This window comes from Taudactylus pleione, unplaced genomic scaffold (assembly GCF_031769625.1).
Source record: "Taudactylus pleione unplaced genomic scaffold, aTauple2 ptg000114l, whole genome shotgun sequence".
Lineage (NCBI taxonomy): Eukaryota > Metazoa > Chordata > Amphibia > Anura > Myobatrachidae > Taudactylus > Taudactylus pleione.
The window spans coordinates 1,270,088-1,414,266 of NW_028284516.1; the positions used below are offsets into that span (position 1 = coordinate 1,270,088).

Sequence of the window (144,179 nt, forward strand, 5' to 3'; positions counted from 1 at the left end):
AGTGGACTCCAACCTGTAGCTCGCGGTCTTAATTTTGATAGCTCACCTAGCTGCAGTACTGCCAAGTCAACTAGGAGGAAGCGACCTCTGACGTGTGCTCCCCCGTAGCATTGACACCATGGGTAGAGCCATAGGGAAGCAGGTCAGGTGATTGCCACAGCCTCTACAGCAATCACCTGATGTGCTTCTCCGTGGATCCACCCATGATGTCTATGCTACGGCGGAGCGAATGACTCCCGCCCAGCCCTGCCGAAAAAAATCACACTGCAGCCCTGCCTATATATTTTGCTCTTCTACTGCACGTACCTCCTTTGAGCTGGTAATTAACAGTGAAATGTGCCTGTGCTTAAATTTTATTTACAAACTACAACAATATCACTGTAATAATTAAATGCATTTTTATTTTCTATGAAACATTTTTTTTTTTCATTTTCATTAAATTACCTTCAATGTTTGGTTATTAACCACATTTTTTTTTCTAACATCTTCAGGAGGTTTCATTTTTGAAAAGTAGCACACATCTCAATTAACGTCGGAGACCACTGGTGTAGAATATATGCGCTCTGGTCATTTGCACACCATAGTTAGCTTTAAGAGAAACTATTTATCAGGTACAAGTGCCTTCTACTAGTAATCATTGTCCGAAGTGCCCACATCAGCCTCTCCTATGATCTTTTATTGACAACCTTGACCACTCTATAAACTAGGAGGGATTGGTAAAAGTTTGATGCCTGTCTGGCAGGTTCTGAGAAGAGCTTCAGGAACATCTAACAATTGAGGGCCTTGATCGTCATCCAGGAAAGTAATACCTGATGCAGCTAGAAGTAGAAATAGAAGTGGGAGTTCTAGCTCCAATACATAATTCCTCAGAACTTTTATGAACATTAAGTTGGAGTATTCCATATCTGGACTCTGTGAAGGCTAGATAGCTCAGATAAGTTATTCCAATCTGGTATATGACTGTGTGTCCAGACTCTTGGCATGGACCATCTCCATACTTTCACTGCCAGACTAGATAGACCAGGAATCCTGGGTGGTCCTGTCTGCTGCTGGAGAGGAAACAATGTGCATCTGTGTAGGGGTGATCTCAAGATTTAGTGCTTAATTTGTCTTGAAAGCACGAAGACTGTTTTCAAATGTCAGTTGTCATCAAATTAGTTATTTGCCTGCGCACATTAATAAAAGACATATTAAAGTATTGGTACTTGGAACTAAATGACCTTTTTGGAAAAAGTTAATTTTTTTTATGCGCTCTTCAAATCTCTGCATGACAATCGATCACTTTATTTTACACTTTTTGTTGCCTTTGGATAATTGTTTTAATTATTTTAGAGAATTAGATTTAATCAATATGTCTGTGTCTCATTTTAACATATACTTTGGACTGACTTGCACACATGCCCCGGCCAATGGTTTTGTGATGTGATCATTCAGGAAGCAAAGAACATTTATCTGACTTTAATCCCCAACACTATGACCCACATACATATAAAAACTATGTGTAAACCCAGCTCTGTAGTTTATGATGGCAACTGTTTTCTAACCCTGCCTGTGCCAGCCTCATTTATTGGCACCATAAATGTTGGGTGGGTCTACCCTGTTATATCCCTTTGTACAAGGGAGTAATGTAAAAGGTACTGTAGGTCTTGTGCAATAGGATGTATGATGGCTGTTTGCTCACCTGCTCTCCTGCTTCCTACTTTGGCTTTAAAACTTTATTTGTAGTAATAGTTCCAAAAGTAAAAATCCCATTTATTAGTCTGTGAACACTGCTTTTGCAATAAAGCTATTTCATTTAGATGCCCAATGAGACACACAGGGTCGGATTAAGGTTTGGGGGGCCCCTGGGCGATAAACTTGTGGGGTCCCTTATCAGTATAACTATTAAAGACAGGGGCAGAACTATGGACTTGCCACCGGGCTCCAGCACTGAAGGGGCACCTTCTCCATTGCCCAAAATATGTTCACCCCACTTAGGACTGCAAATATGTACCTGGAGTGGATCGTCCGGACCACCCAATACATAGCCTCTATTCTTGGCACCTGAGAAACTAGCGTAACCATATTCTAGTGGTGGGCTTTGTGTCAGAGCATTAGATGCCACTTCCATCTATCTGTAGCCAGTCCCCGATCATTGATGTCGCTGCTCCTGAGCAACTTCTCATGCCAGTATGACTCTGGTGCCCCCCCTCACCCACAAATCCCCATCCCACTCTAGCCTGGTGGCAGCTGTAGCCACGGACCTGTGCGGTGGGCCAGAGCATAACTGCAGCTGTAGATCGTCCAGGAACTGGATGTCAACAAGGATGCACCAGACAAAGCTGCGGGTAAGAGGGCATGGGAGACGGGGGCCTGGGGCACCAGCGACTGAGTCTGGGGGCAGGTATTTGATGGCGTAACTTCCCGACATGTGAAGCAGTTGGCAGTAGACTGTGCATTTTGTGATTTGTAGTTCCACCACAGTAGCAGTCTTACAGTATCATGACTCAAACAGTCCTCAAAGCCCCACATCAGGTGATTTTCCCCTCCATCAGGGGTATCCGAAGGGCTCCCCACCCACATCAGAAGGTTTTTGCCTCCATCAGGAGGACTCTGAGCCTCAAGTTAATTGCCCTATACAGGTCACTATGTTATCTGTGACTAACACATAGCTATATATACCCGAGGGGGGGATATCCTGCAAATTTACTTTGGTAAATAGGCCTAATATAAACAAAGTCACATATTCTATATTAGTGTTTTTGTGCGTATGTAGATAGATAGATAGATAGATAGATAGATATGAGATAGATAGATAGATAGATAGATAGATATGCACTATATTTATTTAAAGTCTATCTTTCTGTCTGGGATGAATTTACGCCATTGTTTAAAGTTATATTTCATTCCCTTTATTTATCAGTGTATTGCACACACACACACACATATACGTTACAGATTTCTCAGCCCTTGTATTTCCAATATTTATCAGTGTATTACACACACACACATATATATGTTACAGACTTCTCAACCCTTGTATTTCCAATATTTATCAGTGTATTACACACACACACACATATATGTTACAGACTTCTCAGCCCTTGTATTTCCAATATTTATCAGTGTAGAGAGAGAGAGAGAATGTTTTACAGACTTCTGGCTCTTTAATTTCCTATGTTTAGTCACCTACCATATATTTATCAGCTGTCACCTGGTCCACGCTAAGGAGCATGTCAGGGTACATCTATTGAAGATGATAGTGCCGCAGCCTGAGACTGAGTCTTAGCTCAGCAGCATCTGATCTCACAGTCCCTCAACAGCTCAGCCTCAGACTGAAGTCTGAGAGACACACAGGGCAAATCTTTCTAAGCAGCGGGTTCTAAACCCTGGCAGTTTGGTGGCGGTTTTGCTATCTGCAAATTTACTAAGACCAAAACCGCTGCAAAACCGCCGCAGAACTGCCGCAAAGCTGCTGTCAAAACACATTTTAGAATAGAATAGAACAGGGCTGTCATTTTAGAAACCGCTACAAAACCGCCACCAAACCGCCGGGTTTTAGAACCTGCCGCTTAGTAAATTTTGCCCACAGTGTTGCAAGATGATGATGTGTGTCTCTCAGTCAGACTCAGGACAGTGAGCTCTGCGGCGGCAGCTGTACAAGGAACAGCTGAGCCGCCGAGGAGAATTGGTGCACAGGCAGCAAAAAAGCTCCATTAATGAGGTAATTGCGGCCCCTTACACTTTCAGTGAGGGTATCACTATAATGAAGGCAACTGTTGATACTTTTTCATATGTTACATTGATACAGTTTATACTATTGTGTCACAGATGCATGTTTGTTTTTGTTTTTTTAAATAAATTGTATATGTTCATATGTGTAATAAATTGTGTATTTTATTAGGCACATTTGCAGCTTTTTAGTATTTAGTATTTCCTATCTGCAGCGCTGTTCATTTTTTTTTTTTTTACAGTTTTCTCTTTTGGTTAGCAACCATTTGTAACAGCTGCGTGGATTGAGAAATATCTATTAAGGAATGTTCTTATGCTTTGAATTTTTATGTTAAGCGCCTGAAGCTACTAATTTTCATTTTTATGGTTAATGAAACCTATGTTTTAAATGCATCAAAAATGTGTTTATGTAGCCTAATAAAAATGTATGGTAAATTATATATATTTAGAAATAGCAGAACGGCACCACTCACAGGACTCAAACAAAATATAACACTAGGTGGATATCTTTTCCAAAGTGTCAGTCTCCTTTATTGGAGGAAAATCTCCAATAAAGGTGAATGAAACGTTGGAAAAGATAATGATCTAGTGTTGTATTTTGTTTGAGTCCTGTGAGTGGCGCCGTTCTGCTATTTCTAAATACACCGGTGATTTGGTAAATACCCTGCGAGGGCACCAAGGCAAGGTTATTGATGTGTTCTATATTAAGTATGGGGAGTGCCAGTCAATTTGGGTATATGTTAAATGCTATATAAAAAAGTCTTAATCCCGACAGAGGTTTCGTTTACTTAATGAAATTTGCGTATTAAATGGAGTCCAGTTTTGGATTTTGTGATATACACATTTATTGAATTATCTATGTAGTTGTATTTTGCCATTGGGGCTTTTAGTTCCTAGTTCCATTTCTAAAAAATAAAAACATATTTATAGTATAGATTAAAAAGACGTAAAAAAAAATGTAAAATCTTTTAAACAATAAAAAAATTATTGCAGAGGATAAAGAATAAAAAAAATAAATGTTTATCATCTGTTATTGCCACCCTAAGGTGGCTCTGAGGCTCAAATTGTTAGAACGAGCTGTTGAAGGCCAGGGGAGTATTAATAACTAGTTCTCAAACAATTCCAAAAGTCAATTTGCCAAAAATGTAACCAGCAACAGATGTGGTGAAAACATTTCTGAGTATTTACCACAGACACACTAGACAGAGCTGCACTCTGTTCAGCCAGTGCTTGTATTAAAAACGTAAGCACTATACGCCCGATCCGCTGTTCGCGATGGTCGTTCATGGCATTGTGCTATCTGCTGTTCTGCACAGAAGATGGGACAATGCAATGAGCAATGCCATATTTCTACAATTAGCATGCAATGACACAACACGCTTTACATTACTATTTAACTGCATCATATCGATGTCAGGTGAAGGAATTTTGGAGTGCTGGTGACAGTGAGTTCCCTGAGCTGCAGCGGCCCCTGACATGGTACTCTCATACTGTAGTTCTAATGCCGGGATATTAGTTACAAATTTGTTTTGAATTAAAATTAGCTTTTAAGTATATAAAAAAAAGTTACTACAAATCTATTTAAATATCAGATTAGGCAAAAAGGGTGTAGATTTACTGAACCTTCTAAAATTGACAAGTGGCGCCATGTTGCTTATAGTAACCAACCAATAGATTTTTCTATCATTTCTCTATTGCAACCTCGAAAATGATTGGCAGAACCTGATTGTTTGCTATGAGGAAAAGATCCACTTATCTGTTTTTAGAAGCTTTAGTAAATCTTGCCCTAGTATTTGGAAACATTTAAGTGTTTAATTCCTTTTCTTTGTATTTTTCTCTTTACCAGTTTCAGAGAAGTAATGCCAAGTCTGTGAGGTTTGTGCTGGATGGAGAAAAAGATGGCTTGATTGATATTCTCCCAGAGGATGGATGGCTGAAAACCTTCGGAAAGCTTGACTGGGCGAAAAAAACGCAGCACGAGTTGCAGGTAATAACATCTGGAGCATTGATTTCTGAATCTAACAATCAATTTGCTGCTGTCAGGTTTTGGATTTGTCTTGGGCTCTGGGCTAGGGCCACGGGGCAAGTCTGGCTAGAGTGAATGAATGGGGTGAGCAAGAGATGTTTCTCCACAATCAGTATCACTACTGGGTATAGAGCAGCAAGGTCTAGAATATTACTGGACAGTGTGTATGCTACCTGACTGTGGTAGCAATACTACTGATGCCTAGGACACGGTAAGCACCGGAACAGGTGATGTGAGTGTCAGTGACACAATAGGATAGTCAATGTATTACACACTAGATTTTTATGCAATCTACCATGAGTGAGGACTACTGGTAGAGACAGGTACTGCACACAGCTATAACTGTGGATAGTGGCAGGAATAGCACCGTGATGTATGAGAGCAATAATAGGCACACGTGGTAGTATGCAGACTGTAATGAATACTGCACGGTGATAAGCAGTCTGGAGCTAGCAGCACATAATGGTAATGCAAGTGGTAGCTGATAGCACTCGATGATTATGAATGCTGGAAGAAGAGAGCACACTGGTGTAAATGGAGTGGTGAAGGGTACAGGACTGATAGCAGTGAGTGAATAGAGATAGAGCACACTGCTTGTAATGGCGTAGCACTTAGGACAGGACTGATGGCAGTGAGTGACTAGAGCTGGAGTACATTGCTTGTAATGGAGTAATGCTGAGTACAGGACTGATAGCAGTGAGTGACTAGAGGTGGAGTACACTGCTTGTAATGGCGTAGCGCTGAGGACAGGACTCATAGCAGCGAGTGACTGGAGTTAGAGAACACTGCTTATAAATGGAGAAATGCTGAGGACAGGACTGATAGCAGAGAGTGACTGGAAATGGCGTACACTGCTTGTATGGAGTAGCGTTGATTGCATAACTGATAACAGTGAGTGACTGGAGATAGTGCACACTGCTTATAACTGCAGTAATACTGAGTACACGATCAATAGTGTATAATGGAAGGCATGTTAGTAGAGTGTAACAGGTACTGCAGTCTGGTAATGATGTGCATTAGGAAGACTGCAGATGAGACTGAAGACTGGTAATGAGGTGGGAATCGGTTGGTAATACCAACACACGGGACCCAGGCAGAATCCTGACACCTGGATCCCGACAGGGTTAACATTCTGACACATGGTGGTCGGTATGTTAACCCTCCCCCTCTCCCTACCCTAACCTTCCCTCCCTGGTACCTGAAGCTAACCTCCCCCCCCCAAGTGCATAAACCTAACCTCCCTCTCTCAGCACACTAAACCTAACTCTCTCCCTTAGTGCCTAACCCTAACCCCTAAACCTAACCCTCCCCCTTAAGCGTCAGCATCCCCTCCGCCGGGATGCCAAACGCATACCTTGTTGGCTGTAGAGTAGACTGCAGACTGGTGATGAGGTGCACCTTGTAGGCTGTAGAGGAGACTACAGACTGGTGATGAGGTGCACCTGGTAGGCTGTAGAGGAGACTGCTGACTGGTGATGAAGTGCACCTGGTAGGCTGTAGAGGAGACTGCTGACTGGTGATGAGGTGCACCTGGTAGGCTGTAGAGGAGACTGCAGACTGGTGATGAGATACACCTGGTAGGCTGTAGAGGAGACTGCAGATTGGTGATGAGGTCCACCTGGTAGGCTGTAGAGGAGACTGCTGACTGGTGATGAGATACACCTGGTAGGCTGTAGAGGAGACTGCAGATTGGTGATGAGGTCCACCTGGTAGGCTGTAGAGGAGACTGCTGACTGGTAATGAGGTGCATCTGGGAGGCTGTAGAGGAGACTGCAGACTGGTGATGAGGTGCTTCTGGTAGGCTGTAGAGGAGACTGCAGACTAGTGATGAGGTGTACCTGGTAGGCTGTAGAGGAGACTGCCCACTGGTAATGAGGTGCATCTGGTAGGCTGTAGAGGAGACTGCAGACTGGTGATGAAGTGCACCTGGTAGGCTGTAGAGGAGACTGCAGACTGGCAACAAGGTGTACCTGGTAGGCTGTTGAGGAGACTGCTGACTGGTAATGAGGTGCACCTGGTAGGCTGTAAAGGAGACTGCTGACTGGTGATGAGGTGCACCTGGTAGGCTGTAGAGGAGACTGGTGATGAGGTGCACCTGGCAGGCTGTAGAGGAGACTGCAGACTGGTAATGAGGTGCACCTGGTAGTCTATAGTTGAGACTGCAGAGAAATAGGAGATGCACTCTGGTGTAGCAGGGAATCTCTGAGCTTAGTGAGGAATGCAGGAAGCTAGGAGCCAGTGCAGAATGAAGTGTGCATAGGACAGACAGCAGTGAGTGGCTGGTGACTATAGCCTGAGCTGCTGAAATTAATTAGGAACAGGTTGTACTTCAAAGATTCTGACTCAGGAAACAGGAACTCCTTGAAGACTAGTTAAACTTGTACTAACTAGGTTTATATAGGGCACTCTGAATGATCATAGGTTGACCCGGACCAAGTGTGCTGTACCTGGAATCTGATTGGATGAGGCTGGATCACCTAATGACTCCAATATGGCCACACCCATGTTACTGGAAGATCTATAGGAAGAGAAATGCTAGTGAGGAATATGCTTCAGATTACCAGGATAAGTGCATGTGACCGCAATATGTGAGTGGCGGAGGGGTACGTGAGGTTAAGAACCCCAATTTGTGACAGTTGCAAAGTGACAGAACAGCACCATAGTGACTAGGCTAAAAAGATGGAATAAGGTTTCACATAACATCAAATCCTAAAAGTTAATGCATTAATAATTTCTATGTCCGACCTTTCACAGGTGTGATTGCGATTGCCTTTACAATGGGAGGACTACTGTACATCCTTCAATTATTACATATTACTACGTAATATAGAAAGAGAGCTTGCCAGCATCTATTGGTCTCTCTGTCCTGTACCCCCAAAAAGCTATCCTGGGCCCAACCTCTCTTCTGAATGCTGGTAGTAAATTTGATGTGTGGTGTTAACCTCACCTGGGAAGGGTTTACAAGATTATTCTTGGGACTCATAGGCAAAAGCAGGGGGGTTCCAGTTACCTGGAAACCCCTCTCCCCAGCCCACACCATGACCACAATAACAGTATATGATTAAATTTAATAGAGCTGCATGTTTTTAAGATCTTAGTATTACAATTTCAATAATTACCACAACCAGTGATGATTACACCTGTGCACCAACTAGGAGATCTGGAAAACATGCACTGTTAGGGGTACACTACTATAGACCAACTATAGGGATAATTATTAACAGGGCCAGTTTTAGACCTCTTGATGCTCAGGGTAAAAGTTTCCTTAGCACCCCACTGCCTCCCCCCAAAAAACCTAAAGAGGACTCTCTTCTGAAAAGGGGGTGTGGTTTCATTACACGCCACCTGTTCATCACTCTAGGGACATGGGAGAGGTACAGGGTGGCAGGAAGAGGCCATGGGTGATGGGGAAGAGGCAGACAGGGAGAGGCAGTGGGTGACTGGGTAGGCAGTGGGTGACAGGAAGATGCAGAGGGTGATAGGGAGAGGCAGTGGGTGACAGTGGAAGGCAGAGGGTAGCAGGGAGCATTTATCACGTTACACTATTTCAGCCTTAGACTACCTGTATCCCTCCAGCTGATGTGAGACTGGCAGAGTCCCAACATATTTGCTGCCCCCACCTCTCCTCTCCAGCTGCAGCTCAGTCCAGGCTGCAGCCTCTCTAGCACTTCCTCTCTCATGTTCAGCCTTCAGGAAGAGGAAGTTCAGGCTGAGGTGCATGAAACTTGTGGGAGAGTGAAGCTGATTCCTGAGTCCTGCTGTGCTGCTGCAGCACAGTTTGTAAGTATGGCGGTGGTGGCAGGCGAGAGCGGATGGGCGTCGTCAGATTAGACCGTGCCGTTGGGTTGACTACGGCTGCGCCCCCAGACCGCAGCGCCCAGGGTGACCTCCCTGCTTGCCCGCCCCTAAAACCTCCACTGATTATTAATACTGTACAACTTACACTATCCAGAACCGCCACTGATTATTAGTGTATATCTTACAGTATCCAGTGCACAAGGAAGCCCTCTTCATGGACTGGCCACACTCACTCTAAAATCAAGCATTTAGAAAGCCCCCTCTTGAAATCCTGTGTTTGCCCCTAGGACTTGTTATATAGTGGAGTATACTATTAAGTATGAGTTAGAAGCGTGGAAGGGTATTTGTTTAATATTGAACAATATGAACAACTTAATGGGCCTAATATTTACCTATGGTACTGTAGGTATTATTATATTATATTTATTTTGATATACATTGATTAGGATTATTATTGGCGTCTTAGTATTAATTTGTATTTTTTTTGCTTTAAGTTGATTCCGAGGTACCTTCATAATAGTTTGGGATGTTAAATATAAAATGGAGGTGTGCCCTGTGTAGTTTTATGTTGTGACATGGTGCCACACAGGGGTGTTTTAAGAGAGGAGCGTGCCTATGTGCAGACGCAGGGTCTGATTCAACTTGGATCGCAGTTGCTAATACGCACGCAATCTGCCAATTGTTGTGTTCTGCGCATGCGTACGCATCGCAGTGTGAGTACGCGAACCGGCCTCTGCGATCGGGACTGCGATCACAGTGACGGTGCAGACCCACCGCAGAGTTTGTTTGTGGGTGATGACCAGGGGGGGGGGGGTAGGGGGTGGTCGGCCAAACGCAGGAGTGCCAGTGTGTTTGCATGCCGTTTTCAGGGGCGTGCATAAATTATCCACTGCAAAGCCATACATAGTGTGAGCGCACATAGCGTGCAAGGCTGTTAGCAATTTCTGAGTAAGGCCAGGGCTTGTGCAAGTGTGCGTGAGGCTGCGATGGTACTCGATTGTACCGATGGTTTAGCTATTCTGCTGAACATTATGGATGTGCATAAGGTAAAGTGAGTGTCCTCATGTGGTGCTGAGTTTGCAATGCGATTCAACTGCGTGCATACACAATATTGTGATTCGTAGAAAATCAGGCCCTCAGTGCGGGCCCCCTCCACTCTGGCGGCGCAGTAGATTCTGGCTCGGTGCCAGAATCTACTGCACATGTTCGGGTTTCAGGGAAAATGGCACCTGAGTCTTATTCCTGGGGACATCAGTACTGCGCATGCACGAGTCATCGTGAAAATGGCCGCCACCATGTTCCCAGTGATATTTGCTGCTCTGCAGCGCCAGCCCGGCGCTGCAGAGCAGCACTCTGGAGACAACGGACAGGTAAGTATAACATTATATAGGTGCAGGGTGTCCGGTGTGGCCCCCCCCCCTGGACCCAGGGGCCCGTACACCCATTATAGATACGCCTCTGGTGCCACAAATGAAAGGAATGGGTGTTATGAGGTAATTAGTGGAGGGAGGTATTTTTTCTCAGCCCAGGAGGAAGGGCAGCAAAGTTTCTATTTAAGTTTTGTTTTAGACTCATACACACACATACACCAATACTGGTGCTTGGCCAAAGAGCTGAACATTATTTAGAATGGACCTGTGTGTGGCCAACTTAAATCTTAAGACTGTAGAATTTTTCCCAGAGACATTAATAAAGCTGATCTATTCCGGGAGCCGATCCTAATACTGTATTTATAACAATCACCCTCCAGGAGTCACATGACTCATGGTTGCTGCACTATGTGTTATATGAGAGTATTTTATTTATTTGTAGGTGAGAACTGTTGATTCTGGAGGATCAGTTGTTGAAGGTCCATATGCTGTTACTATTATAGTCGAAGATATCAATAACAATGTACCGGCTTTCAACCAGACCGAGTATAATGCTGAAGTCAGGGAACTATCTAGACCAGGTAAGTTAGAAAAGCTAATATGAACTTCACATGCCATGTGCGGCCCTCTTCTCATGTCCACCCCGCCAGTCACCTGACACTTCATATCGCATGACTTAGAGCTTCTCCATGGCGCCATTTTGTGGCCTGAGCTAATATCCATGATAACGCAGCCAATGAATTTTCTAGAAAGTGCTATTACACTATATGTATTTTCTCCTCCATTTTTGGGGCATTCCCTTATGAGTACTGGACTGAAGAGTCTCCTTGTAGACCGTACCCAAAGTGGAATTGGAGGACACTGGGTTAATTAAAACATGAAAAGTAACAAATCTCTACATAACTCAAAAGCACAGGTTAAGTGATTTTCCTTATTTTTATGCACATTGGAATTTAATGGAAGGAAGAGAAACAGGATGTAGTTCATATCCCGGAGGTTGGGATGCCGGAACTCAGAATGCCGGCACCGGAATCCCAACACCAGTCAGAATCCCGGAGCCAGCATCCCGACCGCCGGCTTACCGACGATAAGTATTGGGGTTAGGCTGCGGGCGGGAGGGTTAGGCTGCGTGGAGGCACGGTTAGATTTAGAGGTAGGGTTAGGATACTATACTACACCACTGCAGATGGTGGTATCCTAACCTAGTCGGGATGCGGGGGTCGGTATTCTGAGCGCCAGCATCCCGTATCCAAACCCAAGAGGAACACCTTTGCAGGAATTTGCATTACTAGCTGCTGTGTTTTGGTTTGTGCACTGGTATTATTCACTTTTTTAACCTTAATGCTGATCTATTCATAATGTTTTTTTACATGTCGACACACTGAATGCTGACATGCTGTGTGTCGGCATTATGACCATGTCGACATTATGATAGAAATTGACAGCATTCTGAATGTCGACATTCAAAACCATGCGACATTGCAGTGGCAATATTGTGAATGTCAACAATATGACTATATACTGGTCCAAAAATGGGCTGTTTTCTGTGCAATCAAGCACTCAAACCTAGGGCTAGTACAATGCATAGCTTAATACAAGAAATGCCATGGCAACATGTCATGTGACAGGGGATTTTCTCCAGGCAGAAAGGCTGGCCTGGTTCCTTGATACCTTGATATGAATCAGAGCAAGGCTGCACTGGATCTACTAGAGGGAAAAATGAGATAGACCTATTGGAATCTCTGGCTTCTAGAGGTCTCTTCTGGTTAAAAAAAATATAGTGACTAAAATAAATAAAATAATCAAAGTAATGCAGAGGAACGAGAACAAACATTTTTAATACTGAAAAAAAAAGTAGATGTTTTACTGCTAGTCCTTAATGTTGCAAATCTGTACAAATCTAGCAGAATGAAAGTGTGAGGCATACCTGCCTAATCTCCCGGAATGTCTGGGAGACTCCCGAATTTCGTGTGGCTCACCCGGACGCCTGAACAGCAGGCAAGACTAGACGGGCCAAACAGTTCTTTTCTGCTGTTAAATTCTATGTTTCCTCGGAGCCCCCTTGCGGCCGGTCACGTCTGCCCACTTCCCGAGTACAGTGGGTGATGTTGTTGGCTTGACGACATGATTCTCACTGAATAACGTCATCTTGTCCCCTTATAGAGGGGAGCAGAGCCATGATGATGTGATTGTGCTGTCACACCACTGCACCACCCACTTGGCCACGCCATGACCCCCATTCTGGATGCCCTCTCCGAAGGGAGGTGGGGTGCATAATATTTTGATTGAAACATTTAAACTTGCAAGCCACGTCTCGTGTCCTAATTTCCCACAACCTTGCAGGAATTGAGCACCTGTGACGTGCTGCAAGTTTAAAGGGCCTATTCATTAAGATTTGCGCTAGTGCTTTGACATTAACATTCTTTTCACAGCAAATTGGAATGTTTTGTTGGGGCAAATTATCAAAAGGGCAGATGCTTAAACACAGACTCCCTGTGATGAGTAACAAGTAACTAACACTATCACTTTACTACCGGGGTAAACCCGGCTATACAACTGCGCATGCATGGCCAACCTGCTGCACAACTGCAAAAGGAATCCCTTTATGGTCATTGATAAATGATAGCTAGACGCTTATTGGTTGCTATGGTAATCACTTTACTTCTTACTGATGGCCTGGATCGGCTCCTCTCGGAACCTCTGTCCCGGCAGCTCATTAATGATACATTCAGGCGATCAAAGATTCCTTATTGCTATGAATTGCAGAACAACAGGTGTTATTTTATAGAATGTACTAGATAAATGATAGCTATAATCTGCTACAGGCAACATTTCCACTTGTCCTCTTTTGAAGATTTGATACATCTCCCCCAGAGTATGGACTAATTACTTAACTAACTTATACCTTCACAATGCTAGATAAACCCAGCTTTGCAATAGTAACTTATACCTTCACAATGCTAGATAAACCCAGCTTTGCAATAGTAACTTATACCTTCACAATGCTAGATAAACCCAGCTTTGCAATAGTAATGTATCCATATAGGGGTGATTATATAGTCATCCATCTGGTACCATGTATAATATGCGATTAACTGAGCACAGACTTATTTCTGATCTGTATTGATTTAAATTCTGTCTGTAGTTGTTATAGTACAATCTGGAAGTACTGAATATTAGAATATTTACACTACTGTAGCATTCGCAGAGAGTTATGTTATTGTATGTAAATTACAGCTCCCTTGTTCTAGTAACATTGTCATGTAACACATATATAATCTTGTGTTTTTATCTCTAAAGGAATAGCATTTATCACAGTTCATGCCACTGATAAAGATGACCCCACAACACCCAATGCCAAACTAGTCTACCAAATCATGCAACAGATACCGGACGTAAGGAAAGATATGTATTTCCAGATTAAGACCACGACTGGGGAAATCTCCACCACTAGAAATGGTACGTATGGAACAATCGGGCTGTAGTTATGTGACCGGTGGTAACAATCAATTAGAACTAAAATGCTCATTGCAGATTAAAATTAAACCAGCCAACAGCTGGCTCAATTACTTAGGCTGCAAAAGGAGGTATTTCATTGATAAAACATGACGATTGTAAATCCTAATCCAGCTCATCCGCTTATTTTATCTCAATGAAAATGTCGTATGTCAGTGTCTGGCACAAATGAACTTCAAATACAATTATTTAGCATCATCGAACAATAGTATAATTTATGTCGGAATACAAGTATTATCAGAATGTTTTAATTTTATTATTTATTATTTAATTTTATCTAATATTATTTATTATCTAATAAAAATAAAGATATGGACACAATTATTATGCTGTAGATATTAACAACATTTTATATTAAATTAAAATTAAATTAGCCGATGGCTGTTTTTGGCAGATTTAAAGATGTTCTTCCCTTACTGACCAATTTGTCCCCTAATCCCGTAATTTAACTTTTACATTAAATGTTTCAACCATTAAACTTTGCCAACATACACAGTAAGCACAATAAAGTTAAAGGGCCTGCTATACTTTTAAGGAGCAATGCCAATGCTATTAATCATTCATTCATTGCCACTAATGAATTATTATGGTAAAATGCATATTGCAAAATTCATGTACATGGCAATGAAACGCAAAAGCACAATAAAATTCAACACAGGGAGCCTGATTCTGAGTTACACATAATGGGAATACAACTTCGGATGGCCGCTGCGAATGGATTGTGGATGGTATGCTAATGTGGCTGACTATACGCCTGTATTCTGAGTGGTACCCCCTCCCCTCCCCTTCCCCACTACTCCGTTCACAAGAGCACACGTCATCACTATTGTCACTCCAAATGCCCAATATTTTGTATAGATACACTTATCTCAGTTACCCAGTACCCTGCTGATTGTTGTAGTCCTAAATATATATATATATATATATATATATATATATATATATATTTATATTCCCCTAGGATACATTTAATAATTTGTACATTTACAAAAACAGAGCAGATTAAGGTCAGGGGATAATGACTGTATTTTGTTTCTCGGTGCAGTAATATTACCGTTTATGTGTGCCAGCAGGATGTCTTTTTATATCAATTCTGCCCATAACAGCTACTTTCACAGAAATTGAAAGCTCCAATTATTTTACAGGTACAGCCTGGTTGGTTTTGCCTTTTTCAAAAATTGCTGCTTTCAATCTCGGGACTAAATTGTCGAAACATCAGCATTTTCAACAGCCCACATGCTATTACATTTGATCTGATGTTTTTCTAACATCTTATGGGCTCTATTTACTAAGCAGTGTTAGGAGACAGAGTGAAAAGTGATAAGGTGCCAGCCAATCAGCTCCCAACTGTCATCTCACAGGCTGTGTTTGAAAAATGACAGTTGGGAGCTGATTGGCTGTCACCTTATCACTTTCCTATCACTTTTCACTCTGTCTCCTAACACTGCTTAGTAAATAGACCCCTATATCATTTACATTGTAGTTTATTCAATTTCAACCTATATGAGTCATTGCCTTGGAATGACATTACCCATCACATGCAGATGCAATGCACAAATGTGGAAAATAGCAGCATTTGGGGAGGGCATTTATTTGTAGGGATGGAGCCAAGTAAAGCGGCCCATACACGGTGCGATAAAGCAGCTGATCTGACGGATTGGTGCGATTTGGCTGTTATATCGCACCGTGTATGGGCCCGATGGCGGACCGAGTTGCACCCATAGGGTCGTATATCGCACCCCCTGATCTTACTGCAGGTTCAGTTGATCAGGGGACGCGATGTGCGATCCCGTGCAGCGCTATGCGGGTGGTGGAGGGGTGAGTCAGCATATCGGGCTGTCGGCCACCCGATCGCACCTTGTGTGGAGACCGCCCGATATGTCGGACGTCGGGTCCCCCGTCGCGGCGCACGGTGCCTATCGCACACCGTGTATGGCCCGCTTAAGTGTGGTAAGGAGATGTGCAAAAGGTATTACAATGTAGCTGTGCAAAACCATAGGGGTGGTTTCATTTTGGTGATTGTTTCTGTTTTTTTTTTAATTAAATATTAATTTCAAAGGTTGCATACTGTAGATGCACTGGCCGAGCAGGAGTAGTCAGGCAATTGTGTTCATAGCACAAACATCTTGCACTGATATCTCTGCCCCCCACCTCAACCCTTCCTCCACACATCCCACACATCCCTCCCAATACATGTATCACCGATACATACGCTACATGCATCTCTATGTTCCAATGCTGATTATGCCATCGGAGCCTCCATGACATCATTATACTCTCAGTTCCCTATAAGATTAAAGTACAAATAAATCCCTAAATTTTCGTTTTCTGGACGGCTCGTACAGTCTTCAAGAGACCAACAAATGCGCACAGTGTGAACGAGCCGCAATGGTTACTTCTTAAAGCCAGATGTAACAGGTAATGTAACAAACCATCTCTAACCATGTCTGCTCTCTCTGCCTGCAGGAAGTCTGAATATGAGGGCAGGAGATAAATTTGAACTTATTTTAAGTGTATCGGACTCAGCGGAGAATCCCTTTACTAGTAATGCAATGGTGACGATCTTAGTAAGAGAGAATCTCTGGAAGGAGCCGATGCCGGTCACTATAGTGGAAAACTCCACAGCGCCTCACCCCATGAAAATTACCCAGGTACACACTGCAGTATGAGACTGTTTGACTAATCTATTACAATCTAATATGAATGTAGTATTAAGGAACAGTTAAAGTGCTGGGAGCATTTGTGAAGTATGGACAGAGGACCTGATTCAGACCCGCTCACGAGTGCACAGTACTCACAAGCGGGTCAATGTCCCCCCTCTGCGCATATGCTGTCTCTGGCGTGCGCATGCGCGAGCCCCAGCGAGCAACGGCAGCTTCGTCGTTCCGGGGCTTACTACAAGACGGGGCGGCTGTTGATGTTGATTGACAGCTCGCCCCGTTTAGTAGACGGGGAGGGGGGGTGGTTGCACAAACACAGGTGTGCCCTTAGGAACGTCTGCCGTTTGTGTGCGGCCCTACCCACAGCTTTGCGAGCGGCCTGGAGGGCGAAACAAAAAAACAAAAAAAAAGCCCGGATTCAGAGCGAGCGCTCGCAAACAGCGAGCGCCTCTGAATCAGGCCCAGAATACTTAAGGTCTTGCACATACAATTAGTCTCACTAGTCTACTCTGCTGGAATGTCCAGATGACTTCTGAGTCTCAGCGACTTTCCCCACACTCCTGGGCGAGTAAATTGAATCATCACGGACGTTTTCGGTGCTTTACCGCATTTTCCGTATGTACCATCACCTGGCCGCTGGCTCTCTGATGCAGAGGGTAATGCCAGCTTTTGCTGCCATTACCCTATAGAAGCCTGTGGGCTTCTACAGTATCGTGCTGGTATGAGGGATCCTTCCAGCATGCCCCGTGACGGCCGCGTCAGTCTGCGCATACGCAGATGGACTCCCAGGTCATGAACCCGGAAGTACACGGCGAAAAGCGGATCACAAAGGACAGCTCTTATCGGAAGAGCTCTTCTTAGCGGTACTGATCGCATATGTTACTACATATGCAATCAGTAGGGATGTGGAGACTGGCGGTAAGTAGCGCCACTGTTAATACATCCCGCCCTGGGTGAGCCACGATTTATGGCTTTTCCCCCTCCCCCATACCTATTCTTTCTACCTGCCGGGGGAAAGTATTTTGAAGCAGGCAAGTAGACAATTAGGGCTTATACTGAGTCGCATGTCTGTCTGTGTCTTTTGAAGGTCCCACCTCTGCAACTTTATGCAAATACAGCTACTAGCCCTTCCCTCGTGTACAGCGTGCGTCTGCATGTCAAAGGACTGAGATGTCCAATTTAAGCACCTTTAGATGCTCAAATACCACTGGGTGCATTCTACATTTTAGAATGTAAGCTCTTTCAAGCAGGGCTCTCGACCCTCTTGTGCTTCTCCCTACTGTATTTTCATTTATCTCTTACTCCCCACTAGGGCAACTAACACTTGGCTGCTTATGTGAGTGTAAAGGTCGCTAATATAGCAATGTTTATTAACCTTGTCCGTGTCCTACTTGATATTGTATTGTAAGTCGCTGGTTATTTATTTGTATATGTACTTTGTAAGGTGCTGCGGAACACTTGTGGCGCCATATAGATAAATGATGATAATAATAATAATAATAGACACAAGCATTGGTCGCACCTTCAAACCTTGCACCAGCCCCGTGCTAGGTGCAGATCAGGGTCAGATCCAGGTGGAGTAGCGCTCTGTGTGACAATTGTTTGGTGCCCCAGCATGTCTGAAAAGGGGTGTGGTCTAATTTCCACAGACCACGCCCCTAGATGATGCAATGGCACGCCTCTTGTTTTACACCATACTGGAACACAAGGGACAGTGCCCGAAAAATAGCACTGTCCTGCTGAAATCAGGTTTGGGGGACTGCACCTCTATGGGGTGGCGCCCTTGTTCGGGTCTGGTGCAGATTCTTCATCAGAGCATAATCTCCAAAATGAGCGATTATGCGCCTGAGTTTGAAACCACTTCAGCAACATGCCCACATCACTCCTATAGCACTCCCATAAGCTGGACCATCTTCGCACGTCCGCTCAGCAACCAGGAACACCCAAAACATTTCTAAGATATTTCTGAGACTATGGCCCCCATTTACTAACAAGTTTTATCACCAAAACGAGTGATAAATTTCACTGTGTATGATAAGAGAGACGTAGTGTATTCAGAGGCGTCACTAGGGTTGGTGTCACCCGGTGCTGTAACGCACGGTGACACCCCCCCCTCCTCCTCAACCAAAAAAAAATTGGGACCAAAGTGCAGGGCAGCCATCAGAAATGGTGGGGACCAGGACTGGCAATATAGGCAGAGTCCCCCACTCACCGTGTTTCTGCAACTCCAGTTCCGCAGCGTCTCCCCGGTCAGCATCCCTTCTGTCTCCCCGGCCAGCATCCCTTCTGTCTCTAGGCAGCACTCACATACAGCCCTAACAGACCACAGACACTTACCTTCTCCTATGTTTTCTGGCTGCTCCTCTTCACGCTATGGCTGGATCCTGTCAGTGGTGCAACGTGCGTGATATCATGAAGTCTTTAGCGCCTAAGCTCAAATTAAAAAAAAACTTTATTGTATCAGGCAGCCGCAATCCCCCACAAACACTTCTTCTCTCTCTCTCTCTCTCTCTCTCTCTCTCTCTCTCTCTCTCTCTCTCTCTCTCTCAGCGATCCCCCTCACATTCCCCTCTCTCTCTGCAATCTTCCCACGTTCTACTTTGTGCCCTTTTTGTGTCACTGATTCCCCCCCACATACACAGACACATTCCCCTCTTTCTCTCTGTGATTTTCACACACATTTCTCTCTGTCAGTAAGCCCCCTTCCCCACACACACACACATTCCCCTCAGTCAGTAAGCCCCCTTCCCCACACACATTCCCCTCAGTCAGTAAGCCCCCTTCCCCACACACACACATTCCCCTCAGTCAGTAAGCCCCCTTCCCCACACACACACATTCCCCTCAGTCAGTAAGCCCCCTTCCCCACACACACACACATTTCTCTCTGTCAGTAAGCCCCCTTCCCCACACACACACATTTCTCTCTGTCAGTAAGCCCCCTTCCCCACACACACACACACACACATTCCCCTCAGTCAGTAAGCCCCCTTCCCCACACATACACATTCCAATCAGTCAGTAAGCCCCCTTTCCCACACACACACACACATTTCTCTCTGTCAGTAAGCCCCCTTCCCCACACACACATTTCTCTCTGTCAGTAAGCCCCCTTCCCCACACACATACACATTCCCCTCAGTCAGTAAGCCCCCTTCCCCACACACATTTCTCTCTGTCAGTAAGCCCCCTTCCCCACTCACACACATTCCCCTCAGTCAGTGAGCCCCCCTCTACACACTCATTCCCCTCTGTCAATGAGCCCTCCTCCCCCCACACACCCACACATTCCCCTCGGTGAGTGAGCCCCCATCCCCACATACACAAATTCCCCTCCGTGAGTGAGCCCCCGTCCCCACATACACATTCCCCTCAGTCAATAAGCCCCCCTCCCCACACTCATTCCTCTGTCAGTGAGCCCCCCTCTCCACACATGCACTTCCCTCCATGAGTAAGCCCCCCTCCCCCCACACACACATTCTCTTTCTGTCAATGAGCTCCCCTCCCCAGACATTCCCTACAGTTGAGCTCCCCCACACATTCCTGTCAGTAAGCCCCCATCCCCCCACATTCCCCTCTGTGAGTGAGACCCCCACAGACATTCCCCTCTCTGTCATTCTGTGCCCATCCCCCCTTTACCTCTAGTGTGCCTTTGCTGAAGCCTGTTTCAAGGGTAATGACTGAGGAGTCAGAGGCAGAGCAGTGGAGAAGCATGGAGCTCAGCTCAGGCATGTACTACCCTTGGCTGCTCTGAGCTCCTTTTAAGGTGGCTGGTCTGGGGGAGGGGCCAGCCACCAGGAAGTACAGCTACAGTCAGTGTGGCAGCGAGGGATCTAGCTGCTTCCGTAACAGTGAGCTGCTGCCCGACTCTGCGGATCTCCACTGCCACTGCCGGCATGCACTGGGATCCCGGGCTGGCTCATTACTCCGCGCTGCGGGCCCCCCTCTCTGTCCAGTAGCGGGGAGCAGACTGTGGGATGCGGGCAGCTGCATTAGTGTGGTGGCGGCAACGCATGCAGGGGGGTGCGGGCAGGAGTGTGCGGCTTTTGGTGTCACCCCCTTGGAGGGTGACACCCGGTGCGGCGCGCACCCCCCTTGTGACGCCACTGAGTGTATTTAATATGCACAGAGGTAAATTAAACACCTGAACCTGGATGTGACCTCTTTTTCTGATAGAAAGGGTTTATTGTGGAGCGCTGAGATTGTGGGTGGGGTCAGAGGGTAGCTTTAGTATATGGGGGTGGAGTTTAGGAGCCATTTTAGTGTGTGCTGGTGGAAGGCATTTTAGACAGCTTTCCTGGAGTTGTTCCCACCCTTCCCCCCCAATTTTTACTTGTGTTGTCAGCTTTCTAGTGGCGGGAAAGAATGGTGGCAGTCGCCATCTGCCTTAGCAGCTTGAGGTGCTCTCCCGTCAATACATGATTTAGGCTGATTATACCCTAATGGGGTCAGCGGCATCACCGATCTCGGTGGGCCTCACGTGGTGTTATTGGGTGGGAGGTGGATACCTTAGGCAGGATAATGGGCTGGCGGATCATCCCCCCATTTGGAAGAATGTCGTAGTGCAGTTGGTGATATTGCATTTTGGGGCCGTTCTTTCTGCGCCACCATACTGTGGCCCTGATTCAGAGATGGACGCTCTGAAAGAGCGCTCGCTCCGAATCTGGGCGTTTTTTTTTGTTGTGCGGCCTCCTGGCCGCTCGCATAGCTGTGGGTGACCACCCACAGCTATAGCGAGCGGCCAGGATGATTGTCGCGATGGTCAAGACCATTGCGACCATCGGGCGGCTTGCAACGAGACCCTTGTGGTAGGGTCTCATGGCTGCAAGCCCCAGAGAGCTTCTGGCTCTAATAGAGCCGGGAAGCTCTCTCACTGACATCACTGGTTATGTCAGTGGGGCCGCCCACAAATGGCAGGCGTTCGCTTGGGAACACCTCCATTTGTGAAGCCACCCCCCGGCCATGCCTACAAAAATCAACATCGACAGCCGCCCCTTTTGTAGTGAGCCACGGAGCAAGAGAGTTTCTCTCTCGCTCCGGGGCTTGCGCACGCGCAGTGCGGCCGCTGCGCGTGTGCAGAGTACACCATCGACCCACTCACGAGCGCTCAAGCGCTTGCGAGCGGGTCTGAATCAGGCCCTGTGTCTGTCTCTTTGCTTTCTCTTATTAGCTAGTTCATTTACAGTCACCCATCAGGTGATGGGGGAGGCACCCATCAGGTGATGGGGAGTTTAATGTTGCTCCAGCCAATCAGCTCCCAACTGTCATTTTTCTAACAGTTGACAGTTGGGAGCTGATTGGCTGGAGCGCCATTATCATACACAGTGACATTTATCACTCGTTTTGGTGATAAAACTCATTAGTACATGAGGCCCTATATGTCTTAATCACAACTGTGACTTGTGCGCATGGGCTCGCAACTTAGATGCATACTCAGTGACCGACATCCGCAGTGCATGCTGTTGAAAATGGAGAGCACTACTGTGCAAGATCCATGTCACTTCTCCAGGGATGCTTCATTCCCTGTACCACAATAGCCACCGAGGCTACTACTGCATATGGTGGAAGGAGGGGGCTGCATCCTCGGCTTCTCGGACTGGGTATCATAGCCTTTCAGAGTAATAATGACATGGCAGAGCAGCAGCTAGCAGTGTCACATCTGAGAAGCTGATGGATGCTTTTCCTTCATGTTAGCAGCCGGTGTGCCATGTAGGGGCTAGCTGATTTCTAAGGTCATTGGATGACCAATGTTTTTAGAATAATGTTATGTTGCACCTAATGGCAAAATTACTGCATTGCATAGGCGTGCAAATGAGCTGTGCAGAGTCTACGCCCTCATACCCCTTAGACAGCCCACAGCGTCTCCTCTCTGCATCTTGCACTTCTCCTAGTGAAGGGGCAGACTCTTTTTGAATCCAAGATGACCGATGTGAAATTACTGTATAGAGCAGTTTCACATTGGCCATCTTGAATTCAAAACAATGCTGCCTCTTCCCTGGGAGTAAGACGAGATTGGGATGGCCATCCATGGGTTAGCCATCAATAGTTACCATCGATGGTACCATTAGTGGTTAACCTCAATGGTATGAAACCAGTGATGATGGAATCATTGATGGTTTCACCCATCGATGGTCATCTCTGCTCTATCACTCACTTGGCAAGGGGGTCAATCAGAGGTGAAAGCAGGGCTTTGCGGCTGGTGTCGGGGGTTGAGCTAGACTCCACGTCCCAGTGCCAAGTGGCAAGAAGAATAAAAACATTGGGGGGCTCTGTACCATTGATAAAAAAAGAACCATTGAATCTCCAGTGTTCTCCACAATCAATAAAAACTAATCTGTCATCGGTGGTTAACCATTAATGGTTGTTAACCATCGATGGTTGATGGCCATCTCGAAATGTGTGAAAGAAACAATATAGCTGCGTGAGTGAGTAATCTATGTCCTGAAGGGTGGCAGGAGGGGGGGGGAGTTGTGTATGTCCCTGGGAAGTGTCCAATAGTGTATGTCCTGGGGAGAGGGGGGGCAGGCTATGTCCCGGGAGAGGGGGGGCTGATGCACATATATTGCCCTTAACCTGGGCACGCCAATGCTTTTTTGCAAAGGCCACTAGTAACACATCTATAACGCACCGGAAGTGCTGCACGAAGCGTGCGTACAGTGTGTTTAAGCAAGAGAGAGCCATGACACGTGTCATCTGATATACTGGGTTAGTGCAAGGAAGCACTGAGAGCAATGTTTTGGTATTTGAAAGCTGAGTTTGTAAAATGATCCACACAATGGAAAATGTAACCAGACGTGTGTTACAAGTGCCAAGGCTGCCTGAACGCTGATTCCATTAGTGTTTTGTGTAAAGCACAGTGTTTTAACCTGTTCATTCTTGAAGATCTGCTAATGCATTTCTAGTAATTGGAATTGTGGTTCAAGGTATACAAATCATATTAATGAACCAATAGACTCAGGAGGGCAATTGTCCCCATCCACACCCAGGGCAAGGGCCTGATTAAGGGTCACAGGGTTTCAAACCGTAAATGTTTTTTAATTGATGGTAGTATTTTTACCATTCGATGGTGGCTTTCCGAGGTTTACCGCCATCAAACGGTAATGATTCGATGGTGCTCCGATGGTAACGGGGCAGTGGTTAACCTCAATGGAGAGGAACTGGCTGCCAGGAATTATCTTTCTGAAGGAGTCTGAACAGGACCTTTGGGTAGCAGCCATGCCTGAATTTAGACACCCAGGAGGTGAATGTGAGGACAACACCGGGACTATGGAGCAGCAGGTACTGTACACCATAACTGCTCCTGGCCCCGCCCCATATCCCACCCCCAGTCTTGTCCCTGATCCTGTCCCCAATCCTGCCCTTGGCCAGCCGCACTTAAGGGATATTGTGCATGCGCAAATCATATGAATAGTTTTCTCCATCAAATTTTTTGATGTGATGGAAAGTTTCGATGGCGGAAGCCCAATCATCATTTGATGGTGGGCTTCCAATGTCCATCCCGAGGGAGGAGCTGTGGCCAGTGCTGTGTGGGTGTGGCCAGTGCTGTGTGGGTGTGGCCAGTGCCATGTGACTGAAACAACCAAGACAAGGATCATAAAACACAGCAGAGTAACGCAGATTGTTCTGTATGCTTTAGGTCAGGTGGAATGATGACAGTGTGATATATGAACTGCACCAACGAGACAAATTACAGAGGTTTCCTTTTTCCATTGATCAAAACGGAGATATTAATGTAACTGAACCACTGGACCGAGAAGAGCAAGAAGAGGTAACAAATGTTATTTAACATGTTGTATAATGAAAATAAGCCATCTGATTCTGTCATTTTCCCTTTCAGAGATAATGAAAGTAAATGTATAATTGCAGACCATTAGTGCACATAACAGCATGTTACTAATGAGCCCCAGAGGTATATTTACAAACCTCGGACTAAGGGGTCTATTTATTAACTGTCGGGTTTTAGACCTGCTAATTACTATTTCCTATTGAGATTTATCACACAACTCGGACATCAGCCAATAAAAGGCGTGTGCCTGCATGATAGGAAGTGAATCTAAAGGTTGTGTCCGAGTCTAAATCGAATGCACCTCCCAGGGGTTTGATATACTGATGTGCGCCTTCTTCAGTGGCATATTTATAATGGGTACAGAGGGGTCCACACTGCACACCCTGCACCCAAATATTATGCTCACTGCTCTCCTGCACATATATCACCTGGAAAATTTGCGTTATCCGTTTTCCCAGAGACTTGAACATGCACTATAGACTGGTACAGTACCAGAGTCTATTCAGCTGCGCCACTTGCAAGAGAGGAGGGGGCACGCACAGAGACTGTACATAGGCCCCTTCCTCTCTTATGCCACTCCTGGCTCCCTTACAGTTATTTTAGACTTGTGTAGTGAGTGAACTCACATTTTGATGCTGCGTAAATGAACTAATGGCTATCTCTAAATCAGGCCCTATGTTTGTTATTGTAAGTGTAACATCAGTTAAGCAGATTTATATTTAGCGGGATGTAGTCGTCATCCTGGCATTCAGAATCCCGGCGCTCAGATTGCAGGCGACGAGATCCCGATGGGTCAGAATGCTGACAACTTGTAACGGTAAGTATGAGGGTTAGGGTTAGGCTGCAGGAGGGAGGGGGGGGATTAAGATTAGGTTTAAATTATGGAAGTGGAGGGTTAGGGTTAGGCTGCGGGGTGATGGTTAGGGTTAGGCTGCGGGGTGAGGGTTAGGCTGCGAGGTGAGGGTTAAGGTTAGGCTGCGGGGTAAAGGTTAAGGTTAGGCTGCAGGGGTGAGGGTTAGGCTTATGCTGCGAGAGGTATGGGTTAGGGTTAGGATTAGGGTAAGGGTTAGCCTGAAAATACTAAACGAAATTCGCCAGCAATTTCACTGTCGGGATCCCGCTGCCAGCATTCTGACCACCGGGATTCTGAATGCCGGGATGCCGTACCCAACCCAAATTTAGCAGCTTATAAAGAGGTGTATTGACACAATTTACTATCTTTCAGACTGAAAAATATTATGGGCCCGATTCAGAGCCGCTCGCAAGTGGCTCGATGGTTGCCCATTGCGCACGCGCTGCGTCCGGCGTATGCAAGCCCCGCTGAGCAACTGAAGTTCACTCGCTACGGAGCTCACAACAAGACGGGGCCACTGTCGCTGTTGATTGACAGCTCGCCCTGTTTTGTGGGCGGGTAGGGGGGGTGGCCGGACAAACGCAGGCGTTCCCTTAGGAACGCCTGGCGTTTGTAGGAGGGGTTACTGACATCACTAGTGATGTCAGTAGTGGACTATTAGAGCAGGAAGTCCACTCGGGCTTGCGGCAGCTAGACCCAACCCCAGGGTCTCGTCGTAAGCCCGATGGTCGCTATTATCGCGACGGTATCCGGCTGCTCACACAAGCTTTGCGAGCGGCCGGAAAAAAACAAACAAAAAAAAAGCCCTCATTCAGAGTGAGCGCCCGCCAGCAGCGAGCGGCTCTGAATGAGGTCCTATGTCTTTTTAAAAAAAAAAGAAAAATAGCATTGGACTAAAAAGTTATATGCGCCATCCTCAAAGGAGAAGAGCTTTTATTATACAGGGGACGTTCGCATCCAATGCTTCAGAACTTTACATTTCTCTGGAAAACACAAAGCTCATGGCCACACATGACATAGGTCTTAAGATGAATTTTTATTTTTACTGGAGATGAGCAGGCTCGGATTGTTTGGGATTTTCCTGCCAATTTCGGATCTTTGCCGCCAAATTTCTGGTCTCAGAAAGAGGCTAAACGGTATATTTACTAAAGTGATAGTTTTTAGAAGTGGAGATGTTGCCCGTAGCAACCAATCAGATTCTAGCTATTATCTTCTAGAAGGTGCTAGTTAGATGTTAAGTAGAATCTGATTGGTTGCTACGGGCAACATCTCCATTTCTAAAAACTCTCACTTTAGTAAATATACCCCTAAGAGTAAAAAAAAAAAAAAGACAAAAGTCCATGAAAGATGACGTTTGTTCATGAAAGATGACGTTTTGGCTCTTTCGGAGACCCGAAATTTGGCGGGAAATATCAGAATTTTGTGGGAAAATCAAAACCTGCACATCTCTAATCCTTAATCATACACATGACCAGTGAGAATCTGCATGGAAACATGTACAAGGTTTAATGTTGTTGCACATAACTTACATCAACACAATGTGCTTTCCATGTAAAGTTTTCCCATCATTTTTTCTTTCCTGACACTAACTGATAACGTTCTTCCCAGCTAAAGTAATTCTAAGGATTTGACCGGTGTTCATTTTCATGAAACACTCTCCTACAGTATAAGCCCCATAAAAAAACCCATACACTGTTTTTCAGTATATCTTCTATGCACTGGCAAAAAATCAGAATGGCGTGGCTGTGGCGAAACCCCTAGAAATTGAGGTCATCGTTGAAGACATCAATGACAACCCGCCCGTCTGTCCAGCAGCTGTAACTCGTTTTGAAATCCAGGAAACTGAAAGTATTGGTAAGAAATAGAACTATTGTCATTAGTGCGTTCACCAATTTATTGTCACACAACTTCCACTGGGGGGGGGGGGGGGGGAAGAATATATAATCTAATATTTTGCCAAACTGTGGGCCTGAGTTGTACACTCTTCCAATGTACACGCAGTTGTGCGATTATCGGTGGACTGCAAATGCGTCCCAGCCACATTGCTCACGCTTGTTAATTGAATTGCGATTACAGTTGCCGTCAGGATTCAATTGCAAGTGTTTGACAGGAGGTGAACTGTTTGTGAGAGGTAACGTGGAGTGACGACTAAAACTTAGGCGTGTCCTGGCCGTTTTCGATGCTTTAACAGCAGTGTCTGTGATCCTCTATGCAGAGAACATGGCTCCAGCGGCTCAGATATGGCGGTAATGCTGAATGACCACAGACTCACTGAAGAAGTCAATGTTTGCCTGACCTGCCTCCGATGCTGCCTATGTATAGGCTGTTTCGGACATTTGCGATGACTCAAGTGAACGTCTCAGTACAAGACCCAGCGTCTGCTTAATTAGCATATTTCCGCACATCCAGAGCTGCAAAAACCGCGTCTGCGGCAGCAATAGCCTACAACTCTGGATCAAGCCTTATTTTGATAATGCGAACCCAAATTACCAAGTTCATTTGAAATTGACTTTTAAAAATAAAGAAATAAATGTTATTGGTTTTCACAATAACAGAAATAATCTAGAAAACATCAATCAACAAAGGTTACACTCATTATTGGGTGACAATGAGGGGATCCAGAGGAGGGGGATAGGGCACAATCAGTAGGTATGGTAATAACCAATGAGAAATAGTCTGCACAGGCAGACGATCAGGAATGCATAGAACTAGCGATACTAATTGGGAACTACAAACAACTTTACTTGGTAACGGCGTAACCATTTTACCTGCCAAGATCAATGAAGAAACAACAGTTGGAGAGGGAAATGGGGTTGGAGGACGACTTGCTACATTTATAGAATAGGGGGAAATAATTGGAGATCAAAGTAAAATGTATTCAAGGGGGCTTTGGCCTCGAAGTGGGTAGTTCATGTTCTTCTAAAACTGTCTGGCGTGTTGTATTAAATGGGATGTAGTCAGCATCCCAGCGTGCCAGCGCTGGAATCCTGACAGTGTCGGGATCCCGGCTCCAGAATCCTGACCGCCGGCGTCACGAAGGTAATTATCGAGGGTTAGGGGTTAGGCACTAGGGGAAGGGTTAGGTACTAAGGGGGAAGGGGTAAGTTGGGTTTAGGCACTAGAGGGGAGGTTAGGTTCAGGCACCAGGGAGGGAGGGTTAGGGAAAGGGTAGAGTATACCATTAGTAGTACTTACTTACAGGTGTCGGAATTCTGACTGTCGGTATTCTGACTGGCGTCATCCCGACCGCCGGGATCCCATACCCGACCCGTATAAAATTACTCTGATGTTTTCCATACGACATGTTGAACAAAGGCTAGAAATAGCGGCAGTGTATGAGGAAGGGTTTTGTTTTTCTCATACTGGGCGATACATTTAGTTGCATTAAATGATAGAGGAGTTTGTCTAGCAGTGTCTGGATTGGACCTTTGGAGAAGTGAGCTGAATGTCGGTTATTGACTTCATAAGACCGTGTATTTTGGTGCAGTATGGAAACAACCCAGACATGTCCACCAAATGTGCAGAAGAGTTGCCTCTTTGTCCACACAACGTCCAGCATATCTAGCATGTCAGAAGAGTTGGGAAAGATGACATGAAATCACATTGGTAGGGTACCCAGTAGACTGTAGAAAAGCTTGAAAAAAATTATCTTTGACACTCACGGAGATGGAAACTACAGCTAGATTAGCTCTGGTGTTGTCTATCTGATTCTAGCGTCTCTCAAGTGTCCCTTTCCCAAGCCAGCTCACGCAAGTCTTTCCGATGTTAGTTATGGGATAATTGTAATTGGTAAATGGAGGACATTGAAACTTTGCATAACACTTAAGAATGGCAAATCCATCCTAGCTGGGATATTGGTGGCACTGGTGAGTGTTTATGAAGTAAAATCTGGAGCTCAGGTCTGCAAAATTGGGGGACCAAGTAGGCCATCAGGTCAGGAGCCAACTGGTTGAAGAGACCCACTAGGTATTTTCGGGTGTCGTTGGTGATATTTTTGATGCGGATTAAATTTCTTCTGTTCTGGTTCCTGATGTCTTCTAGGTATTCTTTAAAGGCCTCATATTTCAAGGTTAGTCAGATCCTGTTTTTTCCCAAAGCAGCTTGGTAACTTCACACCTCATCTACATACTATTCACTTATGTCTGAACAAGAGACCTACTCTGCCAGCTCTGTTTTGTGCTCTTTGGTGATCGCTCTCATTTCAGTCTGCGTTGTTCTCGTCACTATGGAATTATGTCGCTGGCAGTTATTCATTAGTCTGCCGTAGAGAGGTCGTCAGAATCACAAGCAGCATCTGGATTGTTACTATTTGCACTTGCCTTCTCCAGTGCTTTGAAGATGCTATGATTTCATCTAGAGATGTGCGGTTTGGTTTTACTCGGATATGTTTGGGTCTCAAAAACTGCATCATATTGGCTATCCAGCTGTCACGTGTTTTGGATAAATCTGAACTTGTGATAATTTGGTGGTAAGAACGGAATAAAACCAAACCCGCACATCTCTAATTTGGTCTAGGAGCGGATTCTCATCACAATGTCCGAAACGTTCAGAGAATGCTCAAAGTGTAGTATAGTATACAATGTTCCAGAGGCTAGAAATATGTAGGTCCCAGCTTGGCCTTTTTTGTTTAATTTATAGGGGTATATTTACTAAGGTGCGGGTTTTTAGAAGTGGTTTTGTTGCCCATAACAACCAATCAGATTCTACTTAACATTTATCGAGCACCTTCTAGAAGGTAATAGCTAGGATCTGATTGGTTGCTATGGGCAACAAAACCACTTCTAAAAACCTGCACCTTAGTAAATATACCCCATAGGCTTTAAGGCTACCCTCCAGAATTTTCTTCTGGAAAAGTATTTTTTCTTATATTTGAATACTTTTTATTAGTATAGTTGTAGTGCTTTGAAATGCACTTTATATCTATGTGTGAGAAACATTTATATGTGGTGATTTGTATGTGGAAGCATTCAAAAAAAAAAAAAGTATCTTTTTATAACAAGCCTTAACTAAAAATGTCACCCAAATTGGTATGGATATTACTATTAAATTGAGCTGGGTTAGGAAAAAATGGGGGGTGCATGGACAGATATAACAGAATGTCCCTCTTTGGCCAATGTTGGGTGAATACCCTATTTTCTCCACAATGTCTTTACCCTAGGCATAGTCTCATGGATTGCAATTTTCCCACCATTGGCACACAGACAGACACACACACCAGGACCAATTTTATCAGTAGCTAGTGAATACCTCCCTGCATGCCTTTGTGGAAAGAAATTATAGCACCCTAAGGAAATATCTGTGACAACAAGGAGAAAATCCACAGACTATGGCATCCTAGTTGGAAGTGGGCCCATGGTGCCAGTGCTGCGAGGCAGTAATACTAACCACTGTGCACTTTGCATAAGTACTTCTTCTTATGTATACTTTTTTCATCTACAGGAAGCATCATTGGTGAGCTTAAGGCCACCGACAAAGACCACGGCAGCAACTCTTTGCTTTCTTATAAACTTTTGACACAAATGCCTACAATACCGCTGGAAAGGATGTTTATAGTCTCTCAGTTCACTGGTTCTATCCAGTTGATAAATGAGGGATTAAGTATTAAAGACAACAATTTATATAGATTGAAAGTGAATGTTGCAGATCGAGGGGAGCCTAGTAAGTATCCTTAGTCCTTATTTTAGTATTAAAATTATGTTTTTTTATTATGATTATTATTATTAATATTATTATTATTTAACTAATTCTAATTAAAAAGTAACTCTGTGCAGTTTAAGGAGAAAAAAAATCATACCTCCCTTCTCCCAATTGACAATATGATTATTTTCAAATTATGATGAACCTTTCTCCTAATGCTTATGCTTTTATGACAGCTATTTTTCAGCGGGGATGTTTGAAAAATACAATAGTCTGAGCTCTAATTGCCTCTCCATCCCTTATTCACTACAGTGGAGCTTGGCAAGAAACTCAAAACAATTTAAATTTTATTTGCATAAATTTGGGTTAGGTTTAGAGTAGGGGTGTGCACCGGCCACTTTTCGTGTTTTGTGTTTTGGTTTTGGATCTGGATCTTTCTTCGTGTTTTGGATCTGGATTGGTTTTGCCAAAACCACCCTTCCGTGTTTTGGGTTCTGGGTTTTGTGTTTTGGATCTGTATTTTTTTTTAAAAAAGCATAAAAACAGCTAAAATCACAGAATTTGTAGGTTTTTCTGCTCCTATGCTATTATTAACCTCAATAACCTTAATTTCCACTCATTTCCAGTCTATTCTGAACACCTCACACCTCACAATAGTGTTTTTATGTCCAAAAGGTTGCACCGAGGTAGCTGGATGACTATGCTAAGCGACACGAGTGGGCGGCACAAACACGTGACCCATCTAGGCGTGAAACTGCAGTGGCAGACAGGATGGCAGTTTGAAAAACTAGGCCCCAAACTGTACATAATGCAAAGAAAAAAAAGAGGTGCAAGATGGAATTGTCCTTGGGCCCTCCCACCCACCCTTATGTTGTATAAACAGGACATGCACACTTTAACAAACCAATCATTTCAGCGCCAGGGTCTGCCACACAACTGTGGCTGAAATGATTGGTTCGTTTGGGCCCCCACAAAACAAGCTGGCAATTAATGTGTCCCTGCACAAACTGGCTCTATGGAGGCAAGATGTCATCCTCATCCTCCTCATCCACCGATTCCTCACCCTCTTCAGTGTGTACATCCTCATCCTCACAAAGTATTAACTCGTCCCCACTTGAATCCACCACCACAGGTCCCTCTGTACCTTCTGGAGGCTGGTCTCCCTGGAAGAGCTGATAATTCATTTTGATGAACATCATCTTCTCCACATTCTGTGGAAGCAACCTCCTACGCCTTTCGCTGACAAGGTTCCCGGCTGCACTAAACACTCTTTCGGAGTACACACTGGAGGGGGGGCAACTCAGGTAAAATAGAGCCAGTTTGTACAGGGGCCTCCAAATTGCCTCTTTTTCCTGCCAGTACAGGTATGGACTGTCTGCCATGCCTACTTGGATGCTGTCACCGATGTAATCCTCCACCATTCTGTCAATGGTGACAGTATCATATGCAGTGACAGTAGACATGTCAGAAATTGTTGCCAGGTCCTTCAGTCCGGACCAGATGTCCAAACTTGGTCCTGCCTGCCCTGCATCACCGCCAGCGGGTTGCTTAGGATACCTAAGTTTTTTCCTGGCAGCCCCAGTTGCAGGAGAAAATGAAGAAGGAGCCGTTGACGTGTCACGTTCCGCTTCAGCTGACAGTGTGTTCACCAGCAGGTCTTTGCACCTCTGCAGGCTTGTGTCGGCCGGAAAGAGAGACACCACATAGGCTTTAAACCTAGGATCGAGCACGGTGGCCAAAACGTAGTGGTCTGATTTCAACAGATTGACCACCCTGGAATCCTGGCAAAGCGAATGAAGGGCTTCATCCACAAGTCCCACATGCCGAGCGGAATCGCTCCGTCTTAGCTCCTCCTTCACTTTCTCCAGCTGCTTCTGCAAAAGCCTGATGAGGGGAATGACCTGACTCAAGCTGGCAGTGTCTGAACTGACTTCACGTGTGGCAAGTTCGAAGGGCTGGAGAACCTTGCACAACACGGAAATCATTCTCCACTGCACTTGAGTCAGGTGCATACCCCCTCCTTTGCCTATGTCGTAGGTGGATGTATAGGCTTGTATGGCCTTTTGCTGCTCCTCCATCCTCTGAAGCATATAGAGGGTTGAGTTCCACCGCGTCACAACCTCTTGCTTCAGGTGATGGCGGGGCAGGTTCAAGAGTGTTTGCTGGCGCTCCAGTCTTCGGCACGCAGTCGCTGAATGGCGAAAGTGGCCAGAAATTTTTCGGGCCACCCAAAGCGTCTCCTGCACGCCCCTGTCACTTTTCAGAAAATTCTGCACCACCAAGTTTATTGTGTGAGCAAAACATGGGACGTGCTGGAATTTGCCCAGATGTAATGCCCGCACAATATTGGTGGCGTTGTCAGATATCACAAATCCCCAGGAGAGTCTAAGTGGGGTAAGCCACTGGGCGATGATTTCCCTCAGTTTCTCTAAGAGGTTGTCGGCGGTGTGCCTCTTACTGAAACCGGTGATACACAGCGTAGCCTGCCTTGTAACGAGCTGGCATTTCTGAGATGCTGCTACTGGTGACGCTGCTGCTGTTGCTGCGTAAGGTGATACATCTACCCAGTGGGCTGTCACAGTCATATAGTCCTTAGTCTGCCCTGTTCCACTTGTCCACATGTCCGTGGTTAAGTGGACATTGTGTACAACGGCATTTTTCAGGACACTGAGGACACTTTTTCTGACGTTTCTGTACAGTCTCGGTATCGCCTGCCTAGTGAAGTGGAATCTAGACGGGATTTGGAACCGGGGACACACTACCTCCATCAATTGTCTAAATCCCACTGCACTAATGGCGGATACCGGACGCACGTCTAACACCAACATAGCAGTCAAGGCCTCAGTTATACATTTTGCTTCAGGATGACTGCTGTCGTACTTCATCCTCCTCGCTAAGGACTGTTGGAGGGTCAATTGTTTAGTAAAAGTAGTGGTGTTCCTACTTCCTCTCTGGGATGATGAACGACTCCCAGCAGCAGCAACAGCAGCAGCGGCAGCAGTAGGCGTAGCAATGCAGGATCCTCCAGAGGAATCCCGGATAGGAGAGTCAGTCATGCCAGTGACATGGCCTGCAGGACTACTTCCGATCCTGACTAAGGAGGAAATTGACGAGGAGGGAGTTGACGGTGTGGTTTGCAGGCGCTTGGATACAACAGGACAACGGGATTTAGGTGTCCCTGGACTGCTTACGGTCTTAGCCAAAGTTTCTGAACTTGACAGTAACTTTTTATGAACGCGCTGCAGGTGCCGTATAAGGGAGGATGTTCCTAGGTGGTTGACGTCCCTACCCCTACTTATTTCACCTTTACATATGGTACATATGGCAAGACAGTTGTTGTCCGGATTTGGATAGAAATATTGCCAGACCAAAGAGGTGGAATGTTTGGTCTTCTGCCCAGGCATGACCGTGATGGGCTTTTTCATCCCACGGACAACAACTGTCTCCCCCGGAGCCTGATTTAAACAAACCACATCACCATCAGAATCCTCCTCGCCAACTTCCTCCTCAGCGCCAGCTACACCAGTATCCTCATCCTGTTGTACTTCAACAGTGACATCTTCAATTTGCATATCAGCAAGTGGACTGTGGGTGCTCCTTTCAGCACTTGCAGGGGGCGTGCAAATGGTGGAAAGAGCCACCTCTTCCCGTCCAGTGCTGGGAAGGTCAGGCATCGCAACCACCACCACACTTGGACTCTCCTTGGGGATTTGTGATATCTTCTTAGAAAGCACAGTTCTTCGCTGTGCTTTTGCCAGCTTAACTCTTTTGATTTTTTTAGTGGGAGGAGGGCTTCCATCGTCATGTGAAGCTGAACCACTAGTCATGAACATACTAGGGATCGACCTTAACCGTTCCTTGCCACTCCGTGTCGTAAATGGCATATTGGCAAGTTTACGTTTCTCTTCAGCTGATTTAAATGTCTTTTTCAAGGTCATTTTCCTGAACTTTGCCATTTGGGATTGTATGTGCCCTCTACTATGACATTGGGCATCGGCCTTGGCAGACGACGTTGATGGCATGTTATCGTCTATGTCATGACTAGTGGCAGCAGCTTCAGCACTAGGAGGAAGTGGTTCTTGATCTTTCTCTATTTTATTTTTATCGGAGAAAGTTTGGTCCTCCATTTATGTTATATCGATTTGATATATACGTGCGGCTAAACACAGAAAATAATTTTTTTTTTGGTTTGGACTGGAGTGTACTTTCAGGGGTTACAGCACCCTTTAACGGTCAAGCCAGCCGGCCCTTTACTTATGACACAGGCGCACGCTTGGCACTACTTTGTTGATGCACGTGCGGCTACTGCGCACACAATTCACAAACACAGAAAATAATTTTTTTTTTGGTTTGGACTGGAGTGTACTTTCAGGGGTTACAGCACCCTTTAACGGTCAAGCCAGCCGGCCCTTTACTTATGACACAGGCGCACGCTTGGCACTACTTTGTTGATGCACGTGCGGCTACTGCGCACACAATTCACAAACACAGAAAATAATTTTTTTTTTGGTTTGGACTGGAGTGTACTTTCGGGGGTTACAGCACCCTTAACGGTCAAGCCAGCCGGCCCTTTACTTATGACACAGGCGCACGCTTGGCACTACTTTGTTGATGCACGTGCGGCTACTGCGCACACAATTCACAAACACAGAAAATAATTTTTTTTTTGGTTTGGACTGGAGTGTACTTTGGGGGTTACAGCACCCTTTAATGGTCAAGCCAGCCGGCCCTTTACTTATGACACAGGCGCACGCTTGGCACTACTTTGTTGATGCACGTGCGGCTACTGCGCACACAATTCACAAACACAGAAAATAATTTTTTTTTTGGTTTGGACTGGAGTGTACTTTCGGGGGTTACAGCACCCTTAACGGTCAAGCCAGCCGGCCCTTTACTTATGACACAGGCGCACGCTTGGCACTACTTTGTTGATGCACGTGCGGCTACTGCGCACACAATTCACAAACACAGAAAATAATTTTTTTTTTGGTTTGGACTGGAGTGTACTTTCGGGGGTTACAGCACCCTTAACGGTCAAGCCAGCCGGCCCTTTACTTATGACACAGGCGCACGCTTGGCACTACTTTGTTGATGCACGTGCGGCTACTGCGCACACAATTCACAAACACAGAAAATAATTTTTTTTTTGGTTTGGACTGGAGTGTACTTTCGGGGGTTACAGCACCCTTAACGGTCAAGCCAGCCGGCCCTTTACTTATGACACAGGCGCACGCTTGGCACTACTTTGTTGATGCACGTGCGGCTACTGCGCACACAATTCACAAACACAGAAAATAATTTTTTTTTTGGTTTGGACTGGAGTGTACTTTGGGGGTTACAGCACCCTTTAATGGTCAAGCCAGCCGGCCCTTTACTTATGACACAGGCGCACGCTTGGCACTACTTTGTTGATGCACGTGCGGCTACTGCGCACACAATTCACAAACACAGAAAATAATTTTTTTTTTGGTTTGGACTGGAGTGTACTTTCGGGGGTTACAGCACCCTTAACGGTCAAGCCAGCCGGCCCTTTACTTATGACACAGGCGCACGCTTGGCACTACTTTGTTGATGCACGTGCGGCTACTGCGCACACAATTCACAAACACAGAAAATAATTTTTTTTTTGGTTTGGACTGGAGTGTACTTTGGGGGTTACAGCACCCTTTAATGGTCAAGCCAGCCGGCCCTTTACTTATGACACAGGCGCACGCTTGGCACTACTTTGTTGATGCACGTGCGGCTACTGCGCACACAATTCACAAACACAGAAAATAATTTTTTTTTTGGTTTGGACTGGAGTGTACTTTCGGGGGTTACAGCACCCTTAACGGTCAAGCCAGCCGGCCCTTTACTTATGACACAGGCGCACGCTTGGCACTACTTTGTTGATGCACGTGCGGCTACTGCGCACACAATTCACAAACACAGAAAATAATTTTTTTTTTGGTTTGGACTGGAGTGTACTTTCGGGGGTTACAGCACCCTTTAATGGTCAAGCCAGCCGGCCCTTTACTTATGACACAGGCGCACGCTTGGCACTACTTTGTTGATGCACGTGCGGCTACTGCGCACACAATTCACAAACACAGAAAATAATTTTTTTTTTGGTTTGGACTGGAGTGTACTTTCGGGGGTTACAGCACCCTTAACGGTCAAGCCAGCCGGCCCTTTACTTATGACACAGGCGCACGCTTGGCACTACTTTGTTGATGCACGTGCGGCTACTGCGCACACAATTCACAAACACAGAAAATAATTTTTTTTTGGTTTGGACTGGAGTGTACTTTGGGGGTTACAGCACCCTTTAACGGTCAAGCCAGCCGGCCCTTTACTTATGACACAGGCGCACGCTTGGCACTACTTTGTTGATGCACGTGCGGCTACTGCGCACACAATTCACAAACACAGAAAATAATTTTTTTTTTGGTTTGGACTGGAGTGTACTTTCGGGGGTTACAGCACCCTTAACGGTCAAGCCAGCCGGCCCTTTACTTATGACACAGGCGCACGCTTGGCACTACTTTGTTGATGCACGTGCGGCTACTGCGCACACAATTCACAAACACAGAAAATAATTTTTTTTTTTGTTTGGACTGGAGTGTACTTTCGGGGGTTACAGCACCCTTAACGGTCAAGCCAGCCGGCCCTTTACTTATGACACAGGCGCACGCTTGGCACTACTTTGTTGATGCACGTGCGGCTACTGCGCACACAATTCACAAACACAGAAAATAATTTTTTTTTTGGTTTGGACTGGAGTGTACTTTGGGGGTTACAGCACCCTTTAACGGTCAAGCCAGCCGGCCCTTTACTTATGACACAGGCGCACGCTTGGCACTACTTTGTTGATGCACGTGCGGCTACTGCGCACACAATTCACAAACACAGAAAATAATTTTTTTTTTGGTTTGGACTGGAGTGTACTTTCGGGGGTTACAGCACCCTTAACGGTCAAGCCAGCCGGCCCTTTACTTATGACACAGGCGCACGCTTGGCACTACTTTGTTGATGCACGTGCGGCTACTGCGCACACAATTCACAAACACAGAAAATAATTTTTTTTTTTGTTTGGACTGGAGTGTACTTTCGGGGGTTACAGCACCCTTAACGGTCAAGCCAGCCGGCCCTTTACTTATGACACAGGCGCACGCTTGGCACTACTTTGTTGATGCACGTGCGGCTACTGCGCACACAATTCACAAACACAGAAAATAATTTTTTTTTTGGTTTGGACTGGAGTGTACTTTCGGGGGTTACAGCACCCTTAACGGTCAAGCCAGCCGGCCATTTACTTATGACACAGGCGCACGCTTGGCACTACTTTGTTGATGCACGTGCGGCTACTGCGCACACAATTCACAAACACAGAAAATAATTTTTTTTTGGTTTGGACTGGAGTGTACTTTCGGGGGTTACAGCACCCTTTAACGGTCAAGCCAGCCGGCCCTTTACTTATGACACAGGCGCACGCTTGGCACTACTTTGTTGATGCACGTGCGGCTACTGCGCACACAATTCACAAACACAGAAAATATATTATTTTTTTAGCACTTGGGGGGAGCACCCCTGATGGACAGAGCACCCCCTGGACAACACTACAGCACTCCTTTAGGACTGGGACACTGCACAGGACTTTGGAGTGGACACAGCCCCTATGGAGAACTGACTGCACAACACAGTCCAGCCAGCCCCTATGGACTTTGAAGTAGTGGACACAGCCCCTATTAACAACAGCAGCACAGCACAACACAGCCAGCCCCTATGGACTTTGAAGTAGTGGACAACAGCAGCACTACACTACACTACACTACACAGCCCTAACTCCCACCCTCCCTCTTCACTGTCCACAGCCGAGTGAGAAAATGGCGCCGACGCGGGTACCTTATATAGGATCCAAAACCCGCGAGACTTGGAAGGCGGGATGATGACGTTTTGCCTCGATTTCAGATCCGAGTCAGGCGGGAAAAGTCGAGCCTGACTCGGATCGGACTCGGATCGGGGGGGTTCGGGGGGGTTCGGATTTCAGAAATCCGAACCCGCTCACCCCTAGTTTAGAGTGCGTGCAGGAGCGCCAAGATGGGGGGGTGAGCAGGTACTAATTACCTGAGCCTGGGCTTGTTGGAGGGGCCCTGCAGTCTCCTCTCCTCTGCCTGTGGGGGGGGAGAATGGTCACACTGATCGAGCCCCCTCAATTTTCACCGGGCTGAGGGGCTCACAGCACCCCCATCCCCTTTGCGGCGCTGCAAATAGTGGTTTTATTTTTTCTAAGGGGGCGTAGCCACGCCTCCTGCAATGAGGCAACACCCCTGATAGTAATGGGGCCCGGGCTGGGTGCGTGCGGTTCTGGGTGCGTGCGGTTAAGTTTAGGTTTAGGGTTAGGCTGCAGTTAGGGAGTAAATATGCTAAAAATACTGCTTCGACCTGCCGACTGTCATTATACACAATGTGGAAATTCTGTCCATATTGAACTTGTGAATATGTCAACAATCAGATCATGTCGACATCATGGTTCGACATTCTAGTGTTGACAGTCAAAATGTCGAAATTCTGTATCGCACCCAACAGGCAATATACTTTATAGTAAATGCCTGTGGTAAATAGGAGTAGCAATTACAAAATAAAACATGGCATATTGGTTTACACTACAGAATATAGTTTTTTTGTTTTGATGAATAGATAGCTTAGATAGATATGCAACTATAACAGCTACTACATGTGGTGTATTATAGAATAATAATGATAGTCCTAATGATGAGGATGGAAATCATCATTAATTGTGGAAGATCAGTTTGCATCCTAATGTATAACCTTGCAGAATTAGACACTTTTGCATTCAAAACTGTATTTTAAACTCTGTTTCTTTACAGCTCTAAGTACTAACTGTACGGTGGTAATACATGTGATTGACGTCAATGACAATATTCCTATATTTGAAAGAAGTGATGTGAGTATTTTTTAAATGTTGAGCTCCTGAGGTTTTGTTCTTTTATTTGTATACCTTCTACATAGAGATATGCACTGACCCCCGTGTTTTGGTTTTGTATCTGGATCTCCCCTGGTTTTGGATCTGGATGGGTATTGCCAAAACCTCACCTCCATGTTTTGTTTTTCGGTTTTGGTTTTGGATCTGGATTTTTTTCTTTAAAAAATCATAAAAACAGCTAAAATCACATAAAATTGGCCTTTTTTTGTTCCTACAGTATTATTAACCTCAATGACATTTATTTCCACTGGTTTCCAGTCAATTTTGACCACCTCACAACTCACTATATTGTTTTCATCCAGTTTAGGCCCAAAATTTGCACCAAGCTAGCTGGCTGACTAAGCTAGCTGCAGCAGTGGGCGGCACAAACACATGGCAGTTCAACTTCAAACATGGCACATCAGGAAACACTTTTATTATTCAAGAGAGGCCTGAGGGATTTGGGGTATGTATGTAGATGAAGGCAGGGCAGGGACAGGTAGGGTTGATTTGATTGGTAGTAAATTTAATTTCATTTTTTGATTCCGAAGAAAATCTATGAGGGAGAAGGGGAGGGGAGGAGGCATTTACAAAAAAAATGTGATACATTCACATCAGTCCTTGTCACAGAAGAATCCTTGAGCATGGCTGCTGCTGCTTGGAATTGATTTTCTCATCCCAGAAGGGGACAAGGAAGACTTCTAGTAGTGCTTTTCACATGAAAAAGCATTTCCCAACCTGTACAGGGACATAAAAAAAACATAGTTAGTGGCCTCAAGCGTAAGATCTATGATTAATGCCAGGGGTAGTCATCCCTGGTCCTCGAGAGCTACCAACAGTGCATGTTTTCCAGGTCTCCTCACAGAATCACAACTATAATAATTAACTCACCCTGTGGATCTTTCTAAATGTGTTGGTGAGTAATGAATACACCTGGGCACCAGCTAGGTCGCCTGGAAAACGTGAGCTCTCGAGGACCACGGTTGGCTACCCCTGATTGCCTTACGTTATGTCTTTCTTGAGAATCCTGCGCCTGCTTCTGCGGCTAGGAGTGGATTTTCATCCCAGAAGGGGACCAGGAAGAGTGCTTCCAAAAACAATTGACTGAAATAATCCTTTGGATTATCTTCGGTAAAGGCATTTCCCAACCTGTACAGGGACATTAAAAAAAACAGAGTTAGTTTTAGTGGCCTTAGTTCAAACTGCCATTGTTCCCACTGTCCACTTAACCATATCAGATATGTGAACAAGTGGAACAGAGCATTAAATGCAACATTTCAGATTTAAGGTTTAAGTCTTACGTTGTGCCTTTTTTGGGAATTCTTCAGCGCCATGCCTGCTTGCTGGGAGTGGATTTTTTTCATCCCAGAAGGGGACCAGGAAGCGTGCTTTCCAAAAATAAATAAACAATTGACTTAAATAATCCTTTGCAAACCTTCTGTAAAGGAATTTCCCAACCTGTACAGGGACATTAAAAAAAACAGAGTTAGTTAGTGGCCTTCAAATTGCTTAGATATGTGAACAAGCGGAACAAAGCATTAAATGCAACATTTCAGTTTAAGGTTTAAGTTTTACGTTGTGTCTGGAGATCATTGAGAAAGCAGAAAAAGAACTCCACCACAAGTGGCCGATGACTAAACTCACACAAAGGTTTAATAGAAATAGATATAACACTAGATCAGATGGAGAATCTGTCTGATTCATCATGGTGCCCCCAAGATTGTGCAAATTCTGCCAAAAAAAGAGACTGACACCATGGCTAAACATAAGAGTCACATTGAGGATGTGAATTGCCCCATTTGCATGGGGAAAATCCAACCCTCAGATGAGATGGATCTCAGTCAGTGGACAACATTGAAATCACCATTAAAAGTCACAATGGAAGACTACAGTGTAGAGGATCTTTCTTCACAGTCAGGAGAGGCCTCAGAGAACATGAAAAAAAGATGCTCTAGGTGCTGAACTTTAAGGGATTTCTCCATCATGTTCTGCAGTGTGGAAAGGTTTCATTCACATGTTTTCTATAAAGCAGTTCAAAGTTACAGCCTTCAAAGTGTCTGGCTATAACACCCACCTTTGCCAGGAATTACCAAAGATTATTATGGGAATTCATGGATCGTTTCTGGCCTGAATGCACTAAGATATCCAGTGATTCTGTGTTCTGTAGCCGACTTTATTCCTACCTGAATCGCAAACTGAAATACGGAATAGTGTGCACAGACAACATGGAGGCCTTTGTTATTCCGCTGCTTGCATGCCAACCAATACCTCCCAGACTACACCCAATGGGGGGGACCAGGTCTTGATAATGACCATCCCCATCTGTTGCTAGGCCTTCTTCTTCCAAACCATCCATCCTGGACTTCCTGTCCAAAAAGGGTGAGCAGGGTACAGAAAGAGGAGCCAGATGTCCCCGATTAAATTTTTTTTCATCTATAATAGATGATGTGGAGAGAGAAGAGCTTCAGATGTTGGAACAGGGGGCCCCACCTATTTGGCTTCCCTCCTGAGAGCAGATCTCTGCTCCTCAGGTGTCTATGCCTGAGCTGATAGGTAGTCTCTGTCTAATGGTAAACACCCTTCAGGAGATGGCAACCCAAAATAACAACAACTATAATAATGTGTCCACTGATAACCAGTCTGATCCCTTAACAGCAACATAACCCATATGGCCAACTCATAACATGACACCCAGTTTGCAGCCTCCTCTTCCTTATGACACTAATCCAGTCGCCATGGTTGATCAATCAGCCATGTGTGGTGCACCTAATTTTTGACCTTCTGCATTCTAACATCATAATAACACACTATAAACTCTAGATTTATAATCTTTGCTTTTGTTTACGTTTTTGAATAGAACAGTTTTAGAAATTAGGATTGCCACTCTATATAGGTTTGTAAATAAATATAGGCTTTAGTTTTTTAGAGCATATAACTTTGTAAGCTGTTAGGATAACATTTCTGAAGACAGGTGTGGCTAACACGCCACACAAAAAAAAATATATATTTTTTAACACTGGGGTGAACCCCTGAAAGAGGCAGCAGCCCCTTAGCAGACAGCAGCACAGCACCCCTGCACTGATGACATGTGTGGCTAACACTAATTGTTTTTAATTTTTTTCACACTGTGGGTGGGTAAAGAGCACCCCTGAAGGACAGAGCACCCCCTGGACAACACCTCACTACAACCAGCCCCTATGGACATGACAACAGCCAGCCCCTATGGACAGGACAACGACAGTCAGCCAGCCAGCCCCTATGGGCACGACAACAGCCAGCCCCTCTATAGACAACAGCCAGCCCCTCTATAGACAACAGCCAGCCAGCCCTTACGGACAACAGTAGCCAGCCCCTATGCACAATGTCAGTGTGCAATTAATAACAACAGCACAGGTCCCAGCTCCCTCCCTCTTCACTCTCCACAGCCGGAATGAAAAATGGCAGCGATCGTGGGACCTTTATAGAAACCAAAACCCGCGAGAATCTGATAGCGGGATGATGATGTTTTGCCTCGTTTTCAGATCAGAGTCAAGCGGGAAAACCAGAGTCGACTCGGATCTGCCTCGGATCCCCGAAGTTCTGGTGGGTTCGGTTCTCAGGGAACTGAACCCGCTCATCTTTACTTCTACATCACACATAGCTTATTTCTAAAGGATGGATTCAGGATGGATTCACTATGCTGGCACTTGGCTCCACCTGTTGTGTCCAATTATCCCTCCCTTCAGTCACTCCTCAAAATTTTCAAAACTGTTCCACAATATACGTATTTCCTCATTCAGAATATGAATGCAGAGCAGTTTGCATCTTTCTCCGGCATTATTTGGTCTTCCATGTACACTAACGTGTGGTTCTCCTCCCACCATTTCTATTCCACTCAGATTCAATCACTTCTCTTCCGCTTAGACTTCTGCTATAGATGCCTAAATTTGTTTTAAAGCGAATCTTGAACCCTTGTCGAACCTCTAAAGGTTGAAAATGAACGATAAACTATGTAACCTCACACTAAATAATAAGCTATATTGAAGCAAGGCAAATATATTCTGTCTTACATGGCTACATATATAGCATTTTTAACAGTTTTTCATGCAAACTCAAAAACAGTATTATATTTGTGAATTACATAAAAAAAAATATGTATTTACATTTGTAATGACCAAGAAATCACAACCGTATAGCTCTTAAACTACCAAATTCGGCTTATACTCGTACACACACATATGCAGATAATCCAAGGAGTTGGAATATTATTGTATACAATGTAAGGCTGTCAATAGAAAAGATTGGGTGACTGCACCTTCATCTACAACATTACAAACGTTCATTATACAGTACAAATTATTTAATTTATGCAAATCTGCTGCAGCACCTTTTGTCAAGGTCACCTCAGCTGCAGTATGCTTACATACAATATGTAATCCCTATCCACTTATTTCTTCAGTGATTGTCAGCACACACACTGTTAGTGTTACCTTGTCATTAGGTTTGTATCCTACAGAGTCAAGGGATAATAAAACAGTACCTGCATCCACCTTTTTCTCTTCTCAGATTGTATGGTATGATGCCCAACAGTGACTTCTAGTAGGCACAGGTTTGGTGGTAAAGATGGCATAACCCACAACAAATACAGTAGTCTCTTGAGTTTTTTTTATAACTACCAACCAATGTCCATGATATGGTCAGTGCTATATCAGTAAATGACTTGGAAGTCTGGTGCATGAAAAAGCCATGAGATTCTGGTACCATTTGGCACAAGAGTAGGGGGCACATAGTTATTTTCTTGCTTGTGAATCTTGGTCAACTCCTTTGTATTTACAGTATGGGTACATAACCTTGCCAGAAGATTGCCCTTTGGACACGTCTGTGGCAGAAATACAGGCCAACGACGCCGACCAACCAAATACTGGAAGCTCTAAGATTATTTACCAGATAACCAATGGAGATCCGGATCGCATATTTACCATTAAAACAGATCCATTAACAAATCGAGGATATGTCAAAGTGGCCTCTGTAAGTGACAGTATTGCCACATATCACTTTTTTGCCTGTGTCTTTTAAAACTGTGCTGACAATGATTTATCTACTTTACAGCCGCTAGATTATGAACATTCTAAGAAGCATTACCTAGTAATAGAAGCGAGAAATCCAGAACCCCTGGTTACAGGCGTCAACTATAATGGCAGTTCCATTACGCGCTTATTGGTTATTGTCACGAATGTGGATGAGAGGCCGATTTTTTCAAGTTCCACATATCAAGCGCAGTTCCGTGAAGACATTGCAATAGGAACTAAGATAATATCTATCCTTGCCTCAGATCCTGAAGGTGATGACATAAGGTAAGAACAGCAAGTTTCCCCACTCTTCCATTCATTGTCCAATCCCCTTTTAGCTCCATTTTCTCTGCTTTATTTCTAATGATGAACAATTGTGGTGATGATATTATTGTAACAAACCAAATACCCCCAAAGAAAGTTCCCTATTTTGTTAATTACAGAGTGGACTTATAAAAAAACAATTGTAATCAGCTCCAACAGCATGGGGGCATAAGGTGAGTACACTTGAAAGGGGCCCGGGCTGTTAAGGAGGACCAGCATTGATGATTCTGTCTGACTTAACTGAGCGTTTCTTCCTTCAATAACTACTTGGTGATCAGTTGTAGCATCAGTTTTTCTCCAATCCTGAAACAATACCAGTGATGTGCGATGAGGTCAATGGCTGGGGTAGCACACATGGAGATGGGTCTGAGTGTTGGGAGCCTGTCTTACCTCCTACTCACTGTAACTCTTGCCTCACTACTCTAAGCTTCAGTGTCCATTGATTCTCCTATCTGCATCACTGTGTCTTTCTGCTGCTGGCTGAGCTCCGATTTCTAAGCACTGCAGTGCACTTCCTGGTCACTTGACACATCCAAGGTGTCCGCAGTGCTTGCTCAATGCATGCTCCTTCTCTTTCTGTGCAGCTTACTGCCCACGGTGTGGCCCCGACCCCAGCTCTGCAAACAGTGTCTGACTATACAGAAGCGAGGCTGAGCTGTTGCTGCCTCATCTCTCGTCTCCCTGCAGTCCCAAGGAGCTCCACAAAGCTGCTGAGTGTTAACTATAAAATGATTAAAATAAACAAAGAAGATGTTTATAAGTTATAAACATCTTCTTTGTATTATTCTAATAAGTTTTATATAAAATCTCAGGAGTATGACAGGGGAGACTCTTCCTTCCCTGCAACCCTGACTGCACTGTCCCTGAACTATACAATAGTGGAGTTATTTACATAGGTTTCAGTGTTTTTTTGGTCTCCACAAAAATAGCTGCTCAGAAAAAGAGGCAGTGCCTACCTTGGGCCTGATTCAGAGCCGGTCGCTATTTGCGCTCGCTCATCCAGAAAATAGGGGTGGCTATTCAAATGAACCGTTCGCTGTTTGCGGTCTGTTCACACCTCTAGGTCTGAACGAGCGAACAAAACTTGCGGTCGTTTTTTGGGAAACTACGCCCCCTGGCCACTCGCATCCTACGTCATGTCCGCTATTTATTAGATTAATCGAGTACATCGAACAGGGTATGAGCTGCTCGCTATTCTTGTGGTTGGTTTTTGCTACCACAATTTTGCGAGCAGTTCTGGCTAAAAAATAACCCAGTGACGTGGTCAATGACGCTGCTGTTTTAAATATGCACACCCATAAAACACCCGTTTTGACCTTTAAGCACGCCTGCGATCGGATCTCCACTCCCCGTTTTCAAGCACCTTCCCCTGTTACCACCCACATACGCCTCATCCTGTCACTCAAATTAGCAGGCATTCGCTATTTTGCGAGCACATGAATTTCGGCCGCACTGACTGGTTCGCGCATGCGTATAACGATCCGTATGCATGCGCAGTTGGGCAAACATCGCTCGGAGCGAACGAGCTGCCGCTTACGAGTGGCTCTGAATCAGGCCCCTTGTCAGGTAGAAGTTTACTCGTCTGATACCGATGTTCTGAAGACTTTATTTATCAATTGCCCCGTAGCAGATTGAATAAGCCTGGAGTTCCACTTATACATCACAGGTAGGTACTTTACTGAGAGAGTAACATTTCTGCATAGTAGTTGGTATTCTCAGGCTCCTTCTAGGCGTGTCTGTCTGTGCTAGTAAGTATGTCTGTGTCGCATATTTTCTTGTGGCACGGGAGAGTTTGGAGGAAAACAGGGTTAGCGGGGCCATACATAGCTCAGTGCTACAACCTATCCAGTCCACTTCATATTGGCAGATGCCTACAAGTTGATAACTGCATAGCGGATGTGAGCAAGAAAGTTAGTACACCCTCTGATTCCAAACCAGAGTAGGTTTTATTGTATATTACAGGATACACATGTTAGACGACAAACAGCAGTCAATATAAGGTATCAATCCCTCTTTGGCTAAGTACTGTACAACTGTGACAGACTTTGTGCACATGCAGATACTTTTATAGAGCCATGTAAGCTAGTCTTGCAGCTGGGGTATATTTACTAAAGAGAGAGTTTTTAGAAATGTTGCCCATAGCAACCAATGAGATTCTACTTGACATTTATCTAGAAACTTCTATAAGATAATAGCTAGAATCTGATTGGTTGCTATAGACAACATCTCCACTTCTAAAAACCTCTCACTTTAGTAAATATACGAGTCTAGACAGCCTGACACTTAAGTTTGGTGACTAATATTTACTCAGACATGTGATGTTATTTAGACAGGTGAGTCATGCACGATAACACACAGTTAAGAGACAGATGAGCGATTAACCATTTAACTACATATTAACACTTCAATGGAGAGAAACGAAAATAATTTAGTACCTATAGAGGCAGTGGTGTAACTAGAGAGTGACGTGCCCAGGTGCAAGAATATGCTTTGGGCCCCCCTATTCCTGGCACCCCGCACCCCAATTTCCCCTCCTCACATCATGTCACTGCCCAGTGTCAGAATGGGGCACTAAGGGCCCAGAGGCAGAATGCAGTGGTAGGGGCCCATGCTTGGAAGCTTGGCTAACCATTACCAAGTGCATGGTCTGGGCACTGCAATCATGAAAAGCCATTGCAGTCTGATTGACAGGCAGTGAGCGTTTGGGGGTAGTGACAGGGGGGTGGTTGGAGAAAAGCAGGTGTGCCTGACCATTTGAACGCCGTTACATGGGCGTACATAAATTAGCCACTGTGACGCCATAGGCAGCTTGAGTACTTACTGCATGCTATAAAGTAAGCAATTTCTGCGTAAGGTCTGACCTACTGTAATTGTGCGTGAGGCACCGATGTTACTTGACTGTACCGATGTTTTCGCTGGATTGCAAGGTATTACGAATGTGAGATTGGTGAAGTGGGCATCTTTATGTTAGTCTGCGATGGCTTTGCGTTTGCATTCATTGCCTTGAGACTACTATGGACTTCTCTTGGATTGTGTGTGGATTGTAATAAATCTTCTGGCTTCGCCTACTGTATATTGGTGTTAATTAAATAAGGAGTTTGCAAAAGTGAGTTTGTTTCATAAAACTCGATAAACTGCACAAATGCGTGCACCCGAGAAATGCAAGATTCAATTAGGACTAGTACATCGTGGTACTTGCTGTGAGGGTGTGTTACTTTTTTACAAAATGCGACCTGGTAGAATTGCATGATAAAGTGGGGAAACCACCCTCGACCCAAATAATTGCCAAATGATATAGCAGAACCATATAGAAGGCTATTAATGGCCATAAGGAGAGTACTGTGTGATTTCTGCACTTTTTATTAATGGTTGAATAACGATAGCCAGCAAGTGGTTTTCATGAGACTAAAGTCTTTCCAGCAAATTGGGTTACAGGAAAATGTATGTATAGTAAGTTTGTAAAAAGTTGGAATTAACACTTTTACCTTTCATCTGCAAGTTCAAAACCCCTCTCCCATCAATACAACACCTCACCATACCTGTCCCCTATCAGTTACACCTCCACATACCTGTTCCACATCATTTATACCTCCACATACCTGTTCCACCGAATTTACACCTCCACATACCTGTCTTACATCATTTACACATCCACATACCTGTCCCCCATCATTTACATCTTCACGTACCTGTCCCCCATCATTTACATCTCCACATACCTGTCCCCCATCATTTACATCTTCACGTACCTGTCCCCCATCATTTACATCTCCACATACCTGTCCCCCATCATTTACATCTGCATGTACCTGTCCCCCATCATTTACAGCTCCACATACCTGTTCCCCATCATTTACACCTCCACATACCTGTCCCCCATCATTTACACCTCCACATACCTGTCTTATATCATTTACACCTCCACATACCTGTTCCACATCATTTATACCTCCACATACCTGTCCCACCTCATTTACACTTCCACATACCTGTCTTACATCATTTACACATCCACATACCTGTCCCCCATCATATACACATCCACATACCTGTCCCCCATCAGTTACATCTCCACATACCTGTCCCCCATCATTTACACATGCACGTACCTGTCCCCCATCATTTACACCTCCACATACCTGTCCCCCATCATTTACATCTTCACGTACCTGTCCCCCATCATTTACATCTCCACATACCTGTCCCCCATCATTTACATCTGCATGTACCTGTCCCCCATCATTTACACCTCCACATACCTGTTCCCCATCATTTACACCTCCACATACCTGTCCCCCATCATTTACACCTCCACATACCTGTCTTATATCATTTACACCTCCACATACCTGTTCCACATCATTTATACCTCCACATACCTGTCCCACCTCATTTACACTTCCACATACCTGTCTTACATCATTTACACCTCCACATACCTGTCCCCCATCATATACACATCCACATACCTGTCCCCCATCAGTTACATCTCCACATACCTGTCCCCCATCATTTACACATGCACGTACCTGTCCCCCATCATTTACACCTCCACATACCTGTCCCCCATCATTTACATCTTCACGTACCTGTCCCCCATCATTTACATCTCCACATACCTGTCCCCCATCATTTACATCTGCATGTACCTGTCCCCCATCATTTACACCTCCACATACCTGTCCCCCATCATTTACATCTCCACATACCTGTTCCACATCATTTATACCTCCACATACTTGTTCCACCTCATTTACACCTCCACATACCTGTCTTACATCATTTACACATCCACATACCTGTCCCCCATCATTTACATCTTCACGTACCTGTCCCCCATCATTTACATCTCCACATACCTGTCCCCCATCATTTACATCTGCATGTACCTGTCCCCGATCATTTACACCTCCACATACCTGTCCCCCATCATTTACACCTCCACATACCTGTCCCTCATCATATACACATCCATATACCTGTCCCCCATCAGTTACATCTCCACATACCTGTCCCCCATCATTTACACATGCACGTACCTGTCCCCCATCATTTACACCTCCACATACCTGTCCCCCATCACTTACACCTCCACATACCTGTCTTATATCATTTACACCTCCACATACCTGTCCCCCATCATTTACACCTCCACATACCTGTCTTATATCATTTACACCTCCACATACCTGTCCCCCATCAGTTACATCTCCACATACCTGTCACCATCATTTACACCTCCACATACCTGTCCCCCATCATTTACACATGCATGTACCTGTCCCCCAGCAGTTACATCTCCACATACCTGTCCCCCATCATTTACACCTCCACGTACCTGTTCCCCATCATTTACACCTACACATGTGGAATTACAGTAATATATATAGAAGGCAGGGTGCTTAAAATACAGAAAATACCAATGCAGTACAGTAATATGTCAAAATGTATTAAGATAATACTAAACAATTTGTGGCTTTACTATTTGCAACGGCTGTTTCGTTCCTTTATCTACATGTTATTCAGTGTATGTTTGCAATTTTTCCACTTTCTCCAGGTTTTCATTGAAAGGAAACACAAGGAATTGGCTCAGAATAGATGAAATAACTGGGGACATCTACAGCAATCAACAACTGGACCGAGAACAGCAAACCCACTACCAGGTGGAAGTAATTGCCAGAGAATTAAGTAAGATATATATGGGTATATTTACTATATATATGTATTAGGGGTGTGCACCGGCCACTTTTTGTGTTTTGGTTTTGGATCTGGCTCTTTCTTCGTGTTTTGGATCAGGATTGGTTTTGCCAAAACCACCCTTCTGTGTTTTGGGTTCTGGGTTTTGTGTTTTGGATCTGTATTTTTTTTTTAAAAAGCATAAAAACAGCTAAAATCACAGAATTTGTTGGTTTTTCTGCTCCTATGCTATTATTAACCTCAATAACCTTAATTTCCACTCATTTCCAGTTTATTCTGAACACCTCACAATAGTGTTTTTATGTCCAAAAGGTTGCACCGAGGTAGCTGGATGACTATGCTAAGCGACACGAGTGGGCAGCACAAACACATGGCCCATCTAGGAGTGACACTGCGGTGGCAGACAGGATGGCAGTTTGAAAAACTAGGCCCCAAACAGTACATAATGCAAAGAAAAAAAAAAGGTGCAAGATGGAATTGTCCTTAGGCCCTCCCACCCACCCTTATGTTGTATAAACAGGACATGCACACTTTAACAAACCAATCATTTCAGCGCCAGGGTCTGCCACACGACTGTTGCTGAAATGATTGGTTCGTTTGGGCCCCCACAAAACAAGCTGGCAATTAATCTGTCCCTGCACAAACGGGCTCTACGGAGGCAAGATGTCGTCCTCATACTCCTCATCCACTTATTCCTCACCCTCTTCAGTGTTGTGTACATCCTCATCCTCACAGAGTATTAATGCGTCCATGCTGGAATCCACCACCACAGGTCCCTCTGTACGTTCTGGAGGCTGGTCTCCCTGGAAGAGTTGATAATTCACTTTTATGAACATCATCTTCTCCACATTTTGTGGAAGCAACCTCCTACGCCTTTCGCTGACAAGGTTCCCGGCTGCACTAAACACTCTTTCGGAGTACACACTGGAGGGGGTGCAACTCAGGTAAAATAGAGCCAGTTTGTACAGGGGCCTCCAAATTGCCTATTTTTCCTGCCAGTACAGGTACGGACTGTCTGACATGCCTACTTGGATGCTGTCACCAATGTAATCCTCCACCATTCTGTCAATGGTGACTGTATCATATGCAGTGACAGTAGACATGTCAGCAATTGTTGCCAGGTCCTTCAGTCCACGTTTCACATTCCTTTTCAGCTGACAGTGTTTTCACCAGCAGGTCTTTGCACCTCTGCAGGCTTGTGTCGGCCGGAAAGAGAGACACCACATAGGCTTTAAACCTAGGATCGAGCACGGTGGCCAAAATGTAGTGGTCTGATTTCAACAGATTGACCACCCTGGAATCCTGGCAAAGCAAATGAAGGGCTTCATCCACAAGTCCCACATGCTGAGCAGAATCGCTCCATCTTAGCTCCTCCTTCACTTTCTCCAGCTGCTTCTGCAAAAGCCTGATGAGGGGAATGACCTGACTCAAGCTGGCAGTGTCTGAACTGACTTCACGTGTGGCAAGTTCGAAGAGCTGGAGAACTTTGCACAACACGGAAATCATTCTCCACTGTGCTTGAGTCAGGTGCATACCCCCTCCTTTGCCTATGTCATAGGTGGATGTATAGGCTTGAATGGCCTTTTGCTGCTCCTCCATCCTCTGAAGCATATAGAGGGTTGAGTTCCACCGCGTCACAACCTCTTGCTTCAGGTGATGGCGGGGCAGGTTCAAGAGTGTTCAAGAGGTTCAAGAGAGTCTTCTGCACGCAGTCGCTGAATGGCGAAAGTGGCCTGAAATTTTTTGGGCCACCCAAAGCATCTCCTGCACGCCCCTGTCGCTTTTCAGAAAATTCTGCACCACCAAATTTATTGTGTGAGCAAAACATGGGACGTACTGGAATTTGCCCAGATGTAATGCCCGCACAATATTGGTGGCGTTGTCAGATATCACAAATCCCCAGGAGAGTCTAAGTGGGGTAAGCCACTGGGCGATGATTTCCCTCAGTTTCTCTAAGAGGTTGTCGGCGGTGTGCCTTTTACTGAAACCAGTGATACACAGCGTAGCCTGCCTTGGAATGAGCTGGCGTTTCTGAGATGCTGCTACTGGTGACGCTGCTGTTGTTGCTGCGTAAGGTGATACATCTACCCAGTGGGCTGTCACAGTCATATAGTCCTTAGTCTGCCCTGTTCCACTTGTCCACCTGTCCGTGGTTAACTGGACATTGGGTACAACCGCATTTTTCAGGACACTGAGGTCACTTTTTCTGACGTTTCTCTACAGTCTCGGTATCGCCTGCCTAGTGAAGTGGAATCTAGACGGGATTTGAAATGGGGACACACAACCTCCATCAATTGTCTAAATCCCACTGCACTAATGGCGGATACCGGATGCATGTCTAACACCAACATGGCAGTCAAGGCCTCAGTTATACGTTTTGCTTCAGGATGACTGCTGTCGTACTTCATCCTCCTCGCTAAGGACTGTTGGAGGGTCAATTGTTTAGTAAAAGTAGTGGTGTTCCTACTTCCTCTCTGGGATGATGAATGACTCCCAGCAGCAACAGCAGCAGTGGCAGCAGTAGGCGTAGCAATGCAGGATCCTCCGGAGGAATCCCGGATAGGAGAGTCAGTCATGCCAGTGACATGGCCTGCAGGACTACTTCCGATCCTGACTAAGGAGGAAATTGACGAGGAGGGAGTTGACGGTGTGGTTTGCAGGCACTTGGATACAACAGGACAAAGGGATTTAGGTGTCCCTGGACTGCTTACGGTCTTAGCCAAAGTTTCTGAACTTGACAGTAACTTTTTATGAACGCGCTGCAGGTGACGTATAAGGGAGGATGTTTCTAGGTGGTTAACGTCCCTACCCCTACTTATTTCACCTTTACATATGGTACATATGGCAAGACAGTTGTTGTCCGGATTTGTATACAAATATTGCCAAACCAAAGAGGTGGAATGTTTGGTCTTCTGCCCAGGCATGACCATGATGGGCTTTTTCATCCCATGGACAACAACTGTCTCCCCTGGAGCCTGATTTAAACAAACAACATCACCATCAGAATCCTCCTCACCAACTTCCTCCTCAGCGCCAGCTACACCAGTATCCTCATCCTGTTGTACTTCAACAGTGACATCTTCAATTTGCATATCAGCAAGTGGACTGTGGGTGCTCCTTTCAGCACTTGCAGAGGGCGTGCAAATTGTGGAAAGAGCCACCTCTTCCCATCCAGTGCTGGGAAGGTCAGGCATCGCAACCGCCACCACACTTGGACTCTCCTTGGGGATTTGTGATATCTTCTTAGAACGCACAGTTCTTTGCTGTGCTTTTGCCAGCTTAACTCGTTTGATTTTTGTAGCGGGAGGAGGGCTTCCATCGTCATGTGAAGCTGAACCACTAGTCATGAACATAGGGAAAGACCTTAGCCGTTCCTTGCCACTCCGTGTCGTAAATGGCATATTGGCAAGTTTACATTTCTCCTCAGATGATTTAAATGTTTTTTAAAGGTAATTTTCCTGAACTTTGTCATTTGGGATTGTATGTGCCCTCTACTATGACATTGGGCATCGGCATTGGCAGACGACGTTGATGGCATGTTATCGTCTATGTCATGACTAGTGGCAGCAGCTTCAGCACTAGAAGGAAGTGGTTCTTGATCTTTCCCTATTTTATTTTTATCGGAGAGAGTTTGGTCCTCCATTTATATTATATTGATATATACGTGCGGCTAAGGCGCACACAAACACAGAAAATATTTTTTTCTTTTTGTTGGAGACTAGTGCACTTTGTGGGTTACACCACCCTTTAAGAAATGAGCCAGCCGGCTCTTTACTTATGGGACACAGGCGCACGCTTGGCGCTGCTCCTTTGTTGATGCACATACAGCTACAGTGCACACAATTCACAAAGACAGAAAAAAAAGAAGAATTTTTTATTTTTTGTGGAGCGCACTTTGAGGGTTACACCACCCTTTAACAGACAGACGCACGCTTGGCGCTGCTGCTTTGAGGATGTACGTACAGTGCACACAATTCACAACACAGAAAAGAAGAATTTTTTATTTTTGTTGGAGTGCACTTTGGGGGTTACACCACCCTTTAACGGACAAACGCACACTTGGCGCTGCTGCTTTGAGGATGCACGTACAGTGCACACAATTCACAAACACAGAAAATCATTTTTTATTTTGTTTGGAGTGCACTTTGGGGGTTACAGCACCCTTTAATGGACAAGCCAGCCGGCCCTTTACTTATGACGCAGGCGCACGCTTGGTGATGCTCCTTTGTTGATGCACGTGCGGCTACTGCGCACACAATTCACAAACAGAAAAAAAAAACAACATTTTTTTGGGGTGCACTTTGGGGGAGCACCCCTGATGCACAGATCACCCCCTGGACAACACAACAGCACCCCTCTGGGACACTGCACAACACAGTCCAGCCAGCCCCTATAGACTTTGGAGTGGACACAGCCCCTGTGGACAACTGACTGCACAACACAGCCCAGCCAGCCCCTATGACAGCAGCACAACACAGCCCAGTCAGCCCCTATGGAGTGAGTGGACACAGCCCCTATGGACAACAGCAGCACAATACAGCCCAGCCAGCCCTAGCTCCCACCCTCCCTCTTCACTGTCCACAGCCGGAGTGAGAAATGGCGCCGACGCGGGGACCTTTTATAGAATCCAAAACCTGCGAGATCCGGAAGGCGGGATGATGACGTTTTGCCTCGATTTCAGATCCGAGTCAGGCTGGAAAATTCGAGCCTGACTCGGATACGACTCGGATCGGGGGGGCTCAGATTTCAGAAATCTGAACCCGATCATCCCTAATATGTGTATATATATATATATATATACACATATACACACACCCATTGTGTATACATATACACACACACATACACAGCATATATATATATATATATATATATATATATATATAGTCAAATGGCTGGCACTCCACATAAATGCAAAATAAATTACTTGCCTTGGTGCCTTCCTGGAAGTTCAATAGAACACCCACTTACATATGTAGAAAGGGAAAGGCATGTCAGTGCCTCACTATCTATTCACACATATCCACGATGTACAGTGGTCATTTTTCCTCCTATCCACTGGGGACGTCAGACTGCTTTATCCTGTGGGATGCCTGAGTGTCTGATGCACAGTGATGATGTCAGACTCTGGCCCCCGGCAGCATGGAGCATTACACTGCACCAATCACTGTGGACATTCCACTATAAAGGTATGTGTATTTGTTTTTTTCATTGTGTTCTTGATAAAAGTCATGTGAGACTGAAACGTTGAACAAGGCAGACACAGTTGTCAAGTTTGATTCTTTAATTTCATCAGACCTGTGAGTGCCGCCTTTCCCTTTCTACATTATATATATATATATATATATATATATAAAGTCCAGTATTAGTCCACACTCACGTCTGAAAATCCAATTGCTGGGGTAGCCACCCAAAAGTGATCACCTGTATCCCTGCATACAAAAAATGAACAAAGGGGGTGCACTCACCAGTCTTCTAAAATGAGTTTTTATTTCATCTTTTTAAAAAAAAATTGACAGCATCATAGTAAAGCTCCGACGTTTCGGTCCTAGCCATGGACCTTTGTCAAGGTACCTTGACAAAGGTCCATGGCTAGGACCGAAACGTCGGAGCTTTACTATGATGCTGTAAATTTTTTTTAAAAAAGATGAAATAAAAACTCATTTTAGAAGACTGGTGAGTGCACCCCCTTTGTTCATTTTTTATATATATATATATATATATATATATATATATATATAATCTCCTGATTAAATTTTTTACAATAGAATTGAAACGTTGACACTGACTTGCGGTGATCTCTAGGAGTAAATTTACTAAGATTCAAGATTGGGTGAGTTTAGGACTGATTTTCATCTCGCAAATTTACTAAAGGCAAAGTCAGGTGAGTTAGTGAGAGATTTCTCTCTTCTCACTCGTAAAACTCGGATGAGATAGCAAACTCGAAGCAACTCACCATCGGGACAACTCGGGGTCCCAGCCAATGAGCGGCCGCCACATGTAAAGCGGCCGCTGATTGGCTAGCAGCCCATGAGAAATTACAGATGACTTTGCTCATCTGTCATTTTGCGAGGTGTAAGTATATGTAACAGCATATACTTACACATGTTCGGCATGGTTCGCGTAAGTCGGTTTGTTGTTTTAACAAGACCCTGGATGCTAGGGAGAGCAGCGCCAGGATGGAGGTGAGTAAATGGATTTTTTTTGCTGGTCATTCCACATGGATTTCTACAGTACATTGGTGAAGAGGACAGAGCGGCTGGTACAGGTAAGTATGTGTGATTGAGGTATGTGTGTAATAAACCTGTACTATATACGGTGTGTTTTGTCTCTTTATTTATCTATTTATTTTACAGTGGAGGTACGGGTGCTGGCTGCCTGCTGGTACTTGTAGTTCCACAAGTGCCAAAGGGCAGGCATGCTGGCTGCCTGCTGGTACCACTGTAAAATACAATAGTTTACTTTGATTTTACACTTTATTACTCCCGTACCCACAGCCCAGGGGTGCACGGAAGAGCCCCTGCGCCTCAGACCAAGCCTGGGGCTTCAGGAGAGAGGGGGGTCTCTTTTTTGGGGGTTCCCCACCTCCTCTGAGATCCCCGGCTTAGGGTGACAATGCTTTGGCCCTGGAGACCCATTAATAGGGTCTCCTGGCTGTGGCATTACACTCCGATCGGTTTGGGTCCGGTGCTTGTTTTAAATATAGGGGGACCCATACGCAATTTTTTTTCCCCTATATTTAAACCAGGACTGACCCTGCAGCCTGGTGCTGGTTCCTAAATTACGGTGGAACCCTACTCGTTTTGTTCCCCGTAATTTTCGGAACCAGGACTGGCTCAGGAGAGTTAGGCAGACAGAAAACTCTGTGTGGTACCAGAAAGCGCTATACATTAAGTGTAATAAATAAAAAAATATGCCTAAAATGATAGCAAAAAATAATAATAAATAAATAATAAATAAAATAAAAATAAAAAAAAATAAATGTATAATAAAAATGGATGTGCAGGGTGTAATCAGCTAATAGGACACACATAAAATGCACTCTTAAAAGATGTTTATAGCCCCTTTTGTATGAATGTGGTGATTAACCTCTCGGGTTCCGGCAAAATAAGTACTGAAAAACTTTCCCTGTGTTACCCTACCAAGTGATCTTCTGTTCACAGTCAGTGCAGCTAGCTGACATGCTGTTAGCGGTGTTCACTCTGTCTGGTTTTTAGCAAGCGGCTGCACGATTACTCTGTTCCGTTCTGAGCGTTGTGAGCTGACAATCCAGGGGAATCTCCACAAGAGAGTAAAATCACTGTTGCTGGGTGCCTTCCTTCACCAACATTTTGTTACAATGAGTAACTTTTTCAAAGACTTTTATTATTTATATATTTATTTTTTATTTATTTTTTTTTTGCTATCATTTTAGGCATATTTATTACATTTAATTTATAGTGCTTTTTGGGACCACACATAATTTAAGACAATTTATTTTGTTTAAGAAAGCTGCTTTTGTTACAAATTAGAATCGATTGACCACATTCTATAGAGAAAACTCTCGGGTGAGTAATCTCCTGTAAAACATGCTACTCGGGGGAGATATTTTAATGTATAAATACAATACCATTACTGGTTCACAGCAGTGTGCTAAGGGATATTTATTTTAGTTAGCCTCTACCTGTATAATTTCTGCATGGCAAGGATGAGTCTCGAGACAATTTGGCATAACTTTGTATTTCAATGAGTTTCTGCCTCTGCAACTTATGCTGTCAACTGTCTTTTGAAGGCATTGTTGTACATTCAAGGTTTCTGAGACAAGGGCCAACCCCCAGCAATTCCATTTTAGAAAACCTTATTTTCCTCAAGACCAACTTTTTGATAACGGGAATAGGTGGAACTCCGTGGTTTTGAGTAATTTATCCCTTCTTGCAATTCTGAGTCCACTGTGGACTCTCCAGTTACATGGCTGTGTAAAAGGACCATGATTTCTCTTCCAGAGAACCCCTCAGACAGAAGATTAAGAGGTCTTTTCTTCACATCAGTTTTAGGCCTCGGTCAGGCTTTTTATGTCACTTGTTTGGCAAAGGTTTTATTAAAAAAAACATATTTTACTCCTTAGGTTCAGCACATAGGCCAGTGATTGCAGTTGCTTGGATTGTGAAAAAGACCTTCACTTGGTAGAAAAAAGGGCTTGCAAAAAACATGCCTTTGGTGGAGATGGTGCAGCTTTCATCTAGTATCTTTGATCCCTTGATTATGCCAGTTTAGCTACCAGATCCTCAGCTTATACAGTCCTGTGGCACAAGTCCTGGTCACCAGACAATATTTTCAAAAGTTCCCTATTTAAACTGATTTTTTTAAGGGAGTCTTGAGCCAGAACTAAAAAAGATATTTAAGGATGCTAGAGAGTTTCTTCCTTCCACTACCAAAAGAGTTGACACAATGACTTCTAAAAGGAAAAGTCCTCCTGACCCCTGCTTGTAACCAAAGTCAAGGAAGTGCTAGGGACTCATTTTCACTTCTCTGGCAACTGCTGGACTTGCTCCATGTTTGATCCCTGCTACTCAGCTTTATGTGCCCTGTCCAGAATTGCCATAGGTATCTGGAGTTTTATGCTAACCTCTTCATTGGGATGAAGTCACTACCATCACAGGTTGAATTTAAATACCCTCATTAAAATTCTTCCATGGGACAAATTGATGGTGGAGTAACTTTGGTCCATGATCCAGGCATAATGGAAGCAGAGTTTCTAGCATCACTCTATATCAATAATGTATACCTTCAGATCCCTATTTTTGAGGAACATCAACACCTTTTTCCATGCCTTCCAGGGAGCAGACTTTTAGCTTTGAGCACTCTAACATTGACTTTAGTGCTCATCAGCAAGGTTATGGCTTGATGATGACACTCTTGAATTGTCAGTGAATCTTGATTGTGTCATACGATATCCTGGTGAAGACCCCATTCAGGAGCAGGAAATTCCTTTTATTGAGATTACCATGATCCAGCTACAGGATTTCCTCAGCTTGACTACAAACAGTCCTAATGATATCTCATGGTGTTACTGAGACTGTACATGCAATTTCGCTTCTGCATTCATGAAACAAGTCTCTCAGGTACCTCTAATAGGCTGGATGCTTCCCTCGTTTGTCCATATCTGTCTCCTGGGATGAGGTTAGTTTTCTTTCATCAAAGCACACTGGGTATGTAAGGTGAATTCTTGTGTAAATAATACTTAGTGTCATTTTATTAGCCATGAGCACTAGGACATCAGTTTTCAAGAGTTGGACAGAGCTAGATGAAAAAGCTACAGCAGTAAACCACCAGGGGGACACTTGCAGGTCCCAGATCCTGGAAGAAGCATCTTGCAATCAACATTGGGTGGAATAATTTGCTCTGGCCACCTCAGAGATCTACAGTACATTCAGAGCGTGAACAACTGCCAGGAAGACTTCCTTATTGTCAATACCTGGACCTGCTTGAGTGGTTCCTTCATCCCAAAGCTTTTTGGAACCTTGTTGACATCTGTGGCCCCTAAATTTGATCTATTGGCATACAGCACTAGGTAGAGCAACTCAGGGACTCATAGAGAATAATTTAAGTGTAAGTACAAAAAAAATTGTTAATGATGTCCCAGCTTGACATATCCTTAAACAACTGTGCACCTATTCAATTGCTCACATGAATTTGCACTTGAATTAGCAACAGGAAAATGGCTAGCCTGCAACAATGTTTTATGGAAAATTGAAACATAAACGAATGTTAAAAGCATCATTTAATAACTAGGTTTATTTGTCCTTGAAATCTAACACTTCAAACTGGATCATTGTAATGTCTGCTCTGTCCATTTGTTATTAACACAATAAATGTTTTTATTTTTTGTTTTTTTCTTGATGGTTTTACAGATAATCCAGAAATGAGTTCCTCAGTATTTTTTACTTTGTTTCTGGATGACGTCAATGACAATAAACCCCGGTTAGCAAAGGACTATTTTGATGATTTTTCTTACTGCTATCCATTAACCAAGCCGGAGTCATTTGAATTTCGAGCTACAGATGATGATTATCACCCTAGCGGCCTGGCACTGAAATTTCGACTTGGCGGTGAAACAAATACATCAAACGATTGGGAAATCCAGTACATTAATGGTTGGTATCTATAAGTTGTCATATGATTCCATAAGTATTGGGGTAAATTTACTGAAAGTTGATTTTGGTTCCATTTAAAATCGACCCAAATAAAACCAGCATTCCCACAAAATCGACCGCAGTATTTCTATTCAAAATTGATCATTTACTAACAGTCAATTTTGAGTTCCATTCTGATTTCGATGGTGCATTGGTTTATATTTAAAGTTCTATTTGAAGCTCTAAATGTGTTCTATTCTCCCTCAATAGAACCCAAAATCGACCTAAAATCATACAAAAGCATTCCTATTGGCCAAAACATGTCACATGCATTGTATTACCCAAAAACACCTTCATCCCAGTGCTAATTTGCATATCCATGAGTTTTCAGAAAATTCTACATGATTTAAAATCAAATAGAACTGGTTCTCACGGTTCTAATGAAAATGGCGATTTTGGGTCGATTTTCAAATGGACTGTTAGTAAATAAGCTTTTTCTACTGATGGCTGTGGGGGAAGTACCGATGGTCTATTTGAAGTTCTCTTGGTGTATGTAAATCTAATTTCTGGGGATTTGGAGGGGATTTTGAATTGGTTTTGCCTTTAGTAAATACCTGATTGTCAAAATCACCACCAATTCACCTCAAAATCACCACTAGTTCACCTGAAAACCACCACAAATAGAATGGACTTGAAAATTGACCCTTAGTAAATTTGCCCCTTGGGCTTAATAGAAGACTGCACTGTGTGCACAAGCTTAAACTGAAAAACACATGAGAAGCCAAACTGGTTGAGTTCCAGCTATTTTGTCTAGTGCAGCCAGAAGATTATCTAACACTCAAGCTGATAGTCATCGTCTTCTCACTGCATTTCACAGCATGCTAGATAATGATCCTGTTGAACCTATTGGAGGCCATATACTAGCTATATTGGGCAATTTGCTCAATATTGCTTCTTGTGTAACGAGCATTGGTCTTAATATAAATTAACAACCCTTTCCAGGCAGACAATACATAAAAGCTATAAGCCAGATAGAGGCCACAGAATAATTAAGTTTACATACAATATGTGAGATAAAACACAGAAAACAGACGCACCAATGTAGGAGCAAATCCTGAAAGCACTATAGTTGAATGTGAGCCTAAGGGCCTGGAACGTAAAGGTTATTTACTAACGTTGCTCAAAACTGCACTACATAGCATCCAATCATAAGGGAACCTTCAACTGCCTCATGCAAGTTCAACAATGAAAGATAATTTCTGATTGGTTGTCACGGGTTTCATATAGACCTGTACCTTTGAGATCTTTATCAAACTTATTACCATTGAATGATGTTAGTAAAAAAAATTCAAACCGTCTTGTCACTAATGGCTTTGGAATAAGAATGTGTGAGCCCCGAATGCGTGTATAATTTAAATGGCGACTATTTAATTATGTAAAAATAACAGTTGCCCACTATCACAGAATTTCTGGGAGAGTCCAGAATTTGGGGGAGCTCTTTCCAGCTCCCAAGAGAAGGAAACTATCCTAAATCCCACTTCTCCGATGAAGAGGTCACTGCGTGGGATTCGATGACACAATTCACTATGAATCACATCAATGAGGCCCCTCCCCTTGGAGACATAATGGAGGAAAATATGCATTGTGTTGTATGGTGCAGGGCTGCAATAACATGGTTTATAGCACCATGCACCTGTCCCTAACAGGATGCAGAGGTTTCATTTTTAGGTGCCTGCTTTACTGTGTGGAGAGGCACACTGCTTAATAAAAGAACTTGATTGTTCCACCAGCACTGAGCTAAGTATAAGGCAAGTTGAGCTTGCCATATACTTTAAATAGGAAGCATTTTGCACTTCGGTGAAGAAGTGCATTGCTAGGCACATTATCCATCGTAAAATAAAATAAACTGCTAACACTCCAAGGTTACACATGTAATAAAGGCAGCCCCAAGTGAGGCTAACCCGAGTATTATTTAGGAAAAAACTGATATGTTCACTTTAATGAAATAGGTGGTTGTGAAGTACTGAGAGCCGTGGTTGGTCTTTTTTTGCACATGTAGTTTGTGGAGGTATCTCTGAGAGCAGAGAGTAATTGTGGTCATTGATGCAGGGTGAGCCAACCTTGTAACACCAAGGCGTTTAGTGCTGACCAGCGCCTGTCATACATGAGATCCAGTGTATCCCATGGAGAAGTTTTTAACAAAGAGGTGTTGCATTTCAAATATTAATTGTACTCTGTAGCAAGAGAGATCCCCTACAGATTCCCTAACGGAAAGCATTACAGCCACCACGTTGGATCTCACCCACTACGGAGAAAGCCAGGCAGCGCTGCAAGTGAACAGCAAAGGTTCCCACATCATGTTAATGCAGGGGCACTGTTGCTATCACAATCTATTAACTAGTACCACTAAATAATGGCCACGAACTACAAATTAAAATTAAATAAGTGGTCTATTTACTAAGCCTTGGATTGAGATAAAGTGAACAGAGATAAAGTCCCAACCTCTTAACTGTCATTTTTCAAACACAGCCTGTGACATGGCAGTTAGGAGCTGATTGGTTGGGACTTTATCTCTGTTCACTTTATCTCAATCCAAGGCTTAGTAAATAGACCACTATCCCCGTTCACTTTATCTCCATCCAAGGCTTAGTAAATAGAAGATTGATAAATTAACTGTGTTATATAAATCACTGACAGGTACCTCCGCTCGCCTGCGCATGAAGCATTCACAGTTCCCCAAGCAAAACATCAACGTTCCTGTAATCATTAGAGATAACGGACGACCCCCGTTGGAAGCAACTGTCCATATTCCAGGTATGATGTATAGGGATTGCTAGCTTTGGAATAAGGAGTCCTTGTCTTTGCAGTGCTACAGAAGCTGACAGCAGAGCTCTCTGGGGTGTTATTGCAGAGGACACGATGCTGCAATGTGATTAGCATCTCAGGCTAATAGTAAGACTGGTCTGTGGGAATCCTCCTATTTACTAAATAGGGAGAAGGATATATAAAGGATGGGGGGCGGTAATCCTTGTAAACACTTCTTTAGTTATAATTACATTGCTACAAACTGAAACAAACTACTACGTGCCACTATATGTATATAGACACAAGGGGGTCTGTTTACTAAGCAGTGTTAGGAGACAGAGTGAAAAGTGATAAGAAAGTGATAAGGTGCCAGCCAATCAGCTCCCAACTGTCATTTTTCAAACACAGCCTGTGAGATGACAGTTGGGAGCTGATTGCCTGGCACCTTATCACTTTTTATTACTTTTCACTCTGTCTCCTAACACTGCTTAGTAAATAGACCCCTAGAAGGCTGAGTGTGAGTCACATGCCACAGCAAACAAGTTATTGTCTTTTACCATATTCACACATGCCACATTATGCTAATGCTAGTATCAGCCCTCCCTCCGCTGTACATCCGTGTGTCTGCTTTTTGTAAGCTCTGGGACACACACCCTGGATGGCTGCAGTTGCAACCCTCCGAAGCACCACTGGGACTTGCACCAGCCCTATGCTAGCTGTATAATCTCTGCAGAGATGGACTATCTTTGTGCACCTGCATAGCCACCTCCCAATCACTGCTCAGGAACACCCAATAAATTCCATAGTCAGTGCGGCTCAACTGGTCCTGCAACTCTCATGCTCTGTGCAACTTTAGATGCATGCACTGCGGCAAAAAATCGCCAACTTAAGTGATCATCAGTATTGCATGCGACTCAGGTCCTAGTTGTATTGCAGTCTTTGTAAAACAGAAAATAACCTGTTACTGTTGTGTGAAATCTAAATATTTTAAGCTGCCCCTCTGCTCCCCCACCCTGGCCCCCGGCACCCATCCAGCTATAGACATAGGTAAATTTGTAGCAAAACTTCAGCAAAGTAATCTTACCTTTTGCTTTGCTGCACTGTAATTTGGAAATTGTGGTCTACGAATGTAGCTGGAACATGTTCCGCCAATTAATTCTGCCATGTGTTGCGGATAGGGTGGGACTGGGATCATTTAAGATCCCAGTCTGTGGCAAAATTTAGCTACTAATGCAGATTAGTTGACTATTTCCCAGTACAGTTAGAAAACTTTGCTTGTCTCATGTCTAGTGACTCAGCAGGTATTCAGCCAGGTAGGGGAGTGACAATGCTTGATTGCTCCATTGCCTTGATGAATGAAGGGAGTAGAGCAGTTAATGCAGAGAATGCTGTGTGCATGCACAAGAATGCAGGCACTAGGGGGTATCTGATGATGAGGCTGTGATGCCCATACAGAACTTCCATCACCAAAGAAGATGACTGCTAATTCTGTAAGGAGCAGAGAATGATTTGAAGGCCTTGTACATCTTTGTGGTGCGATCTACGGTCTATGTCTAGTTGATTTTGCATTTTTAAATTTGCAGTTAATGTTTACAGTGCGCATAGAAGGTCTGCCGCTCATTATTTACAGTTTGCAATTGACATTTTTAGTTTGCAGTTTTCAGATTAGAAAATGAAATGTTTAAACAAATATCAAAGGTCACCTGTTCCAGCTTAGATGGTTATATATTAAAGTATGTGAAAAATGATTTTTTTTTTTTTAAATCCGATAAATTTTTAGAATACAAAATTAAAACAATACCGAAACAAAAACATATTTAATTTGTTAGTAAACACAATGGTGTACAATTAAAGAAATGTAGAAAAATTTCTTAGCTACACAAAACAATAGTTTGTGAAAATTACTGTCTTCCTATTCCCCATATACCTATCGCATTCTAGTTTAGCATCATGAAATTGTAGATATGTAGCCATTTAGGTTTAAACATGTTTTAGCCATTCAGCCACGTGTAAACTGGTTTGGTCATGTACCAACCAGCTCTACCATAGTCACGATAAGTTGAACATAAAGGACTCTGCTCTCGTTGCTTGAATTCAGTAAAAATAAATAAATACATCATATTTTAGCCTATATAAAGCTTTAGAACTTTTGGCAAATTTTCTAACTTTAGCTCTAACTAGATAAACATATTTAGCATCTTTAAAGTGTAATATAATATGAAGCATTAAATGGTTACTAATATCCTGCATGAAGGGTTCTTCTTGAAAATGAAAACATTTATTGATAAGGTGTTTTTCTCTCCCAGTTCGTATATGCAGTTGTACAGTTAAAAATGAGTGTGAGACGGAACCTGCAGACACTTCAGGAAAACCATCCATTGGAATGGCTCTCGGGATCTTATTTGGAACTTTGGCAGTTATAGGTTTGTTTATGGCGGAAATGATCCCATTACAATGTGACACATGCCCTCCTTCTCACAAGCCTGTTTACCACATGCCACCCCAGCTCGTGTGACACTTGCCCTCCTTCTCACAAGCCTGTTTACCACATGCCCCCCCAGCCCGTGTGACACATGCTCTCCTTCTCACAAGCCTGTTTACCACATGCCCCCCCAGCTCGTGTGACACATGCCCTCCTTCTCACAAGCCTGTTTACCACATGCCCCCCAGCCCTTGTGACACATGCCTTCCTTCTCACAAGCCTGTTTACCACATGCCACCCCAGCTCGTGTGACACATGCCCTCCTTCTCACAAGCCTGTTTACCACATGTTCTTCTTCTCAGCATTTCACATCTTCTCCTTCTTACAATACTGTTTACCACATGCCCCCCCAGCCCGTGTGACACATGCCTTTCTTCTCACAAGCCTGTTTACCACATGCCCCCCCAGCCCGTGTGACACATGCCTTCCTTCTCACAAGCCTGTTTACCTCATGCCCTTCTCCCCTCCAGCCCATGTGACACATGCCTTCCTTATCACAAGCCTGTTTACCACATGCCCCCGCAGCCCCTGTTACACATGCCTTCCTTCTCACAAGCCTGTTTACCACATGCCCCCCCAGCCCGTGTGACACATGCTCTCCTTCTCACAAGCCTGTTTACCACATGCCCCCCCAGCTCGTGTGACACATGCCCTCCTTCTCACAAGCCTGTTTACCACATGCCCCCCAGCCCTTGTGACACATGCCCTCCTTCTCACAAGCCTGTTTACCACATGCCACCCCAGCTCGTGTGACACATGCCCTCCTTCTCACAAGCCTGTTTACCACATGCCCCCCAGCCCTTGTGACACATGCCCTCCTTCTCACAAGCCTGTTTACCACATGTTCTTCTTCCCAGCATTTCACATCTTCTCCTTCTTACAATACTGTTTACCACATGCCCCCCCAGCCCGTGTGACACATGCCTTCCTTCTCACAAGCCTGTTTACCACATGCCCCCCCAGCCCGTGTGACACATGCCTTCCTTCTCACAAGCCTGTTTACCACATGCGCCACCAGCCCGTGTGACACATGCCTTCCTTCTCCCAAGCCTGTTTACCACATGCGCCCCCAGCCCGTGTGACACTTGCCTTCCTTCTCACAAGCCTGTTTACCACATGCGCCCCCAGCCCGTGTGACACATGCCCTCCTTCTCACAAGCCTGTTTACCTCATGCCCTTCTCCCCTCCAGCCCCTGTGACACATGCCTTCCTTCTCACAAGCCTGTTTACCACATGCCCCCCCAGCCCCTGTGACACATGCCCTCCTTCTCACAAGCCTGTTTACCACATGTCCTCCTCCTCACCAAGCTATGCCCCTTTTCAATCTTATGACTACTTCAAATGCCCTCTTCCTCACTCTGCATACGTACTCCGCTCTTCACCATTCTGTACTGCATACGTTTCCCTTTCACGAGTCTAAGCTTTCCAACAACACCAGCTTGATGAACCGATCTCATAGCATGAGGAATATTTTTACTGCAGGTTTGAGGTCCAATAATAAGCCTAGGCCCATCTAGCAACTGTAATTGTGCTATTCAGTCTACTTTAAAAGTTGTTTTCATTTAAATTTTTTCTCACAAGTAAGAGCAATTTATCAGCAGATATTTCATCTTGGCATGATTAATCGTAGGAATATTTGAAGCTATTTATTTTCTTCCTTTAGGTATACTTATTGCGGCTGTTTTCATCTCAATCAACCGTAAAAAGAAGAAGGAAAGAAAAGGACACACGGGCGATGCCCTCAATGCTGCCGAAACTGTAAACTTGGGGTCATAGAATCGGGAAAACCTGTAGGAATCGTTCTGAGATTGTAGAATTTTTTAACATCTGGAAATGTCATTCCAATCTAATCTTTTATACAGCGTTAGTGTTTTTTTTTTTTAGGTATAACAAAATAATGTGCCTACATTAACACAACATTGTTTTGGTGTAGGGTAAGAAAATAACCTGTGCGCGCCGCAGGTTGTGGTCTTGTAGGGAAAGGTCGTGGCTACACTTTAGCACCCACAATTCACATTACGAGACACAGTAGTGCTCCTTATTCACATTACACTACATAGTAGTGTCCCTTATACACATTACACTCACCTTCACCTTGAAACCTTATTCTGTAATAGGTGCAGGATTATGCAAATTGGTGCACACTGCACACGTGCAAAATAGTGCAAGAAAGATGTTAACATATAGGAGCCAATTAGCTTGTAATTAGCATATGTCTAGAACAGTTTAGAGATTGAAATCACACTTCTGATTGGTGGTTGCTATGGATAACAGCTTCGACCACTGAAATACGATTGGTGAGCCAGGGTTACTGCCACTGCCCTTGTAAAAAGGACAACTACAAATAAAATTCCTTTTATAAAGTGTTATGTCTGCTTTTGTTAAAAGTCATCATTTTGTTGTCAATGTCTGTGTAACCTCAGTATTGTGTTGTACAACCTGGTCATCAGATTGTGGTTATGGTTTAAAATGCATTTCTATATGAAAATTTTTTTTTTTTTTTATTTGGAAGGTGCTTGTGATGGACAGTGTCACACCATCGTCCTGTTAGACTCCTTCCTCGCCATCAGCTCCTTCACTTTGCCACACGGGTAGTGTTCCTGCTGCACCTTTTCCCGCGCCACCTCAGCATGGGCGCTGCCATCTTGGTCATGTCACATGATATAATTTCCATCAATTAGGTCCGCAGTTCTGATCACCTGACCTGTACACTATATAGGGGAATAGAGCGCTCTATTTAAGTCAGCTCCAGTGTCCGTTTCCTGGTTCCAGACTACAATTATGACCAATTCACGTGTGTGGCCATCATCAGCCTTACAGTCCTGTTCTGCTCAACTCACCTGAGTGGTCTCAGCCACAGCTCTGTTCTGTAAATCACTGCAGCAGTAATCATCAGCACTATTCCTTACTACCAGCTCAGACCCCAGTACTCCCTGCTATACAGTTATCAGCGCAGTCTCACACCACCAGTACTCTATGCTGTTGCAACTGAACAACGCTGTCTCCAGCTACCAGCACAGACATCCGTATGCTCTGTTGTGCAGTTATCAGCGTTCTCTTCAACACCTAGTGCAGTCTCCAGTTCTCAACACTGCTACAGCCTTCATCACTGCCTGCTATATCCAGCCTTGCCTGCAGTTATCTTCGCTGTGTCAGTTCTGCCTGCTGCCTTCCGTGAAGGACAACTTCCATTTGTGGACCCTCACCCGCCTCCTCAGGACATCCATACCAGTAGCAGCTCTATTTTCTCTTTCATAAGGAGGAACTTTATAAACCCCCCAAGCTTCCTTCTCTTCATTCACACTCCGAGTCCGGCCAACCCTGCGGTCCCTGAACTGAGTTCACCCAGTTCTAGCGCCTTGACAGACAGTGACGAAAACAGGGTATACATTAAATAGCATACCTCTTAACTGTCCCAATTTCGGCAAAGTATTCCACTGCTGTGTGCTTTAGAAGCAACAAGACTCATCACTACCAGTGAGACAGTACACCCAACTGTAGTTAATCAAATAATTTAATATCGTACATCTCTACTCTCCCGAACTGTCCAGAAGAATTCCACATGTCGGGAGATCTCCCAGACTTCCTGGAGAGTAGTGCACCCTACTGGATCCCATTTGGACATCGCCTCCATGATCTCCCGTAGGTATGAATATTTAATATTGTTTGAACCGACAGAATACCTGCTTTTAATTGGGCAAGCGACAGGTACCTTAGTACAGAAGTCCTACCCTTCTTCCCAAAAAATTAAGGCATTATTCCCAAATTTAATATGATTGACAGTAGAACCATTGCAATAAAGATATATTAATTTTGCTGTGAGGTTTTTGGGATAGGACATTGGAGAAATATGCAAATGTAGAACGTGGCTTATATTTTGTGAAACATATTTTCCAGTTTTACTTATCCCTCCCTATGGACGGGATGTAGCAAGCAACGAATTTTGAATGTGATACATCCCGCAACTCCCCATGAGGCCATTCCCCTTTTTTGGGTGCATTATGTCCCTTTGAAAAATGATGGGGGCGCCAATGCTCTTTCTGGCACAGGGCACCAAAAAGTATAGCTACGGCTCTGAGCCCAAGAATAGGATATAACTGCAGAAACATCTCCTGACACTACAATACTGAGTAGCCCGTGGTATGTCTGTTGTGGAAAATGTTCCTTCCCACCAGTCATTACAGATCATTTGTTAGAAACGAAACTGAATATTTTCAAACACTTCTGATAGTTTTCTTTTGTTGAACAAATGATTGTTTTGAGGACGCTTGCCAAGATACACGCTGCAAACTGCTAAAATGATGAGGCCTATGGAAAATATGTTGAAAGCAGCTGTGACCTTTCTCATTAGACTTTGTTTTTCAGCTCTATTTCCTGTATATATTATTTTATTTAAGAAGAAACAAGTTTAGCAGATTGTAGGATGATAATTTCCAGAAGGGAGACAGTTTTTCGAGGTGTTTGTCATGTATTAGTTACTTTAACTTTTAGATGTCTCCAAAAGTGTACATTTTGCCCATCATCAAATCTGTCTATCTTTCATATGGACTCAATTGTGACCACGGCACTAATCACATCACGCATATTTAAATCCTTCCTGCAGTCAACTGAAGTAATTTTCCGAAACTGGCTGCCAAGCCGGTGCTACCATTAGGCAGTTTTAGGCAGCTGCCCAAGGCGTCGCCAACTGAAGGGTGCCGCTGGGACTATCTGGTACAAAAATTCAGGCCGTTTCTGAAAGAGGCATCATTATAATACTCAAAGCTGGCAGTGGCATACAGCTATCGGACAGTATTGCCCCTGTGATCTTTGTTATTAAACGCCAGGGACAAAGCTAGTGTAGAGCGGCCGGTGCCATCGCACAGGGCACCACAGGTCAGGGGGCGCTGTTTGGGCCTGCCAAATTTCTGTTTATTATCATTCTCACTTATAACTTTCTCTTATTTCATCCCCAGCATCTCCTGGCCTCCCCTATCTCTTCCCTGGCCCTTCCCCATGAGGCAATTCCCCTTTTTTGGGTGCATCATGTCCCTTTGAAAAATTAGGGGGGCGCCAATGCTCTTTCTGGCACAGGGCACCAAAAAGTTTAGCTACAGCTCTGTTAAACGCTGAATGAATATATATATATATATATATATATATATATATAGATTTTATCCAGCAATAGAATGGCACTCCCACTAGTAAAAAGCTAAAGTCCTGGGTGCCCTCTGCAGCATGCTACCATGTAGCAGCAGATATACTGTACATACAGTATCAGCGGCACCTGGTATTAAGAAATACACAAGCACAGGATCAGCTTTCAACATTTCGATGCATTTATTGCATCGTCATCAGGATGACGATGCAATAAATGCATCGAAACATTGAAAGTTGATCCTGTGCTTGTGTATTTCTTAATACCGGAGTGCCGCTTATACTATATTTATATATATATATATATATATATATATAAAGTTAAGTGTGCATGTAAGAATTGGAAAGAGGGTATGTAAGAGAGAGGCAGGGGCGGTAGGAATAAATTTTGCCTAGGGCACCTAGAAACCTTGCAACAGCACTGGCTGGCTGGAACAGTAAGAATTTCTGGAACCAGATGACAGTGTTTCTTTATACTCTTTTTATTTTAACAAGTAAGCAGATTCTGAAGAATATTCCAAAAATATATCTACAAAACAGATAATCACCCGTGGAGGGTCTAACAAATGTGGGGACAGGCAGCAATCTGAGTTGACCAGCTATGCTTGTGCAGCTGGCTCCCCACAGACACTAAGCCAACAGCAAACTAAGGGGAATCTTCACGTCTTTTGGATCATGAGGAAAAACAGACTGTAAACAATAAATTTGTCACAACAGAGTCCAAATGTATTTACTTTAGAACCACCCCCCTTCCTTCACTTCTTAAGTTGCGTATCCACTAGTAGATATGTAAACGACAGCACGATTACGACATTGTAATCATGCTGTCGTTTCCATGTCTAGTGATGTGCCGACACTGAACATTCACTCATTCCATCTAGGCACATCCATCATCCCTGCACATGCTGAACCTGACGGGATCGTCAGGTTGACCAGCATGTACGGGCGATGATAGATGTCGGAAACGACCAGCGGGCACGCGCATCGCTGGTGGTTTCCGACCAAAACATGCCCAATGCATGCACGATGCATGCGCAATTTGCAAGCGATTGCACGATAATGACGTCGTTATCGTGCAATCGCTTGGTAAAATTGCTAATTGGATACCCCCCTTTGCTTTTAGGTTTTTATCCTAAAATACTTCTCGCCTTAACCTTATTTATGTCTTAAATTAATCATTAGAGATAAGGGAAATCAGTAATGTCTTTATAATTCAGGATGTGACTTTAGTATATATGTCTTTTTCATTGCATTGCTGTAGGTGCTCCTAGAAATGCTCGTTTAAGTGTAAATGAAAGGTGGTAAAAATGTGCTATTAAAAGTAGTATACAAGTCCAGGGTTCATAGCACCTCTGAGGAGGCAAGTCTTTTTGTTTGAAGAAAACGCTGTGTATCCAGCCACAGAACTGCCAATCTCTTCCTAAATGTACCTTCTCCGACCGCAATATCTCCCTGAAATATTCACATCCAGCAAAACAAATCATTTTTTTCCATTGGGGAGCTAAGAATTTATTTTATAATTATTTTTCTAAAAATTTTGTAATTTTATAATATTTTGTTCAGATATGGTTCTCTACAAAACTTTTGTTATTCCTGACTTTTACCTCTTAGCTAAGACTTTGGGGCCGGTTCTAAGTTGAACGCAGCACCTGTGTCTTTATGCTAATACTGCTACAAGCCCTTCCCTGGTGTATGGCTGTGCATATCAATGTGTAAGGACTGAGATGCCCGCCTTGAGCATCTTTAGATGCTCAAATACTGCTTGGTGCAGTGGTTCCCAAACTGAGTGTCATGGGACACTTGCGGGGTTGGTGGTCCAGGACCAAATAAAATGTATGGTCAATGTCATTGGCAGCCATCAGTACTAGTTTTGCTTATCATAAAATGTGTGTGCAAACAGAAGTGTAACACTCTCCACCCACGCAGACCTGGATGACAGTTTAGCGCAATTTATTTAATTTAATAATCTTTGCCGAAATTTCTCAATAAGAACATTTTGGCCTAGGGATACAGTGAAAAAAAATGCTGGTACATAGACTTGGGTGCCATGAGACATTGCGGTTGCAATCAAGAATGGTTTACACCTCGAAGCACATGTGATCCTATAACAGTCAGAAGGATTCATCAAAGCCAAGAGTGAAGAGGTAAACAAACTAGCAGACTACAAAAGTCTGGTGGAAACTCAAACAGGTGAAAAAATTCTTTGAGATCTGACAATGGCGGAGAATACGAAAATAAAAATGTAACCGTCTTCCTGAAGAATTATGGCACTGAGCATCAGTTAACCATTGCATACATGCCAGAGCTAAATAGTGTCAGTGATCATGCAGACTGCACAATTTTGGAGAGAGTACGGACTATGATAAGTGACGCAGGCCTAGAAAAATGTTTTTGAGCAGAAGCAGTGTCTCCAACTGTATATTTAAAGAATTGTGCACCCACAGTTGCTGTAAAAGGCAATATGCCAAATGTAAATCATATCAGTATTTGGATAAAGAGCTTATGCACACATAAAAAAAAAAAGACGCAAGCTGTATCCCAAGTCATTGGAATGTATCATGCTTGGATACTGCCAAGAAAGCAAGGGATACAGACTATGGGACATTACAAGTAAAAAGTTCATAAAGTCCGGGGATGTAGTGTTCTGTTAAACAGTACCACTCAATGTGAAACTGGAACATGAATCACTGCACACATTTGTTTAGTTGGATATGGTGACAACTGGAAGTGTGTCTGAATTAGAGACTACCAGTGTAGATACCCACGTGCAGAACAGGAGTTCTGTAAGAAACAATAAAAGATAGCCCCTCCCCCAAGAAATACAAATATCGCTTTCTGTGAACCTCAAAATATCCTGGAAGCAAAGTCAAGTAGCGACTGAGAAGAATGGAAGTCAGCAGTAGACAAAGAAATAGCATCATTACAAGACAACATTGTGTGGACTCTTGTTGACAGGCCCAGTCACCACAAGTCAAGTCAAGAACAAGTTGGTCTTCTGTAAAAATTGAACATACATGGAACTGTTGCCGGTTACAAAGCCTGTCTTGTTGCTAAGGATATATGCAGAAATCGAGGATTGACTATGGTGAAATCTTCCCTGTTTCGATATCAGGCAAGGTTGTCCACCTGGGAAAGTATAATAATTGCAACAATTCAGATTTGGCCATATGGAATGTGGTGCTGGGGAGAATCAATTATTGAGGATGCCCTTTTCTCTGTTAGCATTGTTGGATGGAGTGCTCTCCTGCACTGTCTCCAATCCAAAGTCTCCACAAAATAGGTTGATCTGATGGTCACTAGGACCCACTGGAGCTCAGGCCCGACCTCTGACATGTGCCACCGCACATGTGTAGCTTTTCCGCTTATCTTTCTTGCGTTGGACAGATGGACCTGGAGACTCTCCCCACCATACAGCCGCACAGAGCACCATATGAGACTGCAAGTACAAAATATCACGACCAATATAGTGAGGGGCAAAAGTGCTACCATCCACCAGTGCACTTACCACTATCACAACCAGGGGCGGACTGGGCCGGGGGGCAGGGTGCCATCTGTCCCCTGGGCTGGTGCTATTTCAGTCCTGAGAAGCCACCAGCTGCCTGCAGCCAAATGCTGTATGAATGCCTGGTGGCTGGACAGTGGTGGATTCAAGGGAGGGGGCACCAAGGCACGTGCCCCCTGCCGTATATTTTAAAAAAAAATATTTTTACTGCACTGCAGCATGGTGGCACTGTCAGGTACGGCCATTATTCAGGAGCTGCGCCACCGAGCAAGACCATCGTGCTCGGTGGTGTGACAGTTTCTCCTACCTGCTGCCTGCAGCACTGAATTTGTGACATCACGTCATGCTCCCTGCCACCGCAAAGGAGCCGTCGGCCTGTGGGAGAGGAGTACCAGGCAACCAAACGGTAAGTGGCACAGTGGCCCTGATTCAGAGCCGGTCACTCTGACAGAGCGCTCGCTCTGAATCAGGGCCAGTCTTTTTTTTTTTTAGAACGGCCTCCTGGCCGCTCGCATAGGTGTGGGTGGCCACCCACAGCTATAGCGAACGGCCAGGATGATGGTCGCAATGGTCAAGACCATCGCGACCATTGGGCTTGCGATGAGACCCTTGTGGTAGGGTCTCGTGGCCATAAGCCCCAGAGAGCTTTCGGCTCTCACAGAGCCGAAAGCTCTCCCACTGACATCACTTGTGATGTCAGTGGGGCCGGCCCCAGATGGTAGGCGTTCTCATGGGAACGCCTCCGTCTGGGCACCCACCCCCCTGGCCCGCCCACCAAAGGCGGCGTGCTGTCACTCAACATCGACAGCACACCCCCTTTGGTGCGAGACCCGGAGTGACGGAGTGCCTGTCGCTATCCGGGTCTCGCGCATGCGCACGACGGAGCCGACTCCATCGTGCGCATGCGCCCTGGGCCACCAACGACCTGGTTGCGAGCGCTCAGCGCTTGTGACCGGGTCTGAATCAGCCCCAGAGTCTGTAAACATATGGGGGCAGGAGGCCGGAAAGACAAGGGGGCGCAGAGTCTGTAAAAATAGGAGCGCAGAAGGAGGCTGGAAAGAAAGACAAGAGGGCACAGAGGCCCTGATTCAGAGCCGGACGCTCTGACAGAGCGCTCGCTCTGAATCAGGGCTGTCCTTCTTAATTTTTAAAACGGCCTCGTATAGCTGTGGGTGACCACCCACAGCTATAGCGAGCGGCCTGGAAGATGGTCGCAATGGTCAAGACCATCGCGACCATCGGGCTTGCGATGAGACCCTTGTGGTAGGGTCTCGTTGCTGCAAGCCCTGGAGTGCTTTTGGCTCTATTGGAGCCGAGAGCACTCCCACTGACATCACTTGTGATTTCAGTGGGGCCGGCCCCAGACAATAGGCATTCCCATGGGAACGCCTCCATCTGGCTAGCCACGCCCCCGGCATGCTCACCAAAGGGGGCGTGCTGTCACTCACCATCGACAGCACACCCCCTTTGGTGCGAGACCCGGAGCGACGGCTTGCCCGTCGCTATCCGGGTCTCGCGCATGCGCATGATGGAGCCGGCTCCGACGTGCGCATGTGCACTGGGCCAACATCGACCCGCTTGCGAGCGCTCACGAGCGGGTCTGAATCAGGCCCAGAGTCTGTAAAGATAGGGGGACAGGAGGCTGGAAAGATCGGGGGGCAGGTAGCTGGAAGCACAAGTCACATGGGGAAGGAGGTGACACGGATCAGGAGACTAGAATGACATGTATTAGTAGGCTTAAGTCACACAGCGAGCTGGAGGTGAAAAAGAGCTGGAGGCAACACAGGTCAGGGGGCAGGAGAGACACAGGAGGCTAGAGGGGACATGGGGCTGGAGGCAGAAGATGACACAGGGAGGTGGAGGTTATACGAGGAAGAAGGCTGGAGAGACACAGGTGGCTGGAGGGGGACATGGGGCAGGAGGTGACACAGGGATAAGGAGGCTGGAGGAGACACAGGGCAGGAAGCTGGAATGGCTCAGGCATCTGGAGGTGACACAGCGAGCAGGAGGCTGGAGGAGACATAGGGCAGGAAGCTGGAATGGCACAGGGATCTGGAGGTGACACAGCGATCAGGAGGCTGGAATGACGCAGAGATCTGGGGGAAACACATAGCAGGAGGTGGAGGAGAAATGGGGCAGGGAGCTGGAATGGAGCAGGGATCTGAGGGAGACACAGGGCAGGAAGCTGGAGGAGACAAAGGGCAGGAAGCTGGAATGCTGCAGAGATCGGGAGGTGACACAGGGAGCAGGAGGCTACAAATGACAGAGCAGGAGGCTGGGGCTGACACAGAGCATGTAGCTGGAAAGATACGGGGATAGATGGGACACAGAGTAGGAGGCTAGAGTGACACATGAACAGGAGACCGGAGGGGACGCAGGTGGCGAGTCTGGTTGAACCTCTGTCCTACACAAACAGGCATCTTCCGGGCAATGGGATTTCCTACTTGAATAGTGAATACTGACTGAAGACCCCGTCTACTCAGGGAGGATCATTTTCTTCAGAAGCCCCCTTCACAGAGAAACCACCATATAAGTAAGTTAAGATGTATTTTTATTTTGAATTCACACGCTGTGTCTGTGCAAAATATATTAGAATTGCACATAGTTATATGTGCAGGGGTTTTGGTATTGCAGAGAGAGAGAGTACAATGAGCTGCAAGACAAAACATGTGCAAAAGCAATTCCACAGATGACATCTTTGTGTTGCAGATCATTGCTCTGCTCTCTACAATTCCAAAACCCCAGCACATGTACTATGTGCAATTCTATTTGGCACAGGTACTATGCAAACAGTCCAGTCACAGTGATCCCCCCTCCCATTCCTTTCTCACTGCCCCCTTCTCATCCTGCCCAGTGCTTCCCCCTTCGCAATGGCTCTCCATCCCAGTGTCTACCCCCTTCTCTCCCCAACCAGCCCATTGCTTCCATCTAACTGTCCCCCAGCAAGAACCCCCCAGTCACTCCAGTCACAGTGTCCCTCCATCATTCAGCCTAGTGTTCCCTTGTCCCACCACCATCTCACTGCCCTCTTTCCATCCAGCCCAGTGCCTCCCTATATATCGCCAACTGCCTCTCCCCATTATCCTCTACCTGTCACCCAGTGTCTTTCACCCTCTATCTGGTGTCACACTTACTTTTTATGCAGCGGCTGCTTAAATCCTTAGGCTTCGCCCCCTCGCGCTGTAATGGCGCGATTTGTGGGTCAATTGGGGGCGGGGCTTGTCATATTGGCTCCGCCCCCTCCAGCCACCGTAGCTGGGGGAATTGGTCCATCAGGGGGGGTTTGTAGCTATTCAGAACCCCCCCCTGCATGCTCCAGAGGTGGGGGACCCTCTGCATGTGGGGACCCCGGGATGACCGCCCCTGTCGCCCCCCCCTTAATCCGGCCCTGGCAGCAGGCTTTTCCGCCAACACCAGATTTACCAATCTCCGGATTGCGAAGCATTCTGGAACTTGATCCCTGCAGCTTACGCCTATGGGTTACATATCACAAAACTGTAAACCACGAATGCACATATACTTATACAAAGTTTCTGCTTTACTAACAAGCTTCTTAGGATAAGTCATCGCAACTAATATTGACTATTGAAGTGCGAATCAACCACATTGTTCTGCTAAAAGGAGCCAATTCAGGCATTTCCAATGCTTTGCTATCATCCATATTAACATCTACTAACTTTGCTAGTATTAATATCGGTATCCAGATGAATGGTCGACACACAAAAGGTGGACAATGTATAGGTTGACACCAAATGGTTGACAGGCAATAGGTCAACAGGGACAAAAGGTCAACAGGCACAAAAGGTCAGCAGATTCAAATGGTCGAGACACATATGGTGAACACAAAAAAAGTTGACACATTATTTTGGGGGATTTTCCAGCATTTTTAAGGTTAAGGTCAGGGGATAGGGTTAGGTACTTGGGGGAGGGTTAGGGTGAGGTTGTCGGCAGGGCCGGATTAACAATGGGGCGGATGGAGCTGCAGCTCCAAGTCACCCCATCAAAATAGGCCCACAGCTTCTGATCTGCTGTGCTGCTGTAGATAGGTAAAAAAATCCTTCTACAGCAGCCTGTCAGCATCTCCTGGCCCACCGAAACCCCGGCGGACCCCCTACACTCCTGGCCACCCACCTGCCCACAGTTCAAATGCCGTACATAGTGTCACACACTGTCGTGTGACTGACACATGGCCCGTGCCGCAGCGTGAAGGCTTCACTAGCCCTCCCTGTAATTCAAGCCACACAGGGGTGCATTGTGGAACTGATCGTCGGCTACAAGCCACTGGGAATCATTTATTATGGACTGGTCTGGCTTGCCTCTGCACAGGCTCCGGATGGCCAGCGCTGCCTGTTTTTTAAACTGAAGTTCACACTTCATTCAAATGCTCATGCAGAGGAGCCACACAAACCCAGCAAGCTTAGCCAGTACCCAGATGTCCGGGTGTTTGGATCTCCGCAAATAGGAGGGGACACTAGCAGAGGTTGACTAAAGTGAGTGTTCTTCCCGTTGAATCTCAGCCCTGCCGTCTTTACATGCTCCTGGTGGCTGAGCCTCTACACCTGCTCATGGAGCCACCGATGGATGATCTCATACTGCAAGTGGGTGACAGAATGCAAGAGTCTCTTTATCTGAAGTGTTCAACAGCCACACACACTTCCACGCATCAGTGAGGCATATGGGGCAGCACTGTGGTGTTGGCATATGGGGCAGTACTGTGGTGTTGGCAAATGGGGCAGTACTGTAGTGTGGCATATGGGGCCGTACTGTGGTGTTGGCCTATGGGGCAGCACTGTGGTATTGGCATATGGGGCAGCACTGTGGTGTTGGCATATGGGGCAGTACTGTGTTGTTGGCTTATGGGGCAGTACTGTAGTGGTGACATATGGGGCACTACTTTGGAGGGGGCATATGCAACACTCCTGTATATGGTACTACTGCGGATAATGGGGTATGACTGGGGGGGTATATATGAGACCGGTAATCCCAAGGGGCCTGAGCATTTTTTTTTAATTTGTGTTTTTAATTTAAATTAAATACTAGAAAATATATTTTTTGTTTAAAATTATTATTAATAATAATTAATAATAAAGTATTATTTAAAAGTAGTTTGGGAGGAGGGCGGTACTACAAAAATTCTCGCACAGGGTGGGTGCTTTCAGATCTGGGGCCAGTCCTCTTACAGTGTCTCTGGCTGGCGCTGTATGACGTCTTGCAGCTGCCGCCAAACCACTGCTCCTAAAAGTATCTGAGCACAGCCCTGTGAAGGCGACCCATATATATTTTATATATATATGTATATATATATATATATATATATATATATATATATGTAATTATTGCTGTTAATTTTTATGAATTTTATGCCATCTGTTATATTTCCCTAAAACTAATTTTATATATATATATATATATATATATATATTTTTTTTTTTTTTTTTTTTTAATAAAATATATTAGAATTACATGGTGCAGTATTAAATTACTGTAGGAAATATCCATTGTTTCACTTTTGGGATATCGATTAGTATTATTATCCCATGGAGAATCTTTTCATAGAGTATATTTAGATTGCATCATATTTACCGTCTATCTATCTCTGCCATGAGGGGAATGTTCAGTATTACAGCATATCCACTTTGTACATATTCATGGATGGAGAGATGTTGCTTCTGCAAGCCCGATATGGGCCATAGCTGCATCTTAAACAGTAGCACTGCCTATATGGTTTGGGCACACATTTAGTATCTATATTAATACATCAGCGTAGGCATGTGAGCTCCGCTATATCACATTTAGGGCCCGATTCAGACCCGGACGCTAAGAAGCGTTCACTCGTAGCTGGCGATGGTTCGCACACGCAAACTAGTCCAAGCGATCCAGAAACGTTCACTCGGCGAGCATAGACAGCCCAACTGAATGAGTGACAGGTCAAGCCGTTTGTGGGTGATAACAGGGGCGCAGACCATTAGAAACGGGGGATTGGAGGTGTGAACGCAGGCGTGCCTGAGCGTCTTAACACCGTTTCAGAGGTGTGCATAATTAACAGGCAGCGTCATAGTACACGTCAATTTTACACTGAAGTGCTCGCAGTGTTTGAGGTAGGGTATAGTCAACCTCAAGCGCTGCGTTTGCTTCCGATGGTACCTGATGTACCGCTGGTTGCATACACTTCCTGGAGATGACGTGCGCAAGTGGGCTTCTTAAGATAGGCTGGTGGGTATCTGCATACACAAAGAGATCGCACGCCAAGACATAGTGGCCGTGCTTATGCCTTGCAGTGTGATCGCCTGCCATGCCGTCACATAGCCAAAATTGCATACGCTGAGAGCGAGTGGATCTGAATCGAGCCCTTAGTCTTTAAAAATCCAGTTTGTTACTGTTTTTCAAGGAACAGCTTGAGAAAGGGTCATTTGCGTCTGAACAGTTGCGGACTTGCACATTGGAACATTTGTAATAAACAAGAAATGTTTAGAGTGCCATCTATTTTTTGCTCTCTTTATATTAAAATCAGAATTGTCACCAGTCACCTTAATTTTTTTTCTTAATTTCTTTTGGGTGAGTGCCAGCCTGTTCTGCATTTTTTTTAGATTTGTGAGTCTTTTTTTTTTGTTTTCATTATTGTGATCGAATATATATTCTCAGTATAGCTATTAATTAGGTAAGGTCACTCTTTTTTTATATAGAGAGCTGTCACATTCATGACATCATTATGTGACCCTTATGCTCTTTATTAAAGGGTTTCACATTGACATCATCACTAAGTGCTAATTATTTTATGTTGTCATATTATGGTCACGTTAACAAGGGGTATTTCCCTTCGTTCCAAAACTCTCACATTACACTATTAATATGACCCCTGTGCAGACAACACCCCCACAACACTGGTCACACCTCCCACATCTCTAGTCAGAAATCCGTGGTGCCGTTTACACCCCCTATGGCATCACACAATAGGCCCTTCGTAAATGTAAGCTCCAGGCCCATGTGGACCTTTATCTGGCACTGGTTGTCGGATTTGATGGTAAGGGTTAGGCACTAGGGGGAGTGTAAGGGTTAGGCACTTGGAGGAGGGTTAGGGTTAGGTTGTCGGAGGTAATGGTAAGGGTTAGGCACTAGGGGGAGTGTAAGGGTTAGGCAATGGTTAGGTTTAGGCATTTGAGGGAGGTTTAGGGTTAGGCACCAGGGGTAGGGTTAGGGTCTAGAGGGAGGGTTAGGATTAAGCTTAAAATACCAAAAAAAATGTGTCAACCATGTTTTTGTGTCGACCATATGTGTATTGACCATTTGTTCCTGTCGTCCTTTTGTACCCGTCAACCTTTTGCACTGTAGACATATTGTCAGTCAATCTTTTGTACCTGTCGACCTTTCGTCCATGTCGACCTATTGCATGTTGTCGACCTTTTGTCTCTCTATATCTTATACCACACCCGTGAATATTGTTTTTTGGGATTAAGCATATCCCAGATTCAATTGAATGTATGAGAAACTATTACTAAGCCGCTAATTTTCTCAATTGGCTTTTTGGTAATTTTTTGGCAATCATTATTATTAACAACATTGCTATATTATGCTAACTATACTTTATTACTGTTGTTTTTAGTGTATGTGTTATATATGTATGTAAACAACAGCCATGTGATCTTTTTAAATTGAGTGTTATTGTCAATTTAGTTAATAAATGTGCTCTTTTTGACAGCGCTTCAGGTTTGGTTTTGTTTTCCTTGTATGTACATTTTGTGGGGTATTAGCATCACTTTAGTATTTGAAGCTGCATTCAATTTGCGCGGTTCTTTAACGTAGGCTATTGTGTGCTGCAGTATACATAGGAGGCTAATGCCAGGCTGTTTTTTCTTCTCTTGAATATAATGATCAGGAAATTCATGAGTTTGTTCCAAAAAAAGGGTGATCTTAGGGCAAAGCCAAAAGTTACGGATTAAAGTCCCCGAAAGGCAACCACATTTGTGGCAAAGTGTCAGATGCCCGGGTCCCATATATTTTCTTTATGGTGGTGAAAAATATGCTCTGTCTAAAAACGTAATGTTTATTTTATTGGTAGATCCTATTATGGTCAGCGGTGTGCGATGGAGGTTAGTCCACACAATAGATAATTTAACCACTGATTGGCTTATTAACTGGTAGAAAGCAGGTGCAGAATAACACATGGGTAAACAGTGTGCAGCAGTTACATGATGCAGTGTCTCCAGGTGCAGCCAGGAGCGTATGGGGTTAATGGTGGTGCACCTATATGCACATGCACAGTACACTTTGGTGGCAGTAGGGTGTATAATATATACTGTAGGTAGCAGTGGTGACACATTGACAGGGGCGTATTTATAATGTGTGCAGGGTGTACCCACGACACACACCTTGCACCCATATTATACTTACCTCTCCAGAGTCCCACATGGGCCACATTGGCACCGTGTCAGCGCTGTAAAAATGGCTGAAAAATGGCCACCGTGGCCATGCGCAGTACAGGGAAAATAGCTGCCGTGGCCATTTTCCCAGTGACCTGCGCATGTGCCCAGAATCTACCAGTGCGGAGCTGGCAGTGCTGTGCTCAGTGCGCTGCCAGCCGCTGGACTGAGAGAAGGGGGCCCGTGACGGACACTGCACATGGGCCCTCTCCTCTCCTGAAATGCCCCTGCACATTGGTATAGTGAGGCCTTGGCAGTGACACACAGTCTCCGGTGTAGGAGACACTCAGGGGCATGTCCTTCACCATAGGACGGAGGAGAGAAGACACAGGAATAACCACGCATGCGCAGTCGCACATGACTAGGTTGTGTGTCCGTCGGTTCAGGACCCCAGTGACCACACATTAGAGGAGACGGCGCGCAGGGCGCTCTCCTCCACAATATTTCATATTTACATGCAGTTTAGCAGAGCTGAGAGCCTTGAGCATGGCAAGCAGTGACATAAGGATAATCGAAAGCTCACCGAGGTTTGGGATGTCATTACACCAGGAAGACCACAATCGAGTCCAGACCACATTACTGTCCGATCGTGTGAGGTCTTGGTACATAAAACAAATCTTATATTTGACAGTTCAGGATAGTGCCAGAATGCGATCTAAGACGGTGGGTCCCACCGCAGGAGACTCGGGAGAGTGAGATAATAGGTGCTGAGTGAAATGGCGTGTTGGAAAGTACATCAAAAATTATTTATTGGGCAAATCGTAAGTATCTTTAAGGTTTTGTTGTAAGCAGCAATAAGAGACCTCTGGATGGCTGGGGGCATTTTTAAAACAGCAATTATTTAAAAAGAAAAAACAACCTGGCTTTACCTTTTCAACGACTGCCGCTTTCAAAATACGGGCAGACTCGCCCTAATCGCACCCGTGCCTTCATCTCACAAGCTATTACATCAGCCCCTCTGTATTAGTAAAATGTGTGATGTTCTCACTGCTCTAGGCAATGTCTAGAAAACATCATGTTCCAACCACAACAGATGACTATGGTATTGGGCATCTTAATCTGCACGAACCCATAAATCTCTGCATGAGGACAAATATAGGCACACTGCTCTATATAAAGGGTAATGCCGTCCAGTCTGTACAAAAGAGTACTATTACGAGTTACATATACTGTATATATCTATAAAATAACACCCTACAATAATAGCTGAGCAGGATGTACAATGACCATATTGTTATCCCAGAAGAACCATTCTGTAGAACAGACTCGCTTCTCTCTCACAGATGGGAACAGGCCACATTGCTTTGGAAACAATCCAGCCCTTTGGATAACCTTGGGATGTTTAAACTGGACTTTACTAAAATATTTTCCATTTCCTTTAAGAAATAGTTCAATCTTATGATGTTCCCGTTTTTCTTTCTGTTACTAAGAGTAATGATGTATTGTTAAAGCTTATTGTACACAATTCATGTATATTGAGCTTTGCAATGCTGTATATACAGCAGGAGGCTTATCCAGCTTCCGTTCAGTTTTTTTTCCATTACTTATAGCATAAAATATGAACAGAAGCTTATTCACTCATATCTTCATAAAAGGACAACTAAACACAAAACATAAAAGGGGCTGATTCTGGGTCATACACAAATTGGCTGTAGTTGGGGCTAAGATCTGTGTGACTTAGAAACAGACCCAAATGGTACTAGTGACAGGTCACCTGATTTTTGGATCTTTTCAGATGAGTGCTAGCTCCCAGTGCAACTCTATCCTCATTACAAAATAAAGGGACAAGGAGAGAACTTATTAGGGCGCGTCAACAAGTTGCCACTGGTTTTATCAATATTCCACAAATTTCACCACAATTCAAAACAGTACATAGAAAAAAGATGTGGAATAGACAAAAATTAAGGCGCTAGATAAATAATGTATGACAGTGATACATCCCTTTGCTGTAGATAATGTTGTCTTATAGTAGGTGAGGTCAATTGGAATCTCTTTTCTTCTCTATAGAGTCCTGGATTTGACAGTTGCTTGGTTTTAACATAAAGGGAAACATTAAAAAGATAGAAAAACCAATGTGTAGTAGTTTTTGAAGCCACCAAAGAAAAATGTATCGTTCGAAGTGGGATGTTCTATCATAAGGTAATGTATCATAGCGTACCCCACTCACATCATATGTGGCGGGTATATATAATAAAAGGTATCTTTGGTACAGAATTTCCTCTGTATAAGGTTAGCGTACCCAACTCACTTCTCGCTCTTATAGATGAAAATGCATAAAGGTATCTTTTATCCTTCTGACTACCACACCGTAGTTAAATGTGCATAAATCTTTCTGATGGGTTTTAATAATTAAATAATGAGATACTGGATGGCGTACCCCAACTCACACTGTGTTGTAGATATTAAATCATATATGGGTATCTTTATGTGAAAAGTGTAGATTCATACCCCAACTCACGTGGAGTAAGATGATGGAACTCCTATCAAGGTATCTTTTTTCAACAGATTTCAGACCTTTGGTAGTTGTCAACGCGTTTCTGTCACTAGGACCTTTTTCAAGACATCCTGTTGGTGTGAGGAGCTCGATATTTATGTGAGAGTGCACCTATCAGCTGATCACAGGAAGTGGTCACCATTAGCACAATCATTCATCTATAACAGGTGTGTAGAATTTTCCAATAAAATCTTTCTACACATCAAACTCTGTCAGGCTTTTACAATAATTGCTCTCTAACTATATATTCATCCTATGAGCATAACATAATCCATGTTTAAAATAAATCGTGGTTTTGTTTTGTTGAAAAAAAAAACGGACTTCCGGTGATTGCATTATGGGAAATGTAGTCCAAATATTCAACAGGGTTAATACAGTTAAAATACAAAATCCGCAATGGTGATGTTCAGTTAAAAGTCCAAGCAGTAACAGCCAAGCTTCATATGACAATCATCGGCCCCGCACTCAATCGGGGAACATTGGATCTCTAACTTTGAGGTATTCGCCCGCACCGGAAGTGACGTATCGTTACTTGAAACTGGAAGTTAGGTTGCGGAGAATGTTGAGATATGGAGTCCAAAGTCTGAAGCAGGACTTCCGCCATTCAATTCCAGTAGACGAGGTTACAAGCTGTATTCACCGTGTTGCCATCATAGTGACCAATGCCGCTTATAACAAGCGGAATTGGGCTTGTTTTTTTCCCCAGTTGCTTGTTTTTTTGGATGGTTGCTTGTTTTTGGGCTTATTTTTTTTTAGGTATCTTGTTTTTGGCCTTGATAGCCTGGTCCCACTACTAAGGTGAGCAAATGTTATATAGCTCCTTCACCAATCCATTTATGTTTAGCTGTCCGTCTGTCTGTATGTATATCTCTCTGTATATGTAGTTATATAGATTTGGTTAACTAGAATGACTCGTTTAAATGATCAATAGAAGTAACATTTTCCCATATGTCAGTTATTTTGTTTTGACGTATTTGTTTAAATGACTCTTTTGTCCTGTATTTTACCACGCACAGAGGTCCTGATTCAGCAGTGCACACTAGTTACTTGGGAATCTGCGCAGGACCCATTCTGTGCATGTGCAGAACGGGTCCTGATATATCACACAGGCACCTGTATGCATTTGCCTGATTGACAGGCAGAGGAGTTTGCGGGGCACAGACGGCCTACGTTCCTGGAAACGGGGGCATGTTGCCTCTGTTTTCTGCATTCCCGGAAGTGAGGGCATGTAGCCCCCGTTTTCCGGGAGTGGCAAGGCTAGGATCTGTATCCATGGATGCAGACTTCCTGGCCTTGCAGGATGACAGAACACGGCCAGCTTCAGCTACCGCAGCCTGACCAAAGGTGCAACCATCGCAATCGATGGATGCAATGGTGATCCCAGACTGCAACCTCGGTCGCAGCCTGGGATCGCAGATGCAGCAATGAGATTTCAGACACCTTCTGCTGCATTTGCATTTTAGCAAGGACAGAATTACAAAGCTGCTTGTATGCGGCTTTGGAATTCCGTCCTATGCCGAATCAGGCCCCGGGTCCCCTGCGCTTTACTTCGCACAGTGGAGTTTATTCGTAGAGCAGGGAAAAGCCGTGCTTTGCAAATAATTATATGTATTTTAATAAAATGAACAATAGACAATAACGTTTGTGGTTTTCATTAAATTACCCCCACACCAGTACCACCATGTTATGTTGGGCTTATGTTTTGGGCTTTATCGGATTGGGTTGGGCTTGTTTTGGGCTTGTTTTTCACTCAAGAGTTGCTTGTTTCTCATTTCAGAGTTGGCAACAGTGGTTGCCATGGTGACCATGTAAAGATTGGTGTGGGACTTTCAGATCGAGCCAATTTGCGGACATATGTAGAGAAAAATATCACAATTAATATAAAAAGATAAAAACGTTCTAGAAATTAAATATAAAACACCCTTGATGAAAATGATTATTAAGTATCTATAAGACTATCTATATAATTGTAATATTGGAGCACAACTTTCAGGTGAGACTCATTAACAAACATAAATATAAAAAGATAATATTGTATAATTAGTGTTGATATAAAAAGTGTTCTAAATCTTAAGAATCATTAATACTGTGGCATAAATATAAATTGGGAGATTACCTCTGTAATAGAACTCTGTATATGCTACTTTGTTGCTATAGATGGAATTTAAATCACATCAATAATACCATTAACATATAGGACTATGATAACAAACTGATAAAACCATAGTAAATATCAATAAAATATCAAGTAGACATAATGTAATTATTAAAAACATGGTGTTTGTGTCCTTAAGGGCATAAGAACCATTTTAACTCGAAAGGCCAAATGTAATAGGGTGTCTGTTTTGGTAAATTGCGAGTTTGGTGCTAAACTCGCAATTTTTCACAACTCTCCAATGTAATAGGGTGTCTGTTCACTAAAACTCGCATTTTTCAGAGTTACTAAAACTCCCCATTCTCAAACTCGCATCCAGATGTTTTCACATTGAAAACAATCAACTCGCCCAATGTAATAGAGTGTCTGTTTAAGACTCGCAAAAAAAAGATTACCAAAAGTCCCCAAATAATAGACCTGCTTTAGGCTAGCGAGTACATCCTGAGCAGGTCAGATTAACACAGAAACATGCACATATCCATGAGATATGTACATGTTTCTGTGTGTACTTATGTAAAATGTTTTTAAATAAAAAAAAATTACGTGCACCCCCTCCCCAAAAGCATAACCAGCCCCGGGCTTTATAAAGCCTGTTCTGGTTCTAAAAATACAGGGGCCAAAATGCGTATGGGGCCCCTGTATATTAAGAACCAGCACAGGGCTTTGTTGAGCTGGTCCTGGTTCTGGAAAATCAGGGGACAAAGCGAGTAGGGTTCCCCTGAAAAGTCCAGAACCAGCACCGAACTCTGTCTAGCGGGGGGATAATGCCACAGCCAGGGAAAACCTTTCACCGGTTTCCCCGGCCAAAGCATTACCCCTGACCGCTAGTCAGTCCAGGCCGGGGATCCCTGGGGAGTTGAGGACCCCCCCAATAAAGGGGTCCCCCTCTCCAGGGCACACCAGGCCTAGACTGATAGCCCGGGGCTATCCCCGGCACCCTATGCCCGTGGGTGCCGGGTTGATAGTGTTAGTGTAAAGTGTCAAAATAAAGTTTCCATATTGTCTTTAGTTGTAGAACCACAAGTACCAGCAAGCCTCCCCTGCATGCTGGTATTTGTAGATCCACAAATACCAGCATGCGGGGCATTACGTGCCCGCTGGCACTTGTAGTTCCACAACTAAAGAAATACATAAATAAACAAACATACACCGTGAAAGTAAAATTTTAATCAAACATACATGCACACTCACTCACACTCACACATACTCACCTAGTATCCGAAGTAATCCATAGGGGTGTACCTGAAAAAAAAAAACATACTCACCTCTCCTATGCGTAGATCGCGTACACTTCTCCAAGTAGGCAATCCAGTGGTTAAAATTAAAAAAACGCAAAAAACCCGATCCATGCCGGACTGAGCAAAGGTATGTGTGTACACATACCTTTGCTCCGCGTAAATGACCGGGGCCGTCAGTGAAGGGGCCGCCAGCCAATCAGGGAGCATCTCCGTCGGAGCAGCTCCCTGATTAGCTGAATGCGGCCAGCCTGTGTCTCCCATAGACGTCTATGGTGAGAAATCCCCATTGAAGTCTATGGTGGGAACCGCTACATCTTAGCCGCAAGATTAATTGAGATTTTGAGGCGACATTGTATCATTGATGTAACCACAAGATTAACCTCAATTAATGTAATTAATTAATATTTTTGGTATTACAGGTTAGAAAATCTCTTATTTCTATCTGTTTATTATTAATCATGATCTTTTCAATCTTGCTATTCCCCTCACTTTTTATGTTTCTACATCCAATACAATTTCCGCATCTATAAAAACCTTTGGACGTAACCATCGTTTTTGTTAGTTTGGATGGAAGAGAGTAAGACACAAGTTTACTCCTTAGATTTGGGGCTTTTCTTTAAATGTGGACAAGCCTCTCTGGAACGAGAGTACCTATCACCGGGTCTTTCCTTAGAAGTCCTCAATGTTTCTTTAGCACTTTTTCAATTGATCTATACTGATTGTTATATTCAGTAATGAATGTGTCCTTTTTATCTTTATGGGTGGTCTGTAAAAGATCTTTACGTTGAAGATTGTCTACCTTTTCAATAGATTTATTTATTTTATCTTTTTTATAACCACTACATAGAAATGTATTAGTCATTTCTTTAGCTTGTATTTGATACATTCCTTCTTCTGTGCAATTAATCTTTAATCTTGTTAATTGGCCTATAGTGATGGAATTGAGCCAAGTCTCATGATGACAGCTGGCGACCGATATATAAGTGCCTGAATCGGTCGGCTTAGTGTAGTACTTAGTTTGAATTTTACCATCCTGAATATATATTATCATTACCTCTATTATTTGAGTGTCTGTGGAAATGCTAGTAGATCCACCAATACTGATCTGGTGAACAAGCCTACTGGTGAAACGCGCATCCACAAGCTCCTGTAGGGGCTAACGGTAACTAAATGGCAGCTAAAGAAAGGCACAGCAGATCTTACGTACCCTAGAGCCACACAGGTATTTCTCTCCTCTCCTGTCACTCTCTCATCCGGTCCAGCACTGGAACCCTGCAATGCATAGCAACAGGGCCCACGCCAGTTAACATCTTATACACACTTACCAATCGTCTAGCCGATGTGCCAGGCTTGACAGTTCAACAGGGCGGCATTTAAATTTTTCCGCCCAGTTGAGCTGCCAATAACCGCCGGGAGGGCCGCGGCTACCACTAGGCAAAGAGCGCCGGCCACTGCAGGGCGGTAGTGTGGATGGCACATAAGTGCCGTCCGCACCACACTACTAGGAACAAACACAGCCGCCGACGCCGGCAGCTGTGTGTTTGTTTTAGCAGCCGATGAGAGTCAGACAGGCTCTCATCGGCTGCGCCCACTGCCGGAGCCGGGCTTCCAGCTCCCGCAGTGGCTGATGGGAGAGACGTCATGATGTCTCTCCCATCATGCAGAGTGGGCCGGCCCGGGAGGGGACTGGATGGAGGAGCATGCCGGAGCGGGGATTAAGGTAAGTGGAGGTTTTTTTTTTCATGTGTGCGTGTGTGTCTGGTGGGGGGGGCGGTCTGCTGCTGGAGTATACTAGGGGCACTGTGGGGGTACTACTGGGGGCACTACTGGGGTACTACTAGGGGCACTGATGGGGGCACTAACATAGGCAAACGCAGGGAGGGTTTCCGTCTGCCTGGAAACCCCCCTCCCCAGCCCACACCATGACAACAATAGAAATAGTAATATAATAGAATTTTACTAGCGCTGCATGTTCTTCACAGTATCATAAATTAAGTAATTAGCACCACCTGTGCAACCTTTAACATGTATCAGTCAGTAATAAATAACCTGTCCACCAACTAGGAGATCTGGAAAACATGCACTGTTAGGGATGTGCTGCTATCAGTGTCGGACTAGGGCATGAAGGGCCCACCAGGGGAATGCAATGGCAAGGGCCCGCAGGGGGATGACCAGCCATTGGGTACATGCGGTCATGAATTAGAGGGGCGTGGCGATCCCACAAAGGACACAACATAGTCTTAAAATAATCTGTGCCCTTTTAGTCCACTAAATAATATATACCCCCTCTATTAGAAAAGAAATTATATGTGCCCCCTTTAGTTTTTGAAGATAATGTGCGTCTGTATCAGTGTAATACACATGTTCTCAAACTCGGTCCTCTGTCTGTCTATCTCATATCTCTCATATTTATCTCTCTATCCATCTCATATCTATCTACTTTATATCATGTCTCTCTCTGGGCAGGATGTACTAACACTGTGCGGTACATCCCGCCAGTAACAGCATCCTTACTGATCGCATATGTACTAACATATGCGATCAGTACCACAAAGGACAGCTCTTCCGATAAGAGCTGTCCTTTGCAATCAGCGCTGCACCCTGGACTTCCTGGTTTGTGACCTGGGAGTCCATCTGCGTATGCGCAGAGTGACGCGTGGCTGCAGGGCTTGCTGGGAGGGGGGTCTGATCGGATCCCTCATACCAGCGCGATGCCGAAGAAGCCCATAGGCGTCGGATCCCCAGCTGCCAGCCAATAGTACATATGGAAAATGCAGTAAAACCATGAAAACAAGGGTTTTTATCGCATTTTCCATTTAGTACATCCCGGCCTATATCTCATCTCTCTCCCTCTCTCTCTCTCTTATATATATAATATATATAATGCACATTTTCACCTGCAATTGTAAAAATTAAGTTATCGGGCCATTCATCAACAGGGTAAAGCAGGAGATATCACAGATATCTCCTAATTACCTTCCTCTTGCGGACTGGCCCGCTGTCCCTATACACTAGTATGGGGACAGAATTCATCAAGCTCCGAATATATAATATTTTCAGAGCTTGACTGTGGGAGCACTGCTGCTCCGGGCTCGCAACCCGCTCCTTCCCTATGGTAAGAAGGTCTGGGTTGCGAAGAGGGATCCTTTCAGATCCCTCCGCCACTCTCCGGCTCCTTCCACCGAACGTCGGGCTCTTTTGCGCATGCGTGACCTGTAGGTCGTGCATGCGCAGTCCCGTCACTGCTCCTATATGAGCATTGAAAAGATTCACAAGCTGCTTGCGGGGACAGCTGATTTTGGATCAGGTGTCACCGCGCCAAAGCAATGATGAATTGCTCCGGTACCCGCGCGAGTTAGAATGTTAATTATCGAGGTCCGTTCGGTCCACGATAATTAACATCATGAATAGGCCTCTCTCTATCTAGCTCTCTGTCTACCTATCTTTGTAGTAGCTTTAAAAATAAAAAACTCACTCTGCCGAACCACCACTAGGACATACTACTCTGCTCACACCCATGTATTATCCCTTGCAGCACATGGAGTTACTGAGACAATCCACACATCATGACACATGTATTTATTACTGTATAGCAGGGTGCACACTGAGCACTTTAGATGCAAAAGTGCATCCGCCTGATGTCAGTGTGAGTGTGACCGCCACGGCAACTGATTAAGGCAGTCCCATGGAGGAGGAGGTACTGAGATGGACAGCAAGTAAAAATAAGAGGTAAAGGGGAAGAAGACATAGGAGCCCATTTATTAATGATCGCATTTTGAAACGCGATCAGGGCATGCAGTACCGCTCATGATCACATTGCAAAATGCGATCATAGCGGCCGGATGTATTATCCGGCACATGCAGGGTGAGGGCTCCGAGGAGCCCGTCCCTGCGATGTGGCCGGACTGCATTCGGGGCCGCTGCACATGCGCAGTCCCGCGGCCTGCACATGAGCGGCGCCCTTTGCCAGCGGAGGGATCTGGGAGATCCCTCCGCCTGCTGATATGCGGTAAGTTGCCATAGACAAAGGCGGCTGACGCTATCTTCAGATGGCGTTAGCTGCTGGGACCAATATCGGGAATGAGCATTCCCGATATTGATACATTTGGCAGCATCGCATCCCCCATAGAAACCTATGGGGGAGGCGCCTGCCGGCGGCAATGGAGGGATTGCAGCAGGTATCGGAGATAGCTGCTGTGGTCCCTCCTTCATACATCTGGGGGATACTTAGTATTTGAGGTAAACCCATGAAAACGTGTGTTTTCGGGGATTTTACCTCAAATATTGAATGATAAATGGGCCCGAGGGGCAGATGCAACAGAGAGGGACAGGAGCAGCACTACAGAAAGATAAAAGAGAAAGGGGGTATATAGAGACAGTGTAGCTGGAGAAACAAAAGTGAGGAAAAGAAATAGACAAAATGGAGAAGAAGAGAGGGATGGGGAAGAGCTAGCATGGAAAGACCAAGTACAACTGCTAGTATAGTTAAAAAAAAACTTAATATCTGCTCCATTTTTTTGTTGTAAAACAGTACTTTTAAAATATAGTACTTCAACATATAAAAAATAGCATTCATAAAGGCACATTGTGTTATGTAACTACCCTAACACATAAATCTATTCATAAGTACCAAAACAAAAAACAATTAGCCAGCTGCATTAAACTTGCCAGAGTTGCATGAAACAATGACATAACTTCAGCCCCTGCAGTGCACCAATAGCAGCACTATTACAGTATACAGTATATTCTTTATATAGTCCCCTTTAATAATTGTTTACCTATATTTCTGTAGTGTAAGGAACTGAACCTTACCCCCCTCCATCCATCCTCTTAAACCCCCTGCACTTTTTTATATACCTTAAGTGTGTGTGTATATGTGTCAGTGTGTGTATATGTGTCAGTATGTACTGTATGTGTATATGTCAGTGTGTATATGTCAGTGTGTGTATATGTGTCAGTGTGAATATATGTCAGTGTGTGTATGTGTATATGTCAGTGTGTGCAGCGCCGTAGCAGGACTGCACTTCTGCCCCTCTCGCTCACCCCCGCCCCCCTCCTCCCCCTGAGCGCTTACCTTTTCCTCTCGGAGCTGGGTGGAGGGCGGGGATCTTCGCTGGTGTGCGCCGCGCAGCACTGCAGGTCACTTTCTGCAGACCTCTCCGGAGTCGGGCAGTTCGTGGCCGGTGCCTCTAGAGGATTCCGCCCTGTGCGGAGGCACCGGCCGCACCACCCTCCCTACGGTCCTGAGTGTGTGTTTATGTGTCAGTATGTACAGTGTGTATGTATGTGTGTGTATGTCAGTGTGTGTGTGTGTATATGTGTCAGTGTGTATATGTCAGTGTGTGTGTGTGTGTGTATATATATATATAAGTGTGTGTATATATGTGTTAGTGTGTGTGCGTGTGTGTGTATATATATATGTGTCAGTGTATGTGTATCTGTGTCAGTGTGTCTGTGCTGAGAGACAACGCGGGGGGAAGATGATCACCTGACTGAGAGACGACGCAGGGAGGGAGCTGATCGCCTGACTGAGAGACGACGCAGGGGGGAGCTGATCGCCTGACTGAGAGACGACGCAGGGAGGGAGCTGATCGCCTGACTGAGAGACGACGCAGGGGGGAGCTGATCGCCTGACTGAGAGATGACGCAGGAGGGGGAGGTGACGGTATGTTGAGAGATGAGGCAGGGGGGAGATGATGGTGTGCTGAGAGTTGACACAGGGTGGCGGTGATGGTGTGCTGTGAGACGACACAGGGGGGAGGCTATGGTGTGGCTGACAGATAATGCAGTGGGATGATGGCGTGGCTGAGAGACGCAGGGGAAAGGAAGTTACACAGGAGGCACGAGGCTGGTTGAACCGCTGTTGTATGATGATGACACTGTTATTATTCCCACATGAACAGGCATCTTCCGGACGATGTGACCTACATGAATAGTGAATACCGACTGAAGACGCCATCGTCCCAGGGAGGATATATTTCTTCAGAGGTTCCACGTTGTGAGAAACCACCGCAGAGGTAAGGTGCATATGGAATGTAAAGGAATGTGCCAAAATATGGGTGTCGTGTCATGTTGGCACGCCCCATATTCAGTAGCCACGCCCCTTCTGGTAGGTGACCACACCCATATTTTTTTGAGAAAATTCTGGATTCCAAATGGTTTAGTAGAAGTCTCCTGTATATGATGCATTAAAAAAATGTGTCTCCAAAGAGTAATCTTGTATTCCAGAACAACTGAAAGAAATAATTTCAGAACTAAAGATGTGGAAAACATTATATAAGGTGTTCTGGGGCCTGTCATCAAGGGGGTATTCTTAGGGTCTTACTCCTCTGAAAGCATACTCATGCATATTCTGTAGTCATTTATGCTCTTTACAAGACTTAATGCAGAGGTTCGCAAACTCCGCTATTACGGTCCACATTTTAATGATATCCATGATGATTGAGCACAAGTGACTTAATTAGTCAATCAGTCAATTTGATTTAACCATCTGGACTCAAGCATGGATATCCTTAAAACCTGGAGTGTATTGGCGGAGTTTGGGAACCTCTGACTTACTGATTGTGTGGTTGCACAAAGTTCCCGAATGTGTACATCCATTGTGATGTTTATTAACATGTCCAAGTTACACCCTGCTATGCGCACACTGCGCCTGATTCAGAAATGGGGCATTGCTCATGTTTTCGCAAATGGTAATTGTCACAATGGCCCTGCCACGACAGTTGCAGTGAGGATTTATCTACAAAGTAATTGATAGGCAAGGAGCATTTGTGGGCAGCAATGGGGTGGTGGTGACTCCAATGCAAACATTTTTTGCGACCATTTTTGGGGTGTATTTCAGAATGCGACTGCAATCTCGTACGCAGTTTCGAAGGTTCCAGCGACTCAGCTCCGATGGCTCCAGAGGCGGGGCTGCAGCGGAGTCCAGTATTCAAATAGGAGAGCCACACCAACTTCCCTCGTAGATCTCAATGGTGGGAATGGGTTATTAGCTGTCATTCTCACCATTGAAACCAAAGGGGGAAGCATTTATTGGCTGAGGAAGCCGGGGGCTCACTTTTCTGAGTCAATGAAGGCGCTCCCCGGGAGTACTGCCCTTAGATGCCGCATTCGGGAGTACTGTCCTTAGATGCCGCATTCGGGGGTACTGTCCTTAGATGCCGCATTAGGGAGTACTGTCCTTAGAGGTCGCATTCAGGAGTACTGTCCTTAGATGCCGCATTCGGGAGTACTGTCCTTAGAGGCCGCATTCAAGAGTACTGTCCTTAGAGGTCGCATTCGGGAGTACTGTCCTTAGATGCCACATTCGGGAGTACTGTCCTTAGATGCCGCATTCGGGAGTACTGTCCTTAGAGGCCGCATTCAAGAGTACTGTCCTTAGAGGTCGCATTGGGGAGTACTGTCCTTAGAGGCTGCATTGGGGAGTACTGTCCTTAGAGGCCGCATTCGGGAGTACTGTCCTTAGAGGCCGCATTCAGGAGTACTGTCCTTAGAGGCCGCATTTGGGAGTACTGTCCTTAGAGGCCGCATTCAGGAGTACTGTCCTTAGAGGCTGCATTCAGGAGTACTGTCCTTAGAGGCCGCATTCGGGAGTACTGTCCTTAGAGGCTGCATTGGGGAGTACTGGCCTTAGAGGCCGTATTCAAGAGTACTGTCCTTAGAGGTCGCATTCGGGAGTACTGTCCTTAGAGGCCGCATTCAGGAGTACTGTCCTTAGAGGCTGCATTCAGGAGTACTGTCCTTAGAGGCCGCATTCGGGAGTACTGTCCTTAGAGGCTGCATTGGGGAGTACTGTCCTTAGAGGCCGTATTCAAGAGTACTGTCCTTAGAGGTCGCATTCGGGAGTACTGTCCTTAGAGGCTGCATTGGGGAGTACTGTCCTTAGATGCCGCATTCAGGAGTACTGTCCTTAGAGGCTGCATTGGGGAGTACTGTCCTTAGAGGCCGCATTCGGGAGTACTGTCCTTAGAGGCCGCATTCAGGAGTACTGTCCTTAGAGGCCGCATTTGGGAGTACTGTCCTTAGAGGCCGCATTCAGGAGTACTGTCCTTAGAGGCTGCATTCAGGAGTACTGTCCTTAGAGGCCGCATTCGGGAGTACTGTCCTTAGAGGCTGCATTGGGGAGTACTGTCCTTAGAGGCCATATTCAAGAGTACTGTCCTTAGAGGTCGCATTCGGGAGTACTGTCCTTAGAGGCTGCATTGGGGAGTACTGTCCTTAGAGGCCGCATTCAGGAGTACTGTCCTTAGAGGCCGCATTCAGGAGTACTGTCCTTAGAGGCCGCATTTGGGAGTACTGTCCTTAGAGGCCGCATTCAGGAGTACTGTCCTTAGAGGCTGCATTCAGGAGTACTGTCCTTAGAGGCCGCATTCAGGAGTACTATCCTTAGAGGACAGTACTGTGTCAGTGGGGTCCGGTATTTTGCATTATTTTTGTTTTGCCAAGAAGTGGGATGCCTACATGGAAAGGAATGGACATGACCCAAGGGGTAGGTGAGTATGTAATTTTTTTTACAGTGATCGGGGATGCTACTTGGACAAGTGGACAGAATGGCTACAGGGAGTGTAGGAAAGTATTTATTGTTTATGTGTGTTAGTGAGTGTATGTCTAATAAGTAAATACATCTTTCCGTGTGTGTGCCTTGTCTTTTTTATTTTACTATTTATTTTACAAAAGGAATACAGGCACCAGCGGGACCTTAATGCCCGTGCTTGCTGGTACTTATGGTTCTCGAAGGCCCAGCATGTGGGGGAGGCGTGCTGGGAACCTATAGTCCTCCTGTAAAATACAATATTATAACATTTTTGACACAAATGGACTATCAAGTCAGCACCCACTGCCCAGGGATGCTTGGGATAGCCCTGAGCTTCAGGGCAGGCCCTGGGACCCCTTTATTGGGTGGGGCCCACTTCCCCAGGAATCCCTGGCCAGGCAGGACTAGCAAGGTATTCTGAATGCTTTGGTCGGGAGTACCATTATAAACGTGTGCCCTGGCTGTGGGATTTTATCCTTGCTAGAAAGAACCCGGTGCTGGTTGTATTAAATACTGGGGACCCCTACATAATTTTCTTCCATATTTTCCAATCATGGACCTGCTCCAAAAAGCCTGGTGCTGGTTGTGCTTTGGGGAGGGGAGCCCACACCATTTTTTATGTTTATTTATATTCATTTTTTTTACGCTTACACAAGCCTGCACAGGTCTGAGAGACAGCTATTCTCAGCCAACCAGCAGCCTGTTACCATTGCAGTGGCCACTGATTGAGTCCGATACCCAGCAATCCGGACCCAAAACACAAGAGGTCCAACAGTGGGAGGATGATATTTTGCCAGATCTGGAGCTGGTGGGAAGAACTGAGCTGAGACCCGTAAGTTTAGGTAGCTACGGTTTCCAAGAGACCGAACCTGCTCATCTCCAGTTTGTCGTGTGTTCAATGCCTTCAAGCACAGTTAAAAACGCCCCCTTTTCATGTACATAGGTAAGATGCATGCTGACATGAAATTTTACTCGTTATCTCCATCTTGGGGACCTCTGTTTCCCATGTTCCCATGGGCGTGCCATGGACTTGTAGCCAGATTTGTCTCCTATTCTAAGTTGTGTGACATATTTTGTTCGCAACTTCAGCACCAAGCATAGGGTAGCTGTAGGCGCCCTCACTTCTGATGAAGGCTGCTCACATGGCCGGGGGTGGTGCAATCACATAGATGTGTACGACTGAGAATACGAGCAGACAGTCGCACTTACAATTGCTGTATGTCTCCAGAATTGCAACTGCATCATGTGCAGCTCTAAATCAGGCCCTATGTCCACAATCATCTTCCAGTACACTAGAAGGTCCCCAGGTGTCTGATCAGGGCAGTGGAAGACTATAGTTATATGTTTGTCTTCTGATATGAGGTTTTACAGAGCTCACGTATCTTGTACTCACGTTTGAGGTTGCCTAGGAGGAATAATGGATTATATGGAGTTCTTTATCATTTTCACATATGTTGTGGAGAGGAATTCAGATTCAGCTTTTTAAAACCTTATTTAACATGAATTCTCAGGACAGTAATTACACTGAGCACACGATGAATTAATGTTTAAAATCTATTAGCATTCGTAACAAGCACATCATTTCTTAACTACTGTCATTCCCAGCTGGATATACTGCATCCTAACATCCACTTAAGGCAATATAAAGGAATCCTGTGTTGTGTTTACTGAGTAGGTAATGGTGTCGCTGGGTACGTTCCATGCAGCGGTTATTATTCTCGTATTGAGTAGTGTAGATGCCAAAACATTGCAAAGCTGTATTGCAAATAATATTGGACATATGCTTTTTATTTTGTTCTCTGAAATTGTGATACATGGAAATGAAACATTGTGCTTTGATACAGTGTAAAAATACCTTTTAATGGAAAATTCCAAAAATATATTTTTCTAAAGAACTACTCAGAAGATGCTTCAATTCTTTATATTGAGTTGGAAGGAGCTTATTGCAAATGTGATTATATACGGTTTAAGCCAACTGCAACATGCAAATTGGCAATATCACATTGTGGGCCAGTATGGGAGCCATAGTCTAACATGCAATGATCTATATAATAAAATTGACTACTGATAAAAATGATGGAATCACGTTGGAATGTAGTGACAGTTGGTCTGACCTCTGACCCTTCCCCCATGTGTCAGAGATGCACAGGAGCGAGTGAGGGAGCACTTATAGAGAGAGACAGGGGCGGAGGGAGGAGGAGAGGTGGGGAGAAAATGTTGGGGTGGAGGACAGTAAGAAAAGGAAGAGTGAAGAGAAAGAGAAAGAGAGGAGGGGTTGGGTGGATACAGAGAGATTGAATGAGCGAATGAATGAATAAAATCCATGTAGCACTAGGCATTACAGCAAGTCAGAAATATATATTGAAAGTTCAGTGAAATTTTGAAATTGCTGGTCTCTCATAGGTCAATAAGATGTTGCCAGTCACATGGTTACAGTCCAGATATTATTTTTTTTAATGAGGGAATTTATTTCTATCATAACTAAAATACAATTTTAATTTAATATGCTCCATCATAATAGCCTCGTTTAACTCACATGCAACAGCCTGGCCTATTGTAAAATGATGTAGCCTGGCCCTTTTTATCACCCATACAGAACCCTGGCCCATTTTATCACCAATAAGGAAGCCTGGCCCCTTTTTTCACCCATACAGAAGCCTGGCCCATTTTATCACCCATACAGAAGACTGGTCCCTTTTATCACTCATACAGAAGCCTGGCCCCTTTTATCACTCATACAGAAGCCTGGCCCCTTTTATCACTCATACAGAAGCCTGGCCCCATTTACTGCCCATACAGAAGCCTGGCCCCTTTTATCACCTATTACAGAAGCCTGGCCCCTTTTATCACTCATACAGAACCCTGGCCTCTTTTACTGCCCATACAGTAGCCTGGCCCCTTTTATCACTCATACAGAACCCTGGCCTCTTTTACTGCCCATACAGTAGCCTGGCCCCTTTTATCATCTATTACAGAAGCCTGGCCCCTTTTATCACTCATACAGAACCCTGGCCTCTTTTACTGCCCATACAGAAGAAAGGTCCCTTGTATCCAACAAAGAGATGCCTGGCTCCAATTGAAGAAACATTATAAAAGTTACCAAACCAGATGCCAGGAACAGTAACTTGGAAATCCAATTAATTATTGTAGTGAAAATCCACTGGATTCTGTGTCATTAAAGGAGCTCGAATTATAATGAAAAAAATAAATAAATAAATATATAACATGTCTATTAATATTACAATTCAAACTAGAGTAAACCTTAATAAAAGTCAGAGGCAAAGCCACAAGTTATAAATTCACTCACTGCAGTTTGGAATGAAAAAGTCTCTAGAAAAGACCTTCTGATAATAATCCGGAACCAATATCAGTGCCGAATAATGGTCCATCCCAGAGGAAAATACGGTGTAGCAAAGGGGCAAGATGTAGCTAATGATTTGGAATACTAATATCATCCCTGTATTACCAGCAGTACTCAGGTCTCCAGCCCTGGAACGTCTCAAACATTAGCATCCATATGTTAGATCAGGGGTGGGGAACATCCGGCCCGCGAATGATGTTATATACATCAAAATGGCCCTCGGCAGAAAAAAGTTCCCCACCCTTGTGTTAGATGGACAGTGGTAAGGTAAAGGATAAATTCACTAAGCACTCTTTTGGGATTTACTAGCAGTTTGCCAATCCGCTGATTCACTAACGGCAAAACCGATTGGAATCCAATGAAAAGCACACTTTAGAAAACTATAGGTTATTGATACGCCACTGTTGGCAACAGTACAGATTCAAAGGTCTGGTGCCAGATCTCTGAGGTTATTGCTTAGGAATTGGTAAACTTGGCTTCAAGCCCTAGAGCAAGTACCTTAGTTTGGGAGTGAGCTACCTTATTTCTTGCCTGTTTGTTTTCAAAATAATAGTCTTTTAATAAAATATTCCTTTATGTTTATAGAGCTGGATCCTTTCACCTTTACTGCATGATGAAAATATATATTTGAAGTGAACAAACATAATATTTCACTGATCATCTTAAAGTGGGGCCTATAAATGCCTACTATGGTGGGCTCAGCCTCAGACAACACACTAAGTAAAATTAAACTAATTCTCTGTTTTGGGATTAAAACATGTTATGGCCTCTTCACCGAAAGCCGAAGAGCATTAACATGATCTTCAAAACAACATAGAAAGATGTGCAAACATTTTAATGAGGTTGGAATTAGTCCTGAGCGTAATTTATAGCTGTTGTGACTGTGAAACCGTTTCATGTCATTGTTTTAGAATCATAGCATGCGTGAAGATACTGTACAATAATTATAGCTCTTGAAGCTTTACAGCTAAATAGCTCATGGCGCACATTAAACGCATTCAAACAAAACACTTCCCAGAATACAGGAACATTTTCTTGATGGTACATTTGTCATTTTCTCAGGCTGGATTTTTAATTTCGGCCTGAGCTCGAGCACAAGTATTTCCATTCCATACAAGCTTTATTATACAAGCTCAGATAGTCTTAGCCTATTGGTCCGTCCTGTCTCCAACAGCTCCCACTGCTAGCGAGACTGTCACGGGACAGACCTTAGCCTAGCAGGGTAGAGGGAGGACCTGCCAGGGTGCCAGGCCAGGAACGCAGTAAGTATGTGGGTGGGACAGAGCTGGGGGCAGTATTAAGTGGCTGGGAGGTGCGGGACTGAGTGGGTGGAGAGTGTTACAGAGACGTGGGGGGCATGGAACTGAGCAGACATTAAAGAGTGGGGTGGTGGACTGGGGGTGGAGTTCGACAGAGTGGAGGTGGGAGTGGAGTGGGACCGAGCACACAGCAGAAACTGAGGTCTCCTTACTAAATATATGAATTTTTTTTAAATAGAACTTCACCCAGTACTTATTATTTAGTACTCTATTACGATACAAAAAGGAGTTATAGCAGCATTAGTCCAATTGTGTAATATTTATAGTACTGCAGTATTTGTTAATAATTTACTTTAACTTGAATTAAGTTCATTTTTCAGGTCAAACCTTTTGAGATTTCCTTCTCTTCATCAGATCACTATTAAATCAAGTTCTTCATAATGGCAAGCATTGTATGGATAAATGCTAAATGCTAAATGTCCTTAAAGTGCAAGTGGTTAAAAGATATGTAAAACAAATCTCCCTCTGTCTTGGAAGAAGCATGATGGTGTCTGGTATATGTCCAAGATTGTCAGTTAGGTTGTGATTATAACCAACTGTTGGGAAAACTAGGAGATGGAAGACAAAGAAACAAACTGTACGGTTAGTGATAAAATGAAATGTATTTATTCAGATCACAGCTTTTAGAATATTGTATCTTTATTATTATTTTTCTGTATTTTATTATTATTATTAATAATAATAATAATAATAGTTTCCATTCTTGGGTGTGTTTTAAATGTCCTTTCAGAATAATTTAAAAGTTGTAAATCTCGAAACATGACTCGGTAAGTGATGTCCCACATGAACATCATCATTTTCCTTTTAGTGATGTATATGATGTATATATACACAGCAGCTCTTGTTACATTGTATCCAGTGCACTACATATCTAGATATGCAGCTATACTGTAGGTGCAGAGTCCTGCTGGATATAATATAGAGGATCCTCTGTTGTTCACATTTCCATATCTTTGCATCACTGTTGGCAGACTATTAATAACTAAATAAAGTTTGATGTCTGTGCCCCTGGATGGTTTTGCCCCTTTGTGACTGTCCTCATAATCTGTGTGAAGTTTTCTTTGTATTTTTTTGTCTGAGGCTTCGCTGTTGTCTAAACACCAGGTTTGGACTTTCAGAAAATGTGTTGTTTTTTTTCAGTTTTATCATCTGCATGTTTGCAGCTGTCTTATCATTATGTATATTCCTTCCAGTCTAGTGTTGTATGTGGTCGCTTGTTTTCTCTCTTTGTATTTCAATGCTCTGTTGATGTTTTCAGATCTCATTGTCTGTTTGTAGACTTTACATTGGAAAGATCCAGCCACAACAAATCCGTTGGTATCTGGTGGACTGACCGTTTATCATGCTCAAGATGGAAGCTTGTGTTTTTGTACATAGAGGTGAGTGTTCATTCTGCCATTACTCAGGTTTATGGTGGCATCCAAATTACATCTGTAAAAAATCCGATGACAGACATTACATTTTTAGTACATTTTCTCATCTTCTTTTCCCCTATATGTCCATTTCACAGACACATCCTCTATGAAACTGAGTGCGCTACAGTGCAGACTCCAGTCTTCCTGTCCTCCAGGGAGGCTTCCTGCCCTTTTCCAAAATGGACACCATGATTACTACTGAGCATGTGTAGGGGCCATCTTGTCTTTACTGTGTAGAGTGACACGGTGGGAGACAGAAGTCTCCTACTTAGCTCCTATAGCGAACCTGGTTATTACCTGCTATAAAGCTGTTCCAGGAATCCCTGCATCACTAAACGTTTGCAGCGTATACTCACCATCTGGTGAGCTGTACAGGATCCCACTTTGCTCAAGCTACGCTGTGTACAGTGCGAATATAACAAAGAGCACTGCTGTACCTGCTATATATCAATAAACCAACACAACTGGTTAAGTAACTGGGCTGTTTATAGTTTGAGTCATCCGCTGGTGTGTACCTATATAATATCAATACCTGCACACACATCATTTCCAACAGAAACTACAGTATTTTTGCAGCTGTAATGTGACCCGAACTCTCTCCTCCAGATCTGCCCTGAAGTATGCATAGTGTGGCATTGTTTTATTTCCCATTAAGTTTCCCCTAACCTTTAGGTAAATGAGACTGCTAATTGCTTATAAACATTAAAAAAGTTTTGTTACTATGGGGCCTATTCATCATAACTAAAAATTCTCTGGAGATAATTAGGTTTAGAACTCACATGGAGTTCTACCTAGTTACCGGAGGAATTCATCATTCCTCATCTCCATAACTATTTAGTCAGAAAAGCTGTCATTTTTGTGATGACAGCTCTTTGGAAAATAGATACTTTTCCCTATCTGCTCTAACTTACAGCAGCTGTAATCAGTGCTGCGCATGCACAGCACTGCCTACAGCTGCGGTAATTCTGTCCCCCCCAACCCCCCCATCCCCCCTTCGCTCACCTCCCCCCTGTCCCCCACTTACCTGGCCGCTGCAGCTGCCTCCGGTACCATCTGCTGCGCTGACACTGTGTTCTCCCGGCAGAACACAGTAAAGTTTAGAAAGAAAAAAAATACTTTTTTTTTTTTCTAAACTTTACTGTGTTATACCAGGAGAACACAGACGGGGTCATTCAGACCCGCTCGCGAGCGCAGGACGCTCGCAAATGGGTCGATGTTACCCCAATGCGCATGCGCACGACGGAGGGAGCTCCGTCGTGCGCATGCGCGAGACCCGGACAGCGACAGCCAAGCTGTCGCTCTGGGTCTCGCGCCAAAGGGGGCGTGCTGTCGATGGTGACTGACAGCACGCCCCCTTTGGTGGGCGTGCCGGGGGCATGGCTGCCAGACGGAGGCGTTCCCATGGGAACGGCAACCATCTGAGTCCGGCCCCACTGACATCACTAGTGATGTCAGTGGGAGTGATTTTGGCTCTGATAGAGCCAAAATCACTCCAGGGCTTGCGGCAGTGAGACCCTACCGCAGGGTCTCGTCGCAAGCCCGATGGTCGCGATGGTCTTGACCATCGCGACCATCTTTTTGGCCCCCCGCATATGCTGGAGGCCGCTCCATTTTTAGGTAGGAGGGCACTGTTTCAGAGCGAGCGCTCTGGTCAGAGCGTCCGGCTCTGAATCAGGCCCAGTGTCAGCACAGCAGACGGAGCCTGAGAAGTGACCAGAGTGATGGAGGGAGCCGGCGGAAGACCTGCCTAGCTGATAACAGGTAAGTGTAACCCGCTATATGCCACCTGAGAGTGGTGTATAGTAACACCATCAAATTCTGAAAATACATAATTTTCGGAATTTGATGAATAGCCTAATTTCCATATCTCCGTACTAATGTATGGGGAGTGTGGAAATAAACGCAGGTGGACTTAACCAGGAGATATCAGTGATATCCCCTGTGTTAAATATCTTCATGAATACTAAAATAACGGTAATTAAGGAAAATGTCCTTAAAAACTTTATTTTAATGTTGATGAATAGGCCCCGCAGTGCATTATTATTGGCTAGGGAAAGATGATAACACTTTTTTGTAGGCTCCTATATGTCTATTATAACTAATAGAGCACTTATTTGTAGCTTTACCCTGTTGTGAGGTTTATTTTGGAAACTTGTATTAACCTGTATTTAACTATCCACCTGTCCTTATATAAGTGGCCAATTTGAGGGGACTCTTCTGCCAGTGTGATACCCTATACTATGGGTTTATTCACAATGTAATCATACAATATAGTATAGCAATAAAGATGGCAATAGTGAATCCTTTCTTATGTTTATTATACTTTGCAAGAACAAAGAAACACTTGGCATATATCAACAATGCATTTCAGGAGACAGTAACACACACATTAACACTCCTGTTTATTTTATTTTTCAGGAACCTGCAGATCACTAGCGAACTCTGAACTTCGAACCTGCAAACTATAAATGGGTAAGTATGCTCTAGTGGCAATTAACAAATGACTAATTTTGCAATTCCCCTAACATCTCTAAAATATATACAAAAACCTCACGTGAGTATGATAAACGGACAAGTTTACATCAAGGATACAATTGCAAACTTGTGTTACTTTTCTATACACCTTTTTAGGAAAATGTTTTCCTCACACTACTGCACTTTACATGTCTCATATACTGCTAGTTCAGCGCTGAAATAGTTAATAGGGTGCACCCTTCGTTGCCCGGGATATGAAGAATAGTTCTTAAACCAGCTACAGTACTTGTCTGTATTTAATGCAATACTGTAATCCTCTGTATATTATCCTGCTGCGATGGTGTTGGTATTACAGTCAGTTCCTTCTCTGCTTAGCAACCTTAGATCATACTCATAGTATTACAGGTGCTGGCACTGAAGTGTCCCCCTAACACTGCTGGTAACTGTTGTACCTAATCTCCAATATGCGGATTCAGGGGGTTACTCTTACTATTATGATGCAGTCTATAAACCCCACGCTGATCTCTGAAGGGACTGCTGTGCATATGTAACGGTGGACAGCTGTAGGCCTCCAGTTAATAAGCGCCAATGTCACTGAGTGTCTATTTGGGAGGTTGCAGCAGCTTTCTTACCTCCGGCTCCTTTACAAGCTCAGTCTCTATATTTCTGCAGCTCCGCTGAGGCACTCCCTTGGGGGTCATCCGACACACCTCTCTTATGCTGATTGTTCTCAGAACCTCCCCGGATGACACTGCTTAGTCCCATTGGATGTTCCCCGCCTCAGAGACCTCCACTGCTTGTCCCGAAGTATGACTGCAGCACTCAGGTAAGCATCCAGGCAGCGCAGCCCCTTCTCCTGTCCAGCTACCTCACCAACTGCACACACCAACTGCCATTTTTTCTCTAGGTCAAATCCTTGAGCCTGCTACAGTACTCACTGGTCCCCTAACGTCCACCACCACTGAGGAGGCAGTGCAAATAGTCCCTGAACTTTAATGAAACCAGTTAAATCATGCCCTATATTAGACAATGGCAGGAGTCACATTAATATTTTACATTTTCATAAAGGCACATCAGCATGGGTAGGAACACAGGGTGTTGGTGGGGTGCCACACCAGCCCATGGATCAGGACTTTTTTCCCAATTCCAGGATGGTAAGAGGCATGCCTTCTGAATGCTGTGCGTACTGCTGTTGGGCAAGCGCAGCACTAAAGAGGTTGGGGGTGGCCCATCACTTTGGAAGCGATGAGACCTTCCCTAGGGTGAGCGCATGCCCCAATGTGACATGGCCGTGCTCCAATGTAGGTTGACAATTCCCTGTTCTTGTTCATGCATCATGATTAGGAAAATCTAAACTTTGGAAGCAATGTATCTACACTCAGATATCTCTCAAGCGCCCTTACCCAGTTTGCCCTCTTTTAGAGCCAGTAGACCCTATAACTTATTTTACATGCCCGTTGCCTATGGTATTATGGGACCCCTTCATTGATAACACCCAATGGCCCCTGACACAAATCCACTGGAGCAATACAGCATTGCTCTGGTTGGTGGACTGTTGCTCCAAAAAGCAGCTGTGCCATGATTACCAACAGCTACATTTTCCCTTGCTGAGTATCAGCAAAAGTTTACACTGCCGGGCAGTGTTACGGTGCTACAGTAATTAGCTAACACAAGTAACCAGCAAGGGCTGGAGGAGGTGAGGAATCTGAATGGATTCCTCTTCAAATTAGGGGTGAGCGGGTTCGGATTTCTGAAATCCGAACCCCCCCCGAGCCCCCCGGATCCGAGGCCGATCCAAGTCAGGCTCGACTTTTCCCGCCTGACTCGGATCTGAAATGAAGGCAAAACGTCATCATCCCGTCTTCCGGGTCTCGCGGGTTTTGGACCCTATATAAGGTACCCACGTCGGCACCATTTTCTCACTCGGCTGTGGACAGTGAAGAGGGAGGGTGGGAGTTAGGGCTGGCTGGGCTGTGTAGTGTAGTGTAGTGCAGTGCAGTGCAGTGCAGTGTAGTGCTGTGCTGTGCTGTGCTGTGCTGCTGTTGTCCATAGGGGCTATGTCCACTCCTTCAAAGTCCATAGGGGCTGGCTGGACTGTGTTGTGCAGTCAGTTGTCCATAGGGGCTGTGTCCACTCCAAAGTCCTGTGCAGTGTCCCAGTCCTAAAGGGGTGCTGTAGTGTTGTCCAGTGGGTGCTCTGTCCATCAGGGGTGCTCCCCCCAAGTGCAAAAAATATATATTTTTTTTCTGTGTTTGTGAATTGTGTGCACTGTGGCTGCACGTGCATCAACAAAGGAGCAGCGCCAAGCGTGCGCCTGTGTCCCATAAGTAAAGGGCCGGCTGGCTTGTCCGTTAAAGGGTGCTGTAACCCCCAAAGTACACTCCAAACAAAATAAAAAAATATTTTCTGTGTTTGTGAATTGTGTGCGCAGTAGCCGCATGTGCATCAACAAAGTAGTGCCAAGCGTGCGCCTGTGTCATAAGTAAAGGGCCGGCTGGCTTGACCGTTAAAGGGTGCTGTAACCCCCAAAGTACACTCCAAACAAAATAAAAAAATATTTTCTGTGTTTGTGAATTGTGTGCGCAGTAGCCGCACATGCATCAACAAAGTAGTGCCAAGCGTGCACCTGTGTCCCATAAATAAAGGGCCGGCTGGCTTGTCCGTTAAAGGGTGCTGTAACCCCCAAAGGGCACTCCAAACAAAATAAAAAAATATTTTCTGTGTTTGTGAATTGTGTGCACTGTGGCTGCACGTGCATCAACGAAGGAGCAGCGCCAAGCGTGCGCCTGTGTCCCATACGTAAAGGGCAGGCTGGCTTGTCCGTTAAAGAGTGCTGTAACCCCCAAAGTACATTCCAAACAAAATAAAAAATTCTTCTTTTTTTTCCTGTCTTTGTGAAATGTGTGCGCAGTAGCCGCACGTGCATCAACAAAGTAGTGCCAAGCGTGCGCCTGTGTCATAAGTAAAGGGCCAGCTGCCTTGTCCGTTAAAGGGTGCTGTAACCTCCAAAGTACACTCCAAATAAAATAATAAAAATATTTTCTGTGTTTGTGAATTGTGTGCACTGTGGCTGCACGTGCATCAACAAAGGAGCAGCGCCAAGCGTGCGCCTGTGTCCCATAAGTAAAGAGCCGGCTGGCTTTTCCGTTAAAGGGTGCTGTAACCCCCAAAGTGCACTCCAAACAAAATAAAAAAATATTTTCTGTGTTTGTGAATTGTGTGCACTGTGGCTGCACGTGCATCAACGAAGGAGCAGCGCCAAGCGTGCGCCTGTGTCCCATACGTAAAGGGCAGGCTGGCTTGTCCGTTAAAGAGTGCTGTAACCCCCAAAGTACATTCCAAACAAAATAAAAAATTCTTTTTTTTTCTGTCTTTGTGAAATGTGTGCGCAGTAGCCGCACATGCATCAACAAAGTAGTGCCAAGCGTGCGCCTGTGTCATAAGTAAAGGGCCAGCTGGCTTGTCCGTTAAAGGGTGCTGTAACCTCCAAAGTACACTCCAAATAAAATAATAAAAATATTTTCTGTGTTTGTGAATTGTGTGCACTGTGGCTGCACGTGCATCAACAAAGGAGCAGCGCCAAGCGTGCGCCTGTGTCCCATAAGTAAAGAGCCGGCTGGCTTTTCCGTTAAAGGGTGCTGTAACCCCCAAAGTGCACTCCAAACAAAATTAAAAAATAATAATTTCTGTGTTTGTGAATTGTGTGCGCAGTAGCCGCACGTGCATCAACAAAGTAGTGCCAAGCATGCGCCTGTGTCATAAGTAAAGGGCCGGCTGGCTTGACCGTTAAAGGGTGCTGCAATCCCCAAAGTACACTCCAAACAAAATAAAAAAATATTTTCTGTGTTTGTGAGTTGTGTGCACTGTGGCTGCATGTGCATCAACAAAGGAGCAGCGCCAAGCGTGTGCCTGTGTCCCATAAGTAAAGGGCCGGCTGGCTTGACCCTTAAAGGGTGCTGTAACCCCCAAAGGGCACTCCAAACAAAATAAAAAAATATTTTCTATGTTTGTGAATTGTGTGCGCAGTAGCCGCACGTGCATCAACAAAGTAGTGCCAAGCGTGCGCCTGTGTCATAAGTAAAGGGCCGGCTGGCTTGACCATTAAAGGGTGCTGCAACCCCCAAAGTACACTCCAAACAAAATAAAAAAATATTTTCTGTGTTTGTGAATTGTGTGCACTGTGGCTGCACGTGCATCAACAAAGGAGCAGCGCCAAGCGTGTGCCTGTGTCCCATAAGTAAAGGGCTGGCTGGCTCATTTCTCAAAGGGTGGTGTAACCCACAAAGTGCACTAGTGTCCAACAAAAATAAAAAATTATTTTCTGTGTTTGTGTGCGCCTTAGCCACACGTATATATCAATATAACATAAATGGAGGACCAAACTTTCTCCGATAAAAATAAAATAGGGAAAGATCAAGAACCACTTCCTCCTAGTGCTATTGCTGCTGCTGGGAGTTGTTCATCATCCCAGAGAGGAAGTAGGAACACCACTACTTTAACTAAACAATTGACCCTCCAACAGTCCCTAGCGAGGAGGATGAAGTACGACAGCAGTCATCCTGAAGCAAAACGTATAACTGAGGCCTTGACTGCTATGTTGGTGTTAGACGTGCATCCGGTATCCGCCATTAGTGCAGTGGGATTTAGACAATTGATGGAGGTAGTGTGTCCCCGGTTCCAAATCCCATCTAGATTCCACCTGCATCCTCAAAGCAGCAGCGACAAGCGTGCATCTGTCTGTCAAAGGGTGGAGTAACCCCCAAAGTGCGCTCCACAAAAAATAAAAAATTCTTATTTTTTCTGTCTTTGTGAAATGTGTGGGCTGTAGTCGCACTTGCATCCTCAAAGCAGCAGCGACAAGCGTGCATCTGTCTGTTAAAGGGTGGAGTAACCCTCAAAGTGCTCCAAAAAATAAAAAACTATTTTTTTATGTGTTTGTGACTTGTGTGCGATGTAGCCGCACGTGCATCAACACAGTAGCAGCGCCAAGCGTGCGCCTGTGTCATAAGTCAAGGGCCGGTTTGGACATCTGGTCCGGACTGAAGGACGTGCCAACAATTTCTGACAAGTCTACTGTCACTGCATATGATACTGTCCTCAAAGCAGCAGTGACAAGCGTGCGTCTGTCTGTTATAGGGTGGTGTAACCCCCAAAGTGCGCTCCAACCAAAATAAAATAATCTTCTTTTTTTCTGTGTTTGTGTGTGAAATGTATGCGCAGTAGCCACACCTGCATCCTCAAAGCAGCAGCGGCAAGCATGCGTCTGTCTGTCAAAGGGTGGAGTAACCCCCAAAGTGCGCTCCACAAAAAATAAAAAATTCTTTTTTTTTCTGTCTTTGTGAAATGTGTGGGCTGTAGCCGCACCTGCATCCTCAAAGCAGCAGCGACAAGCGTGCGTCTGTCTTTTAAAGGATTACATCGGTGACAGCATCCAAGTAGGCATGTCAGACAGTCCGTACATGTACTGGCAGGAAAAAGAGGCAATTTGGAGGCCCCTGTACAAACTGGCTCTATTTTACCTGAGTTGCCCCCCCTCCTGTCTTTGTGAATTGTGTGGGCTGTAGCCGCACCTGCATCCTCAAAGCAGCAGCGACATGCGTGCGTCTGTCTGTTAAAGGGTTACATCGGTGACAGCATCCAAGTAGGCATGTCAGACAGTCCGTACATGTACTGGCAGGAAAAAGAGGCAATTTGGAGGCCCCTGTACAAACTGGCTCTATTTTACCTGAGTTGCCCCCCCTCCAGTGTTTACTCCGAAAGAGTGTTTAGTGCAGCCGGGAACCTTGTCAGCAAAAGGCGTAGGAGGTTGCTTCCACAAAATGTGGAGAAGATGAAGTTCGTAAAAATGAATTATCAACTCTTCCAGGGAGACCAGCCTCCAGAACGTACAGAGGGACCTGTGGTGGTGGATTCCAGCGGGGACGAATTAATACTCTGTGAGGATGAGGATGTATACAACACTGAAGAGGGTGAGGAATCGGTGAATGAGGGGGATGAGGACGACATCTTGCCTCCTTAGAGCCAGTTTGTGCAGGGCCAGATTAATTGCCAGCTTGTTTTGTGGGGGCCCAAACGAACCAATCATTTCAGCCACAGTCGTGTGGCAGTCCCTGGCGCTGAAATGATTGGTTTGTTAAAGTGTGCATGTCCTGTTTATACAACATAAGGGTGGGTGGGAGGGCCCAAGGACAATTCCATCTTGCACCTCTTTTCTTTCTTTGCATTATGTACTGTTTGGGGCCTAGTTTTTCAAACTGCCATCCTGTCTGCCACTGCAGTGTCACTCCTAGATGGGCCACGTGTTTGTGCCGCCCACTCGTGTCGCTTAGCATAGTCATCCATCTACCTCGGTGCAACCTTTTGGACATAAAAACACTATTGTGAGGTGTGAGGTGTTCAGAATAGACTGGAAATGAGTGGAAATTAAGGTTATTGAGGTTAATAATAGCATAGGAGCAGAAAAATCAACACATTCTGTGATTTTAGCTGTTTTTATGCTTTTTTAAAAAAAAATACAGATCCAAAACACAAAACCCAGAACCCAAAACACGGAAGGGTGGTTTTGGCAAAACCAATCCAGATCTAAAACAGGAAGAAAGATCCAGATCCAAAACCAAAACACAAAACACGAAAAGTGGCCGGTGCACACCCCTACTTCATATTACCCAATAGGATGAAGCGGGTTTCAGTGAGCTGTCACCATCTGACAATGGAACCAGTCACGATATCAAACTCCTAAAACTTTGTTCACTGTACAATTACCTTGATAAACGGAGGCTGTGCCAAACGGAAACGTTGATTTATATTAGGGGTGAGCGGGTTCGGATTTCTGAAATCCGAACCCCCCCGAGCCCCCCCGATCCGAGTCCGATCCGAGTCAGGCTCGACTTTTCCCGCCTGACTCGGATCTGAAATCGAGGCAAAACGTCATCATCCCGCCTTCCGAGTCTCGCGGGTTTTGGATCCTATATAAGGTACCCGCGTCGGCGCCATTTTCTCACTCGGCTGTGGACAGTGAAGAGGGAGGGTGGGAGTTAGGGCTGTGTAGTGTAGTGTAGTGTAGTGTAGTGTAGTGTAGTGCTGCTGTTGTCCACTACTTCAAAGTCCATAGGGGCTGGCTGTGTTGTGCTGTGCTGCTGCTGTTAATAGGGGCTGTGTCCACTACTTCAAAGTCCATAGGGGCTGGCTGGACTGTGTTGTGCAGTCAGTTCTCCATAGGGGCTGTGTCCACTCCAAAGTCCTGTGCAGTGTCCCAGTCCTAAAGGAGTGCTGTAGTGTTGTCCAGGGGGTGCTCTGTCCATCAGGGGTGCTCCCCCCAAGTGCTAAAAAAATAATATATTTTCTGTGTTTGTGAATTGTGTGCGCAGTAGCCGCACGTGCATCAACAAAGTAGTGCCAAGCGTGCGCCTGTGTCATAAGTAAAGGGCCGGCTGGCTTGACCGTTAAAGGGTGCTGTAACCCCCGAAAGTACACTCCAGTCCAAACCCAAAAAAAATTATTTTCTGTGTTTGTGAATTGTGTGCGCAGTAGCCGCACGTGCATCAACAAAGTAGTGCCAAGCGTGCGCCTGTGTCATAAGTAAAGGGCCGGCTGGCTTGACCGTTAAGGGTGCTGTAACCCCCGAAAGTACACTCCAGTCCAAACCAAAAAAAAAATTATTTTCTGTGTTTGTGAATTGTGTGCGCAGTAGCCGCACGTGCATCAACAAAGTAGTGCCAAGCGTGCGCCTGTGTCATAAGTAAAGGGTCGGCTGGCTTGACCGTTAAGGGTGCTGTAACCCCCGAAAGTACACTCCAGTCCAAACCAAAAAAAAAATTATTTTCTGTGTTTGTGAATTGTGTGCGCAGTAGCCGCACGTGCATCAACAAAGTAGTGCCAAGCGTGCACCTGTGTCATAAGTAAAGGGCCGGCTGGCTTGACCGTTAAGGGTGCTGTAACCCCCAAAAGTACACTCCAGTCCAAACCAAAAAAAAAATTATTTTCTGTGTTTGTGAATTGTGTGCGCAGTAGCCGCACGTGCATCAACAAAGTAGTGCCAAGCGTGCGCCTGTGTCATAAGTAAAGGGCCGGCTGGCTTGACCGTTAAAGGGTGCTGTAACCCCCAAAGTACACTCCAGTCCAAACCAAAAAAAAAATTATTTTCTGTGTTTGTGAATTGTGTGCGCAGTAGCCGCACGTGCATCAACAAAGTAGTGCCAAGCGTGCGCCTGTGTCATAAGTAAAGGGCCGGCTGGCTTGACCGTTAAGGGTGCTGTAACCCCCGAAAGTACACTCCAGTCCAAACCAAAAAAAAATTATTTTCTGTGTTTGTGAATTGTGTGCGCAGTAGCCGCACGTGCATCAACAAAGTAGTGCCAAGCGTGCGCCTGTGTCATAAGTAAAGGGCCGGCTGGCTTGACCGTTAAGGGTGCTGTAACCCCCGAAAGTACACTCCAGTCCAAACCAAAAAAAAAATTATTTTCTGTGTTTGTGAATTGTGTGCACAGTAGCCGCACGTGCATCAACAAAGTAGTGCCAAGCGTGCACCTGTGTCATAAGTAAAGGGCCGGCTGGCTTGACCGTTAAGGGTGCTGTAACCCCCGAAAGTACACTCCAGTCCAAACCAAAAAAAAAATTATTTTCTGTGTTTGTGAATTGTGTGCGCAGTAGCCGCACGTGCATCAACAAAGTAGTGCCAAGCGTGCGCCTGTGTCATAAGTAAAGGGCCGGCTGGCTTGACCGTTAAAGGGTGCTGTAACCCCCAAAGTACACTCCAGTCCAAACCAAAAAAAAAATTATTTTCTGTGTTTGTGAATTGTGTGCGCAGTAGCCGCACGTGCATCAACAAAGTAGTGCCAAGCGTGCGCCTGTGTCATAAGTAAAGGGCCGGCTGGCTTGACCGTTAAGGGTGCTGTAACCCCCGAAAGTACACTCCAGTCCAAACCAAAAAAAAATTATTTTCTGTGTTTGTGAATTGTGTGCGCAGTAGCCGCACGTGCATCAACAAAGTAGTGCCAAGCGTGCGCCTGTGTCATAAGTAAAGGGCCGGCTGGCTTGACCGTTAAGGGTGCTGTAACCCCCGAAAGTACACTCCAGTCCAAACCAAAAAAAAAATTATTTTCTGTGTTTGTGAATTGTGTGCGCAGTAGCCGCACGTGCATCAACAAAGTAGTGCCAAGCGTGCACCTGTGTCATAAGTAAAGGGCCGGCTGGCTTGACCGTTAAGGGTGCTGTAACCCCCGAAAGTACACTCCAGTCCAAACCAAAAAAAAAATTATTTTCTGTGTTTGTGAATTGTGTGCGCAGTAGCCGCACGTGCATCAACAAAGTAGTGCCAAGCGTGCGCCTGTGTCATAAGTAAAGGGCCGGCTGGCTTGACCGTTAAAGGGTGCTGTAACCCCCAAAGTACACTCCAGTCCAAACCAAAAAAAAAATTATTTTCTGTGTTTGTGAATTGTGTGCGCAGTAGCCGCACGTGCATCAACAAAGTAGTGCCAAGCGTGCGCCTGTGTCATAAGTAAAGGGCCGGCTGGCTTGACCGTTAAAGGGTGCTGTAACCCCCGAAAGTACACTCCAGTCCAAACCAAAAAAAAATTATTTTCTGTGTTTGTGAATTGTGTGCGCAGTAGCCGCACGTGCATCAACAAAGTAGTGCCAAGCGTGCGCCTGTGTCATAAGTAAAGGGCCGGCTGGCTTGACCGTTAAGGGTGCTGTAACCCCCGAAAGTACACTCCAGTCCAAACCAAAAAAAAAATTATTTTCTGTGTTTGTGAATTGTGTGCGCAGTAGCCGCACGTGCATCAACAAAGTAGTGCCAAGCGTGCGCCTGTGTCATAAGTAAAGGGCCAGCTGGCTTGACCGTTAAAGGGTGCTGTAACCCCCGAAAGTACACTCCAGTCCAAACCAAAAAAAAATTATTTTCTGTGTTTGTGAATTGTGTGCGCAGTAGCCGCACGTGCATCAACAAAGTAGTGCCAAGCGTGCGCCTGTGTCATAAGTAAAGGGCCGGCTGGCTTGACCGTTAAGGGTGCTGTAACCCCCGAAAGTACACTCCAGTCCAAACCCAAAAAAAAATTATTTTCTGTGTTTGTGAATTGTGTGCGCAGTAGCCGCACGTGCATCAACAAAGTAGTGCCAAGCGTGCACCTGTGTCATAAGTAAAGGGCCGGCTGGCTTGACCGTTAAAGGGTGCTGTAACCCCCGAAAGTACACTCCAGTCCAAACCAAAAAAAAATTATTTTCTGTGTTTGTGAATTGTGTGCGCAGTAGCCGCACGTGCATCAACAAAGTAGTGCCAAGCGTGCGCCTGTGTCATAAGTAAAGGGCCGGCTGGCTTGACCGTTAAAGGGTGCTGTAACCCACAAAGTACACTCCAGTCCAAACCAAAAAAAAAATTATTTTCTGTGTTTAGCCGCACGTATATATCAAATCGATATAACATAAATGGAGGACCAAACTTTCTCCGATAAAAATAAAATAGAGAAAGATCAAGAACCACTTCCTCCTAGTGCTGAAGCTGCTGCCACTAGTCATGACATAGACGATAACATGCCATCAACGTCGTCTGCCAAGGCCGATGCCCAATGTCATAGTAGAGGGCACATACAATCCCAAATGGCAAAGTTCAGGAAAATGACCTTGAAAAAGACATTTAAATCAGCTGAAGAGAAACGTAAACTTGCCAATATGCCATTTACGACACGGAGTGGCAAGGAACGGCTAAGGTCGATCCCTAGTATGTTCATGACTAGTGGTTCAGCTTCACATGACGATGGAAGCCCTCCTCCCACTAAAAAAATCAAAAGAGTTAAGCTGGCAAAAGCACAGCGAAGAACTGTGCTTTCTAAGAAGATATCACAAATCCCCAAGGAGAGTCCAAGTGTGGTGGTGGTTGCGATGCCTGACCTTCCCAGCACTGGACGGGAAGAGGTGGCTCTTTCCACCATTTGCACGCCCCCTGCAAGTGCTGAAAGGAGCACCCACAGTCCACTTGCTGATATGCAAATTGAAGATGTCACTGTTGAAGTACAACAGGATGAGGATACTGGTGTAGCTGGCGCTGAGGAGGAAGTTGGCGAGGAGGATTCTGATGGTGATGTGGTTTGTTTAAATCAGGCTCCGGGGGAGACAGTTGTTGTCCGTGGGATGAAAAAGCCCATCACGGTCATGCCTGGGCAGAAGACCTAACATTCCACCTCTTTGGTCTGGCAATATTTCTATCCAAATCCGGACAACAACTGTCTTGCCATATGTACCATATGTAAAGGTGAAATAAGTAGGGGTAGGGACGTCAACCACCTAGGAACATCCTCCCTTATACGGCACCTGCAGCGCGTTCATAAAAAGTTACTGTCAAGTTCAGAAACTTTGGCTAAGACCGTAAGCAGTCCAGGGACACCTAAATCCCGTTGTCCTGTTGTATCCAAGCGCCTGCAAACCACACCGTCAACTCCCTCCTCGTCAATTTCCTCCTTAGTTAGGATCGGAAGTAGTCCTGCAGGCCATGTCACTGGCATGACTGACTCTCCTATCCGGGATTCCTCCGGAGGATCCTGCATTGCTACGCCTACTGCTGCCGCTGCTGCTGTTGCTGCTGCTGGGAGTCGTTCATCATCCCAGAGAGGAAGTAGGAACACCACTACTTTTACTAAACAATTGACCCTCCAACAGTCCTTAGCGAGGAGGATGAAGTACGACAGCAGTCATCCTGAAGCAAAACGTATAACTGAGGCCTTGACTGCTATGTTGGTGTTAGACGTGCGTCCGGTATCCGCCATTAGTGCAGTGGGATTTAGACAATTGATGGAGGTAGTGTGTCCCCGGTTCCAAATCCCGTCTAGATTCCACTTCACTAGGCAGGCGATACCGAGACTGTACAGAAACGTCAGAAAAAGTGTCCTCAGTGTCCTGAAAAATGCCGTTGTACACAATGTCCACTTAACCACGGACATGTGGACAAGTGGAACAGGGCAGACTAAGGACTATATGACTGTGACAGCCCACTGGGTAGATGTATCACCTTACGCAGCAACAGCAGCAGCGTCACCAGTAGCAGCATCTCAGAAATGCCAGCTCGTTACAAGGCAGGCTACGCTGTGTATCACCGGTTTCAGTAAGAGGCACACCGCCGACAACCTCTTAGAGAAACTGAGGGAAATCATCGCCCAGTGGCTTACCCCACTTAGACTCTCCTGGGGATTTGTGATATCTGACAACGCCACCAATATTGTGCGGGCATTACATCTGGGCAAATTCCAGCACGTCCCATGTTTTGCTCACACAATAAACTTGGTGGTGCAGAATTTTCTGAAAAGCGACAGGGGCGTGCAGGAGACGCTTTGGGTGGCCCGAAAAATTTCTGGCCACTTTCGCCATTCAGCGACTGCGTGCCGAAGACTGGAGCGCCAGCAAACACTCTTGAACCTGCCCCGCCATCACCTGAAGCAAGAGGTTGTGACGCGGTGGAACTCAACCCTCTATATGCTTCAGAGGATGGAGGAGCAGCAAAAGGCCATACAAGCCTATACATCCACCTATGACATAGGCAAAGGAGGGGGTATGCACCTGACTCAAGCGCAGTGGAGAATGATTTCCGTGTTGTGCAAGGTTCTCCAGCCCTTCGAACTTGCCACACGTGAAGTCAGTTCAGACACTGCCAGCTTGAGTCAGGTCATTCCCCTAATCAGGCTTTTGCAGAAGCAGCTGGAGAAAGTGAAGGAGGAGCTAAGACGGAGCGATTCCGCTCGGCATGTGGGACTTGTGGATGAAGCCCTTCATTCGCTTTGCCAGGATTCCAGGGTGGTCAATCTGTTGAAATCAGACCACTACGTTTTGGCCACCGTGCTCGATCCTAGGTTTAAAGCCTATGTGGTGTCTCTCTTTCCGGCCGACACAAGCCTGCAGAGGTGCAAAGACCTGCTGGTGAACACACTGTCAGCTGAAGCGGAACGTGACACGTCAACGGCTCCTTCTTCATTTTCTCCTGCAACTGGGGCTGCCAGGAAAAAACTTAGGTATCCTAAGCAACCCGCTGGCGGTGATGCAGGGCAGGCAGGACCAAGTTTGGACATCTGGTCCGGACTGAAGGACCTGGCAACAATTTCTGACATGTCTACTGTCACTGCATATGATACTGTCACCATTGACAGAATGGTGGAGGATTACATCGGTGACAGCATCCAAGTAGGCATGGCAGACAGTCCATACCTGTACTGGCAGGAAAAAGAGGCAATTTGGAGGCCCCTGTACAAACTGGCTCTATTTTACCTGAGTTGCCCCCCCTCCAGTGTGTACTCCGAAAGAGTGTTTAGTGCAGCCGGGAACCTTGTCAGCGAAAGGCATAGGAGGTTGCTTCCACAGAATGTGGAGAAGATGATGTTCATCAAAATGAATTATCAGCTCTTCCAGGGAGACCAGCCTCCAGAAGGTACAGAGGGACCTGTGGTGGTGGATTCAAGTGGGGACGAGTTAATACTTTGTGAGGATGAGGATGTACACACTGAAGAGGGTGAGGAATCGGTGGATGAGGAGGATGAGGATGACATCTTGCCTCCATAGAGCCAGTTTGTGCAGGGACACATTAATTGCCAGCTTGTTTTGTGGGGGCCCAAACGAACCAATCATTTCAGCCACAGTTGTGTGGCAGACCCTGGCGCTGAAATGATTGGTTTGTTAAAGTGTGCATGTCCTGTTTATACAACATAAGGGTGGGTGGGAGGGCCCAAGGACAATTCCATCTTGCACCTCTTTTTTTTCTTTGCATTATGTACAGTTTGGGGCCTAGTTTTTCAAACTGCCATCCTGTCTGCCACTGCAGTTTCACGCCTAGATGGGTCACGTGTTTGTGCCGCCCACTCGTGTCGCTTAGCATAGTCATCCAGCTACCTCGGTGCAACATTTTGGACATAAAAACACTATTGTGAGGTGTGAGGTGTTCAGAATAGACTGGAAATGAGTGGAAATTAAGGTTATTGAGGTTAATAATAGCATAGGAGCAGAAAAACCTACAAATTCTGTGATTTTAGCTGTTTTTATGCTTTTTTAAAAAAAAATACAGATCCAAAACACAAAACCCAGAACCCAAAACACGGAAGGGTGGTTTTGGCAAAACCAATCCAGATCCAAAACACGAAGAAAGATCCAGATCCAAAACCAAAACACAAAACACGAAAAGTGGCCGGTGCACACCCCTAATTTATATGAGTAAAAGTACTACTGTTTTGTATTGTTGCTGAGTATCAGTCCTGTGAGTGCTTCCATCCATCTCGTCAGTTTGTCTAGTATTTTTTCTGTACACTGTAAACCTTTTCATACATTTTATATAAATGTTTGCATTTTTAACAAGTGGATGAGGGTTTTTCCTACAAGCCCAGATATTTGTTTGCTCAGTGAATCCATACTTGTTATGATGAATTTGCTTGAACTTCTTGTTTTGGGATTTTGGGGTTGAAGTTTGTCTAAGTATGAGCTCAGCCAGCTATGACTGCAATTTTCCTGGGAATGTTTTAACAAATGTATTATGTTGCTGTTTATATGGATCTTGGGTTAGTTGTATGCAATATTTGTTATCTGAAAGTTGTATGGTACCTTCTTCAATGTATTTTCTATACCTGTAATCATGGCAGCTCTACCTGTATCTACTGGTTCAATGGTAATGATGCGTATTTCTGTAGAACTTTTATTACTAATTTCTCAATAGGTGACACATTCATATTTTATTTCTCTAAATCTGAATAAGTTAGATTTCATCCAGCTAGGTAAGAATGTTAGGCCTTTTATGAGCATGGAGTTTAGACATAGGGGAAATTAATCAATTAGTGTTTTTTTTGGGCGGTTTCAAACCAGTTGCACATCGCCGCCGGATGCAATCAACCATTTGGAGCTACCAAATGCAATTTGCCAGTGATGGTCAGCAATGTGTGGTGGTTTCGGAGCGGACAAAATCACCCAACCTGCTGTGCAATTTTGCTAATTACATACCTCCCAACCTTCCTGATTTCAGCTTTTCGTACACTGTCCCGCTGTTCCACGTTCGGGCCTCAGTGTCCTGCTGGCGCTTGTGAGGTTGGGGGACTCTCTGTCACTACCGCAGTGGTGCCACTACCAAAAAAGGAGAATAGGTGCCTTGGGAATGCAGGCTGGGGGCAGCCCAGTAGCTGTCGGAGTGCTGGACTCATCCCCAGCATGACTTGCTATCACAAAAAAAACAGTACACCACGGGGCTAACGATACTGCCATTGAACCTTATGAATACCCCTGCCTATACCTTCTAATATCCTTCCTATAAACCTCTAAGGATGACGCTATTTTGTGTACGCAATCATACAGTAAATAAAGACTCCAGACCTAGAACCTGTGGTTCCAAAGCACAAAGTATTATTCAAGTAAAAGTACAGCAGTTACACGTTATGATCCTCATATAATCTTAGCGCAAAGAAATTATACAGACCCAAGTACAGTTATACATACTCAGCGCTCTCTGGTCCAGATGTAGGCATCAGCAAGAAACCCCTCGTAAATCAGCATTCAGCATGAAGACTAGGAACCCAAGGTCAGAGCACACATATTTATACCCCCCAGAAATAAACAACACAATAGAGAAGTTTGTTGCTAATACCATTGGTCCTAAAGGAGAGGGCATATGTTACAAGGCATTTAACAGGTTGGTTCAAGTAGACACAGTCCAGCCTCTAACAACTGGTGGTCTCTGGTTTCCCGCCTCATGCAAATCCTATCCAATTATAATAAATGTGCATACTTGAATCTTATACCTTAAAGCTTATGGAACCTTGTATGTGAATATGTAATGTGTGAGTATGTGGGGTTTGATGTAAAGACGCTAGTTAACTTGGGGCAGATGCGTGTGCATGAAGCTAGTACTTGGCATTTTCATACAGAATGTTATGCATTCGCTAATATGCGACTATTGTGCATATTAATGTGTGTATGAGATGTAAGATGCAATCGCATGATGCTAATAGTAATATCGCCACATGTACTAAAATGTGAGTTTATCTAAAATGGCGCTTAGGCGGCCATTCGTAAAATGGCGTCTTGCGATCTCATTTCCAAGATGGCGTCTTGCGGCCAGTCGCAAGATGGCGTCGCTGCGATACAATTTTAAACTGATCTTGTCTCAGCCAATTATCCAGCTTTGACAGGGCCCCCTTTTCGGGGGTGCACGTTTACGGCCTCATCTGCACAGTATGAGACTGACTAATCTATACTAATATAACAAGAATGTGGTGTCTGTCTGTTCCAAGTTGGAGCAAAAACTACTGAACTGATTTCCATGAAATAGCATCATTTGTAGTGAAAACTCCTAGAAATAACCTGCACTGTGTTTTATCTCGATCCGTCAAGTTAAAGCTGAGCAATAACAAAAACAAAATGAATTGACATTGTCAATGCAAGAAATAGGTGTGGCACCTTGCGCGCGGCCGGTAAGGGGGGGGGGGGAGTGCTTCTTACCCTCCTGAACTCAGCGGTCTGAGCTCTGACTGCAGGACCAGACCCTTGTATTTTCAACAACACGGCTGCCCGTCAGTACTGGAGCGGTAATCCAAACACTGCCCTCCGACTGACGTTCCAATAAGCCTGAGAGGTGTTCTCACCTTCTATTAAGGTCAGCGCTGAGATCATAGTACATTGAAGGCACTCAAAGTGAGGAATTCTAACGTGTTTAATTCTCTGGCCATTTCTTCTTCTAGTTAAAACCGGGTTTTTACATTGTATCGTTGACCGGAGCGTATTAAGAGAGGAGAGGGCACATGTTCACTCACCAACCGGGGCTCCCTCCTCTCTCCCCGGCTGCCGTCAGCGAACTGACAGCAGCAGTAGACTCCAGGCACTCAAAATTTCACCGGTCGTTTTTCGCCAAAGCACGCCAGTTCTGAAATAATTTTGTGGTAATTTATCATTAGGGGGGGTGTTCATAGGGTTCTGAAAGAAATCCCCATATTTATAGGCAAAGATTGGGATTTTGCATTTTTTTTCTCCTGGTCTGAGATGGAGAAAACTTTTCGCCTGTTCTATTTCCCCATTTTCGCCTGTTTTTTCGGTGAAAATCGTCCGATCTCGCCGGCGAAACCGCCCAATTTTGTCATTAGCAATAAAATTGGCCGATTTCACCTCTAATTGAATATGCCCCAAAGTACCAACCAATCAACTCCTAACTGTCATTTTTCAAGCACAGCCAGTCCACTTTCTCCATGACTTGATACATCTCCCCCTATATATGTCACAAAGCATATAATCAATTTAGCAGTGTATTTGTGAGGTTACACCCATTATATAGGAATAACAGCTTGTTCTGGTGCATTCTGGCCTATTTTTGCTAAAAATTGCTCAGTACTTATCAAAGTAAAAACAGATAGTTGTCCCAATATACTAAGAAAAGTATAATTTGTACCAAAGAGACCAATCAAAAACACACTCGGGTACACTACAGCACACAATATAAAAAAGTTATTCCCAGATAAAGGTATTTACAGAGAAAAGAAAGAAAAAAAAACTGGCCTTAATGATTTGGTTGAATCATGGTGTCCTGAAGGGGTTCCTATAGTCAGATCTATGGGCCTGATTCAGAGCCGCTCGTAGGCGGCCGCTCGTTCGCTCTGAGCGATGTTCGCACAACTGCGCATGCGTATGGGTCGTAATGCGCATGCCCCAACCAGTCAGTGCGATCGGAAATCGAGCGCTCGCCAAATAGCGAGTGCCTGCTAATTTGCGTGACAGGATGAGGCGTTTGTGGGTGGTAACAGGGGAAGGTGCTTGAAAACGGTCAAAACGGGCGTTTTAAGGGTGTGCATAATTAACAAAGCAGTGTCATCGACCATGTCACTTGGTTGTCTCTTAGCCTGAACTGTTCGTATGATTGCGGTAGGATAAACCTACTTGTGCACTGCGAGCAGTTCAGATGCCTTTCGATGTACTCGATTAATCTAATAAATAGCGGAGATGACGTAGGATGCGAGCGGCCAGGGGGCGTCTTTACAAAATAGCGAGCGCATGTTTCGTTCGCTCGCTCAGACATAGAGGCGTCAACAGACCGCAAAGAGCGAGCGCTCAATTTAAATAGTCGGCCCCTTTTCCTGACCGAGCGAGCGCAAATAGCGTCCGGCTCTGAATCAGGCCCTATATTCAATCCCTTGTTTATATTCAGCTGACTTTCCAAATGAGATCAAAGAACACCTTGTCAGGGAATGGGATTGTTATGCTGGCGGCTGTTCAAATCCCGACATGGCTAGATCGGCAGGATGGAATTCCAACAGCGGAGGTAAGTAACCCTAACGCTCCCCCCTCTCCCCCCTAAACCTTCCTTAGGGGTACCTAACCCTAACCTCCCCCCTAGTGCCTAACCCTTACTTCCCCCCGTTAGTGCCTAAACTTAATACCCCCTCTCCGCTCCCTAAACCTAACCCTCCCGGGTGGGTGCCTAACCCTAACCTCCCCCCTAGTGCCTAAACCTAACCCCCCCCTTCGGGATGGCGGGGGTCGGGGTCCCGGTGTCTGTTATGAATCCCTAGCCGGCATTCTGCCATTGGAATTATGACCGGCACATAACTACATCCCCTTGTCAGTGTACTAGAGATATGTAATCAGATCCTGTTGCTCATCTCCAAAGTGAATAAACCCAGCACTATCTACTAGTAGGGAATATCACCCACAGAAAGCCACAAGAAGATCACTAGATTCAAAGAGCAAAAAAAAAAAATAACCTATGTGGATATTTGTTAATAACCAGGATGACGGGGCCTGCTTTCAGCGAAACGCGCGTGGGTTTGTCAAATGGGGGGACCCCAGTGTGCACTGCAGACCCCCACACCACCAACCTGGTTGGGAGAATCAGGGACAGGTACTATTTTTCTTTAAATTCTCTGCTCTCTCATTAGTTGCCAGTTACACTGATTCCCTGCGCTGCCAAGTGCAACAAGGATTTCAGGATATCTTTGGCACTAACAGCAGAAGCAGACAACACTGTTTCCTTTGAGCCAAGAGACAGTGAAACTCATTCATCGTCCGCTACATAGTAAGACGTTGAAAAGCAGAATCTGACCTGTAAATGCACATACTCTGATTTTCCAGTCTATCTAGATTTCAATTGTATCTTAATTCTCCCTTGTAAAATAGAGGAATGCCTCTAATTACCATTATATCCATTATGATTATAAAATTGGATTGGTTGATGGCAGGGGAGTAACGAGGGTGGTTCCAGTAGAGCATGAGCTCTGGGCGCCTAAATGGACAGAGGGTGCCATCCAGCGTTCCGTAATTCATGGGGTGTTACATAGTATTATGGCCACCTATTCGTTTTTTCTTGGTTTGTTTGCTTTATATCCTAAATAAGCTACGGATTTGAAAAAAATATTAGGAGACCCGGAATAATAATAATGGTGGCAGACAGAACATGATTAGTGGTAATCACATTAAGGTGCAATTTATATTTGCGAAGTAGGAGCATAGCTGAGAAGGGAACTTCCCATAGGTGTCCCCAGAGCCGTAACTAGACTTTTTGGTGCCCTGTGCCGGAAAGAGCATTGGCGCACCCTCATTTTTCAAAGGGACATAATGTACCCAAAAAAGGGGAATGGCCTCATGGGGAAGGGCCAGGGAAGAGATAGGGGAGGCCAGGAGATGCTGGGGATGAAATAAGAGGAAGCTATAAGTGAGAATGATAATAAACAGAATTTTGACAGGCCCAAACAGCGCCCCCTGACCTGTGGTGACCTGTGCGATGGCACCGGCCGCACTACCCTAGCTACGGCCCCGGGTGTCCCCACTCCAGTTAAAACTGCTCGGGGCAGTAATTGCAGTAATAAGCTGTACACCCTGTGGAATTTCACTGTAGCACATGTATTTTATCAATTTAAATGCTCAGAATATATAATACATTCTCCTCTATTGACTGATAACATTGATTCAAAGGAGATCACAGTTAGATCCTAGGTGCTATACATAAATAAGGCAGTGTCAAAGCAGCTACCCCTTAATGTTAGACAGTGTATCACCAAAGCATTCTATTCCCCCAATAGGACCTCATTGCCCAGCGTGATACTGCCACTGTTTGCTATTTTTCTCTTCACTTCAGTATTCCCCTTCAGGCTGGCCATACCCCACTGGCACATTTCCTTTTCACATATGAAGGATAACCCATCATGATCACACTTATTTATTTAATACTTTTTACGTGTTGTTAATCTTGTGATATTGCCCTTACTGTACAAAGTTATCTGTGTTGATTTATTTCAGATATATTGTTATTATTCAAATGTTCATGTATTTAATATATATATTATATGAATACCGTAATATCGTTACCCCTAATAATCACAAGACACTATTTAGCGTTACCTGTCGCACAATAAATAATTGCTTTCCAGCCCGTGTTTCCAAAGCACAAAAATTCTTATTGCATTCAAAAAGAAAGGTACACGCTTTGATCTAGCACAATTAGCGCAAAGACAATTAAATACAGAAAATAAGATACAGCCCAATACATACGCATGCGCACTGGTCCCAGCATACAGTCATCAGTACAGAAGCCTGTGGTCATCCAAGGAGAATGGCTGTATGGTGGGATCAGCAATTGCGTCGGCTGTGCAGCACAGGCGATGGCCAATATATCTGCAGATATATTGGCACATCGTGCTGTGTGTACGGGCAGTCAGCTGACCGCCCATGCAGTTGCTGCAGAGGCCGCCCGTGACTGACATCACAACTGGGTGGGCACATGTAAATGCCTGCCCAGTTGTGACGTAAGGCACGACACATCAGGCCAGTGATTGGTAAGTGTGTATGCACTGAGCAGTCATCAGATAGGATGGCGGATTGGCCGGACGGCCAATCTGTCGTCCTAATATGTACCCACCTTCACACAGGTGAGATGTGGTTCTCATGTATCGATTATTGATTCAAAGAAATTACAGATTTCTTCACTTTTCTGCACAATTTGCATTTAAATGGTAACCCTATACTGTACTCTGATTCTAAGTTGGGAATAAAGGAAGAAAAAGCAATTAACTGTGCACCTTGGTAATGCCATGTTGCACTACAGGTGGAGTAGATAGATTTAAAATGTGCAGAGGGATTTAGATTTGGGAGGGGCGTGTCCAAACTGAAATCTAAGGGTCTGATTCAGAGCCGGACGCTCTGACCAGAGCGCTCGCTCTGAATCAGGGCCCTCCTACCTAAAACTGGAGCGGCCTCCTGGCCGCTCGCATAGCTGTGGGTGGCCACCCACAGCTTATGCGAGCGGCCAAAAAGATGGTCGCGATGGTCAAGACCATCACGACCATCGGGCTTGCGACGAGACCCTGCGGTAGGGTCTCGCTGCCGCAAGCCCTGGAGTGCTTTTGGCTCTATCAGACATCACTAGTGATGTTAGTGGGGCCGGCTCCAGACGGAAGGCGTTCCCATGGGAACACCTCCGTCTGGGCAGCAACGCCCCAGGCACACCCACCAAAGGGAGCGTGCTGTCAGTCACCATTGACAGCATGCCCCCTTTGGTGCGAGACACATAGCGACTTAACTGAATTAGGCCCTAAATTGCAGTGTTAAAATAAAGCTGCCCAGCATTTGTGGGCTACATGCAACAGCAGCCGTTATTTACCCTGCATGCAAAAATAAATAAATTAATAAATATGTATTTTCATCCTTTGCATTGATACATGGTTTGTTCAGGTACAGTTATTTGCTTTAGTCCCAACTCAGAATCATGGCCTCTAGGCCTGAATAAGAGATGGAAGCTAATGCAATTTTCACACAGATCGAGCGATTGTTTGCCATCACGTATGCATATAAGACGCACTGCACGTTGCCAGCGATTGCAGATGCACAGTGGATCCCATCACAAAGTGACTGACAGGTTGTCAGTATTTAGGGGTGGTGACGGGGGGTGGTCAGAAAAACGCAGGCGTGCCTGTCCATTTAAACGCCGTTACATGGGCGTGCATAAATTAACCACTGTGATTGCATACACAGCTCTGCGTGTCAGAGGAGCACCCAAGGCTGCGGCAGGCCAGACCTGCTGCGAGGGTAAAGATGGCCGCCGATGTGCATCGATGTTACCGATATTTACACAGGAATGCGTCGTCGCACGCAGGTAAAAAAGCAGCAGTGGGTGTCTTTATACTCGGGTGATCTTTGCTAACTTTAGCAGCTGCGATCGCATTAGTGGTCATCTCTGAATCAGGCCCTCTGACCCTTTTCATGGCTGGGTATGAGGATTGCCGAAGGTAAGACACTGCTATTTTCTAAAGGAAGCCCATTCAAAGGAACATTCGGTCTAAGGGCCTGATTCAGCAAGGATCGCAAGTGCTAAGACGCACGCAGCTGGACAATTTTCGTGATCTGCACTTGGGTATGCATTGCAGTACGCAAACTAGCCACTGCGATCAGGAATGAGATCACGGTGTGTACACAGACCCATGGCAGAGTGATTGACAGGAAGTATCGTTTGTGGACGGTGACGGGGGAGTGGTCAGGCGATCGCAGGCATGCCAGTGCGTTGGGACGGCGTTGCATGGTGTGCATAAATTATTCACTGCAATACGCAGCCTGAGGCCTCATAGCGTGCGCTGAAGTAAGCAATTCCTTAGTGAGGTCTGACCTGCCTTAACTGTGTGTATGGGTCTGATGTTACTTGATGTTACCGATTGTTTTGCTATGTTCCCCTAGTATATGAATGTGAGTAAGGGTAGGTGGGTGTCCTCTTGTTAGGCTGAGATCGCAATGCGAATGCAAACACTTACATATCACCGCTGATATTAGCAACTGCATTGCGTGCGTATAAGCAGAATAGCGATCCTTGCTGAATCAGGCCCTCAGTGTCTATACATAAACTGATTTTTGTCATTTTCCTCTGCTTAACGTTTCCTAAAATAAATTAAAAAGAACTTATATTTAAATGGAAGCACAGCCTCAAGCGATGTAATATCATTTACTATTCCTTGTTTGGATAATTTATTTTTATGTTATTTTCCAAGTTATATGCCCTCCTTGATAAATAGGCTTTTACTTTTACTTTTTGTTGAGTGGTGGCCCAATTATCTGACCTCTGCAACTCAGAAGTATTTTTATTCTTGGAATTCAGCCTTTAAATATTTATTGTAGTTTTCTATGTATCACTATAACAGGCTTATTCTGTGCTGTGTATAGGGTTTCTGGGCCTGATTCAGACCCGGTCGCAAGCGCTGAGCGCTCGCAACCAGTTCGATGGTGGCCCAGAGCGCATGCGCACGACGGAGCCATCTCCGTCGTGCACTTGCGCGAGACCCGGATAGCGACGGGCAATCCGTCGCTCCGGGTCTCGCACCAAAAGGGGCGTGCTGTCGATGTTGGGTGACAGCATGCCCCCTTTGGTGGGCGGGTCGGGGGGGTGGCTGCCCAGACGGAGGCGTTCCCATGGGAACACCTACCATTTGGGGGCGGCCCCACTGACATCACAAGTGATGTCAGTGGGAGAGCTTTCGGCTCTGTTTGAGCCGAAAGCTCTCTGTGGCTTGCGGCCACGAGACCCTACCACAAGGGTCTCGTCGCAAGCCTGATGGTCGCGATGGTCAAGACCATCATCCTGGCCGCTCGCATTAGCTGTGGGTGGCAACCCACAGCAACGTGAGCGGCCAGGAGGCTGCTCCATAAAAAAAAAAGACGCCCTGATTCAGAGCGAGCGCTCTGTCAGAGCATCCGGCTCTGAATTAGGGCTCTGAATCAGGGCCTCTGCACCCTGATGTAATTTTAACAAATGTGACAACTGCGAAAATTGTGTACCGTGGTTTGCCATTTCACAAAACCATAGCTTACATCTATGATTGCAAAGTCCAACAAAAGATACATTTAAAACACAGAATAAAGTACAGTAACTTTTTCCCTCATTTAAAGGACACTGTTATCATCCCTATCAAGAAATGTGTTTTACCATTGCTCTTCCACAGTGATCTCAAAACTCGGTTCACAAGACACACTAACTGTCTGTTGAAATATGGAACGCTCTACTGCTCTTTCTCCTTGAATGCTCCATAAGTGAAGATGGCCGCCGTTTGGTCTTCTGCGCATGCGTGTTGCAATTTTGTTAGTGTGTTAGAGCACCACAGTGAGATACGGATGTGTTCCACTTAGCTCCAGTGACCCTGCAGTCAGAGGAGTAGCGTGTAGCCAGGGTGCCCGGAGCATGTGTGTGCTATGGCGCTCCCCTCAAGTGTTCCAGGGAGGAGGCGGGTCCATATGGGATTAAAGTAAAGAGAAATAAAAATAAAGAATAGGGGCAGCCCCCTGTAGTGGTGCCCATATGTATTAGTGCCCATATGCAATGCCCCCTGTTGTGATGCCCATATGCAGTGCCCATTGTAGTTGTGTCCATATGCAGTTCCCCCCTGTAGTGGTGCCCATATGCAGTGGCCCCCTGTAGTAGGGCCTATATGCAATGCCCCCTGTTGTGGTGCCCCTTAACGTAGTGCCCCTGTAGTTCTGCCCCCCATACTGTGCCCCCTGTAGTAGGGCCCATATGCAGTTCCCCTTGTAGTGGTGCCCATATGTAATGCCCCGTTTTGCCCATATGCAGTGCCCCCTTATGCAGTGCCCCCTGTATAGGTGCCCTTATGCAGTGCCCCCAGTAGTTGTGCTCCTTAAAGTAGTGCCCTTGTAGTTCTGCCCCTCATACTGTACCCCCTGTGGTAGTGCCCATATGCAGTTCCCCCCTGTAGTGGTGCCCATATGCAATGCCCCCTGTTGTGGTGCCCATATGCAGTGCCCCCTGTAGTGGTGCCCATTTGCAATGCCCCCTGTTGTGCCCATATGCAGTGGCCCCTGTAGTGGTGCTCATATGCATTGCCCCCTGTAGTGGTGCCCTTATGCAGTGCCCCTGTATAGGTGCCCATATGCAGTGCCCCCAGTAGTTGTGCCCCTTAAAGTAGTGCCCCTATAGTTCTGCCTCCCCATACTGTGCCCCCTGTAGTGGTGCCCATATGCAGTTCCCCCCTGTAGTGGGGCCCATATGCAATGCCCCCTGTAGTGGTGCCCATATGCAATGCCCCTTGTAGCGGTGCCCATATGCAATGCCCCCTGTAGCGGTGCCCTTATGCAGTGCCCCCAGTAGTTGTGCCCCTTAATGTAGTGCCCCTGTAGGTCTGCCCTCCATACTGTGCCCCCTGTAGTAGTTCCCATATGCAGTTCCCCCCTGTTGTGGTGCCCATATGCAGTGCCCCCAGTAGTGGTGCCCTTATGCAGTGCCCCCAGTAGTGTCCCTGTAGTTCTGTCCCCCCCCCCTTTAGTTCTGCCCCCTCTCTTCTCTCCCCCCCCCCAATACTTACCTGATCCATCGTGGCCGTCGTCCGTGCTGTCATTGCCGCTGGCACCCTGACTGGATCTAACTATATCCAGCAGGCGTGTCTGCACCGGATCGTCAGCTCGCGGGTGATGTCATGATGTCACCCACACACTGCATCACTGGGAATGCTGGAAAGTTACAGTTTACCAAAGTGGCAGCCCAAACCCAGATGATGTAGAAAAAAACCATGGGAACAATACTCTTAAGTGTTAAACAGCACATTTATTCTATCATACATTGATATCCTTAAAACCTGGACTACTAGTGTGTCTTGAGCCCCAAGTATGAGAAGCATTGCTCTACCTCACCTGCAGCAACCACTTACTATTCCCCATGCTGTGCACTGTAGTAGCTTAGCATTATCCCTAATGAACTTATTGAGGTAATACCAATTTGCACATGATTTAAGTAACTAGCATGTAACAAAGCCTGAATGAAGGCGACATCTGCGTTAAGCAACCTTTGCCCAGCAGGCCGCAGTCCCCATGGTTATCAATTGCTCAATAGTTTATTTTCAGATGGCGTTAGCCGTGACACAATCGATACAGATATCTCTATGGTAGTCGCAGACATCTAGAAAGTGAAGTCATGACAATGGGGAAAGTACTATGCTGCGACGGATGCAAGTTGTCCCCGCAAGTAAGCATTGTTGACTAACTCTGATAAATGGAAGTTAAACAATGCAAAATACATTGTTATTTCTCAGGGATGGTGGGGGTCCCCAGGGGCGTTTTAAGAGTAGAGGGGACCCACGTGCAGACTCAGGGCCTGATTCAGACCAGCTCGCGAGTGCTGGGCGCTCGCAAGCGGGTCGATGTTGGCCCAGTGCGCATGCGCATGACGGAGAAGGCTCCATCGTGCGCATGCACGAGACCCGGATAGCAACGGGCAAACCATTGCTCCGGGTCTCGCACCGTGCTGTCGATGTTGAGTGACAGCACGCCCCCTTTGGTGGGCATGCCGGGGGGGTGCCGGCCACCGTCTGGGGCTGGCCCCACTGACATCACAAGTGATGTCAGTGGGAGTGCCTTCGGCTCTGATAGAGCCGAAAGCACTCCAGGGCTTGTGGCAATGAGACCCTACCACAAGGGTCTCATTGCAAGCCCGATGGTCGCGATGGTCTTGACCATCGCAGCCATCTTCCTGGCCGCTCGCTATAGCTGTGGGTGGTCACTCACAGCTATACGAGCGGCCAGGAGGTCGCTCTAAAAATGAAGAAGGACAGCCCTGATTTAGAGCGAGCGCTCTGTTAGAGCGTCCGGCTCTGAATCAGGGCCTCAGTGCGGGCCCCCTCCTCTCTCCGGCATTCCCGCAGTGCACTGTAGATTCTGGCTAGTGCCAGAATCTACGGCGCATGCTCAAATCTCCGGGAAAATGGCGGCCGCTGCGTTTTCCCGGGGACACTAGTACTGCGCAGATCACTGAGAAAATGGCCACCGCAAAGCAGCACTACAGAGAGGTAAGTATAAAACTGCACCCATTATAGATACACCCACGGGGGAAAGCCTATAATGAGAAATAGGCCCTATTAGCATTAATTATTACACAAAAATACATAAATCACAGCGCTATTCTGACATTTTCACAAAGTGTAATTTAATAACATGTAAACATGTACCAATAAAATCAATGTAACCACAATTAAAAAAGCATCATCCAATCCACCATATAGAAATGTTCCATGGGTGCTTATAGGTTGAATAAAGTTCCAAGAGTTTTTCCTCAATTGTTTAGAATAAGTCCAGACAAGAATAATTACCAAGTCCAATGTCCAACTTGAAAGAGGGGTCCCAATTAGCAGTGCTGGCAGGCCTCCGCAAAAGATCCGGTCCCCTGGACACAGGTATGGCGATGAGCTGGTATAATTCCAATGGTGGATCAATAAACCATATAAATAGCACTCCCTTGGCATAAGGGGCGGTGGAGAGGAAACACAACCAGGTACTGACGCGTTTCGCTGTGTTAGAACCACAGCTTTATCAAAGGTGGTGTCATGGTTGAGATGCAGCTTATTTATAGTGAATATCTAAAATGGCTGCTGATTAGCAGCTGATACACATTATTCTTTCAATTGACAAATACATCATACATTAATCATATATAATACCATGAATAGAAGGAGACAGACTTACCTAACATAAAACTGAATCTGTATGTGAAGGATCTTAATTAGATCATCTACACAATTAAGCATTCCTTATCCGTGATCTCCTGTGACCACGTGATGTAAACAAATATTGTCACCAACGCAAGCGGTTGTTGGCATAGTAACCGCTACTTATCTATGCGTGATAGGCTCATTTTCTCAACGTGACTCCTCAATGAGTCACATGTTGCGGACTTCCGCAATAGGCATAATACCTAGTCACGCGGTCATGTGATCGCTATGTTTATATATGTGACTTCCATAGTAGGCATAATACCTAGTCACGCGGTCATGTGATCACTGTGTTTATACATGTGACATGTCATATGTTCCACCCGTATTATACGGAGGGGAAAGATTGTTAAAGATATCCGCAATGGATCGCTGTCATGTGACTTAATTATAGGACACATGAAATAAGGAATATTCCATATTGTAGCTTATATTCAATAAAGATTAATAATAGAATGTTATCCATGATATATTATATATTATGCCATACTGGTTTCAATGTATGAAAGGGGGTACTAAAATTCACATCACGATCGTGTGACATCAATATGTCACAGGATCCATGAGTAAATTCATACCCCAATAACTATAAATTGAATAATATTAAATAAAAATAAAAATAATAAATAATCAGATGATGTAGTCATTAAGCATAATAGCTGTCAACAATATATAATATTGAACATAAATAGAATAGATGCAATTACTTCATATAAATAAATAACTTAAATAGATAATAATCACCAAATTAACGTAATAAACAATAATAGTAATAAATAAAAAATAATAATAAAAATGAAAAAATAAAATAATAAATAAATAATAAAAAATAAATAAAAACATATCTAAAAACTGGAGATAATAAAGAAGATCTATATGTATTACCCCAGTTCTATTCATGTATCATATATATATTTCTTAGGGATAACAGAATATTCGAAGGGACAGCAGAGGTTACAAAACGTAAACAAATTTGTAAATAAGTTGATATTATTCAACTAAATACTGAGTTAAGTTCTATCATTTCATTAAGACCTCTAGGATATAAAGAATCCATCTTAAAGATCCAAAAAAGTTCTTGTTTACACAATTGTTTAAAACGGTCTCCTCCCCTAATGGTCATGGAGATTTTTTCAATACCAATGAGTTTAAGGGAACTGCAGTCTCCTTTATGGATCTCATTAAAATGCTTAGAAACACTATGGGATGGTGATTTATTAAGTATATTTCTTCGGTGTTCCATAAATCGGATTTTCAGGCAATGGGTCGTTCACACCCACATATCTCAAATTGCATCCACAAGTGAGGACGTACACAACATACTTGGAATTACAATTGATAAACTCCTTGATGGAGTATACCTCCTCACTGTTAGGTATAGAAACCTGTTTCATTCCATTAGTGATATAATCACATGTGGTGCATCGATTGCTACCACATTTGAAACATCCCAAAGGTTTCGGGGGAAGCCAATTAATACAAACATTATCTTCCTTAAGATTTTTCAAAAAGCTAGGGGCCAACATATTTTTTAATGATTTGTTGCGACAGGTTTAGGGGGAAACAAATCTCCCAAAATTCTATCCTGTCTAAGGATATCATAATTTTTTGTTATGATCTTCCTTATCTCTTTTTGAGAATCTGTGTAGGTAGAAATAAAAGCTATCTTTCTCTCTGAATTCCTAAATATCCTGTGTTTTTTTCTTCTTTTTTGTTTCTAAGAGTGTTTCTCTATTCATGATGAGTACTTCGCTAAACGCTTTTTCAATAAGATGTTCTGGATAACCTCTCATTGCAAAAGCTCTCATCATTTGTTCCGATTGAATTTTAAATTGGTTCAAATCAGAACAATTTCTCCTTAGCCGCATGAGTTGGCCTTTAGGTATATTCTGCTTCCATACAGACTGATGAGAGCTTTTGAAATGCAAATAGGTATTGGTACCTACCTCCTTAATAAAATTTAGAGTGGTAATCCTATTATTATGTATTTCCAAGGTTATATCCAAAAAATTAATACAGTGATGGTGAAAAGTGTATGTGAATTTTAAATTACATTTATTCAAATTAAGTGCAGAAACAAAATCATGTGCTGACGTGGGGGACCCATCCCAAATCATAAAAAGGTCATCTATGTAACGGCCATAGAGGACCAGGCTTGAGCCCAGCCCGCCCCCCCACACGTGTAGGTCCTCGACCTCCCCCATGTAGAGGTTGGCGTAGCTGGGCGCGAACCTGGTCCCCATGGCCGTCCCCATAGTTTGTAAGTAAAAAGTGTCCGAAAATAAAAAATAATTGTGCCGTAGAATAAAAAAGATGGACTCCAGTATAAAGTCTCTATGACATTCCGAGAGATCTCCATCTTTTAGGAGTCATCTCTTGATAACATCTACTCCCAACACATGTGAGATGTTGGTGTAGAGACTCTGCACATCTAGAGTCATGAATGCATAAGATTCTTTCCACTCCACTCCATCTATCAACTGTAAAAAATGTGAAGTATCTCGGATGTGTGATTTAAGTGTTGAAACTCTAGGTTGTAAAAATTAATCAACATAAAAGAAAGATTGGCTGACAAAGAATTAATACCGGAAATGACAGGGGGTGAAGTGATGGACTTGTGAATTTTTGGTAAGTGGTAATATATATCGGAGTAGTGGGAAAAGGTGTGTATAAAAAATTGAATTCTTCCTTGGAAATAATTTTCTCTTTTAATGCTCCACTCAATAAGGAATGTAATTCCAATAGAAAGCTATTTGTGGGATCGGAAGGGAGAATTAAATAAAATGTATTGTCTCCCAATTGTCTCATTGCTTCAAGTACATAGTCAGCTCTATTTTGGACTATAATCCCTCCCCCCTGGATGATGCTTTTTTAATTGTGGTTACATTGATTTTATTGGTACATGTTTACATGTTATTAAATTACACTTTGTGAAAATGTCAGAATAGCGCTGTGATTTATGTATTTTTGTGTGTTTATTATAGAGGTCTGACTAACCTCTCTATACAGCCGCTTTCATTATAGAAGTCTCACCTCACACTAGCGCTCCTTCAGTATCATTACTGTGTGGTTTTTTGTAGCATTAATTATTAGTCTAATAGAGGGCTTGATTCAGAGGCGCTCGCAAAAAGCGAGCGCTCGCTCTGAATCAGGGCGGGCGCAGGTTTTTTTAGGAGCGGCCACCTGGCCTAGGTGTGGGTGACCACCCACAGTTATAGCGTGCGGCCATGATGATGGTCGCGATGGTCAAGACCATCGGGCTTGCGACGAGACCCTTGTGGTAGGGTCTCGTTCATCGCAAGCCCCAGAGAGCTTTCGGGCTCTGACAGAGCCGGAAGCTCTCCACTGACATCACTCGTGATGTCAGTGGGGCTGCACCCAAACAGCAAGCGTTCCCTCGGGAACGCCTCCTTTTGGGCAGCCACCCCCCCTGCCCGCCCACCAAATGGGGTGAGCTGTCACTCAACATCGACAGCTCGCCCCCTTTGGTGCGAGACCCAAAGCGACGGATTGCCTGTCGCTAGCCGGGTCTCGCGCATGCGCACGACGGAGCCGGCTCTGTCGTGCGCTGTGGGCCACCATTGACCCGGTTGCGAGCGGTCAGCGCTTGCGACCGTGTCTGAATCAGGCCCAGAGTTCATTATATTAGTAAGTAGAATAAGGAGTATTTATTTACAATAGAGTGAGAATTAGTTGTACTATCAGAAACACAATAATGTACCTGTGCACACAATGATTCCAAATTAAAAAAAAAAAAATATTAAAATTAATATTAATTAATTAATATTTTGGGACAATAGATTCTTTCTAAAAGCAAACCTACAAAAATGCCTTTAGGTCATTCCTAGCCGCTCTGGGGTCGGCACATAGTGAGGGGAGATGAGAACTTTCTCCATGGAGATCTCTCCCAGTAAGGCTTCACCTTCACTACTGTATTCTTGGAATGAGAGACAGGGGTACTGGTGGAGATCAGAAAGTGGTGACTTATAAATAGCACTTAGCATTTATTTATACACAAATGGCGTCACCATAGAAGAGCCACATTCACTTTCAAATGACAACTGCATCGAATTCAAAAATGTAAGTTTATTATTTATAGTAATGTTGTGCCTTGTGACAACTGCTAAGTTTCCCTGTGGTAAAATGGGAAATGTCATTGTGACTCTGAGGTCAGAACACGTGTTTGTTAGTAATGTTTCACGGATAACACAAATACTGGGTGAAAAATGTGACAGCAGCATTTCTTTGTAATGCTGATAAAACTCCCCAATGCATAGTATACGATATCGTATCTTCAGGAGTTGATGTTAGGAGCATTTTCTGTAACCAATGAGCCAAGCTGGATTCAGGAGAGATCGTTCTCAGCTGACATAGACTCAGATTTTCCATTCGAGGGGTCAGCGACAATTAAGTCCCATTACCCATACTCAGAGTTATGTGTGTCCCTTGGCAGGAAATGCTAATGGAAAACAAAACTTGCGATATAAAAGAAAAAAAAAACTTCACTTTTGCATCATACAGTAGATCCAAAGTTTTCTAAACATTTTCCTATGACATCAGTTCAAAGCAACACGGAATTTGATGTAAGAAAAAAAAAGTGTATGGGCCTTTTTAGTCTGCCGGTTTTAGATTGTGTTTGTTTTTGGAGTGGGAGGTTAGGCTATATCAATTTAGTAAGCTAAATTTAGACTAAAAAGTACAACGTGAAGATCAGTATAATTTTTATCGCATGACCATGCCAGCTATACCTAACCAGAAACACAGGAAGCACGTGATGACAATGTATTGTGGATGGCACGCCTGTATATCCTAGTCCACCCTGGACTAGGAGATACAGGGGTCTATGTACTAAGCAGTGATAAGTGACAGAGTGAAAAGTGATAAGTCTGTGATAAGTGCCAGCCAATCAGCTCCCAACTGTCATCTCACAGGCTGTGTTTAAAAAATGACAGTTGGGAGCTGATTGGCTGGCACTTATCACAGACTTATCACTTTTCACTCTGCTACTTATCACTGCTTAGTACATAGACCCCACAGTCACTCTGGGTGTGCCCTCTTTTTTAAGGTATATTCAAGTGAATATCATCCCTTGGATTAACATCCAGAACACATTATCATCACGTGCTTCCTGACCATAGGAGTGCTACCTGGACATCAGATAAGCTTTAAAACATTTAATTTTTGGTACTCACAATATTTGCCTCGAGCACAGATTGCTTTACTTTAAATACTACACTATTAAGCGCATGTCTCTTATTTTTCAGCACCCATCTTCCCGTTGCCACACGGACCACTAGAAGATTGCTGCCACCTGTGATTATCAGGAGTATTTCTTTCACATAAGGACATACTTGCCGACATTCAGCTCCCTCCTTCCGGGAGGGAGCTGAATGCCTGCATTGTGTGGAGTGTGTGGCCGGGCTATGATGCCGTTTTGGGGGCGGGGGCGTGACCGGAAAAAAAGGCATTGTGAAGCAGGGGGCGGAGCCACGATGACGCGATTCAGCGCGAATCGCGTCATCGGGCCCCATGCCAGCGGGGGGTTTTACTATTAGTCTGGGGGGGTAGGCGGCAGCCGGGAGGCTTGCCTGCCTTTCCGGGGGGTCGGGAGCGGCACCCGATATTCGGGAGGCTCCCGACCAAATCGGGAGGGTAGGCAAGCCTGCATAAGGAACCTAAAAATGTGCGCGCCAGTGTTCATTCTAATATATATATATTTTGGATGCAGCAGTGGCAGGGCGAGAGGAGGTGTGAGGAGGTTCCACCATTGAATGTACGGGGAGGAGCGGAACCAAAGTGATTGTTTCAGAATTCCGAGGCAGTGGCAAACGCAGGATTTCTAGAGGGGGGTTTCCAAATGCTTGATTTTAGAGTGAGTGATGCCAGTCCATGAAGAGGGTAGAATTAGCACTTAACCAGCTATGATATGCGTCATACAAAGTATATTGTGTGTCATAATTCCAGCATATAGAGGACCAGCAATCACAGTAAGCCATTAAATGCAGCAGTAGGGCCATCCTGCCTGAGCTGAATGTTTTTATTTTAGATGTGTTCACCATTCCAGAGCATGGGAGCAAGTCTGGGAGTCTGGGAGCAGCAGCAGAACCTAGCTCTGCCCTGGACATATATGTACATATTGGGCTCTATAGCAGCACATCCCTAACAGTGAATGTTTTCCAGATCTCCTAGTTGGTGCACAGGTTATTTATTACTGCCTGATACATGTTAAAAGATCCACAGGTGGTGCTAATTATTTAATTTGTGATACTGAGAAGAACATGCAGCACAACTAAAATTATATTACATTACTATTTCTATTGTGGTCATGGTGTGGGCTGGGGAGGGGGTTTCCAGGTAGACGGAAACCCCCCCTGCGTTTGCCTATGCGAGGGTACACTTGATAAAGTTATCTGTCGATTCTGGGATTCCTTTTGAGAACGAGTACACCCCTGATGTGCCTGTTTTTTAATTGATGAAGGTACTTGAAATACTTATCTTGAAAATTCAAATATTTCTAAAATACTACACCAGAGAGGGCCTTTTCTCACCTCCTTTTTTAGATATATATATATATATATAAAATATTTTATATATAAAACCAGCACTTCACAGTAGACAATAGGATCCTGTATACAGATTAGGACAGAAGTCCGCACTCTCATCCATAGGATTCCAGGACAGCAGCTGGGGTGATCCAATTCAAGATCCAAATATATGAACAAGCAAAGAGTGGCACTCACCAGGAAGTAGAAGAAAGTATTTATTCCTCACATGTCCAGTAGAAACAGTCTCAATGTTTCGGTCACCATGAGACCTTTTTCAAGCAGCACAGCAAAGGATAAATAAACACCTAGGGGTCTATTTACTAAAGTGCGGGTTTAGAAAAGTGGAGATTTTGCCCATAGCCACCAATCAGATTATATTTATCATTCATCCAGCATCTTTTAGAATATAATAGCTAGAATCTGATTGGTTGCTATGAGTAACATCTCCACTTCTATAAATCCGCACTTCAGTAAATAAATATATACCCCCAACAGTCCCAACTCAGCATGCCACGTTTATATCACATGCTCAATCAAGGTACATGGGGCCTGAATCAGAGACGGACACAAAGTCTAATGTCTGCAAAGCATATCCGAGCATAAGGACGCCCACTGCTGCCTTCTCATATGCGTGTGATGTTTATTACATGCATAAATATCGGTAACATTGACGCACATTGAGCAGCCATCTTGCCCTTGCGGAACATCTGACCTGCCATAGCCTTGGTAGCTTTCCTGACACACACAGCGGCGTAGAAGATCGCATGGGCTAATGAAACGGCGTTCAAACTGCGTTTTTCAGATCACCAACCCCAAACGCAGACAACCTGTCACTCACTTTGCATCCATAGTCGCAATGCGATCACTGCGCATGTGCAGTGCGGCTTATATAAACATGCAGAATGGCAAACAATGGCTCAATCTGCATCCATAATCGCCATTGCGTTCAGCTCTAGATCAGGCACATGGTCCCTTAATTCCACCTATCCTCCTTAATTCCCATTCCAGTGCCTGTGTGGGTTTCCTCCGAATGCTCCGGTTTCCTCCTACACTCCAAAAATATACTGGTAGATTAATTGTGTGTGCCTGTACATGTGGTAGGGAATATAGATTGTAAACTCCACTGGGGCAGCGACTGATGTGAATGAGTGAAATATTCTCTGTAAAGCGCTGCGGAATATGTGTGCGCTATATAAATAACGGGTAATAAATACATTTCTCCTTGAGAGATCAGCAGAGCTACAGTATTACTGATTCTATCCTTGGCTTTTCTTAAGTTCTAGCCAAAATACTGTCCCTCCTCCTGTGTTGGGTAGGCTAGGGTACTTCTTTCATTTTAAAAAATGGCTTTTAAAGTAGAGCACAGGTTCTCAAACTCGGTCCTCAGGACCCCAAACAGTGCATGTTTTGCAGGTCTCCTCACATAATTACTAGTGAAATAGTCAGCTGCACCTGTAGATCTTTTAAAATGTGTCAGTTAGTAATGAATACACCTGTGCACCTGCTGGGTGACCTGCAAAAAGTGAACTGTGTGGGGTCCTGAGGACAGAGTTTGAGAACCACTGAAGTAGAGGTTCAGTAGATTATCCATCACTTCCTTTATTTACCCATGGTTGTCCTCGATGTCAGTTTTGAGTTTTTAATTTTCAAAGTTAAGATGCTGAAATTTGTTACCTGCTTCTTCAAGATACTGTTAAACCAGCATTTATTGTATGAAATTAAACAATTGGGTTTTTTTGTCCTTATGTTTTTGAAATTTTTTTTTAAACAATGATTTGAATCCCATCTCCCAACCACTTGCTGTCCCAGAATCTTCCCCTGACAAACCCAGGCTGGCCATACACTGTATATACTCATACTGCTTTTTGCCCGCTATGGGTATATTTACTAAAGTGCGGGTTTTTAGAAGTGGAGATGTTGCCAATAGCAACCAGTCAGATCCTACTTAATATTTATCTAGCACCTTCTAGAAGATAATAGCTAGAATCTGATTGGTTGCTATGGGCAACATCTCTACTTCTAAAAATCTGCATCTTATTAGATATACTCCTAAAGGGGCAAATCTCAGAATCTGGCAGTACAACGAAGAAAACCCACAAGCTATTCTTTAAGTGATATTTCTTGGATGCTATTTAGAGAAAGACCAAATCTTCTCCCATTTGCTGAACATTATTCCATTAACAAAAAAAAACAGTAATATATATTTTAGACCTGCTACCAGGCTTCCCTGCTGTCAATTTCCCAGAGAAAGTCAGACAGAAAGCCAACTGGAAAGTTTTACTTAAAACTCTGAAGAGCACATCTACGCCAATACTAACCCAACTGATTTTCATTTTTTTTAATTATGCTGGCTCCAATTCTTACATTTCCTTTTCTAGAACCTTTCAGAAAAGGCCATCCCAGCCAGGTGCTGATTCACCAGAACAAAAGTCTCTTAACACTAGTGCAGTAGTCCTGAGCACTTCTAGTCAGTAAAGTATCCATCCAGCGGTGCCATTCATTCCATACTGTACAATGCGGTAGACATGTTCTAAACCAGACATACAGAAGAGTCCTAACTTGTTCCCTTGTTCCTCCTGTTCATGGTGTACAGTAGTCTGGCAAACAATTATTCACAGAAATACTTTCCTCCCGCACATAAATGAGTTGGGGGCTCATTTATAGTTAAATGAACATCTCCTTTTGCATATGATTTCCATTTTTCTGCTCCTCCTCAAAAAAAAACCAAAACCATACATCCATGTGAAGAGTTTTGCATATCTCCGACTTACCTTAGAGAGGCAGTATGGAGGAAGTAAGGGTCAGCAAGAGTTGGCTGAGAACATTAAGGGGTAAATTTACTAAAATGAGATTTTTTAGAATTGGAGATGTTGCCCATAGTAACCAATCAGATTCTAGTTATTATCTTCTAGAAGGTGCTAGTTAAATGTTAAGTAGAATTTGATTGGGTGCCATATCCATTTCTAAAAACTCACTTTAGTAAATATTTCCCTAATGGGGGGAGGTATCCACTTAGCGATATACAAACGACAGCACGATTGCAACATTGCAATCGTGCTGTCGTTTGTATAGCTAGTGATGTGCCTAGACTGAATGTTCACTCGTTCAGTCCCGGCACATCCCTCATCCCCGCACATGCGGAACCTGACGAGATAGTCAGGTTGACTTGCATGTACGGGCGATGTCGGAAGCGACCCGCGGGCAAGCGCATCGTGGGTTGCTTCCATCCAAAACATCCCCGATGCATGCGTGATTTGCAAGCGATTGCACGATAACGACATAGTTATCGTGCAATCGCTTGTTTAAATCGCTTAGTGGATACCCCTCATAAGTGACAT

The 144,179-nt window shown here is 44.8% G+C and overlaps 1 protein-coding gene across 1 annotated transcript; it reads left to right on the forward strand.

The window, feature by feature from the left end:
* Positions 1-14,266: 14,266 nt before the first annotated feature.
* On the forward strand, positions 14,267-68,723 carry CDH17 (cadherin 17). The gene is made up of 13 exons (XM_088471499.1): positions 14,267-14,364; positions 16,888-17,072; positions 24,718-24,849; positions 27,424-27,574; positions 31,160-31,378; positions 40,228-40,304; positions 45,138-45,329; positions 45,411-45,655; positions 51,252-51,382; positions 61,282-61,524; positions 64,201-64,317; positions 66,615-66,731; positions 68,454-68,723. The coding sequence occupies exons 1-13, from the start codon at positions 14,283-14,285 to the stop codon at positions 68,564-68,566; spliced, it is 2,004 nt and encodes a 667-aa protein (XP_088327625.1). The 5' UTR covers positions 14,267-14,282; the 3' UTR covers positions 68,567-68,723.
* The last annotated feature ends 75,456 nt before the right edge of the window (positions 68,724-144,179 follow it).

Bases quoted from the DNA above. Each gene is read 5' to 3' on its own strand.
- CDH17 (XM_088471499.1), top strand. From the start codon at position 14,283: ATGCAACAGATACCGGACGTAAGGAAAGATATGTATTTCCAGATTAAG. The intron at 27,575-31,159 runs GTAAGAAATAGA...TTTCATCTACAG, and splicing joins CCAGGAAACTGAAAGTATTG to GAAGCATCATTGGTGAGCTT. The intron at 45,330-45,410 runs GTAAGTGACAGT...TCTACTTTACAG, and splicing joins GATATGTCAAAGTGGCCTCT to CCGCTAGATTATGAACATTC.